Source organism: Cynocephalus volans, chromosome 14 (genome assembly GCF_027409185.1).
Source record: "Cynocephalus volans isolate mCynVol1 chromosome 14, mCynVol1.pri, whole genome shotgun sequence".
Lineage (NCBI taxonomy): Eukaryota > Metazoa > Chordata > Mammalia > Dermoptera > Cynocephalidae > Cynocephalus > Cynocephalus volans.
In genome coordinates this window covers 44902300-45046478 of record NC_084473.1, presented here as the reverse complement: position 1 = coordinate 45046478, position 144179 = coordinate 44902300, and the positions used below count along the sequence as shown (strand labels likewise).

The window sequence follows — 144179 nt, the reverse complement described above, 5'->3', positions numbered from 1 at the left end:
ATGATAAGTGTCCTATACAGGTGCACCAATTTTTTTTTATCTTTTATACCATATTTTTACTGTACCTTTTATATTTTTAGATAAAACAAATCACACAAATACTTATTACCATTGTGTTACAATAGCCTACATTATCCAACTGAGCTAACTGGCCAGCCCTTTGTCTACAGCATTCAGTACAGTCACACGCTGCACAGGTTTGTACCTAGGAGCGATTTGCTGTGCCATATCGCCCAGGTGTGGAGTAGGCTGTACCGCCTGGGTGTGTGTCACTCTGTGATGCTCACACAATGACGAAATCACCTAACGACACATTTCTCAGAACTTACGCCGTCGTTAAACGAAGCATGACTGTATCACATTTTGTTTATCCATTCATCAATTGACGGACATTTAGGTCATTTCCAGCTTTTGTCTAATGTAAATAATACTGTTTTGAACATTCATGTACAACTTTTGTTTCTGTTTTCAATTATTTTGAGTATATATGTAGGAGTGGAATTACTGGGTCATATGGTAATTCTATGTTTAACTTTTTTAGGAACTGCCAAACTGTGTTCCACTGTGATTGTTCCAGTTTACATTTCCACCAGCAATGTACAAGGATTCCAATTTCTCCACATTCTTGCTAACACTTGTTATTTTCCCTTTTAAAAAATATCTTAGTGGCCGGTTACTTCAGTTGGTTAGAGCATGGTGCTGACAATACCAAGGTCTGGGGTTGGATCCCTGTATCAGTCATACATATATAAAATAGCCATCCTAGTGGGTGTGAAGTAGTATCGCATTGTGGTTTTTATTCTCATTTCCCCGTGAAAATGTTTTGGAACCAGATAGAGATGATGGTTACATAACATTGTGAATGTAATAAATGCTACTGAAATGTATACTTTAAAATGGTTAAAATGGTAAGTCTTATGTTATAAAATTAACAATTTCCCTGATGACTAATGATGTGCACCATTCATGTGCTTGCTGGCCATTTGTATACCTTCTTTGAAGAAATGTCTGTTTGTTCCTTGGCCCGTTTTTAAATATGGTTCTTTGTCTTTTTGTTACTGTGTGGTAAGAGTTATATGTTCCAGATACTAGGCCCTTATTAGATGTAGAGTTACCAAATATTTTTTCCCATTCTGTTGGTTGTCTTTTTATTCTTAATGGTGTCCTTTGATGCACAAAAACTTTTAATTTTTATAATGCTCAATTCGTCTATTTTTTCTTTTGTTGCTTGAGTTTTTGGTGTCATATCTAAAACTCTATTGCCAAATCCATGGTCATGAAGATTTACACTTCTAAGAGTTTTATAGGTTTAACTCTTATATTTAGGACTCTGATTCATTTTGAGTTCATTTTTGTGTATGGTATCAGGTAGGAGTCCAACTCCATTCTTTTGCATGTGGCTATCCATTTGTCCCAGCACCATTTGGTTGAAGAGACTACTCTTTTTCCATTGAATGGTCTTGACATCTTTGTTGAAAATCAATTGACCATAGATTTATTGGTTTATTTATGAACACTCAATTCTATTCCACTGATCTCTCTCTATATATATTCTTATGCCAGCACCACACTGTTCTGATTAATGTAGCTTAGTAGTAATATAATTTTAATACATTAAAATATAAATAACATATGTGGCTAGTGACTACCATATTGAACAGCACAGAATTAGGTGATTTTTTCAGTAGCATTCTTATACACCATCACCAACAAAAACAAATCAAGAAAGCAAGCCCACTTACAATAGCCACCAAAAGAATAAAATATCTAGGAATAAATTTAAGCAAAGAGGTGAAACATCTCTGCAATGAGAACTACAAAACACTGCTGAAAGAAATTAAAGAAGACACCAAAAGATGGAAAGACATTCCATATCGAGGACTGGAAGAATTACCATTGTGAAAGTGTCCATTCTACCCAAAGCAATCTATAGATTCAATGCAATCCCCATCAAAATACCAATGACATTCTTTACAGAAATAGAAAAAAAGCAATCCAAACATTCATGTGGAACAACAAAAGACCCCAAATAGCCAAAGCAATCCTGAGCAAAAAAAAAAAAAAAAAAAAATCCAGAGACATTACACTACCTGACTTCAAACTATACTACAAAGCTATAGTAACCAAAACAGCATAGTACTGGCATAAAACAGACACATGGACCAATGTAACAGAAGAGAGAACCAGAAATCAACCCATGTACTTACAGCCAACTAATCTTTGACAGAGGCACCAAGAACATACACTGGGGAAAGGACAGCCTCTTCAGTAAATGGTGCTGGGAAAACTAGATATACATGTGTAGAAGAATGAAACTAGACCCATACATCTCACCATATGCCAAAATCAACTCAAAATGGATTAAAGACTTAAGTATAAGACCTGATACTATAAAACTCCTAGAGGAATACAGAGGGGAAACATCGGAATGTAGGACTGGGCAAAGACTTTATGAATAAGGCCCCAAAAGCACAAGCAACAGAAGAAAAAATAAGTGGGGTTATATCAAACTAAAAAGCTTCTGCACAGCAAAGGGAACAACCAACAGAGTGAAAAGTCACCTACAGAGTGGGAGAAAATATTTGTAATCTATACATCTGACAAGGGATTAATATCTAGAATATAAAAGGAACTCAAACAACATAACAGTAAAAAAAAAAAAAAATCCAATTAAAAAATGGGCAAAGGAGCTGAATCTACATTTCTCAAAGGAAGACATACAAATGGCCAACAAATGCATGAAAAAATATTCAACATCACTAAGCATCTGGGAAATGCAAACCAGAGCCACACTGGGATATCATCTCATGCCAGTTAGACTATTTTTTTTTTTTTTTTTTAAGATGACCGGTAAGGGGATCTTAACCCTTGGCTTGGTGTTGTCAGCACCACGCTCAACAAGTGAGCGAACCGGCCATCCCTATATAGGATCCGAACCTGTGGCCTTGGCGTTATCAGCACCGCACTCGCCCGAGTGAGCCACGGGCCAGCCCCAAGTTAGACTGACTATTATCAAAAAACAGAGAATAACAAATGCTGGAGAGGATGCAGAAAAAGGAGAACCCTCCTACACTGTTGATGGGACTGTAAATTAGTGCTGTCATTATGGAAAACAGTATGGAGGTTCCTCAAACAACTACAGATAAAACTGCTATATGATCTACCATCCCACTACTGGGTATATATCCAAAGGAATGGAAAAATCATCATGTCAAAGAAATACCTGCACTCCCGTGTTCATTACAGCTCTATTTATGATAACCAAGATATGGAACCAACCTAAATGTCCATCAATGGACGACTGGATAAGGAAAATGTGGTATATATACAGAATGGACTACTACTCAGCCATAAAAAAGAATGAAATTCTGCCATTCACAGCAACATGGGTGAGCTTGGAGAAAATTACGTTAGGTGAAATAAGCCAGGCACAGAAAGAGAAATGTTGCATGTCCTCACTCATAAGTGGGATCTGAGGAAGGAGGGAAGACAGGAAGGAAGGTAGAGCCACAATAATACGTTGAGCTTTCAGAAGGAGAGAACAGAACTATGATTACTAGAGATGGGATAGGAGGAGGGGGAGGCGGCTAGGGAGAAATTGGGTAATGGGCACAAAGAATAATTATGATTTGTAATGATGAGCATGCTAATAATACTGTTTCAATCATCACATATTGTACACAAATATTGATAGTCAACCCTGTACCCATAGATATGTATAATCAACTATGTTTCAATGTAAAAACCAATTGAAAAGAACTAGGTGATTTTTAGTTAATTCATGTAGTTGTGCAACCATCACCACAATACAGTTTTAGAACACTTTCATCATAGCGTCCTTTTTAATTTTTAATTTCTGTTAATTCTTCTTTCCACTCTCATGATTTTTAATTTTGCTCCAATTAGGTTTTAATTATTAGCCAACCTTTATGTACATATATAACTTTAAAATTCTTATCAGAATTCATAACATTTTGGATTGTGTTGGCTGATTTCGTTTGGACTGTTAACTGAGATCAGGGCAAAGGTAAAATGAGAATTTTGAGGAGAGTGGAGGTCAAATGGAAAGAGAGTAGATTAAGAGTATAGTGCATATGCTAGGAAAGGTGACAGAGGGGACATCAGAAGCACAAGAGAAAATCAAGCCCACTTTTCCAGGGTCAAGTTGAGAAGGGAGCAGGTCTTAGAACCAAACCTCTCCTAGCCAAAACTCTTTTGATAAATATTCATTTTGGGAAATAAAATGTTCAATATTTTAGATTTCTTCTCCTTCCTCCTGCTCCCTTCTAAGATGGCAAATGGACATGCAGAGCTAGAGTATAACATGACCACATGGCAGTGGAGGTATTACTGGGATCCATCTGATATCCTTTGGCTCCAAGGTGATCGTGATTGTAGAGTGACTGGACCAGACAGTTTCCTGCCCTGGAGACAGCCAAGGGACGTCTAGTCCTGTCTGAGTGTTGTGGTTGATGTGCTGGCACCCATAACTAGAGCTCTGGGTCCCAACCATGTGCTCTTGGTCCTATAATCCCCACCTGTTGGTGCTCCTCTTTGTCTATCCCCCATTCTTCTCCAGTCCACTGAAGCTTCCAGTCTCTCTCCCTCTCCCCCACCCCTCCCAAAATGCTTGCACTGATGCTCTCTGGGCTTCTAGAGGAGCAAGTTTTGGGTAGAGGTATCCTTTGCATTACGGAAGAAATAGTATGGGTGAGTCCTTCAGGCTTTGTCATTGATGTGTAAAGTAATTCAGATACTCTTTTTTTCTTTTGATGACACCAGGCTTTTACCACAATTTTCTTGCTGGGGTAAAAAGGTAATGACTTAAAAATATATATATATTCTTCTGCTGAAGCTCTGAAACCCACTGCTGCAGTGGGTAGGAAGTCCCATGGCAGTAAGATTTAGGGGATACAGAAATACATCTGACATTATTTCACATAAGAAACCTCCTCTGTTACACTCTGTCTTCCCCATATACTTCATAAATGAAGGACTTGTGCAGCTCGTTTACTGCAGCACCCCAGCTTCTACAAGAATGCCTGGATCTTGGGATGGGCAGTTGTATTTCCTGGGTGGGTGATGGAGGCAGTACAACCTCCTCCTGCACTAGTTCAGAGCGACTCTAGGAAGATGATTATGCCGCTGCTAAAAAATTATAAAACCAAGCGGGAATGAGTTTCCAGCCACCTATTTTCTTATGTTTGTTCATACCACTATCTTCTGAGAATTAACTGTTTCATCTGGTTATTGATCAATGCTATGTAAGGCATATAACTAATATAAGTACTTCTTAAATCTCTGCCCTTAGCAAGGGGAGACGCTACATAGATAATTCAACATATCAGATAAATTTATACATAATATGCATTTTTTTTAAGGTTGAGGAATTTCTGGCCCTAAGGTTAATTTTGACCAGTTGGACTCAGTCTTGCAAATGACATGCTTTCATTAATACTGCTGCTACCTACAGAAAAATTTTCCCTTCCCAAGTTGCTATGAGTATTTCAGAATTCTGATTTTGAAAATAATATGAACTTATTATAGAAAACTTGAAAACTTCTGGTGACAAAAACTTTTTGTTTATTTTTGCTGAGTGTGGTGAAGGATGAGTACATATTTGGAGAAGTGAATTATTCTCCATTAAGAAAGGGAAAGAGATTTGGAAGCCTGGGATGGGGAAGGTCTAGAATCAAAGAAGCTGGAAACCAGCCTGTCTAGGCGCTACCCAGGAGAAGGACAACGAAGTGGAAACCTTGCTTGGCTTGTGGCTGGAAAGAATTGAGAGATGAGGCCCAACTGAAGGTAACATAGGAAGTGCAGTGAACTGCACAGTGTAAAATTCTCCTCTATCTTTCCCACAAAGTCTTCAGTAAAAAGCCACACTTGATGCTAATGGAATCCTCCTGGGGAATAAAAGAGGTGTTGAGTCTTCATGGCTATGACAGAATCTTTAAGTTAGCCTTAGGGACTAACATGGAAAAATACAAAAAGACAAAAATGTGAATACTTCTTAATTCCACTTCACAGAAAAGACCAATTTTGACCTGGCGGTATGTTTCCTTCCTTGTTTAATGTATGTATGTATTACGAATCTATGCATGTGTGTATGTATTATGTGAGTCTATAAATAATAAAATTGGGACTGCATTGTATAAATAATTTTCTATTCTGCGTTTTCCACCTAATAGTCATGACTATTGAATGTTATTAAATATTCCTCAAAAACATTATATTCAGTGGCTGGATAAAATAGTTCATCAATGCAGATGAACCAAAGTTTATTTAATCACTTCTCTATTACAGATATATATATATATATATATATACATCAGTTTCCAACTTTTTATTATTATGGGAACCCTAACATGAATATATTTTTATGTAAATTTCCATGGGCATCGGCAATTCTCTCCCGTAATATTGTGCTTGTGAGATTCAGTCATGTTGTTGCATCTAATTGTAGATTATTCTTTTCTTATTGCTGATAGAATCCTATTGCATGAGTGTACCACAATTTATTTATCCATTGAAAGGCATTTCAGAGGTTTTCCCTTCAGTATTATTATGAGTAGTGCTGCTATGACATGTCTTTTGGAGAATATATGTCCACATTTCTGTTGAGTAGTTACCTCGGAGTGGAAATGCTGCATATACACATATTTTGCTTTAATAGATATTGTCAAACATTTTCCCAAAGTGGTTATACCAACTTATACCCCATCAGTAAGGTATGACAGTTACAGTTGCTTTGCATCTTTGCCAACATTTGGTATTGCCAGTCTTTTTTATTTTAGCCATTCTGGTGGATGTAGAAGGGTATCTAATTGTGGTTTTAATTTGAATTTCCATGATAAGTAATATTGAGCACCTTTTCATTGTTGTTGGCCAATTAGATATACTCTTTTGTGAAGTTTCTGTTCATATCTTTGTCCATTTTTCTATCCAGTAAGTTGGATATATGTATGCAGATACCTTTTCCCACTCTGAATTCCCCTTTTCACTCTTGCAGAGGTATCTTTGGATTAATAATGTTTTTTATTTTTATATGATCATTAATCCATTTTTTTTCTTTAATGGTTAGTGCTTTGTGTGCCTGTTTAGATAATCTTTGCCCATTCCAAGATCATGAAGATGCTCTTCTATTTTTCTCTCTATAAGTTTTATTGTTTACTCTTTTACATTTAGATTTGTAATCCATTTGGAATTGATTTTTGTGTGTGGTGTGAGGTAGGGGTTCAGGTACATTGTATTCCATGTAGATAGTCAATTCACACAGCACCATTTAATGAAAAGACCATCTTTTATCACTGTGCTATAATACTTATTGTCTTTGTCATAAATCAGGTGACTATATACATGTGGTTCTGTTTCTGGACTCTCCATTCTGTTCCATGGGTTGATTGCTCTTGTACCCAATATCATGGTATCTTCAAGATTACCTTGTTTGCCCACTTTTGTGATGAGATAGTAGCAATTTTTTTTATTGCTATGTAAGAATTCCTTATTGATAAGCATATTAATCTCTACCTGTTATTTGCGTTTTAACTATTTTCCCATTTGTCATTTGACTTTTGATTTTATTTGTAGCTTCTCTTGCCACAGAGAAATATTAAATTCTTACAAAATGATGTCTATTGATATTTCATTTGGTGACTTTCCTCCCACTATTTTTATGCTTAGGAAGTCTTTCCCTAATCCCCATGAAGTTTAAATGTAATGTTTATATTCACAGTATGGAAGGTGTGAGACTACATGAACATAAATATCTTTTTCTATTAAATAACTAAAAATTATTTTTACTTTATAGAGTAGGAAGTTGAGGTTCAGGAAGGGAGAGGGGAGAATCAATCCTGCTTAAAATTAGAAAAACGTGAATTCCGAGAAAGTGTTTGCTTTCTTCCCTGAATTCACCCTCATGGGTCAGTTACCCTTGGTTAAAAAAAAAAACGTCCACACTATTTCATCTGTTTTGTCTGGGCAGGGAATACAGTCCCAATCAACAGAGTGGATTGCTGTGTTAGGGTTAGAAGGAGTTAGTGTGCCCTGGGTTTCAAGGACTGGAGCTGAGGCTCTCAGACAACCAGGATCACCCTGCTCTACAAGTAATCAGTGTTCAGGTAATGAAAAGCCTGCTGGGACAGGGCAGTATCCCTGTCTTCAGAATGACTGTCCCAACCTCTGTAGATCACAGGAGGCTGCCTGGGAGCTACTGGCCAAATTATGACATTTATAAATATGCCTGACCAATGTAGCAGTGACATCTCAGCTCACAGAATTCTCTGTTTATTGACTCTTCTGGAAGTGCAAGGGAATGATGTTAGTTTGGTTATTGATTTCTTTCAGACAAAACCAAACCCTTGAAGTGGTTATTAAGAGGCAGAATAGAACCCAACAACTGATGAGATAAAAATATGGTTTTCATTCTAGCTTTATTTTGATCCTGTGCTCATTTTTTTCTTTGTAAGAGAAAAAAGGGAAGGCATAAACCCCTCTTGGCACTATGTGTGTTGTACTTAGTCCATGGCCAAACAGAGTTTTATGGGAAAGTTTGCTGTGTGCCAGCAAAGCATTTGCTTTTTCTCCATCCATAGTTTTAAAAACAAAAACAAAACATTAACTAAAACAAAATCTCCCGTCTCCCCACTAAAAAAAAGAAAAAGAAAAAGAAAACCCTATAGAGCTATTTGCCTTGATAGGAAACTTTTCATAGTTTAATCTTTCCGCAAAATTAATGCATAGGCCTGATTGCAGTTATGAAACATTGAAAACTTTGGCTTCTCAGTCACTTAATGTCTTGTTCAGATACCCTTGGAGGAAAGCCAAAAGGAATTAAAATCTTATTCTGAAAGGCTAAAAGATGATTATCTCCTTTGGCTCTGCTATTTGACTCTTTAAATTTCTAGCTTTCAAAAAAGCTAAGGGAAAAAAAAGCTAAAATAAGCCAGTTTAGATGGGTATAGCTTTTTTCTCCTTCTTTTAAAAGTATGTTAAATTATGTTCATATATTCACATACGATCTCATATTGAGATTAACTGCAATAAACTGCAGCCTCTGTAGACTGTCATTTTGACAGTGTGTGGGGAACTCTACTGTCCTTCAATGACTCCTCTATCTACTGTTTAAAACCTGAAAGTTCATACTGGAGTTTCACCTTTTAATGAGATATTCCTGGGATAAAATGCAAATACTCTCAAAGATTAACACTAATCATCATTACCTCTGCATGAATGACTTTATAGGCCTTTTCTCTAGGGCAGTTTTGACAGGAGAAAGTTACACACTCTGCTGGGAAACAGTCTCAACTTGGGGGCTGCGGAGGGAGAATGAAGAAGCAGGAAGAATGAACAGAACCTGTGACACAACCAGAAATAGGCACAGTGCAGTCCAGGACACATCCCTGTAAAACACCCCTTCACTTCTTGCCTCCTTTCTCTTTCCAACAAGACAAGAGAATTTTTCTCAGCAAGGATAAAGTAGGGGTAAGGGGAGAAAAACGTATTTTAGAAAGGCAAAGTCTGAGAAAATGGAAGAAAAGGAAGCATCTGGTGGCTGGAGACACACACTCAAGGTCCCTCAAGACTGGGAAGTCATCTCACATGGCCTCTGCAGAGACCAAAGGCTTCTGGAGATCATGTTAAGACCTTACCCTGGCTCAAATCATCCTGGACCTTGTGTGGTGACAGGTCAACTGTTAGGGCCTGGTTTTTCTTCTGATCTAAGGCAAAGCACAACCCACACCACTTCCGCCATTATCAGAGGAGTTTTCACCACGGTCCTGCCTCACTCTTAATTTCTATGAAACAATTGATGTTCTATAAGAAACAATTGATTTCCAGTCAGATCTTCCCTGGAAAATGAAGATTATAAAACTTTTATATACTAAGATTAAAAGTGTTTAGTTAAACATATCCTAAGTAAGAGGAAAATACATTTGGTCTTCTTCTGAAACCAAATAAATATTAATTAAGAAATATTTCATGGTTTTCTTTTCAAATCACTAAAGCCATTGTTTTGAAGAAGCAAAATTATGGACATAGAGTCAATACAGCTTTGCGTGTAGGTTTGAAAACTCTTTGGGCCCATACAAAGTACCTAGATGAACACAATGCTTTGTGTATAGTAGTTATTCATTCAGAATTAATTGATTAAGCACATTTATTGCCTCCATTCCCTCGTACACTGCTACCTGTTTCTCAAGTAAAATGGGACCTTTATCAAGAGCTCAGTTACACTCTCAGCCTTTTTAGAGACACAAATTCCCACGAGTTAAGTCAAACGAAAGAAGAACAGAAAGGAGTTTTGGATTTTTGACCTCTATTGTCTTATGACCATTGCCTGATTTTCTTTGGTCTCAGCCTGATTTTTTCAAGGGCTTAGAACTATGTTCACCTTTAAAAAAAAAATTTTTTTTAAATGTTGAAATTCTTAAAGCACTTACTAATTCTAAAGAAGCAAAATCAAAACTAAGGCCCAAATAATTTTTGAAGAGCCCAGGTGCAGTGAAGAGTAAGTCTGACCCTTAGCCCCACTCAAGCTGACAGAGAAAATGTCTTCTCCCTCTTCCTTCCCTGGAAATGCTCCTCTGTCCCCTGTCTTGATCCAGCATTGCAAGGTAAATGCTGCCACCAGGGTAGGAGACTACAGGGCCAGGGAAAACAGAAAACAAACATGCTAATGCATCTCACTGTATACGTGAATGTCACGTGTCCACTTGTAGCTTTTTATTTCTGAGAATTTGATTTCAGAACTCACTGGGGACCCCCATCCTCAACATCCTCATCTTGGAATGGAGAGGGAGTTTCCTTCACTTCCAAGTAGATTCCTAGAAAATTGTCCTGAAAAGTCTGGCCAAGTACACCTCCTTTCTTGGCTACAGAACTAGTTGAAAATGTTAATATCTTAATACAAAGCAAAGCTGTTTAGACTACTGAGTGATAAAGCTGAAATAGGATTCAATCTCCATTTAGGCCAGGAGTCAACAAACTTGTGCTGTAAAGAGCCAGTTCATCTCTGCCAATGAACTCTGCCTTGGTAATATGAAGGCAGCCACAGACAGTACATCAACGAATAGGCATGTCCGTGTGCTGATAAAATTTCACCTGCAAAAGGGCCAGCCCGTGGCTCACTTGGGAGAGCGTGGTGCCGACAACACCAAGTCAAGGGTTAAGATCCCCTTACCGGTCATCTTTAAAAAAAAAAAAATTTTTTCACCTGTAAAGATAGTATAGATGGAGGGGGGCCTGGGTATAGACTATAATCCATAGTTTACTGCCCCTTGATTTAGACTATAATAATAATAAATATAATAATAACAAATAAAGCAATAATTTGTTCTTACCTTATTTAATTATCACAATGACTCCCATGAGGTAAATACTCTTACCTAAAGATGATATTAAAAATAATTAACAACTGACGTGGTCGACCAATCAGAATACACAATGCATAGATGTGTACCAGTTGAAAATCAAGCTGCTGCAAAGGAGGAGGGTTGGAGGATAAATGTGGGTAGAGAACATATAGTCTGTCACAGTGTTTGAAATATTTCCCAATTAGAAAAACAATCTCAAAATGAAGAAGAATTGGGAGTCACATCGAAGTCAGGGAAACAAGTAGCAGGTATTGTAGAAAATCAGATGAGACCAAGGAGTAGGGCTGGAGCAGAGGGGTGGAGTTGAGAGACAGTTGGCACCCTCAGTGACTGGATGTAGGGTAGGGAAGAAGAGCCTCATTCGGTTTCCAGTTTCTGTTAGGCTGAGTGGACAGCCCTTCATGGAGATGAGGAAGACAACAGGATGAGTAGTTTAATAGGTAGGCATTTAATTGAGTTAATTTTTTTTTAAAAGATGACCAGTAAGGGGATCTTAACCCTTGACTTAGTGTTGTCAGCACCACGCTCTCCCAAGTGAACCAAGGGCCTGCCCAAATTGAGTTAACTTTTAAAAACAGATTGAGGTGCCTAGTGAGACATCCTAGTGGAAACATTCTCTAGGCAGTTGGAAGAAATATCTGAACTGGAAATGTAGATTTCTAAATGCTGCTTTTTTGAGGGCAAAAGCTCTGCTCCTTCCTCTTTCCTTCATTCTTGATGCAATTTACAGATTTGGGAGCCGGGGCTTAGACCAGGGTAATAAATTGTCCTAGTTTATACAAATAGTATACATGATAGAGCTGGAGTTTTCACACATGTAGTCCAACTCAAGAGCATGCATTTTCAGCCAGTTGACACATGCTTCTATAGGCCAGAGAGATTTTGCTTCACTTGCATGCTATAACCCTACCAGCTGTCTGGGCAAGAACAATCTGTTCATACCACTTCCAAAAATATTCAAAACACAGGTGAGCCATAGTAGTTTAGAAATAATTCAGTACATTAATACTTACATTGAAAGTTAAAAGAAAATGTGAATTCCTTTGGCTTCCCTCTACTTGAATCTTTTCCCCTCCCTATCCCTATGGCTTATTCCCATAATAATAAAAATCGCAACTACTGCCTACTTTCCCTGTCTCTCTTTTGCCTTGCTTTATTTTTCTCCATAGCACTTACCACCATCTGACATACTATGTTTTGAATTTATTTATTGCTTATCTCCCCTAATTAGAATGTGAGCTCCACAAAAATTAAAGACTTTGTCTTGTTAGCTACTATATCCTCAGCACCTAGAGCAGCACTTGTTAAATGACTGAATGAATATTGTTTACAGTAGAGAGGTCATGTGGTACAATAATAAAGGCACTAGCTCTAGAATCAGAGGTAGGTTTGAATTCGAAATCTGCCACTTACTAATCGTACTGCATAATCTTGGACAAGTTAACCACTTGAAGCTTCAGAGGTTGCAGCAAAGCCCTGAGATGGGAGCATGCTGGTTAGGGTAGGGCAGCAAGCGTTAACTGCAGCACAGAGAGTAAGCAGAGTGTAGAAAGAGATGAGAGAGGTGAGTGTTGAGTTATTTTAAAGACTTTGGGTTTTGTGCTGAGTGAGAGAAGAAGCCAATGGGAGGATGTCAAACAGAGGAGCAGCATGATCTTTGCAATTTTAAGTATTATAAAGACTGTATAAGGGGCAAGAGCAGAGGCAGAGAGATCCATGAGGAGGCCCCTGTAATAATCCAGGAGAGAGATGTTGGTGGCTTGGCCCAGGTTAGTAACAGTGGAGGTGGTGAAAAAGGTTTGATGCTGGATATACTTTGAAGACATACCAACAAGATTTGCTGATGGTTTGGATGTAGAATGGAGACGAAGAGAAGAATCAACAATGATTCCAGGATTTGGGGGGAGGTCTGGGGGGGAAGCAGGTACAGGGTGGGAGAATCAGGAATTTGTTCTTGATCCAGTTAAGTTTGAGATGCCTATTAGACATCTAAGTAGAGATGTCAAGTTGGCAGTTGGATAGAAGATTCTGACACTTATGGGAGAGGTGCAGGCTGGAGATATAAATTACAGTATTGTCAACAGATAAATCAGAAGTTTCTATCCTGGCTGCTCATAAGAATCACCCAAAGAGCTGGCTGGTTAGCTCAGCTGGTTAGAGTGTGGTACTGATAACACCAAGATCTGGGGTTGGATCCCTGTACCAAACAGGCAACAATAACAACAAAAAGCTTGGATTCCAACCCAGATTAATGAAATCAGAATTTCTCAGGATAAAGACTGGGCACCAGTATTTTTGACAAATATACTGAGTGTTTAGACTTGGGAAGATGAGGAGAAATGGAGAAACCATAAAGGAAAATAAAAAAAGAACAGCCTGTGAAATAGAAGGAAACCAGACAAGTGGGATGTCCCCAAAGTCAAGTACAAAAAGTGTTTCAGAAGACAGTAGTAACAAACTGTCAGATATTACCAATGGGACAAGTAAGATGAGCACTGAATAATGATCATCAAACTTAGAAAGTGTAGATCACTGTTTTACTTGACAATCCTTCTTGGGGTGGATTCAAGAGAGATTTTATACTGAAGGGCACTATCATATTTATTAATATTAAAAATAATGTCTGGCAATTAAAAATAGCAACTCCAGACATCAGAACCCATTAGAATTTGTCAGTCCTCTGTGTCTTGCTCAGGTATCACCTATAACTCAATATTCAGGACAAGGTTCATAGGTGATTTGGTCCCAGCCTGATTCTCCTGTAGATGACATGATCTTCATCTTCTTCTCTGAGCTAGAATGAAGAAGTAATCTTTCAACTTGATTACGAAGCAGATGAGATGATAAACACATCTAGACCCTCCTAAGAGCCAAGCCAAAGTAAAGCAGAAGAGGACTACAAATAAATAGAACAAACCAAAGCAAACACTGAAAAAACAGAGTTCCTTCTCTTTTTTTATTTGAAAAAAAATGCCCTGTCTCTTCCCTGCATCAATACGAAACAAATGCTTAACATATTTAATGCTTTAAAGATGAACAAACTTGAGCTTCGCCAGAACCTGAAGCAAAGGGAATTCAAAGATTTGAGCTGTCCATTGAGAAAGATCTGCTACTCAAGTTCAAATCCATGTCTTCCAGATGTTTCCTCTTGGACTCCAGGGTCACTTCCTTCTTGCTGACCCTAAATCTGCTCTCAATTTATTCATGAATCTGGTTGGAGGCATCCACTGTTTACCAAAAGGCTTTCTAAGACCCTCTGCTAACATACTAATGCTTTCCCCCACTTCACTCCACTCCCAAGGGATAGAAACTCTGATGAGGAGCAAGGATGAAATCTAAGATACGTGCAGAACATAACATGGTAACCAGAGAAGGGAGTGATGTCAAAATTCTCATCTTCCTTGTTATTCACTTACTCTTCCCTTTAACTCATCTGGGTGTCCCCTGCCCCTAGAGTAGGATTAAGGGGAGGACATATGGGCTTCTCCATAGGGCCAATACATCTTCCAAGGCTATGTTGTCCCACCCAGTTCCCCAGTACAAGAGATAAAATTGAGACCTGGGGCTAAAATCTTAGAGAGTAATAAAGAAGGGAAGTTTTCAAAAGAAGAGGTTCTCAATCTGGGGGCTGTGTGCTATGCACTGAATGTGTCTCCTCCAAATTCATATGTTGACTTTTGATTTCATTGATTTTCTATATATTTTTTTTTCTATTTTCTATTTCTTTTATCTGTGCTCTAATTTTTATTATTTACTCCTTTTGCTAGGTCTGGGCTTAGTTTGCTCTTCGTTTTCTAGTTTCCTAAGGTACAAAGGTGATTGTTGATCTGAGATCTTTCCTTTGTATTAATGTATGCATTTACATTAAATAAATTTCCCTTTTAACAAAAAAAAAAATTTTTTTTTTTAAATTCATATGTTGAAGTCCTAATCCCCAATGTGATGGTTTTTGGAGGTGGGGCCTTGGAGAGGTAATCAGGGTTAGATTAGTTCTTGAGGGTGCAGCCCTCACGATGGGATTAGTACTCTTTTAAGAAGAGACATGATAAATCTCCCTCCATACCCTCCCCCAAACACACACATGATTTGGGAAACAGCAGGAAAGCAGCTTTCTACAAACCAGGAGGAGAGCCCTCATCAAATACTGAATCTGCTGGTACCCTGATCTCAGACTTCCCAGCCTCCGGAACTGTGAGAAATAAATGTTTGTTGTTCAAGCCACCCATCTATGGCGTTTTGCTAACAGCAGCCCAAGCTGACTAAGACACTGTGGGTAACTTGAGTGGTTTGAGGGGCTTGCACACCCTTAGAAATTATAAGTAATATTTTTCCGAAAAGGGGCCATAACTCTCATCAGAGATTCAAAGGACTGAATCTATGAACCCCAAAATATTATAGACCAGTGACTTGGAGTGATCCTCCTGTTTTTATCCTGTAGATCACAGGAAATTTCAGGATTGGGGGCCCTAGTCTTGGCCTTTATTTCCTCCTTGAAGACATAACCAATATCTAGAAGTACTAACAAATATAATGAAATAAGATTCAAGAGGATACACACATTTTCTTTGTCCAGTGTTGTTAATGTCCACTTGAGAAAGTTTATTATCAGCAATAAAATGTGGAATCCAGTCTGTTTACAATCCTCAGCATGCACTTATCCTATGTTTCCTATAGGCTTTTAATAATATCAATCTTAGATTCCAAGAAAACAAAATCACTGGGCCAAACACTTTCCCTGCTTTCCCCTCATTCCACCTCTGTATTATAATGTATTCCAAAGCCAAGTAAAATTATATGATGGTTCATTGTGATCGATTTGCTGTTCCACTGAGCATATCCACAGAACAGGTAATACAATTTTGGAGCTAAAGGTACTCTAACTTTTTCTTGGATCAAATGGACTGTACAGCAAAGATCAAGGGACCAATGTGAATGTTATTACAACACTGAAGAAAAAGCTTTTCAGAAAAGCAGATCAGGAAAAATGTAACTCAACATGGATGAACCTTGAAAACATGCTAAGTGAAAGAAACCAAACACAAAAGACCACATATTGTATGATCCCATTTGCATAAAGTATTCAGAATAGACAAACCCATAGAAACAAAAGTAGACTGGTGGTTGCCAGGGACTGGGGGAAGAGGGATAGGGGAGTGACTACTAATGCACATGAAGTTTCTTTTTGAGGTGATTAAAATGTTCTGAAATAAGATAGTGGTGATGGTTGAAAAACTTTGTTAATATATTAAACAACACTGAATTGCATACTTTAAAGGGTGAACTTTACCAAATATGAATTATATCTCAATTTAAAAAGAAGAAAAAATAAAAGACATGACTCAAAAGGAGTCATCAAAATCATGGCTGAATTACTTATTTAGCAATTAATTTGGGGCACAGCCTTGAGATATTTCTATGTATAGTTCTATGCTGTTTAAACTCCCCCCACCTCACCCCAGCCCACGGATAATATTTTATTGGCTTTTTTATTTACAAAAACAATACATATGTACATTTTAAAACTCAAAAAATATATATATATAAGAGAATATAAAGAATAAAATAACTTGAAAAACCACCACCCAAAGAGGCCCACTATTAATATTTTGGTGGATGTTTTTCCAGGTTATTTTGCTATGTATATGTAACAAGGGAAATATTCTTGAACTGTATTAATGTGATTTTCTCTTCTGCACTTCCTTGTATGTCTCCACCTCTCATTCTGTATGAATCATCCTTTTTCCTTAGACATTTCTTATAGCAGGAATAAAGAGCAAAAAAGGTGCCAATATTCAGGTTTTTTACTTCAAAAATAAGATTTTTGAACTGACATAAAGAGTTTTGAAAGCCAAACTTTGAGAACAGAGAAAATCATTTTTTAAACGACTTTATTTCCCATTAAAATAAGAAGAGAGAGAACGAATCAACTAAAAGCCAGGAGAAGAGAAATCTCAGAACGTAGGAACTGTTCCTGGGGGAAGGGGAAGAGAAGATTTTGGCTCATGGAATTATGAGAAAAAAGAAGGAAATGGAGGAAGAGAAAATAATCAGGCCTGTGTATTCTGACTGTCACTTTCTGGACTGAATTCCTGGAGGGGGAAAGCATGTCGGACAGATCTAGGAGTAAGCTAAAAGACAGAGGAGCCTTTGCCTCACTCCCCAAAAGAAACCTGGGAGGATACTGCAGTGCAAGAAGATGCCATGCTAGAATGGGGGTGGGGTTGAGCAATAGCAGACAACAGACGGATGTGACTAGACAGATGAGACAGAATAGCCATCCCAAACTAGTTTTGGCTCCACTGTGAGAAGAAGGGAACCCTCCAGGGGGAATCTAGAAATTAGCCAAGCGTCAGTTGGGGAGCAGCAAGTGCCCGGCAACCTGACCAGCCACCCGCTGTGGAAATCAGCCCACCGGCCAATGACTGGTGAGTATTCCCATGCATAGATGCCTTCTTGGGAAGGAGGAGATGGAGGGGAAAATCAGCCTTGTTAGAGAGTTGAACTTTGAGTTGACTGAATATTTACCCAGTGGAGACCATTTTAAATCAAAATAGACTGTTAAGCCAACAGAGATTATTTAATTTGGAGGAGACTGAGATAACTTTAATTAGAAGGGTGGGAGAAGATTAGATCAGTTAACAAAAGTAAAGAAGCCACATGCTGTCACTTCTAAGTAGAATAGTGAATAGTCCGTGTCCCACTACAGATCTGATAAATACTTTTAGCAAAATAAAATAAATGAAATGAATAAAAATTTATAAATTTTTTTTTGCATACACACTTTTGTAACCTGATGTTTTTCACTTTACAATATTGTTTAATTTTTTTGTGTATATTTTCCTTCTAACTAGGCTGTAAATATCTTGAGAACAGAAACAGTGTTTTATCCTTCTTTGTGTACTTCTCTGAATCTACCTCCTTGCTGAGCACAAAGCAGACACTCCATATCACCGCCATCTAAAACATTTCTAGTTCTCTCCCTATACACAGGCAATTAAAACAAAACAAAACAAAAACCTTGAAGCAAGAAGAAAGTTTGGAAGAAAAGGCCAGTGGAAAGAGTGCTGAAGAGGTACTTGAGAGCTCATCACTGACTTTAGGCATGTTAAGTTCTCTTGCTTTCTCCACCCATAAACTGGAGAAAATGTCTTCACTACCTTTTATGCGTGTAGTGAGACTCAAATAAGGCAACGTGCACAAAGTCACTTAGAAGAGAATGCAAAATGACCAAACACAATGTTTAATCCTAATCTAGTTTTACTAGTGACCCCTGACAAGAATACCAAAGTGCTTGAGATCAGGCTTTCCTTGCCGGCTTCCCTCCTTCTTCAACTTTCCTTCCAAATCTGTTGCTACAGCACCTCGCCCCCGACCCCCCCATCCAACCACCACCATCAGCTCTCTCTGTAGCAGCTGGACTATAGTCAATGGTCTTCCAGCAAATAACTGTTTTTAAAGAACAACTGAAAGATTTTTATTTGGATAACTAGTAACTATTTCCTGGGCACTGATGGAAAAAGGTTATTTAGAGACAGGAAAACAATAAGGGTACTTTTCATTCTACCAGTGATTAAAGATCTTTAATCCTTTCCACTTCACCAATTAGCAGGTCTTGCAGGTCTTGACTGAAAACAAACAAATAAAAATAGAGATTTTCTCCACACACCAGTAGTCTTAATTTATGGCATAAGCAAGTTGTGTATCCAAGGTATCACCAGGCAGGGCACTGCACCTTGATCCCTGACCAGAAGGCCTCCGGTGTCATGTTCTGTGACATGTGGAATTCTGTTCTGGAGCCTCGATAAAACCCAGAGCCTGCCTCCAGTGGTTCCACAGTCTAAAGCAAGCATGAATAATTTTTTGTTTGTAATTAGATCCCAGTTTAAGTATCATTCACTATTTAAACAGATCTCTGAGAAGTATCTTCTTGAAAAATAAAAATACTTTTTAAGGGCCGGCCCATGGCTCACTCGGGAGACTGCGGTGGTAATAACACCAAGGCCCCGGGTTCGGATTCCATATACGGATGGCCGGTTCGCTCACTGGGTGAGCGTGGTGCTGACCACACCAAGTCAAGGGTTAAGATCCCCTTACCGGTCATCTTAAAAAAAAAAATAATAATACTTTTTAATGTTAAACAATTATTCATTCACATAGGAAATGTTGAATGAGTATTTATCGTGTGCCAGGAGCTGTGCTAGGCATTGGGACACAAAAATGAGTCAAGTTTAGTTTAGTAGGGGAAGTACATACGTCAAACAAGTCATCATTCTACTCTGTAGCAAGTGCAGTAAGAGATGCTTGCTCACTGGCTCAGAGGAAGTAGGGAATATCTTAGCTTGGGTGCTGCAGGAAAAGCTTCATGAAGGAGGCCCTTAGCTGATGTTTTCATTCACACACTCGTTCCACAAATATTTGCTGTATACTGCGTGTCAGGTATTATTCTAGGTACTGGGAATATAGAAGTGAATAAAACAGATGAAAATTGCTGCTATCATGAAATTTATATTCTTGTGTAGACAACAAAGAAGATAAGTAAATACATTACCTATTTATCTAACCAGTGATAAGTGCCAAGAAAGAAAAATTAAACAGTGACTACTGTGGATTTGAAATGGTAGATAAGAAGGCCATGGGAAGGTCTCACTGAAAAGGTGACTCAATATCTGAAGAAGGCATGGGAACAAGCTTTGGGGACAGTGGGGAATGATATGGCAGAGGGAAGAGCAAGCACAAAGACCCTGAAGTAGACATGTGCCCGGAGTGTTTAAGGAAGAGCCGGAAGGTCAGTGTCCCTACAGTAGAACGAATGAGGGAAGAGTATCAGGAAATGAGATTGGAGAGGCAACTGACGAGGGGGAGGGCAGACTTTGGACAGAAAGCCATTGGAAGGTTCTGAGCAAGGAGTGACATGATCTGACAAGATGACACCACATGATATGTTCATAGGGCAAGAGCAGACAAGAGCATTTGGGAAATCATTGCAGTAGTCCACATGAAAAATGGTGGCTTGGACCAGGGTAGCAGCAATAAGGGTGGTGAGAAATGGTCAAATTCTGAATACAGTTTGAAGATAGAGCCAATATGATTTGAGGGTAGAATGAATATAAAGTGTGAGACAAAGAAAGGAGTAAGAAAAGCACTAAGGTTTTGGGCTTAACCAACTGAAATCTTTTCAGTTGCCATCAACTGAAACAAGGCAGACTGGGAGTAAGTAGTTGGGTTAGCAAGATAGATCTAGAGTACAACTTTGAGAAATAAAGAAAGAAAAGAAAAGCATTCCAGATGGAGGGGAAAACATACGTAAGGACAAAAGAGTAAGTACAGAAGTTAGTTTGGTTAAACAAGAATAGGAATTGACAAACTTTTCTGTAAAGGGCCAGATAATAAATATTTTAGACTTTGTAGGTCATACTGTCTCTGTCCCACTACTCAACTCTGCCATCATAGCACAAAATCAGCCATAGACGACACTTATATTAGTCAGGGTTCTCCAGAGAAACAGAACCATTAGGAGATGATAATAGATAGATACACAGATAGATAGACAGAGGGACTGGCTCACATAATTTTGGATGCTGAAAATTCCCACAATCTTCCATCTGCAAGCTGGAGGCCAAGGAAAGCCAATGGTATAGTTCTAGTCCAAAACTTAAAGGCCTGAGAACCAGGGGAGCCAGTGATGTAAATTCCACTCCAAGTCCAAGGGCCCAAGAACCAGGAGTGCCGATATTCATGGGCAGGAAATGGATGTCCCAGCTCAAACACAGAGCAAATTTGCTGTTCTGCCTTTTTGTTCTATTCAGGCCCTCAATGGATTGATTGATGCCCACACACATTGGTGAGGGTGATCTTCTTTACTCAGTCCACTGATTCAAATGCTAATCTCTTCCAGAAACACCCTCACAGACACACCCAGAAATAATGTTTAATCTGGGCAACCCATGGCTGGTCAAGTTGACATATAAAATTAATCATCACACCACTTAAATAAATGAGAGGGGCTGTGTTCAAATAAAAATATATTTATGGACTTTGAATGTAATATAAATTGTACGTGTCACAAAGTATTGTTCATCTTTTGCTTTTCTTTTTTTAAACCATTTTAAAATCTAAAAACCATTCTTAGCTTGCATGCCATACAAAATCAGGCAGCAGTCCAGGATTGGCCCACAGGCTACAGTTTGCCAACTTCTAAGCTCAAACATAAGGTTAATTAGGGAGCAATGGGAAATGCAGTTGCAGAAATAGAGTTAATGTCATAGATTACAAATATTAGGTATAAAGTGACTGGTACATGATATGCACTAAATAGATGGTAGTTATCATTACTGACTTGATGTGTCATATGTACGGAACTAGAAGACAACTTTAAGGAAGTGAGATTTATAGTCAAAACTGGGACCTACAATCACAGAATTTAGCAATAGCTAAACCAAGAGAAGGAAGAAGAGAAATGGGGCCTTAAATGAAATGGGATGGGGAATGACTTGAAGGGACCCGAATGTACCAGCAAGACATCCTTGGTGATAGGTCTATACTGTATAAATGTACACACAGATGACAAGAGGTAATGATATATTTATTTTACAAAACGTGTGGAAACTCAACATGGATGCAGGCATGATTCATTTGCAGCCCATGAACTAAGATCTTAAATTATTACAATGAAAGATGCTTCAGAATAAATGAACCATATTTCTGTGATATAGGAGCTTCTTTAATTATATGCAAGCTTATCAAACCAGAGATAATCATTGTTTACCAATATTTGAACTTAAAGTACTCCCATCCTTCTCAGAATCACTAGGCAGGATGTAGGCTATATGGTAAAGTGAACTACCAGGCCGGCCCGTGGCTCACTTGGGAGAGTTTGGTGCTGATAACACCAAGGCCACGGGTTCGGATCCCAACATACGGATGGCCAGTTAGCTCACTTGGGAGAGGCTGGTGCTGACTACACCAAGTCAAGGATTAAGATCCCCTTACCGGTCATCTTTAAAAACAAAAAAAAAGTGAACTATCAATCTCTCCACCCCACTGCCACCCCCTCCAGACCTCCCCACCAGCAGAGCAGAAAGTAGGGTTTATTTGTTTTGCGGCTTACTATTTATGTGATCTTAGCCCAAAGCCTTAACTTCATTTATTTATTTATTTGTTTGTTTGTTTGTTTGTCTGTTTATTATTTATCTATTTATCTATCTATCTATCTATCTATTTATTTATTTATTTTAAGAAGATGACCAGTAAGGGGATCTTAACCTTTGACTCGGTGTTGTCAGCACCACGCTCTCCCAAGTGAGCCACGGGCCGGCCCATACAGCCTTAACTTTATTGGGCCTCACTTTTCTCTTCTATAAAATGGCACTAATAATATATTTACTCATTTGAAAGCTAGAGAATAAGTTATTTACCTTTTGATTAATTTCAGTTAACTTTAATTTAAAGAAACACTGCTCAGTGACTTGGCCTGCATGACTCTCTAATTAGCATTATTTTAAAATAAATTTTTTTTTTTTCATTATAGATGTAAGACACACTCATTTATAAAGTATGGAAAATACTAGAAAGGAGAACGGTTGCGTGGGGTGGAGAATCATCCCCATACTCCAAGAAAATCACTACTATTAAAATTTTGAACTGTTTTTTGTCTTTCTGTAATTATCATTACTTTTTAAATTTCCAAACTTTTTGCCATGACAAAATTTCAATTTTCAGCCTGCTATAAAAATAACCTGAAAATACTAGAATATATTAATATTACATAACATGCATTTTTCTTTTTCAGTACACAAAACAAAACCTTAGTCCATCAGCAATATATGATTAAGATTCTTGAGGATGTGCTTCCTGACTGTTTGTGGAATACTTAAAAATAAAAATCCGCATTCCATTTTTAAAGAACAGCTGGCTGTGACTCCTCTGCAGTTTTGGCTTTATGGTTCCCTTTGATTCTCTCAGCTGTAATTAATTTACTGGAAAGATTTTACGGGACCGAATTAACAATGCAAACATACAGTTGTAGGATAAAAGTCTGTTTTGTTATTCTTCATATCTCTATATTTTTTTAAATCATAACTATTTTTCAAAGAGACTATCAGATATGGATCAAATTGTATTACATGGCAACTGTAAAAACCCCTTTTTAACCACAATAAAAACATTCTCAAGAATCATCTAACAGCCTATAAATGAACTTTAAGGAATATTTGACAAAATAGAATTCCAGTTCAGCAAGATATTGTTCCTCAAAAATTGTTAAAAAGGAACTAGTATTATGATAATGAATTAACAAATGGCTATTGAGCATTTCCTGGCTGTTGTTTCAGTTCTCATATCTCTGTTTTGCCCTTCACAATATTGTTGTTGTAATGGGGGAAAGGTACATCTAGTTAATGATTTCTATCCTGATGTTTTGCCCACATTCTCCAAAAAACCATTTCAAGACTGTTCTTTGCTAGTGAATTCAATGACAGTGTTAATTATCAGGGTCCAGGAACCCTTCTGTAAAAGGCAATTCGGTAGAGAGGAAAGAGCACTGGAATAGTGTCCTAGATCGTACTTCTGACCCTGCCACTTTTTACTTTTGTGTCCCTTGGCAATTCACTTAAACTAAATGAGCCTTTATTTTCTTATCTGTGAAATGCGGATAATGATAACTGCCTGCCTCCCTCTTAGAGGAGTTGTGAGGAACAAATAAGGTAATACAAGTGAAAAATGCTTTACAAACTGTAAAGTAACTATCAAGTATTTTTATTTTTATTGTTTTTATTGTACTAATATATGTATAATATAAAGTTCCCCATTTTAGCCATATTTAGGTACACAGTTCAGTGGCATTAAGTACTGTCACATTGTGGTGCAACCATCACCACCATTCATCTCCAAAACTTTTTCATCTTCCCAAGCTGAAAACTCTGTACCCATTAAGCACCAACTCTCTATTCCGCCCTCCTCCTACCCCTAGAGACCACCATTTTACTTGCTGTCTCTAAGAATTTGACTACTCTAGACACCTCATGTAAGTGGAATCATATGGTATCTGTCCTTTTGTATCTGGCTTATTTCACTTAGCATAATAGCTTCACGGTTTATCCATATTTGTAGTACGTATCAGGATTTCCTTCCTTTTTAAGGGTGAAAAATATTCACTTGAATATATATACCACATGTTGTTCATCCATTCATCTGGTGATGAACATGTGGGTTGTTTTCACCTTTTGGCTATTACAAATAATGTTGCTATTAGCACTGGTGTGCAAATAACTGTCCAGGCTCCTACTTTCATTTCTTTTGGGTATATACCCAGCAGTAGAGTTGATGGATCATATGGTAATTCCATTTTTAATTTTTTAAGGAACTGCCACAGAAGCTGCACCATTTTACAATCTCACTATCAATGCACAAGATTTCCAATTTCTCTATATCCTGGCCAACACGTGTTATTTTTTGGTTTTGATTTTGTTTTTGTTTTAAAAATAGCCATCCTAATGGTTGTGAAGGGATATCTCATTGTGGTTTTGATTTGCATTTTCCTAATGATTAGTAATGTCGAGCATCTTTTCATGTGCTTATTGGCCATCTATTTTTCTCCTTTGGCAAAATGTCCGTTAAGTCTTTTGCCCCTTTCTATATCGGCTAGGGTTTTTTTGTTGTTGAGTTGTAGATGTTCTTTATATATTCTGGATATTAATCCCTTATCATATATATGATTTGCAAATATTTTCTCCCATTCCATGGATTGCCAAGTATTTTTTGTTTTTAATCATATACCAGATCCTATAAAAATTATGCTCAAATCTTCATTGTGGAGCTCTAGGAAATGAGAACACTCCCCCAAACAGAGTTCCTCTACATAAACATGGTACCACAGTTTAAAGAACAGTTAAAATATTTCCATTGGCAATTCTTCTACTTCAGGTTAAATAAAAAAAAAAAAAATTGCATTTCAAACTTTCCCTATTGACAACCTGTCTTGATAAGATACCTAATTTAGTAGCAAGCTTGAAAGCAGTTTTCTTTAAGTGCTTATATAATAATTAGATTAACAGATTTGACAACAGAAAGCTAATGCCCAAGGGGATAATAAAGAGACACTTTTTAAAAACAGCATTTCCTGCTTGTGCCTTGCCATTCACCATCTACCAAGGAAAAGTCAACAAGCCATATCTTAGCAGAGAATAAATGCCCTCTCCAGAGGTAAACTGTCAAATTGCACAGGTGAAAATAACATTTAAAAAATGAGTACCTACAGGTCTTTCATTCATCCCTTTACTTTACAAACTTGATGGGCTTGAAACTGCATTAGGCACTGAAGGCACAAAAATGAGTGAGCACAGTTCCTGCCTTCAAGGAGCTCTCACTCTGATGAGGAAAATTACCAAGTAAATAGACAATTACAATGCAATATGGTGAGTACCAAGGAGCTCTAAGGAGTGTTTCCATCATGGTTAATTCACAGCTAAGTGCTGTGAAGAATACCTTAGACATATCAAGCCAATTGCTAACATATAGGGGCTTATAAAATCCATTATGAATATAAAATCTTATGAAATGTTAATTATTGTTATTATATTCTCATACTCTTTTAGTACTATGAGACAGAGTGCATAACCCACATGAGATTTTGTGTCTAAAATTTAAAATTTGTTTTCACTTTAAAAGTAACGCATTCTTACTCCAGAAAGTACAAACAATACAGAACTCCCAGAGGTAACCATTGTTAACAGTTCGCTATATTGTTTCATCTAAGATGTCATTGACTGTAAGATACATTCTAAATACAAAGATGCTAAAAAGTGGAGGAAAAAAAGGATTTTAATAAGCACTTGACATCTTGGATGAGCAGAGGGTAGAGGCAATGAGGTAGGTCTGAATAAACTGTATAAGGAAATCAGCAAGAAACCTGATTGCATAATTAAAAGAGGATTATATTTATTTTCATACTAATGTTTGTACTTCTAGGTATACTTCTGGGTATATTAAACTAAGAGGTAACTGTTCAAAAAGGCCCTGTCTCTTCGAAGGTGCTGTTTATATTTCCCAAATTGTAGTCAGTACCTTATGAGTAGGTTAAAGAGGATGATCCTCACCCTTCATAAGATTTATTCTGTATTACTCAAGTGAATCTTTGCTTGGAAAAAGATAAATCTCTGGTTTCTGAAGCATTGGTCAATATGTATATATTGGTCCCACATGAACTGAATAGATATGAAAGAACATATGCCTTTTTTTTCATTCATTGTCCTGTATTTATTTTCTCTACTAAATCCAAAGGGTTTTAAGGGATGAAAAATGTTGGGATGCAACCTGTCCAACTGTCAGGTCTCTTTGTTTCAGAAACATTAAGGAGGCAGCATGGGATAGCACAATATAGTATAATAAGAAGTATAGTATAATAGGAAGACCTGTGTATGAAGAGAACTACTCTTAGCTCTACCGCTAATTAGATGTGTAATTTTAGATAAATCACTTGACCTCTCTAGACCTCTGTTTCTCATCTCTAATTACTCTACCTAGTCCATAGGTTATTATGAAGATAAAAAAAAAAAAATCATAAATATGAAATCACTTCAGAAAATGTAGCACATTATTGTTTTATAAGGTATTATTAATACTTAAACATTTGTTACTGATCTGCAATGCCACCTTTAGACTTGGGCAAGAGGAGCCCCTGACCTGAGCCTTGTACTTCAGAGGGCCTTGCATATCACAAACACACACACACACACACAAATCTATTAAACTTCTATCATCATGTTCCGAGGAGACATGACCTCAACTCTGACAATAGCAATGACATTCTTTGGAGTGATTCAAAAACTACATACAACATTTTCTGGATCTGCACAAAAATGGATGATCTTTATTACACACATATTGAATTTGACCTCACCGACACTCTTGGTTAACAATGGAGATGCCATTTAAATGCTATTATAGCAGTTAGATATAATTTAGATAAGATAGTGAGCTGCATCAGGATAGTTAAGTGAAACAATAGAGTATCCTCAAATAAATGAGGAATTGCGGTATATGATAAAAAAAAAAAACTTTTGATTTTGTGCTAGTTTGGTGTGAACTATTACTTGCTATTATTGATGTTGGGAAAACCTTACAAAAGACACAGACCAATCTAAGTTTGGCTAGCTTGTATTTTAAATAATTTAAAATACTTTAAAAATTTTTATAGAGAAAAATTTTTCTAAATAGAATAATCCTAAATGTGGCACATACAACAAAAATGATCTTCCAATAAGATAAAAGAAAATTGGAACAAGGAATAAAAATATTTGCATGATTATAAAAGATCTATACAAATTTATACCTATATTTATGTATTATAAGTACATATTATTTTTTATGCATTCCGGATAGTGGTATGGTCTCCTTGAAGAGAGATTTGAACAAACTGGACCACATATTGTTTTTCTTTATAATACACAAGCATTAAAAATATTGAAAGAAGAACTTAATACTGAATGAACAAATACTGCTTTAGGAGCTGGCAAAAAATAAAGTTACAATATAAGTAGAATTCACTTGACAAAATTAAAAATGTATAATATTTTCTATGATAATTATCATTATTGCAAATCCATTAAAATGTCTAAATATGATATGTAAAATTCATGGTTCATTTCCACATGTAAGTATTGATTTAGAAATTTAATTGGAGGGCCGGCCTGTGGCTCACTTGGGAGAGTGAGAAGCTGATAACACCAGGGCCACGGGTTCAGATCCCTGTATAGGGATGGCTGGATAGCTCACTTCAGAGAGCATGGTGCTGACAACACCACATCAAGTGTTAAAATCCCCTCACCGGTCGTCTTTAAAAAAAAAAGAAAGAAAGAAATTTTATTGATAATGTCAGTTGCTACTGCCTCAGATGAATAAAATTTTTCCAATTCTAGTGAAATTAACTTTTAAAACATCTAATATAGAAAAATTTTTTTATATTACTAATGTGAATTTTTTTTTTTTTTTTTTTTAAAGATGACCGGTAAGGGGATCTTAACCCTTGACTTGGTGTTGTCAGCACCACACTCAGCCAGTGAGCGAACCGGCCATCCGTATATGGGATCCAAACCCGGGGCCTTGGTGTTATCAGCACCGCACTCTCCCGAGTGAGCCACAGGCCGGCCCACTAATGTGAATTTTTTAAGAGGCACTTTTTTTTCTAGAGACGCTTATCATTATATTCCTGGATAAAATTATATGACATCTAGGATTTACTTCAAAAAATTGGGTAGAGAGAGTTGGGGAGTATAAACAAAGCAATATTGACCAAGAGTTGATAATTACTGTGACCGGATGAGGAGTACATGAGAGTTCTTTATACTCTATTATCTACATTTATAAATTTTTGTAATTTTCCATAATGAAGAGTTAAACAAAAATCTAAGAAATATGTAGGGGAGGAAAAAACTTCAACTTTCAAAAGACAAATTAATAGGAGAAAAAACATACAAATTTTGTATTTCATGTTAATATTCTAATTTTTACATGCATGGAGGCCTTCATAGAAAAAAAAAATGAAGATACAAATAACTGGTTAGAACTTGGAGATGGTTAGAATCCGGGGTTTATATACCATTTTTAAAAAGGATGATAAATTGTGGGTGACAAGACAAAGGAAGAGGGTTCTGGGCTTCTAGGAGCAATAAATTGTGGGAAGGTAAACATATGGGGGAAACTAATGAAAGATAAGAGTTATTTTAGTAAGGTTTGCTTGTGCAGACCCATCTCAGTATTGACTTTCTATCTCTAGTGGTAAGAGTTGTTCTCCTGGTGTGGGAGAGAGAACACCATCACAAAGACAAACTTACGTCTTGCTTTTAGGCAGACAGGAGGACAAAGAGCTCTTTTTGTGTTTGCTCCCTTCTTAATTGCTTTCACCTCAGAATAATCCTTATGACAAAGTAGCATGTTTTGAGGTGGCATATTCTGACCCCCTTTAAGGGGATCATATTCTGAATATATCATATTGAATATCATATTCAAGGTGATCATATTCTAAATATCCCCTTCAATGGGGATTCATATTTTGAATCTCCATTGATTCACGAAAAGTTGTCCATTTTGCTATTATTGTCAATAGAACACAAACTGTGTGAGAATCTAAATTATAAAAATGTAATTATTTTGCTGGAAAAAATAAAATGCAATATTTTCTTAAGCAAAAAATACAGAATAATTTATGAATTGTGTACACATTAATCTTATTAGTCATCCAAACATCACCAGTCCATCAATGAAACAGCCAAATGCACAATAATTAAACCTAATCATTTTTGCTGTTTAGCTAAATTTCAGTCATATAAAAGCCATTGCTTTACACATATTTTTAAAGTTTTGTCATAATAAAGGTATATTTGACAATTTATCAAGGGAGGTGGATAGAAAAAATTTATTTAGTGGTTTGTTAGCTTGATTTATAATTTTTAATGATTCAGGCATATTGCATGTAGCCCTCTACTTATACTCTTGTCCTGGGCACTGCAAATGTTAGGAATTAGCATCTTGTTCTCAGAATTTCTATTGTATTCTTAATTTTAACAACTTAGATGTTCGGATGAGGATTCCTAGAATAATAATTTTGTTCAATTTATAACTGTCTTCCCCAGAATATTTTAGAAAAACATTGTATAATTTTTCTGGATATCAGAATCTGGCCTCAGGTATCTCTGAATATTTTACCCTCATCAGGAACCATGTGTATTCATGGTTGTGTTTATGCTCTGCCCCTCTCCAAAAATAGTAAACATCTCTTTAAAAGAATATATGGGTTCAAGTTACAGTCCCTTGAGGGAAGACCTTTGGGGTAGTTTGAGATAACTGATCATCCATATCAAGGATGTTCTGTAGATAGTTCTGTTTATAAACCCAACCTCTTATTCAATATAAATATTAGGCCTTAGGACCATTAATGTAGACAGAAAACTTGAGATCCCTTATCTTCTATATGGTGAGGAGATTTAGCTTCATATTTTCTTTGCATTTGGTCCCCAAACTAGAAAATGCAAGGGGGTAAGGGGGCTAAGGTAATTATCTGAGCAACATTTAGTCCATATAACCAACCAACAATTAGTTAATTTGTTTTACCTAAATTACCACATATTCCTACCCCTAAAGTCCTTTTTCTGCTATATGACAACTGAAATCTCCGTGTACAGCAACATTTTCTCACTTTTGAAAAAACTGGTTGTTTCAAGCTACATTTGATAGTAGAACTGACCCAAAATGTACTAATCCCTTTCTTAGGAGAAAAAAGAAAAAGGCTGTAAAATAAGTTCCAATTTCATAAACACTGAAATGTGAAAAAAAAAAATTATGTCTTATAATTGAGAAAACACTAAAATATTTTTTTAAAGTCTGCCCTAGAATTACAAAAGTTATTATTTTTTTATTGTGCTAAAATATATATAACCTAAGGATTGCCATTTTAAGCATTTTTAAACATGCAGTTGCATGGAATTACATTCACAATGCCCTGTGACCACTACCTCCATTTATTTCCAAAACTTTTTGTCATCCTAAACATAACTTCTCATTATTCCTTCCTCCAGTTTCTGGTAATATCTAATCTACTTCTGTCTCTGAAATTTTTTTCTTTATAATTTATTTTTTCTTAATTGACCCATGATAATTATATATATTTGTGGAGTACAATGTGATATTTGGGTACATTTATACTGTGACCACCAGGCAAAGCACAAGACCTTTCAGTTAGTCTGCTTGAGAAATAGGTCTGAGTGTTCTACCTCCTTGAACATTTTAAAGTATATTTAATCTCGTTTTAGTGTAATGTTAAAATATTTTAAATTTTATGTGTTAAAAATGCAAAATGTTTTGAGACTAAATACCAGAGTCATTAGGTGTTACTGTGTTTACCCAGTAATTGGCTCCTCTCCTATAATGGATGAATCTTTGTTTCAGAATGGAAAAATAAATTAAACAGAAAACAAATTCCCTACATAAAGGTCATATGAACTCTTTGTAACCAGGAATGAGATATTACAGTGAGTTTCCCGAGGACCTGGTATTTAGTTATAGTAGCTTGCTTCACTCTGTAAATGTCAATAACTAGTGTTTGTAAGTCTGAACTATTACAATGGTCACTTTCATGTAATAATCGCATCCTTATTCTCTGGCTAGAACAAACAACATAAAAATTGTGAACAGTGTGTGACTAAGTAGGGGAAATAAATATCTTTTAACAGTCTGGGAATAGCAATAGCATTTGAAGATGGAGAAGAGAAAAGCAAAAGAGGCATTCTGGATCTTTTTGGTACTTTTGATTCTGTCTTTGCCACTACCAAAGTCTTAAGTGGATACAAACTGCTATTAAACATCTTCAACGTGTCTGTCTTCCTCATTCCCAACTCCTTTTTTCTAGGTAGAGAGGACAGACTGTCCTTGGGTTGAGAAATACTTTGGTTGTTATGTGTCATTCTATTTCTTAAGCCCCAGATAAGAGGAATCAGATAGTAACTAAAGGAATTGCCGCATTCATTCACTTAACTCCTACTATGTGCCAGACACTGTGTCTGGAACCGAGAATGACTAAGGTCAAGTCTCTGCTCTTCAGAAGCTTTGATGTGATGGGGGGAAGAGGGGTCAGGCATTGGGGTCAGGTGTTGTTACATTATTGTACCTAACAAATCATTGGGCTTCTGGGTGTTGATTACAGGTAGGGAAATCAAACAGGATTACTTAAATTAGCCGGGGGTCTGTATCCTGGGGTGGGAGGTGGGGGGCAGTGGTGTACAGAAAGGCCTTCCTGCAAAGAAAAGACCAGAATTTACATTCTTAACCAATGAATAGGAATTAGCAAGATGAAGAGCCTTCTAGGCAGGAGGATCAGAATAAAACTGGCAGAAATTGGTGAGTCATCAGACGGGGGTTGGGGCAAAAGAGAAAGAGGAATCTCAGATGGGCAGGTCGGAGCTGTAGAGGGATAGCCAGGGAAGTCAAATCAGGTTTTTATCAGATCTTTCTTCTGTCAACTCTGCTTTGAGGAATGTCCCTTTCCCCCGTTGATTGGTCCCTTTGTCCTAACCCATGTCACGGCTTCTAACCTGGTTCCAGTAAAGAACAGGTCAATAACTAACCTCACCCATCTGGGTTTGGCACTTTGGCAAGTCACCCTGTTTCTAGCGTCCTCCCTGCTCTCCATCCGTGACATTGATTCCTGTTAAACCCCTTCACTCAGTGCATTTTGCTGCTTGTTTGGCTTGTGTTCTAGATGCCTAACATCCAGTTAAATTAAAATTAGTTTTATACTTATTGATCTTTATTTGCTAGAAAGAATACAATTACTCAAAATAAGAGCTCTCTTAGTTTTTTGTTTTGTTTTTAATGATTTCCAAAGAAATAACCAAGAGCTGAGGACTAAAGGATAAGTGATATGGCTAAGTCCTTAGTGACAGTTCTTAGTGACTGAAGACTTAAAGCATCTGAGTTCTTAGTTACATAAACTAACCCAAAACCTTGCCCTGTCTCTGGACTTCTCAGTTTCATGAACACATACAATCCCTTATCGTTTAAACCAGTTTGAGTTGTGCTTTTTTGCTACTTGCAACATTAAATATTCTCTAGTATATAGCTACTATTTGTTGAGAGCCTACTATATGCCAGGCATTGTAATGTCTGTTCTACAAAGACTAATTCTCACATTTTTTTTAAATTGTGGCAAAATATACATAAAATTTCCCATTTTATTAAGTCTTCATAGTACAGTTCTGTGGCATTAATTACATTCACAATGTTGTGGAACCCTCATCACTATTTCCAATCACAACCATATTTTGGGGTGGGTATTAATATCCTCATTTTACTAAAAAGGAATCTGTTCCTTAGAGAGGTGTGTTACCCAAGTCAGACTACCAGTTAGTGATGTAGTCAGGATTTAAACCCAAATCTGCCTGATGGTAAAGCCCATGAGTTTTTGGGGGGTTTTTTTGGTTTTTTTAATTGTATTTATTATCGTACCAAATTAAATTATTGAGCAAAGAAACAAGAAATCTCGGTCAAATTACTAACTCAGTGTTTACAACACAGAGATTAAGATCTTGGGAGGAGCAGATGCAGCAAGTAGAAAACAAGGTAAGGAACAAAAAGTGATCAGAATCCAAGTCATCAATGGTAGGACGCTGGAGGTTAGAGCTAGGGGGAATAGGGGAAACCATTTAGGTTCATGAAGTAGGGTTAGAAAGGTGCCTCATCAGTGGAGACTTCAAGAATATCTGGTCACCTAAAAAAAAAAAAAAAAAAGAATATCTGGTTGTACTTGTTTATCTTATTCTGGTTTGTAGGTGAACAATCCTTGCCCTGCCCATTTACTTCCCCAAAAAGATCCTGATCTGAAGACTAATAACAAACTATATTTTAAAACAAAAATACCCTCAATTTTATGTTAAGAATTCATTAAAATAAGTCGCATAGTAAAGTTGACCTGTATCAAGAGGGAGACACATCCTGTGGTGGGGCCTGGCCCTTTAGATGAGGTCTGTAATGACTGAAGAGCTCTATTTCCTTCTTGTTAGGACAAGATAGATCTCAAATAGTGTCCCCACCTCCCACACCCCAGCCCCAAATCACAAGCTTCTGGGCTAAAAGCTACCCATCTTTGATGAGTATCTCTTGTTTACTTTTTAACTAAGCTATTAGAACACTAGAAGGTGTTTAATCTGTTGACCTGTTTGTTTTCGAAAGTCTGACTCCTTTCATTTGTGATCCTAGGTAAGTAGTAGCTTGAAGGGTTTTACTTATACAAAAAAGATCAGTTCCCTAATTTTCAATTTCCATAAGTGTAAATTTCTACAATGTCAGAGGCTGTCTTGAAATGGGGGAGGGGAAGTTATGAGAATAAATTGGGTAAGACTCCCTGATGTCTTCACCCCCGCCCCCCAAACCTGGAACTCTTCTACACCAAGGCCCTTTCTACAGCTGTTCACTGAACAAAACTAACATTTTCTCAAAAATTATTTTTATATATAAATCTATGTGCTGACCTTGATGATTCACTCTTTGCCCACTGAATAGCAATATGAGAGAAGCCGGAGCCCCATAGAGTCTATGTCATTTGACACGGTTGACATATGTATGAAGCTTAATACCCGTCTTGCTCTAGAGCAGCATTTGGTGAGTGAATGTCCATAACATGTAGGCAGTCTGTTTGATAATATAGATTCTTTTGGAAAAAACACATAAGAATGAATTTTTTTCACCTTATCTTTTCAGTTTTTACCCTTGGCCCCTCTTCACTCTCACCACTCCCTGCAGTAGCCTATCTTTTCAGAAGCCATGGAAGGTGAGGGCGGTGCCACACTATGCAGTACGTAGCACAAACTAAGTAACAGTAGATAGTCTGTAGGGACAAAGAATGGCTGACAAAGGATCAGCTCAAGTCACGTGGGAGCCCTGGGAAAAGGAGTAATCTGCTCCTCCTTTAAACCAATATTCTTTAAATAGCTGATAGCATAGAGAAATTCATTTTCTATTAATATAAAATGTATAGCCTTTCATGGTCAAAATAAAGAATTTATTACATGCACTGAACATAACAATATTTCCACTTATTTAGAATTGTCTTTCACTTCACATTTTTTCTATCACATATCACTTGAATAGCAATAGTTACTTACCAAGCATAGAGGTAAATTATAGTTACTAAATCTTGTTCAAAATTTTTTTGCAAGTTCTCTTTTTCCTCTAGTTTTTAATGTCATAAAAACAGTTCTAACTTTCCCAAAGTTCTTTTTCTTTTTTTCATTTTTCTTCTGAGAATTTCTGAGTTAGACAATCTCTTGTAAGACATGGTCATGGCTTTATAACGTAGAAAATAACCATCTTTTCCTTGAAATAGTGTTAGAAATTTGAGGTAGAACTCCAAACCCAAGTCCTACTCCGACCCCTTCTCCCAACAAGCTTCTTTGCGGGAGCATGCACACCTATATCTATACCCCAGTGAGAATCCCAGTATCATTTTATCAGTAAGCAGGTAAACACCCAAACTTAAAGTGAAGCTTGGGTCATGGCTGAGTAGAGGCCAGGAAGCCTAAGTGAGGCCTCTTACTTGTCCATCTCCAAAACTAAATCTTGGTACCCCTTCGAGTGTGCTAGAAGAAAGAAGAGAGAGAGTCAGGGTAAGAACAAAACTGAAGTAGAGAGGTATCAACAGCTAAGCATAAGTCCAACTATCTGACCAAATGCTAGGATGAGGTTGGCCTGACAGACCCATGCAATTGGCAACAGAGAGTGGAGAGGAGGATTAGGCCTTCTCACCAGAGGTAGCTCCCTCCACCCCCACACCCCACCCCTCATCACTTGATTTGCTTTCTACAAGGGGAAAAAAGTGCAAAACAGCTTGTTGTTCCTAAGGGTAGGAAAAGAAAAAATAGGCTTTAGAGCCCGTAGGAGATTAAAGTGAGTGCCTTTCAATGTCATGATCCTTCCCTCTAGTGAAGTGTCCTCAGTGTCTCTGACCAGACTAGTCACTTCTTCCATGCAGGGGATCTAAACAGAAGGTAGGTAGAGGAACAGAAGCTTGGGTGGAAGTTCTCTCCTTCATGAGCTCTGGCAGAAATGCAGAGAGAGAACAACAACCCCCCACCCCCAGGCCCCATTATTCTCTCTTTAACAACTGGGTTTAATAATCAAACCTTTGTTAAACTAGGACTGTCCAACTAGGAGAGATTAGCAGCTCCCTCAGTTATTACCACTGCTCCTCGCTGTAACTTCCTGGGACCAATGAGATGTACAGTAGTTAACTGTTTCTCCTAAGATTTTCTGCAATAGGTCAGGATAAATCATTAATCAATTCAACTTCAAGGCCACACTGCACTCTAGGCCAAATACTCACTCCCTAGTCTATTTCCCATCTGAAATTATGCCTAGTCATATTGTCCAAAATTGTTCCACAGAGAAGATTACTCTTAAAAGTCCAAATATAACAACAAAGAATGGCTGAAAATTAAACAATGTGGAAACCCTTCTCATTATTAAATTCCCAGGAAAATTCAAGTCAAAAATGAATTCCTCTTCCCGTTGTAAACTGAACTCTAAAACCTTAAAGCCCAAGATACTCCCCTCTCTAGTTTTCTGATCTTTTCAGTCCGTCAAAGGGTTCTCCCTCAAATGCCTTGAGGTTTGGGGTCCTTCAGCAACCAGTCATCTTCTTCCATTACAATGGGGGTAGCACCTTCAGTACTTTTAAAATTTAAGTACTCTACCTAAACCTCTCATGTCCCATAAATGTAAAAGCAGACATGACTCTTACAGCAATAGCATTTTGCAAACAAAATGATGTTCCTAAAACCCCATATATAGACTCATCTTGCTGTTGCCTATCAAAGATTGCAGCAGACATTAGTATTTCTCTGGGGAAGGGAAATAATGCAGAGGGAACAAAAGATGAAGAGAGAACATCTTGGTTTCTGACTTGCCAGGATGCCTGCTAGAACGTGTGTTTTCCAACTACTGCCTGTGAACATAAATTCAGCTGCGATTAAGTTCTCATCAAGAGGTTAACTGTGACACTACGCTTGTAATAAGAACAGAGGTGACCTCCTACACAACATCTTTCTCCTCAACCCTCCACCTCCAATTTTTTTCTAGGGACCTACATTTCCTCCATTCAGTTCACCATATCTACAGTCACAAGATCAAGTCTGATTGTCTAAGAGTAATCCCCTTAAATTTGCCAGGGGTTAATTCAAGAATGGGCATAGGGTCCAATAAGTTACATAGAGAAATGAGGAGGTTTTTTGTTTTTTTGTTTGTTTTATTTAAACTCAATATATTTTCATTCTTTGTAAATACAATGAGTACAACCTTTTAACTTCACAAATCAGTTAATTCACTTTGTACAAGAATAGTTTTACCCATACTATGATAGTCCAAGTGCTGAATTTTTTTTCTCAGTGCTAGTTACCTAATCAAAATGTGAAAAGTACAGCAGCTATTTAAAAATGTTTGTTTCTACATTTCCATAGTATAGATTTATATCAAAGGAGCAGCTTATAGTGTGGGATGTTTTAAGCAGTCTCATCTCTAATGTCTTGATCATACCCAAGTCTACTTTCTTTCCCTTGGTAACCTTTCCATGTTTTGAATACAGCAGGCCTTATGTATCTGTAGGTTCCCCATCCACAGATTCAACCACCCACTGATTAAACGTATTCAGAAAAAAAATTTTTTTAAATACAATAGAAATAAAGAACAGAATATAACAACTATTTACATAGCACTTACATTTTATTAGGTATTATAAGTAATCTAGAGATGATTTAAAGTATACAGAAAAATACTTTATACGTTATATGCAAATACTATGCCATTTTATATGAAAGATTTGAGCATCTTCGGATTTTGGTATCCTTGGGGGTTCCTTGAACCAATCCCCTGCAAATACCAAGGGATGACCGTAATTCTATTTCCATTTCCCTTTTGAGTCTGATATTTCTGACCTAGAAGACCAATGCTGAATTAAATCTGGTTTCTATTGAGTGACATAGCTTCCTTTTCCATGTGTGAACACAGCACCCCACATTTACAATAGGCAACCCTGAAGGGTTATAGCCTTGCAGTTGATTTTGGGGGGTATTTGTCCATCCCCAGAAGAAACCCAAGACGTTTTAAACTTTATGACACAGCTGCTGCCACTGTTTCCTGCTTTAGAATTCTTTGGGTCTACTAACTCTGCTTGCTTCCTGAAATAAATCTTAGCTGGATAGTCACTCTCAACAGACTCCTGAACATGAAGCTGCTATTGATGCTTCCAAAGGCCATAATCTCTGGATCATAGTGGGGTCTGACACATCTTCTAACATGTGCACGTCCCCTAAAACCGCACTTTCTCTAGCTTTCAGATTCTCCAGCCCTTGTATAACCTGTGCTACCTTGTGTATTACTTTCTGCCATTTCTTTCTTTACTCCTATTCCATTTGTTTCTATCATTCACTACTTCTTTCAAGGAGACCCAGATGAGTTTTTAAATTTTAACCTGCTACTTAAGTGGATCCAATTCTTCTTCTAACACAGATAAACCTTCAATGTTGTCTTTTTTTCTTTTCTTTCTTTCTTTATTCTAGGCGTAGGCATTTGTTTCCTGACCTACTCCTTAAACTCATTCTTGAGAAGCTCCGACAGTGAAAAAATGTCAGGATATTCTGCATCTACCACAAGACCTTCAGTTTCAAATACTGCTTGAGTGGAGAAATCTTGCACAGAAGGTCTGTCCCTATTAGTTTCAATCCATATCTGATCTCTACCTATTACTGTTCTGCCTTTTTCCTTTGGTGTTGTCTTTCCTGTATCTTTTTAAAAAATTTCTAATACTATTCATTTTCTAGGCATATTTCCTTATAACAAGAGCAAACCTGCTTCCCTACATACAATGTCCATATAATCTTGAAATTCATCAAGTAAGGTCTGAAATAACAACAATAACGTCTAACCATTTACTGAACCCCTACTATGCACCAAGCACTGTTCTAAAGCATTTTATAGGTATTAATTTACGTAATCCCCATGACAATTCCACAAAATAAGTGCTATTATCACTTCCATTTTACAGATGCAGAAACAAGCACAGAGAGGTTAAGGGATTGGCCAAGACCAGACAGCCAGTAAATGGCAGAGCTCTTTCTTGGTCTTCCTCTCTCACATGTGCCCACACTTTTGTCACCCAGCAGTCCTTCCATAATATAACACACTTTTACTGTTCTGGCCTACTCTTCTCTCAACACTCTTTTCTCTGCTTTTAAAAAGCAAAAATAAAGATTTACAACTGTCTATCATAGCCATCCTAAAACTTGAACATAATTAATTTCTTTTAATAGTGCTATGTCCATATGGTCCCACAGGGAAGGGTATTAAAGTTAGATTCTATAATTCCTTAAAGATAACCTCTATTCTGAGTATCATTGGATTGTGTGCTTACCAGGTTTTCCCACATACACACTAAATTTAAATCCTTAGTTCCTAGTTAATTTTCGTACCTAACTGATAAAATATTATCTGAGCATGTTCTAAAGAATGAATTTTTGCAGCTTACTGAGATAAGTCATTCATACTCTAACAAGGATATTTTAAACAGAGCTGGTTATTCCTGCAGGGAAACCATATTCAGATCAAACTAATTTCTTAAATGACATAAAAGGAGTGAGCAGCTTTGAGGTGTCTTATGTAACTTGACTGAGTGCTGATGGCTTGGGACTAGGTGATAGAATGACAACGGAAAGGGAATCTGAAATCTTTTAAATGGTAAAAATTATAATTTAAAAATCACAGTAAATATCACCTGCCAGGTACTAAAATGATTAAAGAGCTTATTTTTTCCACACTCCTATTGTGATAGGTTTTATAAACAAATAATTTTAAGTACACTAACCTGTTAAGCACCAGTAATTAGCTGAGAAAAACAAACACAAATGTTCTTGAAGAGAGAACAAACCCTGAGGGAATTCAGTCCTCTGAAATTATGCTAAGTGTTTCTGAAATAATTCTGGAAGACTCGGACCCCAAATAAAAATCTCCTTTAAATTTTTCTCCTGTTCTCTATTATATATAACTTTCTATGAGAGCTAATTGACAAGATTATTTGCAAATATACGTGGTGATGGGTAAAACCCTCTGGAATATTTTGGGCTTTTGCCAGAAGAATTAATTCTAATGACTCCTGTGCATAGAAAGGGCACTGGATTGGCAGGCAGTAGCTTTGCTACTAAATAGTTATGGGATTTGGTTTTGTCACCTCACTTCTTTGGACATTAGTTTTCCAGTCTGTAGAATATGGAAATGAGATTAAATGATCTCCAAGCCCCTTCCTAACAACTCCCAAGTTCCACAATTTTAAGTTAAGATGGCCTTGAACACTTTTGCACAAAGAAGACTCTAACATTAATCCATGAAATAAACCAAAAATACGTAGAAACCAGTGATATGGGGATACAATAATACTTTTTAATATCCCCCAATATATGGTCTGTTACTGCTAAACTAGTTTCTCTCTTGCACTTCATCAGCCATCATGGCTCCAAGAAAGGGAGCAGAGCAAATGCCATCTCAAGAATGAAGGAGATATAAGGAAAGTTCCTGACATACAAGGAGAATAACCCATCTCTTGTAGCTCGGGAGAATGATGGAAAGAAGAAAGAGGGACAAGAAAGAAGTAATCAGACCCAATGTGCTTACTTTCCATCCCCTCTCAGGGTAGAAACTAGAATTGGAGGTAAGCAGTTGCCATTTCCACAGAGATATGGGGAAATCTAAGAAAGCTGGAGATAGCGATTTGCTTTCCTGTGAAAGGCCAAAACATGTAGAAGCTCTGCGTTCAGCTTGACACATATTCAATATAACACAGGAAGAATAATGCCACATTTGTGGAGAGAAGTGGCTCAATAAATAAGCCCAAAGTAAGGCTTCTGGCTCATCAAGGCCTACGTGTGGTATTCAGGGAACCCCAACATGCCCATGTGTCTTAGTGAGAGATAGAGTGGCAGCATGAGGCTCAATGGACCCGTGGAGACTTGGAATCAGTACAAAGAGGTTGCAGTGTGGGGGGGAAATGGTTCAGGTATGGATTCCAGCAAAAGGAATCAGCATGACACCTCAAAGGGACAGAAATTACCAGTTTTACCTCTGAGGCTAGCAGTCCTGCTATCAGACCATACCAGTTACTCCATACCAAAGGACAACACAAAGACTGGCATTTGTGGCTTAGATGCCCTTCCCTGATGCTATAATAAGCCTCCCCGTCCCTCAGGGCTGCTAACTAGCCCACAAGTCACTGTGTGTATTAGAAAAAGGTGTTCCCTTTCTCAAGACACTTTACTTCCATCTATCAGAAAACTGTCATAATACACTGATTTTGTTACAACAAGGCATTTTACTGCAATATGCCAGAGAATTGTAATAAATTTAGAATTCTAGGATATGTAAAAGATACCCCCTATACCATATACAACAACCTTCTACCTCCATACACATCTTGGAATGAGAGAGAGGTGGAGAAATAAAATCTGAAAGACATTTATGTAAAAAAAAAAGAAAAAAAAAATTGAGACAATGTGGAGACTTAAAGTTAAAAATGACAGAAAATAAACTACATTTTCTTTGTACATCTGAATTATTATTATAAGTAAATCTTCAACTTTGCAACGTAAAAATACACTTTATGCTCAAGATTTTGCCTTTTATTTTATTGGTATTTTCCATAGGACCTTACAAGTTATTGCATACATGGAAGGAACCAATAAGTACTTGTTTAATATGAGCCAATTTTTAGAAAAATCAGAATTATGCACACACATAATTTTCCTGTACTTTCCCCTTCTCCCCCTATATTTATTTGAACCAAATCTAAAATTGTAAGCATTTGCACCTACCTAACACCATAAAAATTTGGAGTTTTTCAGTTGTTTTCCAACAGTCACCCTCCTCAAATATTCTTTTGAGAAGGAAACGTAGATCTCCATTTTCTGGACCAAAAAGAGATCATTTCAAAATCACAGAACTTTTTAAAAAAAAAAATTGAAAACAGTATTATGCAGTCCAAAATAAACTTATTTAAAAATGAGGAGGGGGGAGGCTCATATCTAAAAATGTGAAGTAATTTGCCTAGAGTCACATATCAAATCTGAGACTTAAACACACTACACAATTCTGGCTCACCTGTCCTTGTGCTTCTCCCTCCTCCCCAAATACAAACTTTTCCCCCTCTCAGCCTTCCTTTATCATGCTTTGCAATCCCTTAATTATGTAGCTCAAATCTAGAAAGCAACTGATCAAACTCAAATGAGAGAAAAATCACCCAGAAATCTGCAAACAAGAAAATCAGGTAAACTGCCACTTTTACCACATCCAAAACATGACAAACAAAAGAGGGAGAATTGAGAAAGAGTACATTTTCCGTCATCACAACAGCAGCTAGGGAATAAAAATGAGTTTTCCTTGGGGAGAGATTAAGTTATGGGTACCAGATACAGATACAGAAGATAATTCCTCTTGGGGTTTTTTCTTTTCCTTTGAGTTTGTGGGATTTAAAACAAACAAACAAACAAACAAACAACCCTTGTAAATCACATAAACAATTATAACCTCAACACATTTACTTCTTTCCTTTTCTCACATATTATTTTCCCGAACATTATCTAGATCACTTCTCCAAAACGCAAAGCAAATTGGCCAAAAGGTCAAAACCTTTTCATGACTCCTCTTAGGCTACTGTTAGGAACCTACTCCAAACTTCGGTGACCAAGCTCCAAGCTTGGTGAAGATCTTCAAGGTTTGCAAATACGCTCAGCTTGGCTAAAGGGCACAGAATCTCTAGCGCTCCCTACAGCTCAGATTTTGAACCCGCCTACCACAGAAAACCCGCGTTACCAAAGATTGGCTCCTTCGCTCCACTTTTTTTCCGCTTAAAAAATCGGGTGAAGGTTGGGGTGGGGGGGAAGGCTGAAACGGCGAACCGAAGGATTAATCACTACTCCCCATTACATCAGCAGCCCCCGCCCTTTCCTCAGAGCACCTCCTCTGCTAGAATCGTCGCTATGCACTGGCGCTCCCTTCTCCCACCCCCAGCTCTATTATATGCCCCGATACCTCCCCATTATCACCCGCCCAGCCACACTCCCCCTTTCCTCCTTCCCCTTCTCAGCGGGGGAGGGAGGAAACCGGAGAGAGGAAACAGGGCGTGGAAGGAAGAGACTTCGCGATAAGAGCGGAGGCCCCATTGGCCCTAAGGTTGTATGGGCGCCTCCCATTGGCCGTCGGGCCGGAATCACCGCCCCTCTTCTTCCCCGCCCATTCCCCCCTCCCCCCGCCGCCCCGCGGCCCTCCCCCGCGCCCCTGGACAGCCCCGCGGCGGGGAGGGACCGACTGGGCGAGTGGAGGCTCCGGCGGTGTCAATGGCTCCTCCTGCCACGGAGCAGCAGCAGAAGCGGCGGCGACGGGGCTGAGAAGAAGGAGGAGGAAAGGTTCCTTTAAGGAGGAGGAACGACGACGCCTCTTTTTCCCCCTATCTCCTCCCTTTACACTCATTTCCCCTTCGCTGAGGAGAGAAGGGGGGAGGAGAGAGAAGAGGCCGAAGAAAGAGAGAAAAATTCCTCACAGAAATCTCTTTCGGGGGTGTGGGGGGGAGGAAGAGGGAAAAAAAAGAGAGCCGGGCGCCCCCTGCTCCCTCCCTCCCTTCTCTCCCTCTCTTCTCCTCTTTCTCCCTTCCTCACCCGCCCGCCCACTCCCCCCGCCGCCGGAGACGCCGCTCGGGAGTCGGCGGGACCGGGATCTGTCTCCTCGGCCGCCGCTGCCGCGCTTCGCCTCGGGATCCCCAAGCGGGCGGACGCCCTTTCTTTCTTTCTTTCTTTCTCTCGCTCTGCCAGTCTTTCTGTCTCCGTCCCTCGCGGCCGCCCCGCCCGGCGGCCTCGGCCTTCCCCGTGCGTCAGGCCCGCCCGGCCGACCTCGCTCGGTCTCCGTCTGTGTCCTCGGGCCTTTCTCTTGACTTGGGGTCCCGCTCGTCCCCTCCACCCTTCCCAGCTCCCCTGCCCCTCGCCCCCTCTCCTACCTCCCCCCTCTCCCCACCCCCTTCTCCTGCCCCGGAGCTCTCGGTGCGTGTGCGTGTGAGTGTGTGTGTCCCTCCGCCAACGCCGCCACCTCAGCCCGGCAAATGAACTCCGTCCGAGCCGCCAACCGGAGACCCAGGCGAGTGTCGCGGCCGCGCCCGGTGCAGCAACAGCAGCAGCAGCCCCCGCAGCAGCCGCCGCCGCAGCCGCCCCAGCAGCAGGCGCCGCAGCAGCAGCCTCCGCCGCCGCCGCAGCAGCAGCAGCAGCCGCCACCGCCACCACCGCCGCCTCCGCCACTGCCTCAGGAGCGGAACAACGCCGGCGAGCGGGGTAAGGCCGCGCTCCCTCCCCGCCGCCCGCCGGGTCTGCCGGGCACCGCGGGGAGGGCGGCCGGGGCGGGGGCGGCCTGTGCGCCCTGGGGGTGGGAGACGAAGGCTGAGCGGAGCCAGGTCCCCCGGTGCCGCAGTGTCAGCCCGGGCCGGGCCCCAGCCGGCAGGAAAAGCTGCGGCTTCCCCACTCGCCGGGGCTCTCGCTCAGGCCGCGCTTTGTTTGGTTTCGGGGGCTCGGCACCTCCACCCCCACCCATCCTTTTGGCTTCTTGGCTTGCTCACGGACCCCGCGGGAGTCTGCTGGTGGCTGAGGGGGAGGCGAAGGGTGGGATTTCCCCCTTTTCTGCCGCCTTCTACGGTTTAGTCTTCCTCTATCAAATAGTAGGTGGGGGGAACGACTGGGAGTGATCGGGCGGTGGGGTTGGCTGGGGAACTTGTTTTCCCCCTTTTCGCTGCGTTAGCCTCCCCTTCCTGTGGAGGAGGGGGAAAAGAGGGATCGAGTGGTCTGTGGTGTTGGCCGGGGAACTTGTTTCCCCCGCCCCCCCACCCCACCCGGCCCTGGTCACGGGGTAGGGGGAGAAGCGACTCCTCTCCCAACCCCACAATGTTTGCTGCGCAGTTTACCTTTAGTTGCAGAACCCCTGGGAAGGACCCGTTAAATCAGGACCTTTAAATAAATAGATATAGGATCCATCGGCCATTTCCAGCCCCCTCCCTCGTGTGCCGTGCATTTACCCTTTCGTTTTGTCGACACTCCTCTCGCCTGTCCTCCTCTAGTGACCCTCTACGCCGCGGTACTACCCTCCATCTCCTAGTGGGGTTTGAACACCCCTTTCTTAGAACGGGCCCCTTGGGATTTGTGTGTGTGTATGTATGTGTGTGCGCGCGCGTGTGTTGTGTCCAAGGCCTAGTGAAATGTGTCATTTGGACCCAACTGTGCAGCACTGTCTGGTAACCACCATTGTCTAAGGGCTGAGGCTCCCCAGGGTTGGATTCCTGCTTTAACAAAAATAATGTTCAGTTCTACTTGGATGTTGTGGTTATTTTGGGAGGTTTATGAGGTGCGGGTGTTGCACCTTGGTCTCCAAACATAACTATTCTCTTTATTAATTAGCTGCTCGCAGTGGGGGTGGAGGTCAGTACCGTATTTATGTGTACGGTTGTTGTTTTAAGGTGGAGAATTGTTAGGAGACATTTTGCGTATTTTAGTTGGTGGATTAGGGTTAATTTTATATGCACTGGTTGTCACACCTCCTTTGATTAAAGGGATTGAGATTAAATGTCTTTCTAAATTTATACACTCATTCCTTAAAAACTGTTTCATTGTTCTTGATCAAAATATTTAACAAATGAAGGAGAGAGATGTTAATCTGAAAAATAGTTTAAAGGGTTTTCACTAGTCACTGTTACAGATAGTCTTTGAGAAAGAGGTTTGCTATATGTTGCTTGAAAGAATATGATGTTTCAAGCCAGTTAGGGGTCTTGTGCAACATAATTGGTAAACGTGTTTCAATGATTCTTTGATATATTTACCAATTTTTTGGTACATTTAAAAAATGAGTAGTCTCATTATTTTCTTTCACATATAAACATCGGAGTTCTTTTAGTGTTCCATTCAAATAATATTCAAATCTCCTTCCAGGATTGACACTGTATACAATAGAGTTGACAAAATTTTTGGAGAAAACAATGACAACTGAAATTGTAGCAGTTAATATTAAGGATTGCTTGCTACATTAAGTTTTTTCAAGATGTAGTGATTTGTTAATAGCATTAGCACTGAATCAAAACGTGTCAGCCAAACTTAATTCAGTCTTATCGTGTATTTTTAAGTGTTTGTTCTGAATCTCCATTTCACCGTGTGTGTGTAATTTCAGACTTGGTTGAAATAATTTTCTTTTGGACACTTTTCTTCATTTGTTCAAAATTATTAGCTGCCAAAGTTTATTTCCATTTACATTTGAAGTAAAGTGACTTGGTTGTTGGCAGTCAGATGCCAGAGGGTCAGTTTTCTTCTCCTTGATGTGCATAAAGTGACAAAGATGCTCATGAATCAAAATTTCAGTATGTACCTAACCAAATGGTAAATGAAATTCACTGTAGAGTTGTTGCTTTGCTGCAGCTAGTAGAAACTGTTCTGGAGGTACTGTGTTGGCACAGAGGGGAAAAGAACTTGCTGATTAGCCTTTGGGGAAAATAGTATGGGGCAAATAAATGGCCTCAAAATGAATAAAACATTAAGATAAATTAAAAGCCTAAAATAAAGACTTAGCTAGCCTTATGTAAAAATATATCATTCTTTGAAAAATTGGCATTTTGAGTACAGTTTTTAAATGTACTATTTACATAATGATCAGAAGTTAGCTAAGAAGAATATTGTTTATTTTAAAAGTTCTATGGAGCATACAAAGTGTCACTATTTCTAGTTAGGAAAGGAGACATTCTGTTTGTTAGTTTAATAATTTTGATAAGGTAACTAAGGAACGAAAGCTAACAAGTGTTTGTGTGTGTGGTTTTTTAATTAATTAATTTTACCTTTTACTAACTCTTGATGGATAATGTAACTCTTGCATTAGAATCTTGGATAGAGTTACATAATTGTGGGTCAAACAACTTTCCAGGTAGGGAATTGACGTGAAACTCACTGTTTTAAGACAAATTAGTTCAATCTATATCTAAAAATCATTTATTTCATATGAAGATGCGCTTTAGGCTTTTTAGTGGTAATAAAATAGTTACAAGATAATACTTTTTTCAAGCAACTTTCCCTTATGTGTAATGGCCAATGTTTGAAAAAGAAAGAAATTGAGTCTTGTAGAGTGAAATTTTATGAGGTCTCTTCAAAGCCTTCCATGGAGGAGGATTTCTTACACCCCACATTGGGAAATATTGGCTTGGGTATTTCATGGTTTGTTGTCTTCACTTATGTTGTCTGAAATGGTCCACTGTCTTAAGATTGAATATTAATTAATAGCTGCCTTATTCTTTTAAATTCCTGAGTTTGAGATTTCATGTACCACTTCAGGTTAGTAGAAGATAATTTGGGTTCCACGTAGTGACAATTTGATAATATATTCCATCATTTAATGAAACTGAAAGTAGGGTGGGACTGGATTTTTTGATACTTGTTTTGTTTTAAAATTCTAAAAGGACTTAGCTTTTGTAATCTGTTCTGCTGAATTTCTCTTCTTTACCATAGAAATCTATTTTTTAGTCTTTTTCTAGAAATATGGGGAACGTTTACAGGTCTACGGAAGTGCTGTGTATTCTGATCAGTAGTTTTTAGTTGTTCAAATTAATTATTTTGGATAGGTAAGAAATGCACATTATTTATTGATTTTTATTTTTTAAAGATGACTTGTAAGGGGATCTTAACCCTTGACTTGGTGTTTTTAGCACCACGCTCTCCCAGGTGAGCTAAACGGCCATCCCTATATAGAGATCCGAACCCATGGCCTTGGTGTTATCAGAACCACACTCTCCCAAGTGAGCCACAGGCAGGCCCCAAAATGCACATAATTTAAAATCCAAAAGTCCCCTTCCTATACCTGCCTTCAGTGATTAAATTCTCCTGCCTAGAATCAATCACTATTGTTAATCTCCCATTTATTATGTTTTAACAAAAAATGAAATTTGAGTTATGAAAATAATTTTGACATGGGAGTTTTTGAAAATAGGTGTAATTTTCCCCCTCGTTATTGGAATAGTCACAGGACTGTTTTGAAGTGCTGAAAATTTAACTATGTGGTATTTGTAGTTCAAGAAATTTAATGAAGGCAATATATTAGTAGGTTTTGCAATTTCTAGTCTGGAATAATCTTATAGATTAAAAACTTAATCAGTCTCTCTAATCCCATATTTGTGGGATAAAAATTTCACCTATGACCATGGAATTCTGGGATTTTTTTGGTTTTTTTTTTTTTAAATGGAACTTTTTGGAATAATTCAGTACATGTATCATTACGTAAATAGTCATGATGGAGCTTCATATTTACAATACACGTAGCCAGGACACTTCCTTGGTGTTTTAATCATGTATGCTAGTTATACCTTCTGTGGGATTTTTCTAGCTCATGAGATTTTACCATCAGGTTCTTCCTACTCCTGATAGGATAAGGAACTTCTGCAACCTTAATAGAGGGGTTCTGGACAAGGAACATGATTTTTCCTGTTTTGGAAATTAAGTACTGTGGGGCACTACTCTCCTATCTGGTGGCTAAACCTTCAAAATATGTCCTATGAGAGGAGAGGTGCCATCTGACTTTTTAAAATTTTTATTTTTTGGTGAAGAGAGCCTGTCTTCTCAAAGCCTTGAAATTATTTTAGGACTAGTAATGGGCTAGTGTCAGTGTTAAAGTTCTGGTGACGAGGCTTAAGGGCTTTGCCTGTACTGCTTTTCTCTTTCTTTACTGAAAATTCTGTCAAACCCAAGGAAAGGCCAACTAAGTTGGAGAGCTATCAGGTAAGGCAAGGACCACTGGTAGATCCCTGTTAGTGAGGACCTCTGGACTTAGATTTGGCAGAATTCAAGGCTAGTATGTTCTTTTTTTTCCACTTATTTGTCTTAACATTGAAGATAACCAATCTGCAATAATGAGTTATTTCACGAGGGGTCTCTTATTGTCTTTCTATTTACCCCTAACTAATAAGTTACTCTTATTTTATGTCTGTCTTGTCTACACTTAAACTCTCAAGTATTACTGTTTTAGAGACCTTCCATTTCATTAATTTATCAGCCCTTTGAATTGCATTCTTGTCTTCCAAAGATTGGTATGTGAGATTGTTGGCAAAATACCCCCCAAATTATGGTTGTTACCCTCTGAAAATAACATTAAGAAGACACAAAATATAAGGTATGAGACAGGTGGGTAGTATGATGTAAAGAGCTCAGAGTTAAAGCTATCTAGACCTGGAATCCTGGCTACACCACTGATGAGCTGTTTGACATTGGGTAAGCAGTTAACCCTCTGAGCCTTACTGCATGATCCTTAAAATGGGGATAGCACTTGACTTACAGAATAATTTTAAGGATAAGAGATAATAAAGTATTTAGCACATGATAGATGCTCAATAAATGGCAGCTCATTTAAATATTAAATAAATAAATAACAAGGTGCATATAAAATTAAATCCAAGTCATAAAATGTGTATGAGTCATTAAAGAGTTTCTGGCATACTCCAAAATGCAATCTAGATAACTTAAAATAACCTGAGAGAGACTGATTTGTAATTGTACATAAGTAATCTTACATCATACATCTAATCAATTGAAATATTCTTTGAAGAAAGAATAAGGAAACAGAATAATAAACATAAACTCTGTTTCTGCTGTGTAATAGTCTATGCCAGACACTCTTTCTTTCTTTTTTTTTTTTTAAAAGATGACCTGCAAGGGGATCTTAACCCTTGACTTGGTGTTGTCAGCACCACGCTCACCCAGTGAGCTAACCGGCCATCCCTATATGGGATCCGAACCCGTGGCCTTGGTGTTATCAGCACCACACTCTCCCGAGTGAGCCACGGGCCGGCCCCCAGACACTCTTTCTTACATACTATTTCATTTAACCCTTTTAGCATTCTGTAAGGTAGATTTTATTATGCCTTTTTTTTTTTTTTTTACAAATAAGGAAACTGAGGTTCACAGTTACACAGCAGTGAAGATGCATAGTAAATAATGAAAAAGAATTTCAAAATTTATTTACATCACCAGTCTCTCTGTAAACACAGAGAGATACCAGAATGTCTCCATCACTAATCTAGCCTTTCAGCAGGTCTTTCCCCTCTCCCATCTCATCTGTCCTACTGGAAGTGGATACATTAGTCTCATGCCACTGATTGTTGAATCATTTGGTTTTACATTTTACAAGTAACCTTCTGATCATAATGTTACCTCTCATGTAGGTTTGTTTCAAAAAGAGACTGAACTGATTGACCAGCATGTTTTTTCCAGCACATTGATGAGCTCACTAAACACTTGTACAAAGAAGGGTAGATTTCCCCTGAATTACTCATAAGTTATGAATAAAGGGTGTTAAGTCGTTTTAGCTCATGGTTATAGACTGGACTATTTAAGGAGGGGAAAAAATGTGAGTTAAATTTGTATTAGACTTCAGAAGTAATTTTGACTAGTTTGTGTACTATATATATTTGTTCCTCACCGTAGATTGGTGTGTTTATGATATGCATACCTTAGGGTTTTTATATACATTTGGTTAACACAAGAAATGTGCTTAAACTTAATCCTTAGAAAATGGAGAAATGAAACCAACTAACTTCCTTTATATAATTTATTTTGGTTGAAGGCAAATATAGAAAATAATTATTTCACTTTGAAAATGAATGCATTAATTACATTTTTTTTATTTTAAAACAACCCACATAAGATAGCATGTTAAAGCAAGTATAAGTTCTATATGTTTATTGCTCACTCTCCCGATTTCTAAACATCCAATTATCAAATGTTTTGCCCTTCTAACACATGGAAGATTGTGGGGCTGTGTTCAAAAAGGGGGGAAAATTATTAAAAGCTATTCTCCCATCTGGTGATAAACCTTAAAAAACATCAAGGAATACTTTCAAATCTTTTGAGAAAAGAGATGCCGTTCTTTTCTGTTTTCTCAAAGCGTAGAAATTATCCAAAGAATAGAAATGGAGTAAGAACCTTTAAATTATTTTAGTGGTTATAATGATAAACTTAGTTTCACTTTTTTCCCCTAGTGAACAATAACAGTCATTTTCCAAATGGCTGAGTTGGGTTTTGGCAAAATTTTTTAAAAATTTAAAGTTTTTATTTAGTGTGGAATTAACTGGCCCCTATGTGGTTTCAACCTTTGGCATTAGTTTCTTTAGTACCATGATATAACCACCTGACTTGAATCAGTTTATTTAGCCTTTGCAGGTTTGCCACCTCTACTTGGGTTTAGATAAAAGAATCTTTTTTTAAACCCAAGCATTGATTTTGTGTCTTGCATCCATAGGCTATAGCATAGTATACGAGGATACTTCAAAAAGTTCATGAAAAGGCTTGTGTTGTCTTTTAGTTCTATTTTTTGCATGAACTTTTTGAAGTACCCTCATATATAAGAACACGTGGCTTTATGAGAATCTAACACTTAGGAAGAAGGGGGTGGGGAAAAGGAAGAGCATGTAACTTGATTTTTTATTCGCTTGTTATATTTTGAGATGGACAGGGTTGGTATATATGTCACTAGTAATTGTTTCATCCCACATAATATACTTTTTTGGTGGGGGAAAAGCCTTTAAGGACATAACAAATGAGAAGTAGTAGTCTTTCCAAGCTCGTATCGTGTCAGTAAAAGAAAGATAAAAGACAACTTGTTTGAAAGACATGGGAATAAGGGTAAGGTACTATGTTTTGAAATTTAATATTTTTAGCAAAATGATCTTAGGTAAAGGAAATTGTGGAGTCACTCATTTTTCTTTTCATATAAGGTCAGCTGTATGTTCAAAGTAGCCACGACTCATTCATAGTTGTGTATTCTCATAATTCTCTGTGAAAGACATTTGCATATTTAAGACACTGATTATAATTACTTGTCAAATTTTGATATTTTAGGCCTAGTAAAAAGAAATAGGAGAAATAAGCAATTTGAAGAAAGACTTTTGGATAGAAGTGCTTCTTCAGAGGCAGATAAGTGCAGTGGGGGGAAGGGATGAGTGGAGGATTCAGGCAAGAATCACTTACAGTAAACATTTATTGCTTTTCATGATCTACTTCTGACTTCAAAATTATTCTTAAAGCTTCATCTTTTTTCTCCCAGAAGACTAATTTTGGGTTGAGGGTTGGGATGTAGAGTAAAGCTGGAGCAGATAGAAGTAGCAATATGTATGGGTCATTTGAATTAGCAATGGTCATTTCAATTAGAAACAGTCTCTCTGTATATATATAGTTATTAGTATATATAAGACATATATAGAGATAGCTAAGTAGTTATTGAAATTGTGGAAATAATTTTATTAATCTTTTTTAACTAGGCTTTTAATTGAAGTATGTAAGTACACAAATCATCAGTGTACAGCTTGATGAATTTTCACAAAGTGAACACATTTGTGTAGCCAACAATACCTAGATCTGCATAACCAACAATACTTAGGTCAAGAAATAAAACATTACTAGCATTTCAGAAGTCCCTCTGGAGGGCCCTCCCAGTCCCCACTCCTAACCCCATCTTTCTAAGTGCTTGGATTACTATACCTGTTTTGTAAATGTAATCATCCAAATGTACTCCTATGCGTCTGGTTTCTTTCCCTTATCTTTTGTTGGTGAACTTCATCCGTGTTGTTGCTTGTAGCATTAGTTTGTTCATTCTTGTTGCTGTTTAATATTACATTTTATGAATATACTACAGTTTTTCCATTCTTCAGTTAATGGGCATAGAATTGTTTTGTGCTCGGCTGTCAGGAATTTGCTGCTGTGAGCATTCTTGTATGTATCTTACAATAAACGCATATACACAATCCTTGTGAGTTTTATATCTCAACATGTACCATTGCTTATGTTTCCCTACAGGCAAAACTTCCATTTGCTTTACAAGAAATGGAAGATAAAACAATTTTAAGACATATGAATATAGCCTCTCATAATTATGTTGCTAACACAATTGACTGGAAAGGATGGTTTAATTCAATCAAGTATTAGTGTTTTTCTTGAGTCTCTTGGTATGTCTGTTCTTGCATCCTTTAACAGTTCAGTCTTGGGGCAAGCATTTAATCTTTCTTGTCCACAAAAAAAAAAAAAAAAAAAAAAAAAAAAAAAAAAACAGTGGAGGAGAGAGCTGTGTTCTTTTCCATTTTCATTTTTTGCAGATAGCCACATTTGGTATTAAAATGTGCTGGGTTATGCTGTAGACACGTTATTATAAACATTGTTTTTGAGCTAAAAATTTCCGTATTTAGATTTGATCCTTTTAAACTTTGGAAAAATAAAATTTTAGTAGTTTTTTTTATTTTAATTTTTTGCAAGTGTACAGTCTCAAAATCTAAGGAACTATTTTTTCAATAGTCAGAAAGTTTGGCAATCAACCTAATATACTTTGATTTTCCCCAAAGATTGCATGTTGGGTTGTTTTGTGGAGGAGGGACATCTTTTTCATGTTTAGGAATTTAAAAAAATACTGTAGACTTTAGTATGTGATTCTGAGCATTCATTCCAAAAACTTGCTTCTTTTTGCTAATGAAGTGGTCATAAGTGTTTTTGTTTTTCCACTTGTTTGGAACCAGTTTCTTACTCCTTTTAAGCTTATCCTTTTAACTCCTGTGAAGACATTTTGCTATTATTTGGTCAGTTATTTCATTTTATTTCTGATTTTCTGCATATCCTTGGTTACCCTTTATTATCTTATTATCAGCTTATTTTAAAGTTGTAAAATTTTCATAGAAAAATTGGGGGACATTTTGCTCTCAGAGATGTTTTTCTGGTCCTTGACCAGATCTGTCCCTTCCTGGTGTATAGGAGGAGGGTGAAAAACTGCCTCTGCCAGCATCTTTGATAAGTTCTTCAAGTGAAAGCTTGTGCTAAAGTGCTAGTGGCATATAAATTTGTTCTCTCTATGATACAAGTATCCCTTAAGAATGACAGATGGGACACAGTTCTTAAGGAAGGAACTACTTGCTTGAAATTGATTATATAGTAGCTTAAGATACCAAAGGAGGAAGATTTCATTATTTCATGTCTGTTCTTTCAGTACTTACCAGTCCAGTGTTAGTGCAAACAGTTGAGAGACAGCGCCAAATCCTAACCACTAGACTACTTGGGACGCTAACAGTTGATCTTTCTTGTCCACAAAAAGCAGTGTGGAGGAGACTGCTATCTTCCTATTTTTTTTCCCCCCAAACATGGCCACATTCAGTAAATGTTGCTGTTAAGTTTGGGGGGAAGGAGCCTGAGCTGCTTCAGAGTGGTTTCCCCCATCCCCTCCTTGTTTTCCCAGAGTGGTTTCTTAGCCTCATTTCTAAATGAGGGGATTTTTGGATAAGGGGCTTCTGAAATACTCTAAAATTCTCTCTGTGTTATTTGAGTTACTACTGTAGTAAATCAGTGAGGTTTGAATTTGTTAGGTATTACTATATAGACATAGTGCTTCCCTTTATGGAACTTAAGGTCGAGTAAAGAAACCGAGTTTAAATAAAATTTGAGATCAGGATGAAGTATAGATAAACTTGTTGGTGTTGTCTTCTGCTTTTTTGCTCATTTGTGCTTCCGCCTTTTTCTTCTAACAAGTAGAAATCAACTTTTCCATTAAGTAGATTAACAATTATCTCCTAAATCAACCCATATTTTTCTGCCTAACTCAGATACATAATTTATATTTTCAAGGATGGAGATATATAGATCTATCGATCTGTCTCCAATTATTTGTATATAACTGGAGTTTCATTGGTAATATTTTCCTTAGACTGTTTTTAAGACCAGAGTCTATTAGAGAGCTTTCTGTGAAATGCTATTAAGGTGAAGGTTTGTTGTGACCTACTGTCTGGGATATAGTCTGCCCTTTAACTATTTATTGAATCACCTTTGTGCCACACTTCAGAATTTGTTCCAGCCCAACAATTAAGCTAAGTTATAGCATTTTTATGTAAGTGATTTAAAAAGAAACATGTGCCTAACTAAGGAAATTGCCTGCAGAGTTTGGGTCATTCATCTCGTTTTCATGGTATTGTCCTTCTTCTTATATTCAATATTTTGCCCTTGTATCTAGAAACTGAAGGTAGGAGGACAGGTTCAAATTAAATTCTATGGGCTGGCCAGTTAGATTCAGATTCATCTGGTTAGAGAATGGTGTTGATAAACCAAGGTCTAGGGTTCAATCCCTGTTACCAGACGGCTGCCAAAATAAACAAATAAATAAAATCATGCTGCTAGAATTTGAGCACCTCTCTGCAGAGGTAGAAAACCAAGTAGTTGTTGTCATTCCCGTGGTGCCTTTGTGGATTTTTCTGGTTCTTAGTATCTCCATTGTGACATTTCACAAGGAACCTGTACTCTATTTTTGTATCATTTGACTTGAGAATCTCTTAGCTGAAATCTCTAGGGTTGAAAAACTGAGCTGGGAGATCTGGATGTAGGGAGCTTGATCAGGGTCTGAAAAGTTAAGTCTCTGGTTTTAGAGGACTAGAAAAATGTCACATACCAATCATAGACATGTGTGTGTTAACAACCTATACATACACACAGTGAAACTGGGAATATATATACACTCTTGATTTGGTGAAATGTTAAGTAGTGTTTTGGGATGGTGGAGATTAGGTGATTTTTCTTATTCTTTTACATTTTACTTGTACATTTTTCTTTGTCTTTTGAGTACTATATATGGAATCTGAAGGAAGGGAAGCTTCATGACATTGGCCTTGACAGTGATTTCAGGGATATGACACCAAAAGCGTAGGCAAGAAAAGCAAAAATAGACACGTGGGACTGCATCAAATTGAAAAGCTTCTGCACAGGAAGGGAAACTATCGACAGAGTGAACAGGCAACCTGTGGAATGGAAGAAAATATTTGCAAACCATATATCTGATAGGGAGTTAATATCTGAAATATATAAGACTCCAACAACTCAATAGCAGAAAAACTAATAACCCTATTAAAAAATGGGCTAAGGACTTGAATAGGCATTTCTCCAAAAAAGTACCAGTGGCAAGCAGGGATATGAAAAAAGGCTCACCATCTCCAATCATCAGGGAAAGCAAATCAAAACCACAGTGAGATATCACCTCACTCCTGTTAGGATGGCTAATATCAAAAACAAACAGAAAAACCAAGACCACAAGTGTTGGATGTGGAGATACTGGAACTCTTGTATACTGTTGGTGGGAATGCAAAATGGTGTAACTGCTAGGGAAAATACTATGGAGGTTCCTCAAAAAATTAAATATAGAATTACTGTATGGTCTATCAGTTCTACTTCCAGGTATTTACCCAAAAGAATTGAAATCAGGATCTTGAAGAGATATTAGCACTCCTATGTTCTAGCAGCACTGTTCACAATAGCCAGGATGTGGAAGCCATTGACATATGTATGGATGAAGAAAATGTGCTGTATGTATATGATGGAATATTATTCAGCTTTAAAAAAGAAGGAAATTCTACAATATGCAACAACATTGATGTGCCTTGAGGACATTATGCTAAGGAATAAGCCAGTTACAGAAAGACTCTGCATGATTTCACTTTTATGAAGTCTCCAAAATATTCAAATTTATAGAATCAGCGAATGGAATGGTAGTTGCCAGGTGCTGGAGGGAGGGGGAAATGGGGAGTTACTAATCAACAGGCATAAAGTTTTAGTTAAGCAAGATGAATAAGTTCTAGAGATCTGCTCTACAACAGTGTACTCAACGGTACTGTACCGTACACTTAAAATTTGTTAAGCGTGTAGGTCTCATGTTAGGTGTTCTTACCAGAATAAAGTAAAATTAATTAAAAATACTAATTTAATAGTTATGATTGTGATGTGAACTCATACTACTTGGCTGATCCCCATTTAGGTCATTTTAAGGTTGAATAAAAACTTAAACTTCACATTTTCCAATGCTGTATGTTTTAAGTGCTTACTAATTTATAGACATTTTTAGTATTTTTACTCACAGTAACTTTAGGATAATTGTGGCTATATTATTTTTAGGAAATGAGGATAACTGATGATCAGAAAGTCAGTTCAGAATTAAAAACAAAATTTGTTGTTTGGCATTTTTTTTGAGCCAGCTAATCTGTCTTTTCAGGATAAGTTTGTGACTGTAGCTTAGAATTCTTTTTGTGTCAGATAATTTGATTATGGTAGTAAATGTATACAAATAATATTTTGCTTACATGCCTGGCTGAATGATGGAAAATGGGAATTTAGTGTGCAATTAAACAGGATAATTAGAAAGAAAAGACAAATTTGTTTTTGGTCACAGCAGGTAGCTATTCTACAGGGTACCCTGGTGGTATGGGCTCACGTCTGTTTGATAATTTTATGTGGGGGATATTTTCTTTTCATAAATTTGGTTTTAGCTATGAAGAAATTAATGATGGCTTATTAAGTGTTGAAACAGTTTGCTAAGGGAAATTTTTTCATATTATCAGTGAAAAAAACACCCCTCACTTTCTGAGATAGTATTGTGTGACTTAATATGTTTGGGAATAAATAAGAACCATTTTCAGAAAATATGGGCCTTTGAAACTTTAATTCAGTTTTTAGATTTTTGAATTGACTCATTTCACACTCATTTGATTAGTCGTCTGACCATTTTTCAAGCTCTTTATAAACCTAAACCAAGAGAAAACAAGCATTTTCCTGTTAGAAAATACACTAAAAACCTTCATTTAAAAGAGGTGAACTAAGTTTTGTTTTGTTTTAATTGGAGTCTACTGATGTGGTTTAGGGAAAATCAGTAAGTGTAGATTCTGGTAGTAATTGGTATAGTTTTATGACAAGCTGATCACAGATGTATTTAATGTATTTCTCTGACAGTGATTTTTGTAGCTGAAGAAGGAAAGAGAGCAACATAACCATATTTAAATATAGCTGTTATTCTTTTATGGAACAGTCTCATTGGTGTTGTGTCAGTTGTGGGAGACTTTAAAAAGTTGTTTTAGATGGAATGATTCTTTCTGTTTCCTTTTAACTTCCTTGTCTGGACCCAGGTTTGTTCATATAATTCTAATTTACCTTACTGAGCTTATTAAATATATTCATAGATGATAAAAAATTGGGTGAGGTTAAGTACTTGAAAAACCAAGAATAGAAATCAAATTACTTTGAATAGTCTGTTAAAAAAAAAAAAAAAAGCAAATGTACTTTAATCTATGTAGAAACAAGAAACAAAAGAAAAATTAGTAGACTCTTAGAAATATCTAGCCAAAACTAAGTATAGCAGATATGGGCTATAGTTGAAGTTCTAAAGTATGGTGTGGGTGTGTGCACCTGTGCATGTGTGTGCATGTAAACTCATGATATTGTATTGTAGCAATAAGATTTGTAAAATCTTGGAATAGTTGAAAAATTGTGTCTATTGGAAGATTTTAAATGTTATCCTAAAGAGGGACTAGCCTTAGGATTACTTAACCTTTTATGTGGTTGAAAGTAATTCTTAAAAGAAAAGTGTTGCTCAGTTATTTTCTTTTCTGTATGTTCAAAAGATAACCAGAGAAAATGAATTTAAATTAATAGTTTGAGTTAGAATGGTGTAAAGAGCATCTAGTAAATTCTAAAATGGGGCACAAGATTATATACTTCTCTTTTTTGGTGGCAGCTATTACCATTAGATATTTTAATTATGTTAGAGATGGTAAATTAGTTTGATTCTGTTTGAAATAGAAAGAACCACTGTCCCAATTCTTGATCTTTTATTCACTTGTTCAAAGTGGCACTTGAATTTGTAACCTAAGCCTTCTGACTTCTAATCAGTGGTGATAGTGTTATTTGTTCTTGTTCTAGAATTTTATTATTACTTTGTTCATTTTTCATTTTAGTGAGTTGTTGAACTTACTCTTCTGATAAAGATTTCTATACTTCCTCAGTTGAACTAAACAAAAATTAAAATTTTTTTAGAATGCTTGTCTTATTCACTTAACTTAAAAGGAATGTGCAAATAAAATTATAGTTTGTTTCTTATTGATTGACTTAAATTTTTTTGGTATGTTTTAGCTGTGACTGGAAGAAAGGAGTTATATTATTCAGTGTAAAGTGAGCCGTGTTGTTAGATTCATGTGTTGATTCCCAGTGGAACTGATTTCAGATGCTTAAAAACTGGTTAATGCTTTTGAAGAGGAAAAGTGAAGTTCTTTTCTACTGTGAATTCAGGTATCCATTTATGATAATGGTGGTATTTCAGATCAATGAGAAGAGGATTTACTGTTCAATGAATAATATTGAAATTATTGATTATTCTTTTGGAAAAACATTCAGTTAATTCTCTGCCTTATTCAGTACCAAGCAATACATTCCAAATTATTGAAGAGCTCAGTTTTTTTTCAAATTGTAAAAGAATTAGTAGAAAGTGCTTTTTCCTAAACAAAGCCAAAAAAATCCAGTCGTTAAAGAAACATCAAGAAATTGACTACATAAAACAAATTGAAAGTTCTGTGCAATGAAAGGTGCTGTAAACAAAACTAAGGCACATGACAGACAAAAAAATTTGCAGCTTATCTAACATACAAATGATTAATATCATATGTTCTATTTTTTTTTTTTTAATTTAGACCTGAAATATTACTTATGGAGCTGAACTCTTTTTAAAAAAAAACAAAACACCTTCCTTTCCATTCCCCTCCTCACTTTTGCCCTTCTCAGAAGCAACCACTATCATAAATTTGAAATGAACCCGTTCATCCCATTTTAAAATACTTTTGATATAAATGTGCATCTGTAAGCTTTTAGTTTAGTTTTTCGTTGTTGTTGTTGTTAATGCTGTTTTTTGTTAGAAAACAATATACATTGCTTACAGTTTCGGAGGCCGGGAAGTCCACACTACAGGGAACACATCTGGTGAGGTGACTACAACAGTGCAGGGTGTCACATGGCAAGAATGGCGGAACAGAGAGCTAAGCCTTTCGTTTATGTAAGGTGTTATTGTTATCACTGTAGGAAATTAAGAGCTTGCATTCAAGATGTTTATGGTTCCAAGGGGTAGATGGAAATATGGAACGTTGTCTCAAAAGGTATTTAATATGAAAGTGCCAAGTAAGTGGTATAGATCATGAGTGCCTGGCACCCTAGAAATTCTTAAATACAGTTATGCGCTGCATAATGACATTTCAGTCAGTAGACTGCATATACAATAGTGGTCCCATAAGGTTATAACACCTATTTTTACTGTACTTTTTTATGCTTAGATACACAAATAATTACCAGGACAGGATTTTTACTCTGTCATTATGCTCTCTGTTCATCTCTCAGTTCACTTTCTGTTGGCATTTCTTTTGCACTAAGGAAATTAGAGTGGAATTAGGCCTTACTCTACCTATGGAATAATTTAAATTCTTCAGCCCGGAATTCAAAGTCTTCTATGCTTTGGTGCCTATTTTTCTTTTACATGATTATTCCTTAGACAGACTCATCTACATGTTGTTCTCCAATGATCCATGCATAGTACTACTACAATTTTTTTTTTTTTTTTTGGACTCTTGTAAAATTGTGAACTTATTGGTGGCTTGACTTCAGTATTTGATCACTTCCTTTTATGATTTCTCATGCCCTCTTGGTAGCTTCCCATATCCTAGCTTCAGGTGCTTGCTGTCATTTACCATTGTTGTTAGGTCCATTTATGCTTAATAGGTGAAGAATTATCAGTAAATATTTGATAATATTTTGTATAGTAAGCTCATCTTGTTCACTGCCCTGAATGTTTTCTTGGCAATGAAGTTTTTAAATACTCATCAGAATGTATTTTCCTTGTTATTAATAGATGTCTAATATCAGTGTATGGACTCGTAATACATCATATAAATGAGGTACAATTTATATATTAAACATAACAAGGAGAAAATACTTTTGAAAGCATTTAAGTACCAATTAGCTACCTTGATACATGGGGAAACAACATAGGAATTTTTGTAATAGTAATTATTACTACTTAGTAGTAGTAGTAGTAGTAATAGTAATAGACATTTATTGATGATCACTCTGTTCTGGGTAGGTTTGTTTTATTCTTATAACAACCCCCATCAGGTAGGTGATATTTTACTCATTTTTACATAGGAGGAAACAGAAGTCTAACTCACAAGAGCTAGTAAATGGCAACCATAGGATTAGATTCCATGTCTTTCTGATTAAACAGCTTGAATGAAGTTTTAATTACTATGTTATACTGCATTAATAATCATCTCCAATGTAAAAGTTTTTAAAAATGCATATTTCTAGGAAGAGTAGACACATTTTTGTACTGGCCTGCCAATAACAACAAAAAAGTAGTAGAAGTATAAACATTTAACACTTCAAAAGAAACACTAAAGATAACGGTATTAATTAAATAAATACTATTTTAAATCAGGTAGTGGGAGGAAGAGGAAACATGCTAATTTTAACATTGTTCATATTAAGGAATTTATAGGTATTGTCTAAAGAGATAGAAACCTAGGGGCCGAGCCCATGGCTCACTCGGAAGAGTGTGGCGCTGGGAGCGCCGAGGCCGCGGGTTCGGATCCCATATAGGGATGGCCGGTTTGCTCACTGGGTGAGCGTGGTGCTGACAACACCAAGTCAAGGGTTAAGATGCCCTCACCGGTCATCTTTTAAAAAAAAAAAAAAAAGAAAGAAACCTAGGGGAATTCTGCTAAATTATTATAAAGGTAACCACTAAAACAAAAACATAAACCTCCCTAAATATTGAAAGAACTACAAACGCATCAAAAATAAAATATCTAGTGAAAGGGTGTTCACATATGACCACACACATAATCAAGCATGACAGTCCTAAGACCAAACATACCTTTCTTCTCAAAAAATATTAATGGGCTTAACTCACCTTTAGAAAAAAATATTTTCAGATTAGATTCAAGACAAAAATAACTCTGTGGCTTATACAAGGTATACACCTAAAACAAAAATTGTGAAAAGTTGACATTTTAAAAGATGGACAAAGGTATAAGATACAAATGCAAACGAAAAGAATTTAGCTGTGTCATGATTTTAACATACCAGGTGAAGTTCATACTAAAAAGCGATAAAGAATGGAACTTATTTCTTAGAGGGTACAATGAAAGTTTAACATCTGTGAATACCTGTATGTCAGATAACATAGCAGCAACCGTGGTTAAGCAGAAATTACAGAAAATACAGGAGGAAATGGGACAGTCGTTAGTAGGAAATGTTTACTTGAAAGACACAAAACAAGCCTTGAACAAATAAAAATCCTGTTTTCTGGATAGGAAGAATACATAATGATAACAGTTCTCATTAAGGTCATTTATAAATTAATTTTAAACACTAGTCATGCTGATTCCAGAGTTCATAAGTAAAAATAAACAAGAAAGAATAGTCAACAAAACTGGAAGAAAAAAAAGAAATTGGATGTTTTCCACATATGTTCCAAATGGATTAATGAAAAATAAAACCATGAAAGTACTAGAAGAAAACATGGAAGAGCTCTTTTTATAATCTTGGTGTGGGGAAGGCTTTATAAAATGACTCAATCTAGAAGTCATAAAATAATAGGTAAAGTTTATTACATTAAAAAAGCACTCTCTGAATAGATAAAGAAAATGTGGTATAAGAGGAGTCTTCCAAAAATTCCTGGAAGATAGGTATTATTTTTTTATTCCATTTTCCAGGAACTTTTTGAAGTACCTTGTACATACAGTAGAATATTATTCAGCCTTAAAAAAAGGAAATTCTATCATACAATACCATGTGGATGAACCTTGAGGACATTATGCTAAATGAATTAAGCCACAAAAAGACAAATACTGCATGATCCCATTTAAATGAAGTTATCTAACATAGAAAGTGGAATTGTGGTTGCCAGGGGCTGGGGAAGAGGGAAAAAAGAGGAGTTTTTTCAGTGGGTATAGAGTTTCAGCAAAACTAGCCAAACATATTCGCAGCTAAAACTTTTTTGCAATTAAAAACTAGCAAAACTTATTTGCAGTGCATATCACAGACAAAGGGTAGTCTTTCTAGCATATATGAAGAGCTCCTAGAAACAGTAAGAAAAAGACCTTGCAACCCAGTAAAAAGTGGGCAACAACAATTCACAGAAAAGTAAATGTAAATGGCTTTTAAGTATGTGAGAAGTTGCCAACATCATTTACAGTAAGAGAAATTAAAATTAAAACTATAATGATGTAGTTTACCTATCAGGAAAAAACATAAAAGTTGGGCAACATACTTTGTTAGTTGTGGGACTTTGGGGGGAAAGGTGCTCTTGTACATTGCTGTTGAGATTACAAATTGAAATAACCCCTGTGGAAGGCAATTGGGCAGCATTTACTAGAGTGGAAATGTATTTACTACTTGACCCAGCATTTCCTGAAAAATTTTTTTTTTTTTTTTAAAGATGACTGGTAAGGGGATCTTAACTCTTGGCTTGGTGTTGTCCGCACCATGCTCAGCCAGTGAGCTAACCGGCCATCCTTATATAGGATCTGAACCCATGGCCTTGTTGTTATCAGCATTGCACTCTTCCGAGTGAGCCACGGGCCAGCCCTAGCATTTCCTGAAATTTATCTTACTTATTATACTTGCACACCTGCCACATAACTTATGTACCAGATTATTTTGTAGCATGGTTTATAACAGCATAAGGTTAGAAACAACCCAAACGTCCATCAGTACAGTAGGGGATTGGTCAAAGAAATGATGGAAAACATCATACCATGGGTTGCCATGCAGTTATAAGAAAAAAAAATGAGAAAATATCTGGGGCTAAATAATAATATTCATATATTTTTTGTATATTCATAAACTTGGAAAGGATGCACAAGAAAAACTTAATGTGAGTTACCTAGGGGGAATGATAGAGGAATTGAGCAAATAGGAAGATTGGGAGGGAGACTTTGCACTCAAAAAAAAAAAAAAAGAAAGAAAATATTATCTACTCAAAACTAAAAGAACAAAACAAAGATAAACATCTCTGGACTTAGAACAAAAGGCAAAGTATAAATAGGGACTAAATATATGGGTCTACCAGAATCTGTTTTGGAAGCAAGCAGATGCTCCTGAGAGGTCATCTCCTGCAGGATAGAGACCAAAACTACCGTATATTGGTGGAAAGATTGGGGAAGAGAGAGGTACAGAACTTGTGTTTACTGCCTAAGAAGCTAGGGGGCTGAGTCAGAAAGGAACTGAAAAAGAATGTGTGATCACTGCTTAGAGATATAACATATAAATTCCATGTCCACAGTGGTTGAAGGAAGTGGTGAAAGCTGCCTGGATAAGAGATGGGCCAAACTACCTATGATTTAGTGGCTGGATCTCCAGGAAGAGGCATCTCATTTTGGGGTGGGAGGTGTGGGTGAGAGGTGGCGGCAAGTGAAAAATTATTAGAGTGATGTAAGCACACAAACACACACACACAAACATACATGCAACTTTGAGTTATAATGAACCTGTAAACAAAAAATTAAAAAATACACAAGAAAAATTAACCCTAGAAGTAAACAAGTCACCACTTCTATTAAAAAGAAAAGAACATGCTTTCTGTGTACTGATGGAAATATCTCCAAGATTTATTGCTTAGTGGGGAATAAATGGAATAGTGATACAGTGTTTATATTATGTTTCCTTCTGTGCAGGAGTGGGCGGATAATTGATATTCTCATTCAAGTGAATCCTTGGTCTATGAATTGTAAATAATAGAACAATTTCAAAGTGTATCTTTAAGATCCTGAAGGAGATAAAGGAAGTAATAATAGCCATAAAAGAGAACCAAAACTAAGTAGATGTCAATTACAAATGGATATAAAAAGAGAACACTAGAAGTGATTAATGATATCATGAGATGAGGAGTACTAGGTTGGACATAGTCAACGAAAGAATTAGCAGTTCGGAATATAGTATTAAGGAATTTACCCAGAATGTAGCAAGAGAGAAGAGAAAAAATATGAAAAAAAAATATTAAGAGGATAGATTGAGAGACTGAAACAAGTCCAATGTTCAAAATAAATTTTAAGAGAGGTTAAACAGAGTGGTAAAGAAACAATATTTAATGAAATGATTGCTAATTTTTCAGAATTGAAGTAGTTTTCATATTGAACTAAGTTTCAAATTGAACTAAGCTTTCCTATTGAAATTGCACATTTCTGAACAAAGTTGCTTAGCAAGATAAACTTTAAAAAAATCTACTTCTAGATGCTTAAGATCCCATAAGGTACCTTAGGTTTATAAAAAAGGATCCAATGGACCTGTATGGTAATTGCAAGATACAATGATTTTAAATATATAATCAAACTGACTTGATAGTAAATATTATATTTTTAAAGGTCGTACCAAAATTCTAGACAATAACAGGAAAGTTGGAAAGAAGGGGAGGGAGGGAGTTCATTGAGTCAAGAATGCTGCTATTCGTGTCTTGTTCATAAGAAGTGAGTGTAGAGACACTGATCAACTTTAGGGCATCTTACAAAAATAAATAGCTGTTTTTGTGGCTCTGCAGCCAAACTACCTCAGTGAAATCTTAGCTTATCTCTTAACTAGCTGTATGACATTAAGTTACTTCACCTTCCTGTGCCTAAATTTCCCTATCTATAAACATTGACAATAAATAATACCTTCTCATAGTGTTGTGGGAGGATTAAGCGAAATGCATATGAAGCCATTAGAATACTACTGATACATGTAAGTACGCAATACATGTTTGCTGCTGCTGCTTTTATTTCTTTTTTAACTTAGGAGTACCACAAAGGAATAGAAATAAAATCTATGTCTTCCAGGCCAGCAGAACTAAAATAAGAGAATGAAATCGTGGTCAGTTGGTATATTAGTCTATTTCTGTTGCTTATAGCAAAATATCTGTAGCTGGGTAATTTATAAGAAAAAATTTTTATTGCTTACAGTTTCAGAGGCTGGGACATCCAAAGTCCAGAGAACACATTTGGTAAAGGCCTTCATGGTGACAGTGACCCGGGGGTCTCACATTGCAAGATGGTGGAAGCAGAGCAAGAGAGAGAGCTCCTCATGCATTCTCCTTTTGAAGCCCTCACAACCATGGCCCTGCCGACCATTTTTAATCCATTCACTGTGGCATGGTCTTACAATCTAATCACCTCTTCGGTGCCCCACCTTTCAGTTACCGTAACAGAATTTCCCACCCTCAACAGTTACAGTGGAGATTAAGGCTCAGTAAGGTTGGGCAGGGCATCCAGTCTACAGCAGTTGGAGTAATCTTAATTTTTCTTTTCTTTTTTTTGAGCCATTCTAACTACTTATATGGGTTTTGTGACTAATTCTTTCTTAGACATCTTCCAAAGAACAAAGAAAAAAATGTACTTATTAAAAACAAATCATTCTATCTTACAATTACTGTACAGGTCCATTAGACCCATTTTATAAATCTAAGGTACATTATGGGATTTTAATGATCTTACCTTTCCTATATATTGAAAAATTTTGCTATTGAAGTCCATTAGTACTCACCAATTATTTTATACTATGCTAAGGAAGACTAAAATAAGAAAGTAAGAAAGATTTAGAACCTCTCAGAAGGAAAGATTAATAGTGAAATAGTCATTTTCCAGTTTTGTCGTTGCATTCCTGTTGCATCCTCTTTCAGAAAGAACTTGGGAGACATATAAACCAGAAGGTAACTGAGAGGAGAGAAATAGCACTCTAGACCTGAGCTGTCTCATATGGTAGCCACTTGCCACATGTGACTATTTATATTTAAATTAATTAAAATTAATATAATTTAAAATTCCATTCATCAGTCATTCTAACCATGTTTCAAGTGGTTATGGAGAGGAATATAACTGTCAGTTATTCTCACTTCACTATAGTTACAATGGTGGACTGCACAGATTCAGGACATTTTCATCATTGTAGAAAGTTCTGTTGGATATCGCTGCTCTGGACTCTAATAATGATAGTGAAATTGATCATATAAGTGAAATCTCAGACTATGAGATGATCATATCCTATATGAAGTTTTTCAAATTTAAGATATTTCTAATGAACACACAATACAAGTATTTCTTTTTAAAAATTAATTAATTTTTTTTTTTTTTTTTACATTCTAAGATGTTGCGGAGAAGTTGGGAAGGGGGAGGAAAATAGGGTGGGAGGAGGAGGGAAGGAGAGGGGCGTGGTTGAGGCCTATAGTACCTCACTCATTCTGGCAGGGGAGACCAGGGGGCTTCCAGCGGCAGCTAGGTCATTGCTGGGCTGGATTCTTATGTAGGGAGTGTGTGGCTGAAGCCCTTAGCCCTCCACCGCCCCTCACAGTACATGTATTTATAAGGACAGAAATAAAATATGGTATTCTTATCCAGTTAGTCATTCAGCAGGAATATTTTGCAACACGAACCTGAACCATCCCTTTTTGCTAAGAAAAGGTCTTATGACTGTGTTTTTTCATCTTTTATGATGTTTGTGTATAAAAATTTACTTGGTACAATGAGGTTTGCCATGTTTAAATTTTTACAAAGATTTCTTTAAAAGTTGTATTGCACTATCCCTTTATTCTCTTGTAAATTATTTGTAAAATTACCTAAAATTTTTATAGGGGTCCATTGGACCCAAGGAGTAAATTCTATATTGAGGGTTAAGGCATAAGAAAAAGGCAGGAAAAGAAGGAGTAGGAAATAAAGAAAAAGCTGAATAAATGTAATAAAACAAAATAGAAATATAATTAATAACAATTAATAGATTAAATGTATGTATTTAAAAGTTAAAATGTTTTAAAAACAAGTTAACTGCTGCTTACAATAAGTGTTCTCAAAGCAGAGGCACAGATTAAATGTAATGGGTTGAAAATGTGGTGAACTGAACACGTGTATATCTTTGTTTCCTCTTGAAATACCATAATGTTACAGCAAGATAATTTTCAAAAGGCATAAACCTACAAAAACAGAAAAAAAAAAAGGGAAAGAGACCAAAGAAACTAACATTTTTGGATACTGGAAAGCGAACAAATGGGTGGGTAACCAACTTAGTGTACCTAATGAAGTTGAAACTAAGTATGCAGGAATGGGAATGGAAGCTACGAGAAAGAAGCCAAATCAAGCCAAATGACCCCACAAAGACTAAGGAATTAGAGGCACAAGTACCTTTGATGGCTGGGTATAGAGAAACCCAGAGGTGCCGGTTTAAGACTTTAAAAAAGGGCAATTAAGACTTCTAGCTCCTTTCTGCATCCTATGCAACCAGGCATTTGTCTTCTTACCATTAAGGCAGAAAGCTTGGCTTATTATGGAAGAGAATACACCAGATACCAGTGAGAGTGGGAGAAACCTAAAATGGTGATTAGATGGGAAATCTACATATGATAAGTTGAGAATCCCAGTGCCTTAACTCTCCTAGCTTCTAGATTTATGCCTTCCAAGGAAGAGATTAAAAGAGTACTCCTGGGAAGACTAACCTATGTAAAAATAAAGCCATAGATTAACTAGTAATGACACTGAAATTTGTTGTTTCTACTTTATCACTCTACAGTGGCAGTAGTAGTGGTAGTTTAATTTCAGGACTCCTTTAAACTGCTTAAAAGTTATTGAAGCCCCTTTCCCCAATAGCTTTTTTTTTTAATGTGGGTTATAGCTATCAGTATGTGCTGTGTTATAAAAACAAATTTAATTATTCCTTTTAAAACAATAATAAATCTATTGTATATGTTAACATGGCATACTTTTTATGGAAAATAGCCATTTTCCAAAACAAATTTAGAGTAGTATTGTTTTACATTTTTGTGTATCTAATGTGTAATTTAATAGAAATTGATTGAATTTTATTATCTGCTGCATTTTGTCTGTTGTAATATCCCACATCATACATGTAGCCTCTAGAACACTCTACTATGTATTTGTAAGAAAAAGAGAGTGAAAAAGACATGCAATGTCTTAATGTCTATTAATAATCAAAATACTTTTGATATTAATACTCCCTGGAAGTCATCCCTTGATGACTGCCAGGGATTCCCAGACTATACTTTGAGAACAGCTGCTCTACACTAAAGCCTACCAGTTATAACCCCATACAGAATTTCTAAACAGAATTTAATGCCTTACTTTAATGTATGTATGGACAGCTGGAGATTACCAGAGAATTGAGGAGAACCATGAAAGATGAAGCCAAATCAGAAAGTTGGAAACAAGTAACTTGGAAGACGCAGAAATTTACAGAGAAGAAAGTTTTAAAGAAATTCATAGAATAGCTTCTGAATAGGGGGCTAAAAAGAAGCTACTGTATTTATGAAACCAGAACTGGAGGTTATAAATAAGGAGCATCAAAGAGCAAAAATGAGCTCTTGGAAATTAAAAATATCAAAGTAGATATGAAATGTGGAAGATATAACTATAAAATAATAGAAGAAAATGTTGACAGATTATCTTTGTGACATAGGAGTGGGGAAGGACTTTGTATACAAAACTTCAAAAGCACATTGCTTATGTCAAAAAGTGGACTGAATTTGCTTACATCAGAATTAAAGAGTTCTGTGCATTGAAGGGACATAATGATAGAAGGGAGAAGATATTTTCAAAATGTAAAAACTAACATCTACAAAATTCAAAGAACTCTCAAATCAAAAAGATGAAGACAGCCACCTTCAGTATAAAAATATGCAAAGGCCATTAACAGGCAGTTTATAGAAGGAGGAACCTCATGGCTAATAAGTCTATGCTTAAAATCATTGTCAGAAAAAAATTAAAACAGATCTCACTTAATATCTATCAGTTGTGGGGGGGTGAAAATTGAATGCATTAGTTATCTATTTCTTCATAACAGATTACTCCAAACTTTAACATCTTAAAACAACAAACATTTATTATTTGACATGCTGAGGGTTAGGAATCTGGAAGTGCCTTAGCTGGGTCTATCACTAGGTTGCAGTCAAACTGTCAGCCAGGGCTGCAGCCATTTGAAGGTTTGACTGGGGCTGGAATATCTGCTTCCAAGATGGCTCGTTCATATAGTTGGTGGAAAGAGACCTCAGTTCCTTGGTGGTGGGTTGACAGAAGTTCTCAGTTTCCTGCTGAGTAGGCCTATCCACCAGGCTGCTTGATTGGATCTGTAAGGTGGTTTCCTATGACATATTATCTGACTTCCCCCAGAGCAAGTGATCTGAGAAAGAGTAAGCAGAAAACCGGTGTGCCTTTTGTGACTTACTCTCCCAAATTGCATACTGTCACTTCCTATTCATTAGAAATGAGTCACTAATTCCACCTAATATGTGGGGGGTGGGGGTGGGGAATACGACTTCACCTCATAAAGGGAGGAGTAGCAAAGAACTTGTGGACTTTCTAAAACCCCTGGATAATGCCAAATATTAATAGGAGTGTAGACTCTGCAGCCATTCTGGAGCTCAATCTAGCAGTACTTAAGTATGCGAATGCCCTATGGCCCAGTACTTTTATTTCTAGACATACATCTCAAGGTATTTGTAAGAATTATACAGGGGATATGTACATGGATATTCATTGCCATATTATTTATAGTGGCAGGAAGTTGGAGGCAATCTCCTCGTTCCATATATCTGTCTAAGTGTAGATAGGTAAAATTTGTGAATGCGTATTGTATTAATTTCGTAAGGCTGCCATAATAAAGTACCACAGATTGAGAGCTTAAAACAACAGGAATTTATTCTCTCAGTTCTGAAGGTATTCTTCAGAAATCACTTCTTTCCAAAATCAAGGTAGCAGTACCATGCTTCCTCTGAGATCTGGGTAGAATCCTTCCTTGCCTATTTCTAGATTATGGTGATGGCTGTTAATCCTTGGCATTACTTGGCTTGCAGCTGAATCACTCCAATCTCTGCCTCTGTTGTGACATGGTGTTCTCCCTGTGTCTGTCTTCACATGGCATTTTCCTCTTTTAGTAAGAGCACCAGTCCTGTTGCATTAGGGCCCACCCTAATAACCTCATCTTAACTCGATTGCATCTACTAAGACCCTATTTCCGAATAAGGTCACATTCACAGATACTGGGGTTAGGACTTCAACATATGCTTTTGAGGGACAGCATTCAACCCATACACCCATGGACTATTATTCAGCAATCAGAAGCAACTGATTAGATGTGCACATAGTACATAGTGAAAACATAAAACAGAATGAGAAAATAGTGACAATAAAATATAAATTAAAAATCCACATGTATTAGGGTCCTTCAGAGAAACAGAATTAATAGAAGATATCTATAAATAGATGGATATCATAAGGAATTGGCTCTCACAGTTATGGAGGGGCCGCAGAGTCCGAACTCTGCAGTACAATCCAGTAGGCTTGAGACCCAGCAGAGCTGATGGTGCAGATGAGCTTCTGAAGGCAGTTGACTGGTGAATTCCTTCTTGTTTGGGGATGCCAATCTTTGTTCTGTGCAGGCCTTCAACTAATTGAATAGAACCCACCTACATTTATGGAGGGTAGTCTGCTTACTCAGAGTTCACCAATTTAAATTTTAATCTCATCCATAAACACTCTCTAAGTTGACACATTAACCACCCCTTCTCAACTTGGCACTCATATGCATCTTCCTAAACTATACTTAATCTCCAAATAAAGATAATAACAAGGTCATACTTCCACCTAACATGATATAACTATCCTATGTACAACCGAAAAGTACACTAACCCTTTCTCCAGAAGAGGATGCAAAGCCTTTGAATAATGTTTACTCTTCTTGATATCCCATAAATTAAATACTATATGGTATTCATAACTACCTTCTTCCACCACCCATTCTGTATTCCCTTTGCCTTCAGCAAGCACTGCAGCTGGTTGTGGTTCTTTACCTGGTGGGATAACACAAACCTCCATTCCTGAAGGGTCTGAGCCTTTAGTAGCCCTGCCTGGATTGAGTGGTTATAGCTTTCCATTGACTTTCATCCCAGGGCATGGTGATGTTAAGAGATGCCCTAGGGGATCTCCTGTATTCCAGACATACGAGGGGTCTTCAGAAAGCTCATGGAAAGTTTCATATTATCTTTTAATTTTATTTTTCCACAAATAAGTACCCTTGTACTCTTCCTTTCTTCCGTAGTGGAGTAGCAGTCCAGTTTCCCTTTGATAGTTAGGATCAGTAACTCTAGCCAGCACATTTACTCCCTTCTTTGTCTGTTGATTCAGAGGCATGAGGAGTCCAAAATGGCCAGGTGGCAATCTTAACATTTAGTTCAGTGGAATCATTGTTGTGTCTTCTAGTGGAAGCATACCTCCCTTTGGAACTAAGACTTCTAGGCCTGCAGAGGATAAGCTCACAGGGACAAAGAACAAAAAATTTGTTAGTGGATCACTAAGGGTAATAGTGGTACCACCCCATTTCTGCCCCTTGATTGCTGAACCTGTGAATCCTGGCTGTGGGAGAAACAGCACCATGTACAGGGCACTGATTCAGGGCACGTACAGTCTCCTGGAGAACCTTGCCTCAGCCCTCCAAAGCATTGCCCCCTAGCTAGCATTGTAAACGAGTCTTCAGAAGGCCATTCCATTGTTCTATGAAGGTAGGTGCTTCAGGATAGTGGGGAACGTGATAAGACCAATGAATTCCATGAGCATGGGCGCATTGCTGCCCTAAATGAAATGTCTATTCCAATAAAAACAAATGTTGCCCTTTCCGTGATGGAAGTGGCCTCGTGTAATCAGTTTGCCACCAGTTAGCTGGCTGATCACCACAGGGAATGGTGCCATATCAGGGACTAAGTATTGGTCTCTGCTATTGCCACATTGGGCACTCAACAGCGGCCATAAGTAAGTCAGCTTTGGTGAGTGGAAGTCCATGTTTCTGAGCCCAGGTGTAATCTCCGTCCCTGCTGCATGGCCACTTTATTCATGAGCTCCTTGGGCAGTGACAAGAGTGGCTAGGAAACTAGAATTAAAAGATCCAGAAATATGGAATATGGCAAGAAGAGTAGAGAACGGTCAGTATAAGAGGTCCAACTCTTAAATACTAGGAATTCCAGAAACAGAAAATTGAGAAGTAAGTCAAATATTTCAAGAAATTTCCTCAAAAATATAGGACATGAATTTTGAAAACTGGAAGGGCTCATCAAGCATTCATGACAGTGAATGTTAAAAGGCCTACATTGTGGCATATTATGGCAAAATTTCAGGATACCCAGGAATAAAGTGAAGAACCTAAAATCTTCCAGAGATCTCACATAATCTTGGTTCCCAGCTTCTTTTGATGTTTCAGACCATCTGATAACATTGGCTTGAATTTCAACATGGCAAAGTTGGCCAGGGTTTAACACTGGGTCAGGATTGTGTGGGCCATAAACTATCTAGTTCTTTGCATCCCCCACCATTTCTTAATGTTTGACTTCAATCGCTTTCTTTGGCCTTTGCAAGCATTTAAGTGTGTGACCCTTGCTAACTTTTTAAACCATATTTCAGAGTCTTTTTTAAAAATGTGTTGTTTCCAATTCATTGTAGCATGGGAAACTAACAACACTAGGATAAATTAATGGGTTTTTTTAAAAGCCTTAAATTTGGGCTAGCATTGCTATATTTATTTTCCTAGATATGTACTATGTTTTTAAGAGAACATGTTCATTTATGTATGTATGTATCCATGTGTCTATAGATACCAATATATATATGTCTATCAGTTCTTTATTGACTTACTCCAAGCGTTTGATACAGATTCCCCTGGAGTCTGATAGTTTCTATAAAAAGAATGTTTATGAGTTCAGTGGAGTTTAAGGTCCTAATTTAAGTGGTTAAGTGGTGAGTTGACTATTAGAATTCATAATTTCTCAAATTTATATCACTAAAAACATTTGTTTAACCTCCTTGATATGTGTCATTAGACTGGGCCTTGGGGTAGTCATTTAAACTGCTTACTAAATATTTTTGGCTCTCCTCCATCTGGCTCTTCCTTACCCCTCTGTCATTAGGCCCTGTGAACAGTTCTGACCAAAGAGTTGTGAGTGTATGAGTGTATCACTTCCAGGCCAATCATTTAATTACCAGTATGTGACCTTCCAGGGCTCAGTTTTCTTTCTGGTGTTGCAACTAGCAGTGTTTCAGAGAGTGGCTCCATAAGCCTGAGTTCCAGAGGAGGAGGATTCTATGGAGCAGAGCTCTTCATTAACCTGTGATAGACACGTAAAATGAGCAAGGAATAAATCTTTTTTGTTTTAAGCTAGAGATTTGGGGTGTTCATAACTGTCACTTAACCTAGCCTATCTGACTGATATTACATTGCACTGATAAAGTAAAGAATAATGAAATTAGTTAATTAAAGGAAGGCATGTTAAACAAAATCTGAAACTTGGTAGCAATTAGATTTACAGTCTTTAGTGTAACTTTTATTTATAGGTTGTGAGTGATATCAGAGGCTTTAATTCTTAGAAACTGCAACTCTGTTTGAGAGTACAAACAAAAGATGCCAGAGATCACAGAATATTTTGAAGAGTCAGCAGATTGTTATATATATAAAAGTAGCCTGGAGACATCTATCAAGGCTTATCGTGAAGAATCCTGGCTGTTATCAAAAGGTATGTGTGTGTTTGTGTCTGTGTGGTTATTTTTTCTCAAAGTGGTATAAAGCTGAAAGATTTTAAGAAAACGTGCTAGATAGATTATAGATACTTGTGACATAACACATAATTTGTGATATGATTTTAGAGCTGGAAAAGATGAGATAGCAGAGCATATTTGAATTACTTACTTTCTGTTATTTTTAGGTTTTAAAAAAAACATTTTTATTTCCCTTTCATATAGACGCTAATTTGTTTTATCTCTTCTTGCAGATGTGTCTTCCTTTTGCTTCCTCTTTTCCCCTACCCCACATTTAATCCTCACAATAATACTAAGAAACAGGTATTATTCTGCCATTTTACATTTGTGGAGACTGAGGCCCAATGAGGCTAAGTAATCTACCCAAGATCACGTAGCTCAGTAACAGAGCTGGTATTTGAACAAGTTCTGTTGACTCTAATAGCCTGTGCTGTTTCTACTAATGTCTTAAATGTATTTAAGATTTTTACACAGGGCTGGCTGGTTAGCTCAGTTGGTTAGAGCACAGGGTGTTATAATACCAAGGTCAAGGGTTCAGATCCCCCTATTGGCCAGCTGCCCAAAAACAAAAAGATTTTTTACCTAAAAGAGAATGTTTCTACAGTACTTTATGTGACTGTTAATTAAATTAGATTCATCAAATGAATCTACAGGAAGCCCAAAACAATAGTCGCTTAAAAAGATGGAAGTTTTGGGCTATCTGGTTAGCGCAGTTGGTTACAAGTGTCGTGTTATAACACGAAGGTCAAGGGTTCGGATCCCCGTTCTGGCCAGTGCAAAAATAAAAAAGTTTATTTCTCTCTCTTGTGATTAAAGTCTAGAAGTAAGCACCTAAGGTTAATATGAAGGTTTCAGCATGACTTTAATTACTGTATGGTTCAAATTATCTGCTGATGCTCCATCATTCTACCTAGTAGGCAGTAGAAAGGGTGAAGAAAGGCCTTCTTCCTTTTTTTTTTTTTAGAACATATCCCAGAAATCATACAAGGACACTTATGCATATATCCTGTTACCTAAAACCTAGTCAGATGGCCAACTTGGTAGTAAAAGAATCTGAGAAATGTGGGCTTTATTCTAGATGTTCATCTGCTCAGCTAAAAATTTGAGGTCTGTCACAGAAGGGGTGAATAGATTTGGGATGACAGCAGTTTCCATCACAATGATGTAATCAGGTTTTGTTTTACATTGTTATTGATAGGTATTTATTGAGTATTTACTACATACCAGACACTGTGGTTCATAAATATATACAATGGTAAACTCTATTAATTTCTGTTTTCATTTACAGCTCAGGAAAATTTTACTGTAAATAGGTTAAATTAAAGAGTACACAGGTGTTTCGTTTGTACAGATAGAAGAAAAGTCTAGTCAAGTGGCAAAATATATAAGGAAGGAGTGCTCTTGTCTCATCTGTCAAATAGAGTGTGATCAATAAGACAATGCATGTGATTCATTTGAGGATCTTAAAAGAATTAAATTTCAAGGCCTTGGGACCGGCCCGTGGCTCACTCGGGAGAGTGTGGTGCTGATAACACCAAGGCCACGGGTTTGGATCCCATATAGGAATGACCGGTTAGCTCACTGGGTGAGCTTGGTGCTGACAACACCAAGTCAAGGGTTAAGATCCCCTTACCGGTCATCTTTAAAAAAAAAAAAAAAAAAAAAAAAAAAAAAATTTCAAGGCCTTTCCTTTTTTACTTTTCACTTCCATCACTTGTTGTGGGTCAAAATGCTTAATTCATATGTGTGTCATTGCCCTAGTAAATTAGTTAGTGATTTACCTAACATCTATGGACTTTTACTTATCTTGACAGAAGCCCCAGTTGCTTGTATATAACAAAAATAATTTATTAAATATAGATACTTATTTACTATTTATACTGTTTGTTACTGTCTTCAATTATGATTTGTTCAAAGGTGGTTTCTTTCTTTGTTTTATTGTCTTTGTATTGTTTCTCATGAAATACCATGAATTGTTAATATGTTTTTATATTTAATGAAAAGGAACATTTATTTAGGGATAGATTCTGTTTAACTACCATAGTTATTTTAGTCTTATAAACTGAAGATCATTGAAGTCACATGCCTTTGTAAATATGACCAAATTACCAACTTTTTAATTGAAATAAATGTAAAATTCCAGCAAATATGCAGTATTGTAAATTGGTTACTCTTTGTTCAGAATAGCAAACAAAATCATAAATCCAGCTTTAGATTTATCTTTATGTTCAGTGGAGGATACTATATTTCTTCAAAATTAGCCAATGTCTTTGAAAATTTCAGTACTACAGTCTCAGCAAATTAGGTCTAACGAAAACTATGGGAAACTTGAAATAAAGTTGTTTTACTTAAGTACTTTATAAATCAGAAGCTATTTATAGCCCTTTGTTAAGAACAATTTATTAAACTAATGGTCTTATGATTTGATTGTAGATTTCACTTAAGTTGTCTGTAACGGTTATTTCAGAGCCATTCCATGAGCTGTTTAAGAACACTTGTGAAAATTAAAATATATTTTTATTTAATTCTGTTCTCTATTGGCCTTAAAGCAGAACATCTTCTGTAAATTCAGCTGGTGATTATACCTGACAAAAATGTGTAAATAGAATTCTAATTTAATAATTAGCTTATTGGCTTTCCTATGGTGCCAGCAGGTCTGCAGCATTTTTATCTTGAGACTACTTTGTACTGAGATAATTAAACAACAGTGTTTTGGTTTTATTTTCTATATTGAAATAGATTTGAAGGCTGGGAGAAACATTGTACTTGAAGCTAATAAAAGTCTTTGGACTAATTGTTTTAGATTTGTTACAGTTATTGAACAGCATTCATATGACTAGGACTATTAGATTTTGATTCTTATTTTCACTTTTCCTTCCCAGTTCTTCACATCACTCCACTTGGTTTAATTCCTTTTGAATTTCAGGTTATTACTTTTCTAGTCCCATGGCTTTCAGCTCTGGTTAAGTATCTTGGGCAGTGGAGCTTTGTTCAAAATTCAAGAAGCTTTTGGGTGTGAGTCACTTAAATCTGACTGAAACTGGATTAAACAATAAGTAAACATCTCACGTGACAAGTTCCTCCTCAGTGTGTCAGCATGGGCCTTAGGTTAGTTTTCCTCAAGGACCTAGGATGGCTGCCTATCATAAATAATGCAGCACTTACCCTTTCTATTTACCAGGAGAAAGGAGAGAAGAACCTCTCTTTCCCAGAAGCCAAAAAACAAGCAAGTTGCTTATCTCACTGGGCCAAATGGTCTTAGGTCTGCCTGTCTTTAAGGGGTATGGAATTACCATAAATGGCTAGACTATTCTTAAGGAATGGAATGGATATTATGAAGTCAATCACAATGTCTGCTCCATAAGAAGTAAAGTGTGGATGTACTCATATATGTTTTTACAGGATGATTCAGTGTACAACTAAGTTTGAGAACTGCCATACTTTCCAATTTAAAACTTAAAAGTAGGGAAGGGGGAGAAAACTATATTTTCCTCATTTTCCAGTGGAACAGAGTTTCTTTGTGTGATCATTTGGCTTAGCTTTATCTCGTTTATCTCTCCTGAAAAGGCTAAAGTTTTGATTAGCTTTGGTTAAGGCTCCAGGGTAAATTCACTCTTAATTAAGGATAAGGATTAAAAACTTACATATTCATAATTGTCATTTAAGGTTATTAGTCAGCCACGAGAAACATAGCCAATTTCTAATGCCCTGGCTGTTGGAGATCCTTCAGTTGTGTTCTGTCTGGCAAATAAGTTAACTACTCAGGACACAATGATAAAAAGAAGTATTTTAACTATTTGGAATACAGTGTCCAGCAATCTCATTTATCTTAAACAACACTAAGAAACAGAAGCAACAAAGACTTCTGAACAGCATAACATAGTTCTAAAACCGATGTTCTTTATTCTTGGAAAAAAATCTCTTAGGTTCCTATTAAGTGCCTGTCTTCCCTTACTTTAAAAGCAGATTATGTCTAGCAGACTTACTTCATTGGTTTATCAGAGAAGAAAGGATTCTATAGTTAGTCTCATGGACAGCTAGAAGAAGTGACAGCTGACTACATGACAGCAAAAAAGGGGGAAAAATCTATAAACTGCAGGGATATCTCAAGAAACCCAGCAGTTTAATATAACTTATTCTAGAGAATAGCTTTATACTGATAGATGGTTCTTCAGAGTCTCAGATCTCATCATATCACAAAATAGTAGACTATTTCATGATCCTAATGATAATCTTACAGTAATCAAGAAAGTATTAACACTTTAAGGATATTCTTTTGAAAGACAGAATAATTTACTTTGGAAATATTTTTAATCAAAATAGTGAAAATTAAAATTCTGTTTTAGTACTATAAGAGCATAAATCCTCAGCTATCCTTAAAACATAGCCATGCAAACACTTTCTTTGAAGGCTACAGATAAGACACAGTAAAGCTTGAGCCTTTTGTATACAAGGGATTGGAATAGAATCTTTCTTGAGGTCTCATCTATTTATAAATTTATGTTGTACTCTTTTTTTTCTCTGTGTAAATCATTCAGAGTGTATTACATTTAAATTTGGCTAAGTTTTCCTCACCCTCCCTTTATCCCCAATAAATGCAAATTAGTTTAATCTGAACCTAACCCAGATATTATCATAAAAGTGAGCCATTGACCTTGGCACAAGTTATTCTCCAAATCCCCAGTTTTTAAAAAATTTATCAATATGCAGTGTAGTTGATTTTTGTGTCCCTTTACCAATTCCTCTTCCCCGCCCTCCCTCTCCTCCCTCTTCCCCCATCAACATAATATATATCTGTTCACTTAGCAAATTCAAGGAATTATTGTGATTGTTGCGTCTTTTTTTTTTTTTTTTTTTTTTTACATTTTAACATGTTGAACTCTGGGTGATCTTGATACCAGTGGGTATATTTTATTGTGGTAGTGTTCCCCCTTACATATCTTTGAATTAAGAAAGGAAATACATTTCTGTGAAGAGTACCTTTAAATTACCCATATTGCTGATCAGTTCTGCTAGTGTCAATATGAATTTATTAAGTAGATGTTGGTATGAATTCCTCTAATTTTGTAGATATTAATTAGTACTTTTTCTTTTTTCTTTTCTTTTTTTTTTCTTAAAAGATGACCGGTAAGGGGATCTTAACCCTTTGCTTGGTGTTGTCAGCACCACACTCAGCCAGTGAGCGAACCGGCCATCCCTATATAGGGATCCGAACCCATGGCCTTGGTGTTATCAGCACTACACTCTCCCGAGTGAGCCACGGGTGGCCCTTAATTAGTACTTTTTCTAGATTAAGTAACTCCTGTGTAAAAAACAAACAAAAATACTTCTAATCAGTTCATATTTTTGCATTTGGTGCAACTTTTGTTTTTCATTAAGTATTCATGCTTTGGAACATTATTAACATCAATCCATAGATGTACCACATGAAAACTTGGGTAATTTGTAATTTTTTTTTCCTAATTTACACTCTTTAGTTCTAATATGAAGGGTTTTTTCCCTTTAGTTTCAGTTAATCATTTATAGTGACCCAAGGCAATATTTTTTTAGAAATGATATTTTGGCGCCATCTGCTGTTCTTTAATGTGATATTTTATCTACTTCAGTGAAACTTGTAGCTAGTAGATTGAAATATATATTATTTTTTTCTATTTGCCCATATAAAGTGCAAAAATAATGGGGATTTTTAAAAAGAACATCTACTCTGTGATTCCTATATTTCCAACTGAGAAGGCTGTCTTGTAATTTTGGTGGTAAGAAATAGGCTGGACTAAAAAAATATTTCTGTACTCTGCCACTTTTGCATATTTATTCAATGACTTCGAGTTCCTGAAAACTTCCTTCTCTAGCTTGCTATGTCTTCTATAGATAAAGGAAGTCTCCTGAGTAAAACAGGTTCACTAGACTCCTTACCTTTGCTCATGTTTTTTATGTGCCTTCTCTCTGAACACCTAGTTTTTCATCTTTCATAGTCTGACCATATCTTACTTCTAAGCCCCTCTGTGGCCATGATTCTGAACTACATTTATTTTTATCACTTTTCTGTAGGTTTTTTCTCTAGTTTCTCACATGATCTGGTACTCTGTCTAGTGTAGCAGTATGTGTGTATATATGTATGTATGGGAATAAAAAAATACTATTTTGTTCATTAATTGCCATGTATTTTTTCTGTCTCTAAATATATGGCATGTTCTTTGTTGGCTGGGGCAACTTATATACTGATTAATCTTTAGATAACAAATCTACATGCACTGTTAGGTATGCAGACTTGGAAATCTGATGTCCTAATTAAAAGAATTGTGTGCAGAATAAGGATATATGGATTCTGAGCAGTGAACTTTTGAATAAAGTTCCTGTACATAAATAGTACGACATCTCTTTTGGCTTCTCAGAGCTTATCTCCCTATTTCTCTATCACATTAAAACATTATCTTGATCTCTGCTATGCTGGTCTACTTAATGCATCTTCTGCATCCAACTCATCCCATTATAACTTTAAATTATACACTTAAAGCTTAATTTTAAATTTTATATTTCCTCAATTTAGATTATATCTATTGACTCCCTCCTTTGTATGAGGACATTCGTGGTTCTTACCTTTTACCACTATCAGGATAGTTTGTTTTACATTTTCATTATCAAGGTTGATAACAGATTCATCTTACTGTTAATGAAGTTTTCTTCAGTGATTTGCGTGTAGGTTGATTCTAGAAGTAAAAAAATAAGTGTTCATCTTATTATGAATATGGAGACGTTACCTCTCTAGTGCCAAGTATGTGCTAGAATTATATTTCTTTCTCCACTGGCTGATATTATTATTCCTAGGCCACTCAGAGGAGGTCATTCCTAGCTGTTCTGATGGATCCTTTTTTACATACCATGTATTGCCTTTATCATGTCCTCAAGTTTTTCCAAGCTCCCTACTATCTAATCTATTACCATTTTTGCTTCATACCCTTTATCTTGGGAATTCTTCCCTTTGTTGTTTTTCCCAATGACTTCATTAAGTGCTGGATAGCATGTCTTCCTCTTTCTGTGTTTACTTCTCAGTTTTGCTAAGATATGTCCTCAAGTAACTTCCAAAGAAAGATTATGTAGGAGTTTAACTTTTTAAGTCTCTGCATGTCTAGAGATTTCTTTATTCTACCTTCACTCTTGTTTGGTGGTTTGATGAGGAGACTTGACATCCTCTTGTTGACCTAAAATGAATGCTATTGTTTTGAGATCCAACTATTACTGTTGTCCTTTTTTGTACTTGCATTTTCAGAGTTAAAAGCTTCTCTGAGGTTTTGAGCTCCCTCCTCGCTTGTAGGCTCACGCATACTTTACTGGGCAATAGCTTCTTCAACTTTGCTTCACCAATCAACAATCTTTTATTTTTGTCAACATTCCTTTATTTTTGTGTCTTCTAGAAATCCACTGAAGTGTGTTGTGCACTGATGGTCCCCATCCTGTTTTCTTTGTTGTTGGGGTTTATATCTTCTAGTTGCTACCTAATAATGTTAAGGAGACTTAGAGATAAAATAAGACTACGTAGTTTGTCGTTTTTTCCCAGTTTTTATTTTTGAAAGTTTGAAATTGAAGTGTTCTAAGAAAGTAACTTGAATATTAGATCCCTAACAATGATAGTATAGTGATTTCACTATACCAGAAAGTGATTCTTGATTTCATGTTCTGTTTTATGCATAGTGGTAATGTATATACGTGTAGCTTGCCAGGGGTGAGTGAGCCATAATGTTTTTGGAGTTTTGCTTTGTTTTCCTATTCTCATTGCCACAACCCTAATCCGGGCCTTCTGGTTTATTGCTGTTACTGAAGGAATCCTTTTATTGCGCTGTAGTTTCTTACATATGCGTTGCTGCCTAAGCTATCTCTTAACAAAAGGCTTGGTAAATGTCACGACACTAATTGAAAATTTTCTTTCTTTTTTTTTTTTTTTTTAATAGAATAAAGTCCAATCCCTTTGCCTTGGCATTCAAGGACTTTCTTTTTGTTTGGCTACAATGGTTCTCAAAAGTATAATCCTGGCCCAGCAGCGTCAGCATTCCTGGGAACTTGTTAGCAATGCATATTATCTTCCCCGCCTTTCTGAATTGGAAATTATGGGGGTGGAGCCCCGCAATTGATGTTTTAACAGGACTTCCACATGATTCTGATGGTGCATGCTTTGAGGACTGCTGGTCTAGTCTATCCCTGTCATTTTACAGGTAAAGAATTGAGGTCTAGATAGGTTAATTGACTTGTCCACTGTCTCACAACTAGGTAGAGTTTTCTCTCTAATACTCCACATTTGATTTGACTTTTTTTTTTTTTTAAGATGACTGGTAAAGGGATCTTAACCCTTGACTTGGTGTTGTCAGCACCAGGCTCTCCCAAGTGAGCTAACCGGTCATCCCTATTATAGGGATCCTAACCTGTGGCCTTGGTGTTATCAGCACCACACTCTCCCAAATGAGACACGGGCCGGCCCCTTTGATTTGACTTTTTAGAAGTTATAATTAGGAAGGAGTCTGAGATGGGAAAGTTGCAAAAAGGGAGAACATAGAATTTGACTGAACTCTTAATGGTAACATTATGTAAGTAGAGAGAAGAGACATGGATATTCTAAGCAGGAAGATCACAGTGAATAAAGGCACAGACAGACATATCTATACATAAATATATGTATGTATATGTATAAATAACATGTCTTGGGAACAGAATAGGCATTGAAATAATAATAACAGGTCTTCCTTTGTAGGAGTACAGAGATAATATATGTAAAATAATGATTAAAGGGCCTGGTACATTTTTAAAATGTTTGCACATTATTGTTGTTGGCTAGTGTTATTGGTTGTGTTGTTGAATTCATTGTTGTTATTAGGGAGGCAATATAGACCAGATATGAAGACTGCAGGTTGCTGAACCAAATCCCAGCCTGCCACTTACTGTTTGAATTCTAAGAAATTCGTCTTTCAAAAAAAAGAAGAAAGGGGATGGCTGCTGGCTGTTTAGTTCAGTTGGCAGTTGGTTAGAGCGCTGCTTTGTAACACCAGGGTCAAGGGTTCAGATCCCTGTACCAGCCGGCAGCCAAAAAAAAAAAAAAAAACCAGTTCATCTTTCCTAAACCTCAGTATCTACATTTGTAAAACGACAGTAATAGTGTCAACCTCATAGGATGGTAGTAACGATTAAGTAAGAAAATGTATGTTGATGCTATATCTGCTTTATAATAAATACTTTAATAAATGTCAACTATTGTTAAGTTTTAGCTTGATAAGTCATCTTATTTGACTCTGAATGACTTCAAGCTAATGTCAAAAATCGTATCTATTCTTAAAGGGTAAATTTGTCATGATTGAAGGAGTTCAAAAGTATGGCCAAAGTAAAAAAACCCGTAATAACATGAGACTGGTTAAATTAATCATGGAACATTTATATCCTGTAGCCATTGAAAACCAAGTTTCAGAAAAAATTTTATGACATATCATGAACATATTTCATATTCACAATAAAGTAAAAGTGAAAGAGCAACATACAAAGCAATACATACCGTGTTTCAACTAAATTGATTTGATCATCACATACTGTACGCAAATACTGATAGTCAACTCTATACCCCATAAACATGTATGATCAAAAATGAATAAAAATAGATTTTAAAAATAATAAATTATATAATTTGTAGTGAGAAAAATAATTAGAAGAGTATTCTTAAAATAGTGATGAGATTTTGAGTAACTTTTTTTCCCTGCGTGTTTTTCTTTTTTGTCCAAATTTTCCAAATGAACATACTTTTATAATTAGAAAAAAATTAACTTGACACATACTTTGAAACTATGGCAGGATTGTTGGGATAATTTTATAGCCTCCCAAAATGACTACTGATACTTTAAAGGGGACAGTATTCATTTTTATCTGTGGATTTAACACTTTGTCTACGTGCCTACCCGCCTACTTTATTATTATAGCAGTTTTAGGTTTACAGAGAAATTGAGCAGAAAGTACAGATAGTGCCCACAAACCTCCCCCTGCACCTCCTGTTTCTCTTATTATTAACATGTTACATTAGTGTTATACATTTCTTACAGTTATGAACCAGTATTGATCCATTATTATTAACTCAATTTTACATTAGGATTCCTTCTTTGTGTTGAACAATTCTGTGGTTTTGCCAAATGCATGAGGTCATGTATTCACCATAACATACAGAATAGTTTCACTGCCCTAGAATCCTCTGTGCTCCACCTACCCATCACTCCCTCTCTTTCCCTCCCCCTGAAACCCTGGCAACCACTGATGTTTTTTTCCCCATTACTGCAAACATTTATCATTTCTTAGTGTTGGGAACATGCAAAATCCTCTCTTCTAGCTAATTGAAAATATAGAATAAATTGTTAATAATACTCTATAGTGCTATAGAACTCTAGGTATCATTTCTATTTAGCTGTTATTTTGTATCTGTTAACCAACCTCTCCCTAACCCCGCCTACCACCTCTGCTTTCCAGCCTCTGATAACCGCCATTCTACTCTCTACTTCTATATGATCAACTTTCTCAGCTTCCACATATGAGTGAGAATATGCAGTATTTCTCTTTCTGTTCCTGGCTTACTTCACTTAACATAATGTCATCCAAGCTCATACATGTTGCTGTGAATATCATGATTTCATTCTTTCTTATGGCTGAATACTATTCCATTGTGTATATATACCACATTTTCTTTATCTGTTCATCTGCTGATGGACACTTGTGTTGGTGCCATATCTTGGCTACTATGAATAGTGCTGTAATAAACATGGAAGTGCAAACATCTCTTTGATATATTGATTTCCTTTCCTTTACCAGGAAATACCCAGTAGTGGGATTGCTGGATCATATGGTAGTTCTATTTATAGTTTTTTGAGGAACCTCGGTGCTATTTTCCATAATAGCTTGTACTAACTTACATTTCCACCAACAGTAACATTGTATTTTCTCCTCTTCAAGAACCACTCAAAACACATGACTAATGTTTTGTTAAAGGAATCATTATTTCTACCTTATAGAGGTTTTAGAAGATTAAATTAGATGATTATCTTTTTTAAGATTCTAGCTGGAATTTGAAATGTACTTTTGAGTGCATCTTGCTAACTTTCAGTATCCCATCTCAATTATGATAATAATTGGGATATCATCATCTCTGCCAGGTACTGTGTTAAGTATTATCAATTTTACTTAATCTTCACAGTAATTTTATAAGGTAGTCAACATGCTTATTTCCATTTTATAGATGAACTGAAAATCAGTGAAGGAGGTTAAGTTACAAAGTTTAAGGAACTGTCCAAGATTACAGGGCTACTAAGCCCGGACTCTAACCAAGAGCCAGCAGTCTTTCCAGAGCCTATAACCTTAGTCGTTGTGCTGAACCTGTACCCTTAGTCATTTTGCTACACTGTCTCCACATATTATTGATATTTACAACATGAAAAGATCTAAGGCACTACCTGTTATGAAAATAAAGAGTCTAATTTATGTTGTGGTATTTTCATATAAAATATTAACACTGAATAAAATATGACATGAAAAAGTATGATTTGATTTTTTAAAAATTCTTTAAATTAAACATTTACAAAGGTATATGCCCCATTCCGTGGTATTCTTTTATAGGCTAATATACTCCTAATAATAAGTATATCCAGTACTATTTAACATGACTGATTTGTATTTATATAGTACAGTGGTTAAGAGGGTGAGGCTCTAGAGCTTGATGGTCTGAGTTCAGATTCTGCTTCTGCTACTTACTACTGTGTAAACTTGGGCAAGTTACTTAACCTCTCTATGCCTGGTTTTCTCATCTGTAAAACAGGAATAATAATAATATCTTCCTCATAGAGTTGATGTGAAGATTCAGTGAGTTAATACGTATATGAAACACTTGAAACGGTAGTGCCTACACATGTAAGTTTTCAATGTTACGTACACTATTAGTAGTAGAACTGTTATTCCAGTTATTATCATTATCATCATCATTTGTATTGATTATATAATAAACAATTTTAAGACATCCAAATTACTTCATAGTGAAAAAAATAAAAACATTGTACTTAAAGTCCATTGACCTAAAAATTATTTTGCTGCTTACTTACTGGCTTTCTAACCTTTAGCATTTCATTTTAACCTTAATGGGCCTCAGGTGCCCATCAATAAAAAAGGCTAATATCTTTCCTGTCAGGTGATTTCTTGATCAGGAAAAACATTACTAGAAATCAAGTGGCAGTCTCAGAAATTATGGTCTATCTATGGGACCATGAAGGAAAGAGAACTGATGATACTCAGCTCCCCTTTCCCTCCTCCCCCTCTTCCTCTGTCTTCTTCCATGAGGTCCATTTTCCTTTTTTCAATGAAATAGTTGTTTCTTGTGTGAATTCACAAAGGAAAGGTTAAGCATTTATTGCTGGTAAGAATATAAGTCTTATTCTCAGTTTGTTCTTCGTAATTTACTCTCCTGGTCTTGGCTGTTCCTTCCCCATAAAACTAAACTAATAAAAGGCATTTCTAGAAATTTTTCTAAATTTCATATTAAGATAAAATTAGGGACAGGCTAAATTGTTTTCTTTTAAGCTATGTGCATATGATGACTTGTGTGTCTTGTTTTGTACTTTCATAGCACCTTATGTGTGCCTTTAGTATGGCACTTAATATATTATTTCAATTATTTGTTTACATGTCTCACTCCCCTACTAGAACAAGTCCCTGGGTGGCAGATCTGTGTATTCACAATGACTAGCAAGTACATGAAAATTAAGAGCATTTGTTGATGACTTCTATGATTCCTAGTTTTGCCTAAAATTAAGTTTGGTTAAATTGTTAATTTAGGGCCATGGTCATTGTGATCTTAAATTAATGGTACATTTGATACTCATTATCAGTTTCTACTTGGTTGTAACTCTACTGTTGAATTACATGGTCCAATTGAACTTGAAAATATTTAAAATTTATGCAGGTTATTAACTTTAAAAATATTTTTTTCTTGTTTGGTAAAATAAAAAGAATGATTGTATTTTATGAATTTAGACACTTTGGAAATATTAAAAATGGAAAACTGGAGGAACAAATACGAGACTAGAAGAAAGAATTTTTAAATGTTCTACTTTGGAGGAAGGCTATTCTAAACCTTTCCTTTTCCTGAAAGCAATGGGAGAAAATGTCTCAGGAGAACAGAATGTGCTATGTAACAGGAAAGAATGAAATGAAACTAAGCTATTCCCAAGGGACATTAATTCTTAAATTAGCAGTTGTCAGTCAGAGATCTTCTTTTATTTTTCATAAAGCTAAAGTTGTGAACTCTTGTCAGTTTTGGGACCCATAGACTTTTTAATGTATACAGTATTGATAATTTTGATAACGGGTAACAATCCACTTTATATGGCTATCTCCCAAGAAACATTAATAATGTACCATATGGACAGAAAGCTAGTCTGTGCTTTCTGACTCTTCACTCCTACTATAGTGTATTTTCAGAATGACAGAATTCTGTAATTCTTTATCTCCAACCCAAATGACTTACTGGAGCTTGAGGTCCATATATTTAGCTTTATGTTGTACATCTCCACTTCAGTGGCCCCACGGGTATCTCAGAAGTCAAAATCCAAACCTTAACTTATTTTTTCTTTCCTCTCCCATTCTCAGCCTCCAAAGGTCCCTGATTTAAGTACATCCCCTGAATTACCCAAATCAATATTTTTCCTGACTCCAACCTCTTCTCTGCCCCCACCCATATCCAAGTAGTCATCAAGTTTTATGAATTTTACCTTGTAAATGTATCTCAAATCTATTCGTTTCTTCCATTTTTATTACCATAGTTCAAGCCGACTTCATCTTTCTTTTGTGTTAATGCCATAGCTTTCTAACTGGTCTCCCACCACCAGTACTGTCCATTTCTAGTTGTTTTATATTGCTTGGGTGTTTTCCTATGATACAAATCAGAACATATCATCATTCTTTTTAAAACCCTTCAGTGACTATCCTTTGTTTTTAAGATGAAGTCTAAATTCTTTAAAGTGTTTATAGCAGCCTTATAATTTGGCTTCTGCTGCATGTTATAACCAAACTGGCAACTGGTAGTTCCTTGAGACCTGTGCAGGAGGTGAGCACACACTATTCCTTTTTTACTTGACTGACTCACAGTTGTTCAATTCTCATCTTGGATTTTCTTCAGGAAACCTTCACTAATCCCTAACGTGATCTAAGATAGGATTAGATGTTCTTGTGTGTTCCTGTAGTTCTGTCTTCTTTACCCTATTACAGCCTGCAACACATTGCATTATTATTTTTTTTTTTTTTTAAAGATGACGGGTAAGGAGATCTCAACCCTTGGCTTGGTGTTGTCAGCACCACGCTCAGCCAGTGAGCAAACCGGCCATCCCTATATAGGATCCGAACCTGTGGCCTTGGTGTTATCAGCACCGCACTCTACCGAGTGAGCCACGGGCCGGCCTAACACATTGCATTATTGGTTGTTTGTCCTCTCTCAAGCTCTTGGAGGGCAAATACAGTAATGCCTTTTGGTTGATCTATTTCACCAGTATCTAGCATAGTGCATGGCACATTCATTCATTTATTTTTCACTCGTTCAGAAAATGTTTGTTGAGCACACTTCATTCCAGGCAGTTTAGAATGAAGTGGTATAAATTTCTTCTGTTGAAATGAAGCCTCTATGAGTTTTCAATAGTTCTTTATAGTATCAAAGATTTGTCTTCTGAAAATTAAGTAGTCAAAGTTATGTATCCTTTCTCTGAGTAGTCTTAAATAATCCCTGTAGTTTATGTATTGGTAAAAATTTAATGGAAGAGTGTGTGTGTGTATAATAACTGAATACATTAGTGGAAGTATTACATAACAATATCCTGAATAATTCAGTTTTTAAAAATATGTATATATATATTTGTACATGTGAAATAGTCAGAAACATCTGATTACAGCAAGTCAAGCTGTTAAAAGACAGTTTTTTTACAATGACTACTTTTGCACCCTCCACCTTAAAATATTTAAGTTTTAAGAAAAATATTTATGTTAAAAACTATTTAAAATAAATTTTGTCTTGATTTCAGTTTATTTGTGAATTTTTTAGTAGTTGAAGAAAAGCTGTGGTAGTTTGCAACTGTGTTAGAAACAGTTGTCAAGTGTGGTTCTTTACACTGTGAGACTGGGAACTGTTTCTAAACACAGTTGTTAGTAGCACAGATTTGCTTAAGTTTCCAATCCGGTCTTTGACTATGGGTAAGTAATTTGGAAAATGTACAGTATTTTGGGGGAAAAAAACTTCTGTAAATTAAGTTCTATAAACTACTCTCTAACTTGAGGTTAGTTTATAACCTAAAGTGTATAGACTCTAAACCCCAGCCAATCACTAGTATAGTTTTTTTGCAGATCTTTAAGATAGTTACAAAGATATGTAAAAATCAAGATAGTCTGCTAGCCTCAGAATATGTAGACTTAAATAAGACACTTAGGGTTCTTATTTATATCCACTAGCATAATTTTTTTGCAGATCTTTAGGATAGTTACAAAGATATGTAAAAATCAAGATAGTCTGCTAGCCTCAGAATATGTAGACTTAAATAAGACACTTAGGGTTCTTATTTATATCCTAACGTAAATTTTTGGTGCTAATTAATATCAAAAATTTTAAAGATTATTTTTTAGTTAAAGAGGCGTGTTTATTCCCCCCAAGCCTTTACTTATCCCTGTGTACGTATTAATAGTGAAGATTCTAGTACATATTTTGTAGTAAAATCTAGCAATCATAAAATAAATTTTGATATTGTGTGTGTGTAGCATCCTTTTAAATTGCATGATATTAACGTTTTATCCTTTAAGAGAACTGGTAAAAGTGTAATGAAAGATATATGTGTGTATGTGTGTGTTTTCATATACAGTATGTTTATGTCTGCAGTGACCAATTAGGGTAGCCACTAGCTACATGTGGCTATTGAGCACTTGAAATATGGCTAGCCTGAATTGAATTCAGTGTGCTGTGTTAAAAATACATACTCATTTCAAAGATTTAACATGATAAAAGAATGTAAGATATCTCAGTTGAATAACTGATACATGTTGAGATGATAATATTTTAGATATACTGGATTAAATATATTAAAATTAGTATCACTTTTTTAATGTAGCTACTAGAAAATTTAAAATTACATATGGATTGCATTCAATTTCTATTGGACATCTCTGGTCTAGAACATTTTTTCTAACTGAAAATGAAGTTTTCTGTAAGTTATGGTTAAAATTGAACATTTTTGGTATTGAAAGTTTTAGTAGTCTTAAATTACAGCTTGTTATCTAAATATTGGCATTCTACGATTAGATGTAAAGTGAAAACTATAAAGTTAAAACATTTTTTTTAAGCAAAAAATTATTTTTAGGTCTTATTTTTAGTCTTGTTGGCACAAAACCATAACTAATCCTTCATGATTTTGTTGTTCTTGGATTGGAGCCAGTTTGGTATCTACCATGGATCATTGGCTTTATTAATTGTTTTATTTATTTATGTAATAAATATTTTTTGTTTGCTTTATGTGTGCCAAGTCTGTCTTGGGGAATATTTCTCCATAATTTCAGGAGGAACAAAAAATAATGGATGTACATGTAAATAAGTTTTTAGATTTAGAGTTAATAAGAAGTTGAGGCAGTCAGTTCCTGTCCGGCTTTTTATTTTTTCTATATAGTAGGATGTCAAGTCCTCATAGCCCACCACTGGTGATGGCTTCTGGGAACGAACCTGCTTGATTTGAATACAGTTAAAGAGTTTTCTATAGATGGGAATCAACATTTTTTGAATACTTATTGGGCACCTTGCTAAACATGGAGGAGGAATATAAAAGAGGGCTCTTGTCCTCAGAACTTATAATTGTGTTAGGACTATATGACATATAACAAAGTAAATGCAACATAAGGCAGCTAAGTATATGGTACACTTTCAGTACTATAGGAGTTCAAAAGATGAAGAAATCACTAATGACTAGAGATTGTTTTCTTAAGCTTTCTCCTTTGCTGCTTATAACAATAGTAGCCCAGTGATCTTTCCAGAATAATCCCTTTGTAAGTACCTTTTGACCGTACCTGATTCTCAGAATAGTCAATGATAATTTATTATGTGAACTATATAGAAATTTAGCACAGATTCTTTACCTCAGCACAGAGTTTAATGTGGTACTTTTAGAGCAGAGCTTCAAGTGTTTTAGAACAGGACAGTGTTTACAACTGGCAAGTTGAGGTTTCTGTGGTATACATGATTCAAATCATATAGCTTCTTGAATTTATTTGCTGTGAACTTCAGGTTGCAGCTGAATTAACCAACACATTCTCTTCCCTGTTATTACCCCCTGAATTCCTTACTTCTCATTCTTTAATATTTGGCGTGTTGATGGTGAGAAGGAAAGAATTCCAGGGTGGGGTGGGTGGGTGGGTATCTGTAGTAAAAACATCCATAGATTTTAATCAAGTGAAGGTAGGTTTAAAAAGGGGGTTGAATAGGATGAAAAGTTTCAGAATGTACTTTTGAGTGGTGTAGAAGCTGACTAACTATTGGCAGCATGGTAGACCAAGCTGATGGAGATATCACTGTCACATGCATACACACTACAAATATATCAAAATGAATGCATAACAAGAACAAATCTAGAAATGCATAACTAAATTCTTTTTTTTTTTTTTTTTTTTGTCTTTTTGTGACCAGTAAGGGAATCGCAACCCTTGGTGTGGTGTCGCCCGCACCGTGCTCAGCCAGTGAGCGCACCGGCCATTCCTATATAGGATCCGAACCCGCGGCACGAGCGCTGCTGCGCTCCCAAGCGCTGCACTCTCCCGAGTGCACCACGGGGCCAGCCCGCATAACTAAATTCTAAGGAGGGAAAGAAGAAAAGGAAATTTATAGGTGACAGAAATGAGAGAAATCAAATCAATGCAGTAAGTGGGAACCAGAGCTGCTATATAATAGCACGGGGGCCTTTTGGTCCTTGATGTATGTCCTAAGGAGTATGCGGTGGAATTTTAGTGCACATATGAGGATAAAAATGTGGTCTTGGGCGTTTTCAACATAGAGCTGTCACAAAAACCCAGGTATGCTACCTAGAACCTGAAATAACTTCCCTAATTATGCATAGAGATTAGAAAAAGTGCCTGCTAAGTCAAACATTCAAGAACAAACTAAATGATAGAACAATTTAAGAGAGAATATATGTGTGTGTAAAATGATTGAAGAGATACATAAAAGAAGGAAATATGAAGTATATAACAGGTCAGTGTGAAAAAGAAACAATAAGACTTGAAAGAAAACCAAATCGATTTTTAGAAATTAAAAAATATAGTCATGGAAATTGGCTTTAGGTGGATTAAATTTCAGATTAGATATTCTTGCTTTGGCTGAAAAGAAAAGAAAGTCTAGCAATAAATGGTTAAGAAGAACTAAATCTAAAATGTAATCGCACAAAAGTAAGAAGCTGAAAATATAGGATTTGAAAAAATATAGGCTGATAGAAAATGAAACAAAAGCTGATCAGAAAATACTATTATCAGACAAAAATAGGTTTTTAAGGCAAAAAGTATTATTAGGGATAAAGAAAGCCATTATATAGTGATGAATGGAATACACCAGGAAGAAATAATAATCTTGAATCTTTGTGTCCAAACAAGATGTTAAAGTAAATAAAGCAAAAATTTACAGGATAAAAAAAAATAGAGTACATACAGATATAGTGGGAGATTTTATAGCACATTTCCTTCAGAAGCCAGTAGATACATCAGACCACCATCAGCAACCCCAACAAAAGTAAAGGCATAGAATATTTGGACAACACATTAACAAGCTTGATTTTTTTAGGCATGTTTAAACTGTACTCTAAAAAATAGAGTGTAGATGTTTCTTTCGAAGTACACATGGAATATTTATAGACATTAACCACATATTAGACAACAAAGGGTTGGCTCTACAAATACCTAGGCATATCACACTTGGCTACATTTTCTGAGTTTGGCACAATACATGGAAAACTTACTTGAGTTTCCAAGTTTCATTTGAAAATAGAATAATTAAATGAAATAATAATAGCTAAAACACTTATTGAATACTGAATATGCCAGACATACTGCCGAGTATTTTGCATATGTTATTCTATTTAAGTCCTTTCAGCAGCCCTGTGAATTATGTTATCATCATCTTTAATAGATGAGAAAATTTGGGCTTAAAAATGTTAGTTAATTTATCCAGGGTTGGCTGACTAGAAAACCTCTACTTTTAAATATTACACTGTGGGCCGGCCCATGGCTCACTCGGGTGAGTGTGGTGCTGATAATTCCAAGGCCACGGGTTTGGATCCATATATAGGGATGGCCAGTTGGCTCACTTGGAGAGCGTGGTGCTGACAACACCAAGTCAAGGGTTAAGATCCCCTTACCAGCCATCTTTTGAAAAAAATAAATAAAAATAAATGAATGAATGAATGAATAAATAAATATTACACTGTTATAACCCCTTTCTTTTTTGTGTGCCTTTGTTATTGTAAAATATAGACAGGTAGAGATTGTACTGAGTTATTATTAAGTATTATCCTTATAATACCAACAGGTAAAGAAATAGAACTTTGCCAGCCACTGCAGAAGCCTTTTTGGTGCCTTGCCCTATTCTAATTTTTTTTTTTTTTTTTTTTTTTTTTTTTTGTCAACTGGCTAGTAAGGGGATCCGAATCCTTGACCTTGGTGTTATATGGTGCCCTATTCTAATCATATCCCTCTCTCTCTCCCCACTAAAAGCATTTTTATGATAATCATTTTCTGGTTTTTTCTTTTACAGTAATTTTAATACCAAAGTATACTTTCTTAAATCATATGCTTTAGTTTTGCTTATTATTTTTTTCCCACTATTTTCCCCATCCAGTCTATTTATTGAAGAAAGTGGTAGTTTGACCTGTAGGGTTTCTTATAGGTTTGATCAGATTCAGGTTTGATGTTTTTAGCAAGACTTTCTAGGCAGTGATGCTCTTTCATCAGGAGATATATAATCTCCTGGTTGAGTTTCTTTTTGTGATACTAAGGACTGTTGATACTCAATAGTTAAATCTTTTAACTCATTAAAGTTTATAAAATAGTGATTCTCTAATTTTATTTCTTCATTTATTGCTGGCATAATTCTATGGAGAAGCTTCCTCTCATCTAATACTTGATTACCTGGTGGTTCAGTTTATATAAGAGAGGAAGAATAAATGTTTATTTCTTGTTATTTACCAGTTTTCAAAATAAAATGTTGGTTTTTGCTAGTATCTTTCAAAGTAACCATTTTTTTTTTCTTTTTAAAAATATCATTATGAACTATTGGATTTAAATATATTTCTTTTAGTTCATTCCAGTTATCCCTACTGGTGCTCAAATGGTCCCATCTTTGGCCAATGGGAGCCTCTTCAGGTTGGCTCCCTGCCCTGTGGAGTTTATATTTTAGTGAATATATGCATATATACGCATATGTATGTATAACCTTTAAAACACACACATATACCAAACACATTCTGTGTATTTTGTTTTCTATACTTAATATAGATTGGAGATAGTTCCACATCAGTCTGTATAGAACTGTTTTATATTTTGTAACAGCTACATAATAGTCTATTTTATAGCTGTATTGTAGATTATTTAACAAATCCTTATTGATGAACATTTTGATTGTTACCCTGCAGTATTATAAACATTACTGCAATGAATATCTTGGTACATACTACTTTGCCCACACATGTGGATACAGCTGCAGGATCAGTTCCCAGAAATGGAATGGCTAAGTAGCAGCTATTGCCAAATTATCTTCCATAGAGCAAATAAGAACTGTTTTTTCCCCCCTCCTATTATCCTTTGATAATACTAGTATGTTATTGAACTTTTGGATCTTTGATAATCTGCTTGATGAAAAAATAAAAAACCTCATTGAGGGCTGGCTGGTTAGCTCAATTGGTTAGGGCATAGTGTTATAACACCAAGGTCAAGGGTTTGGATCCCTGTACTGGCCAGCTGCTCCCCCCAAAATTTTAAAAACAACTCATTGAAGTTCTTATTTGTATTATGTTTGTATTTTCTTAATTCTGAGCTGTATGTCTTGGCCCAGTTTTCTGTTAGATTGTTGATCTTTTCCATATTGATTTGTAGGCACTCAGATATAATAAGGAAGTTACCCTTTTGTCATATGTATTACAGATATTTTTTCCTAATTGTGTTTCTTCTTTTGAGTACATTTATAATGTGTATTTTTCAAGAAGAATTTTTGAAATTTTTATATATTGCTCAAATTTATTAGGTTATTTTTTTTTTTAAATCCAAACTTAGAGAAGAATTGGGAATGCAGTACAAAGAAATCCACCCTCTGAACCCATCAAGAGTTAAGTTGCCATCCTGTTGCCCTGTCACCTCCTAATTCTTTGGTGTATATTTCCACCAAATAAGGATGTTCTCCTAAATAACCGTACTCAACTATTAAAATCAGGAAGTTAACATTGATATATTACTATCTTCTAATTGTTAGACTCCCAGTTTCACCAGTTGTCCTAATACATCCTTTTTGCAGAAGTATCCTGTTCACATTCACACACTGCATTTAGTTACCATATCTCTTCAATCACAAACAATGTCCTTCAGTCTGGAACTGTTTTTCAGACTTGCTTTACCTTCAGGATTTCGATGGTTTTGCCAATCACAGACCATTTATTTTATAGAACAAATTGCAACAAATTTGAGTTTGTTTAGTATTTCTTCATAATTAGATTCAGATTATGCATCTTTGTCAGGAATATCATAGAAGTGCTGTGATTTTACTGTATGCATCAGGTGGGACATAATTTCAATTTGGCCTATTAATGGAAGCACTGATTGATTAAGGCAGTGTCTGATTGATATGTCTGCTATAGAGTTATTCTTTTTCCCTTTATACTTAAATATTTTGTAGAGTGATACTTTAATCATTCCGTTCATTGTCAGACTTTCAATTTATTTATCAGTATGCATTTATGGGTTGCTATGCTATTCTGTGGGTTATAATACCTTTGCTGTCATTATTTTTATGCTCTAACATAATTTTACAAAGCAGAAACCTTTTCAGACTGACTTCTGAGTCTTTCTTTGAGCCCTTTCTTGCTTTCTGCCACAAGATATTCCAGGCTCATCTTGTACTTTCCTGCCCTGGAATCAACCGTTTCTCTAAGGAGTCTTCATTCCTTTTATGGAAAATGTTATTCAGAAGCCAAGATCCAATTGCTAGTCATGCTCATTGCTTTTGGAATATCACTGCTCCCAGGCTCTGTTAGTGGATAGAGCTAGGGAAAATATGCATATACATATGCACACATCCAAACACTTACATCTATGTTTATTTCCATATCTATCTATCTATCTATGGGAACCATGAATTCACACTGATACCTCCAATTCCAGTCTAATACCAAAGGGTTTATTCTAGCTTTCTCTCTTTTTGTATTTACTACTCTTCTCTGACAGTGAGAAATCTCACTTCCTTTCTCCTATTTACTTATTCAATCAGTCTCCCTGTTGTATGTAATCTTCCAACTCTGCCATCCCCTCTACTGTGCAATGTCTTCTTCTCCCTGCTCTGGCTCTGATGTCCCATTCCAGGCCACTCCCTCTCCACCCTGCAGACTTCCTTCTTACTCCCTTTGAACTCCAACATCATATGCCACACCACCCTTCGTGTGGACCCCCTTTTTACCCTACTTGGTAACATGCCCTATACTGAGCTGTCCCTCTCCATAGACATCCTCCTCACCCTGCTTTTTCTACTGTGACACTCCTTGCCAGGCTGCCTCTTCACCCCATTTAGGTTCTAACCATGTAGTACCAGTCTCCTTCCCACTCCTCATAAAGTAGACATCCTCCTCAGCTTTTTTTCTTTTTTTTAAAAATAATGTCTTCCAAGTTTTATAGAAATCTAATATTTCTTTCAGGTGGTTATCTAGTTGGTTGGAATGTTATATAAAAGTTATATCTCCACCCCCATCCCCCCAGATTTGAAGTTTTAAAAAACTTTACTGCATCCTTAGAACATTTTTTTTTAAAATGGGTGTCATTTTTCTGATTGCTTTTGTTCATAACAGATGATGATGTACCTGCAGATATGGTTGCAGAAGAATCAGGTCCTGGTGCACAAAATAGTCCATACCAACTTCGTAGAAAAACTCTTTTGCCGAAAAGAACAGCGTGTCCTACAAAGAGCAATATGGAGGTATGTTAAGTATAATTGCTTTTCTTTTTGTCATGAGTGAAATTTTAGGAAACAAACAAAAAAGAGAATATCATCATTTTTTAGAAGTTATAATTATGTATGGTAAAAATAATTGCTTTATTAGTTTTTGTTTTGTTTTTGAAGGGTGCCTCAACTTCAACTACAGAGAACTTTGGTCATCGTGCAAAACGTGCAAGAGTGTCTGGAAAAGCACAAGATCTATCAGGTATTTCCTATTAGGAAACAAAAGATAAAATAATTTTTAAAATTTTGTTTGATAACAAAAAATTAAAATTAAATATATTTGAGTATTACATTTGGGATTGAGAAAATGATTATTATAGAATATACTCTGACTTCTCCCTCTTTGACATTTATTATTGTATAAAAATACACTCCTGTTAAAAAAATAAATAAAAACTTTTAATATATTTATTTTAACCAGTTTCTGAGATGGCACATAATACCTGAAAGAAAGAATTCCTGTTAAGATAAATGAAGATAATAAATGTGTGTCACCTGTGAAAACCAAATGCTTATAAAATTACCATCAGCAAAAAATAAAAGCTATTCACTAGAAAAAATGAACACTGTGTTCTTTAAATTATGAAAAAGTCATTGTTTAGTATGATAAATGGATTGTTTATATTCTATTTTTTAATCTCTTTATAGCAGCACCTGCTGAACAGTATCTTCAGGAGAAACTACCAGATGAAGTGGTTCTAAAAATCTTCTCTTATTTGCTGGAACAGGATCTTTGTAGAGCAGCTTGTGTGTGTAAACGCTTCAGTGAACTTGCTAATGATCCAATTTTGTGGTAAGTGAAAACCTATTCCTTATTATCTTGAGATTATTTGCTGCCCCCAATACTAAAAATGGTAAGGAAGTCAAAGTGTGAGTTGACAGTTACAATTAAATAGTTGGAACAAAATTAAAATGCTTAAAAATTCCAAGTTACTTGTTTATCACAAATATGAGCTGTCAGTCAGGCAGTATTTATAAAATATTTTATCAATTAAAAGCAACTGAGTGATTATGGGAAATCTTTTTTATTTAATTACTTTTTAGAAACAGAAATATGTGTAATTTATAGTACCTAATGAATTAAATCTGATAGTTTAGTAAGAGTGTAGATTTTGTACATCACTTTTGGAAAACAGTTGTATTTATGAACCTTAAAGGATGCATGTGCTTTGATCCAGTAATTCTACTTCTGAAAAATTTTTTGTCTTATGTATAAATTTATTACAGTGAGGAAAAATTAGAAATAATCCAAATGTCCTGCAGTAAGGAAGTGAACTAAGTAAACTATGTAATGTCTGTTTGGAGAGTTGTGATATAGCCATTAACAGTGATTTTTACAAAGAGCTTTTAATAACATGGAAAAATGCTATGTCATAAAAAGCGAAAAGAGTAGAATACAAAATTTTATATGCTATATAATTACAACTATAATAAATGAAACAATATGTAGATAAAAAGATTTGAAGGAAATATAGTAAACTGTTAATAGTGAATATATTAAAACTGTAAGTTATCTTTTCTTTATACTCTTCTATATTTTACAAGTTATCTGTATTATTTTATGATGCAAAAAATGAGGTATACCTTATATTTAAGAGAAAAAATTTATACTTATGTTAGAAGGAAGAAGTCAAAATGAGCAGAAAAAGAAAAAAACATTTTGCATTGTACAAGAAATGAAAATAGTTACTATTACTCCAGTTCTAATATTTAGAGTGGACTAATTTTCATATGCAGTTACAATTTTTTTAGCCAGAAACTATGTTTTTACATTTAAAATTCTGTATTTTGATATTCGTTTTGGTCTCTTTTAACCAAGTTTTTGAGGTCTCAACAGTTATAGTTGTCTAAAATTTTATTAATCTAAAGGATATTTTATAAAGAAATCTTTAATTCCTTTCTTCAGGAAACGATTATATATGGAAGTATTTGAGTATACCCGCCCTATGATGCATCCTGAACCTGGTAAATTCTACCAGATTAATCCAGAAGAATATGAACATCCAAATCCTTGGAAAGAGAGTTTCCAGCAGTTGGTATGAAGTTTAAATTAAAAGTATTGATTTTACAAGTTTCGGTCTGGCCCGTGGCTCACTTGGGAGAGTGTGGTACTGATAACACCAAGGCCCAGGGTTCGGATCCCTATATAGGGATGGCCGGTTGCTCACTTGGGAGAGCGTGGTGCTGACAACACCAAGTCAAGGGTTGAGATCCTCTTACCAGTCATCTTTTTAATTAAAATAATAATAATAATAATTTTTTTAAAAACTTTCTTTTAAAAAGATAAATTTAAACTCAAAATATGTTTTAAAGGTAAGCCAATGAACATTTATTAACCAACAAAATAATCAATAATTCTTTTCACTACTGACATACTTATTAATAATTTATCCAGTGATAGTAAGTGTCAAGTAGCCTGAAATCAGTTGTGATTTTGATGGGTCTGTTTGAACTCGTATTTAAATTATTAGTTTTTAGTTGCTGTTTTAAAGTTCCACATTTAGCTTAATTTTCATATGTTTCTCTATGAGAAGTTCTCACCTGAAGATAATTTTGCTCTCCAGGGGACATCTGGCAATGTCTAGAAACATTTTTTTGGTTGTCACAATGGGAGGAGAGGGAACTGCTGCTATCTAGTTGGGTGGAGGTCAGGGATGCTGCTAAACATTCTGAAATGCACAGGACAGCCCCCACAACAAAGAATTGTCTAGCCCAAAATATCAGTAGTGCTGAGATTGAGAAACTCTGGCCTTTCTTACTGGATATTATTGAATCATAACTTGTCCTAGATTTTACATTGTACTATGTGACAGAAAATTAGTTGGAATCATTTAGAATTGTTTTTGATATTTAATAGAAGTTATTCATACAGTGGTACATGAATTTAGAACATAATGTTTATATTAGTAATCAGTGTTTTGTTTTGTTTTTGACGTTTTAGTATAAAGGTGCACATGTAAAGCCAGGATTTGCTGAACATTTCTACAGTAACCCTGCAAGATATAAAGGAAGAGAAAATATGTTGGTATGTGTGACTTGCATTTTTATGATTTAAAATGGTGATCTCTCAGGCTGGCTGGTTAGCTCAATTGGTTAGAGCTCAGTGTTGTAACACCAGGGTAAAAGGTTTGGATTGCCACACAGGCTAGCTGCCAACAATAAAAAAAAAAAAGTAATCTTTCAGTCTGTACTGACAATTTTATTTTTTTCTAGTATTATGATACTATTGAAGATGCCCTTGGTGGGGTACAAGAAGCTCATTTTGATGGACTTATCTTTGTTCATTCTGGAATATATACTGATGAATGGATATATATTGAATCTCCAATCACCATGATTGGTGCAGGTATTTTGAAATGTATTGTCATTAGAATTTTAACATTTTATCCATATTGTTTGATTTACATGATGGGTTTTTTAAAATGCTAGTTACTTAAATAATAGGAAAGAATAGGAATGAAGATATCACACATTTTATGTGAAGGAAATAAAAACATAAGAGTTTTGAAATTATAGATGTATGTATTTCTTGATGTCAATACTACCTCCAGTTGCCTTCACTAATTCATTTAAAAAAATATTTGTTTTACCTTTTATTTGAAAGTAAATGCTAATGTTTTTATTGCTGTATCTTTAAAGGAACTGAAATGTAATTTTTATAAATACTTTTTGTACTGTTTCAAACTATTTTTGTGGTCAAGTTTCTAAGAATAAATGTAATGAAATATTTGTTGAATACTGATGAGTCATTTGAAGATGTGTGCTCTGATTTTTTGAGGATATAGTACCTAGACCATTTTAAGATAGCAAATATATAATATAATAGCATTTGCTAATGAAATAAGTATTTTCTTCCTCTTCTACTTCCCTCTCCCATCTTCATCATGAAGAAGAGGGGAGAAAGTATAGAAAGTTTTTGTCTAGTGATTTTATTACTTTCCAAATTGAGGCCACTGTTGAAAATAAATATAAATAAAGAGGCCTCTTCTCCCCTTTTTCTCTCCTTTCCCTGAGCATCTTTTTCCAGTGCTGCTGCTGGTGATGGTTTTGTTTCTACAAGAAACCATTTTTAAAAATCCCATTGCATTTTATGTTAATACCATTTATAGTTGAATCTTAATAGAAGTACTTTAAACGTGGATTTTTTAGTATAGTGGTAATCAAATAATATCCCCATTAAGTACGACGGTTTATAGTAAAGACTAATGAAACATAGTTAACTGATAACGTGAATATTAGTCCTATTACTCAATACTAATGTTTTAAAAAGGTTCCCCCTCCATAAAAGTACCCATCTGTACTTTTGTGGAATAAAGATAATATATATGCCCTAAAATATCTTCTCCACAGCACCTGGAAAAGTAGCAGACAAAGTTATAATTGAAAACACTAGAGATTCAACCTTTGTTTTTATGGAAGGTTCTGAAGATGCTTATGTTGGATATATGACAATAAGGGTAAGAAATTTTAACATTTAAAATGTACATGTTGAAATCATTTGGGCAGTGGTTGTTTATTTCAAACAAAATTTCTACTTTTTAGTTTAACCCTGATGACAAATCTGCTCAACACCACAATGCACACCACTGCTTAGAGATTACAGTAAATTGTAGCCCTATTATTGATCATTGTATCATTCGAAGTACATGTACAGGTTAGTGTTTCCTTTATCTGTTACAGTAAAATTGAGTCACTGTGTTGTTGCCCAATAGTTTTTTAAATAAATAAATAATTTTTCTTACAGTTGGTTCTGCAGTATGTGTTAGTGGTCAAGGAGCATGTCCTACTATCAAGCACTGTAACATCAGCGACTGTGAAAACGTTGGACTTTATATAACAGATCACGCACAGGTATTTTTTAATTTTGGTTTTTGGTTTTTTTAAAAAAATTTTAAAGCCTCTACTGATGTTTGTTTCTGATTAATTGTAGGGAATATATGAGGATAATGAAATTTCCAATAATGCTTTAGCTGGGATTTGGGTTAAAAATCATGGAAACCCAATTATTAGACGGAATCATATTCATCATGGACGTGATGTTGGTGTGTTCACATTTGATCATGGCATGGTAAGAACATTTATTTTTAATAGAAAAACTGACTTTTGTATCAGTTAAATTTCAAATTTTAGCATTATTTTCTTATCACCAAATTATCTGAATTGAAGAGTATAGGTTTTAAAGCAATTTCAGCATTATATTTTGAAATCAGTATGCAGAATTTATAAATTTATGCATCAAACATCATATCCATGTAGAGATGATACAGTTCTTAAGGAATTGATGTGATCTTTGAGGGGAGTAAGGTCTAATCTAGTAGTTCTTAAATGTAAGTACGCATAAAAATCACCCAGAAGCTTTGTTTTTTCTCAGTGAAAATATCTGTATTTACCCATGTATAATAAAACATAATTTCCAAGGATGGAGCCCAGGATATGCATTTTTAATAAGCACCATAAGCAAGTCTAACACAGATTGTAGAGTATACTTTGAGAAATAATGGTTTCATCATTAATTTGATTTCCATTTTATTCCTCTTAAAAAATTTTTTTAACTGGTGAACTTTAATAAGAGATATAGTAATAATAAAATATCAGTTCTAAAACTATTAAGCAGCAATTACATTAGGCATCCTTATGGATGATACTATGTTTTAAATATTACTGTATAATCTTATACAATTTTCTAGACACAATTTTTTGAGCTCTCTGAGGTCAATATTTCAAATAATGTTCTTGGATGTCTGTTCAGATTTTTTTTTTTTACAGATGACTGGTTAGGGGATCTTAACCCTTGACTTGGTGTTGTCAGCACCACACTCTCCCAAGTGAGCTAACCAACCATCCCTATATAGGGATCCGAACCCTTGGCCTTGGTGTTATCAGCACCACACTCTCCCAAGTGAACCATGGGCCAGCCCTCATATATTTTTTTTATCATACATGTTTATGGGGTACAGTTCGTTGTTTCAATATGTGCATATATTATATAATGATCTAATCAGAATGGTTAGCATATATATCACCTAAACATTTATCATTTCTTTGCGATTATGATATTTAATATCCTCTTTTCTGGCTATCTTGAAATATACAATACAATATTATTAGCTATTGTCTCCCTAGAGCACTAGAACTTATTCTTCCTAACTGTAACGTTGTAACTTTCTACTGTCTACCAGCCTTTCCGTGTCTTTCCCTGACTCTGGTAACCACTATTGTGTTCTCTATTTCTTTTTTTTCTTTCTTTTTTATTTTTCTTAATTGACCCATGATAATCATATATATTTATGGAGTACAATATAATATTTGGGTACATTCATACTGTGTGCAATGATCAGATCAGGGCACTTAGTATATCGATCACCTCAAACATCTGAAACAAAGAGTTCCCAACTCTTTGTGTTGGGAACATTCAGCATCATCTCGACTAGCTATTTCAAGATATGTAGTACTTTGTTGTTGACTGTAGTCTCCCCATATTGCTATAGAACACTAGATATTATTCTTCCTATCTCTTTATAGTTTTGTATCTACTGACCACCCTCACCCTCTCTCTATCCCCTCTCCTCTTACTAGTCTCTAGTAACCACTGTTTTAGTTTCTAAATATCATTCTTTTTTATGGCTGAATAATATTCCATTGTGTATGTACACATTGTGTATGTACAATATACATTGTATATGTATACCACATTTGCTTTATCCAGTCATCTGTTGAAGGACATTTAGGTTGGTTCTAACTATCAACTATTTGTGAACAGAGCCACTATAAACATGGGAATGCATATATCTCTTTGACTTGTTGATTTCCATTCTTTTGGATATATACCCAGTAGTGGAATTGCTGGTTCATATGGTAGTTCTACCTGTAGTTTTTTAAGTAATCTCCATACTGTTTTCCATAATGGCTGTACTAATTTACATTCCCACCAGCAATGTATAAGGAGTTCCCCTTTCTCTGCATCCTTGCCAGCATTTGTTACTTTCTGTCTTTTTGATAACAGCCATTCTAACTGGGATCAGATTATATCTTATTATAGTTTTGATTTGCATTTTTCTGATGATTGGTGGTGTTGAGCATTTTTTTCATATACCTGTTGGCCATCTGTATGTCTTCTTTTGCAAAATGTCTATTCAGTTCCTTTGCCCATTTTTTAATCAGATTTTTTTTTTTCATTTAATGTCTAATTTTCCTTGAGGTCATTCTCAAGTCCTGTTATAGCATTGGCAAAATTTATTGGTGCAGGGTCAGAGAAATGGGAGAGAAGGTAGTAACATGGTGGAAAATATAGGGTTATGGTGAGGTTTTGCTATTATATAGTGTTAACCAAGCAACCTAGGAATGTTGGATTCATATATACAAATTGTCCATGGCAAAGAAAATTTTTTATTTTCATTATTTATGTCTGGAACCCTAATGCAGAACTCTTTTTAAAAATGGAGCTCTAGACCAAGAGGAGTAAGTAACCTTTTATCAAGTAGTAGTTGGACCTAAATAATTTCAGGCTAGATGCCAGTTCATCATATTAGTCAGTTCCTGGTGTAACTATAACCTGAAAAAAACAGTTCACTTATAAAAACAGTTCACTTATAACTCAGGGTGTAGCCAGGGCCTATAGATAAGGAATCATAGTGGAGATAAGCACTTACCCTTCCTTAGCTGGAATAAAGAAGTTGTCATTTGTTGCAGAGTACAGCTCTTTTTTCCAGGGTTGGGGGAAGGTGGGAATTGAGGGAGTCTAGGTAAAGGGTATGGAGGATGTCAGAACAAAAGACTCTTGAGAATCTGTCATCCCTTAGAGACCATTGGCTATAGTTCCTAAATAGAACTCTTATTTTGTAATGGAATTGTACTGTGCTCGTGTTTCATTGTCTATGTTGTCTTCAAGCTGTGCCCCAGAGTTATATACATTTCCAGTATCATATTTATGCATGCTTCTCATTCATAAATGTTTTGAGTTACCAAGATAATTTTAACTTGAGTATCAGTTCCTCTTTTTTGAAAGACCTACAGTGATGGTCCCGTTCTAAAGTTCACCATAGTAATTTATGCCTCATCACATACCCCATATACATTTTATTTTTTATACATTTGGACTTATAAATATTGTTTTTAGAAACAACTCTAGGCAGTGCTATAGATAGATAATTCCCGTTAAGGATTAATGAGAAGATTTGTAAAGTATTACAGATTTGTAAGGGAAGGATGGAAATAAAGCATATCATGGGCCTACCATATCTATTGTGTCTGTTTTAGTATTGTGACACAATTTTTAAAAATACTTTGATGGAATGTTCTTCCATTCCAAGTATTCTTTTGGCTTGTCTTCATGTTGGCAGTTTATGATTGGTGGGATGACACCTATCACAAAGGATAACCTTTTTAAAATTTGGCACTGTTTTTTATAGAGCTTTAAAGTACATCAGAATGAACATTTGAAGTAGTTACTGTACTGTTCTTTAAATGTGTTTAAATATATTTATTGTTTTCTGAAATTTTCCTTTTCCTTATCTATGAAATACTTAGAATTTAAATTCCTGTATTCCTAAGAATGAATCACAATCATAAAACATTCTCTACTTTTTATTTAAAAAGAAATCAGTGTTTCTGTAAAAATATTACCCCCCCCCTCAGTTTAAAGGTCTCTCTAGAATTGTAAAGGATATGTGACTAGAGTTTTTCATTGTTAACTCCATGTTTAAACTTTAGATTAAAGTATGAACTCTCCCGATGAAAAATGAGGAAATAAACATACCTTATATTTCAACCTATCTCCACCCTGTCATTTATATTCTTATTTTTTTTGGTAAAGGCTTAAACATTTACATTCCTACAGTTATTGGTCTATATTTACTTTATTTAATTTACCATTCTTAATATCACAGTTTCTCCATTCCTGAATTTTTAAATTTTGATTCATTCTTGGTATTGACTGGGTTTTGTCATCTAGTCATTTTTTGTTTATTTTTGTAAAAGGGGCTTATGGGTATTGTAGCTTGAATTCTTGCCACTTGAGAATGCCTGTTCGTTACCTTTTAACTTACCTGAGTATGTTTGTACTTAATTTCCTTCAGAATTCTGTAGACATTTTTCTGTTCAAGCATTGAGTGTGACTGAGAACTCCAAGATCACTCTGGTTTGTTTGTTTTTCTTTCTAGTGGTGATTTGCTTTTCTACCTCAGTATCCATATGCTGTTTTTTGTTGTTGTCGATGTGTTGTTTTACTATTTTTCTGTTCCATGTGTTCCTTTCTTTAGAAATGTGGCTTTCTTCTCTATTATTTTTATTGCTGCATTCTTTTCCTTTAAGTGTGATTTCCTCAAATCTCTGTCCCTTACTGTGACTCCATAGTTTTGTCTGCTATTCTATTGTTTTGCTTCCAATGTGTTTTTTGTCTCTAATTTTAATTTTTTTTTAATGCAATCTTTCTAACATGCACAGAAGTAGACAGAATAGTATAATGAATCTTCATGTACCCATTGCCTGTCTTCAACAACGATCAATTTGTGGCCAGTTTTGTTTTATGTATACCTCCTCATTCACTCCTTACTCCCTTCTTTATACTCTGAAGCAAACACCAGATATCATCATCTCAATCTGTAAAATTTCAGCATGTATCTTTAAAAGATGGGGATTCTTTTTTCTTTCTTTCACATAATCACAATGCCAACTCATTCCTAAAAGACTGGGAATAATTGCTTAATATCATCAAATTTTCTACCAGAGTTCACAGTTCCCCAGTCATCTTTTGTTTGTTTAATATTTAATCCAGGGCCGAGCCCCGTGGCGCACTCGGGAGAGTGCGGCTCTGGGAGCTCGGCGACGCTCCCGCCGCGGGTTCGGATCCTATATAGGACTGGCCGGTGCACTCACTGGCTGAGTGCCGGTCACGAAAAAAAAGAAAAAAAAAAAAAATTTAATCCATTGCAGTGTTATTTTTATAAAATAAGCTTAAAATGTCATAGCGCCAGATTGCTATAAAATTTTTGAAGCATTTATTCTAAATTTCTGAACTTAATTCATGACAGATGGCAGATACCCTGAGTTCTTTGTATTGAAATCTGGCTGTCCTCCCTCTTTTCCTTTCACTTCACCTTACTTTGGATAGTCTCCCTTAGATAGGAAGCATGAGTTTTACGTGAGAGAAATAGCACATTAGTTTCCTTCTTCAGATTTACCACTTATTCCTGAATTATTTCTATAAGAATAACCTGCCTCTCCTATGGCCCATTTATGCCACTAGATTTCATCACCTTAATTAGAAGATCATTGGCTGGGCTTATTATAACTTCAGTTACTCGGGGAAAGCTATACTTTGCTGAATGTCTAAGGAAACATTTGTTAGCTCTTAGCACCCTCCTCTTCATCCAGATTTCACAATATTTGGCAAGTGTTCCATAAAAGATTATAGCTTGGGGTTGTGGAAATTTATTTCAATGAAGATATCATTTATTTCTCTTTTTTTGTTGTTGTTTTATTTGGAAAGTTTCTCATGAAACTCTTGAATGCCTTTTACTTTGTCATATTATATAAAGAATATTTCATTTTTAAAAGAACTAGATATATATGTTGGAGGTTTTGTGGTTTGCATCTTAAAAGGCAAAGCAGAATTCTGTGTAAATTCTATTTGCATTCTATTTCTGCATTACTGAATCATTTTGCACTAGAGAGATCTCTTAACAAAATAGATGCATTTCATGAAAATATATTTTAAAATAAAATTACATTAATTGAACCCTTTAAACCATAATAAACAGATAATTTATAAAACTATATAAGTCAGTCAGTATTTGTCATTTCTAAAGGCAATAAAATCACAGTTGTGCCAATGCAGAGGCTTCTGGTTTTAAGAACATGGGAAAAATTTTTTCTTTTTCTTTTTTTTTTTTTTTAAAGATGACCAGTAAAGGGATCTTAACCCTTGACTTGGTGTTGTCAGCACCACACTCTCCCGAGTGAGCCACAGGCCAGCCCCAGGAAAAAAATGTTCTTGCCACATAGTTTTCTTGAAAGTTACCCCAAAACAAAAAATACAAATGACAAACTCCATCTTTGATGGAACTAGGGGACATTTTTAATCATTAAGTGCATTACAATATGGTAAATGACTGTGTGCCTGTGATTAGAGCAGCCAGTCCACATGGAGCAGGTTATCAAGCTTTCTTATATTCCAGAAGATAAATTGGTAGACCTAATGTGAATGTAAATATATTAAGAGGTGATTTAGACAACTGGAAGCAGGTTTAGGATAGAATTGTCACTAGAAAATAAAGCAAAGGAGAAAAATAAGACAATTACTAAAGGGAAAATAAAGTTATGCAGCAAAGAATATGTAGTTATACTTTATAGCCCAGCTCTGAAGAGCACACTAATCTAACCAAAATTTGATACGACTGCACTGGAAATATACAATGTGTGAGTGTGTATGTTAGGGTATAGAGAAGAGAGCTGAATTCTTGTCTCCCAAAATAGGGAGTCAATAGATAATACCTAAAACTGAAAAGTCAAGATAAAATAATGTGTTACTTAAAAATTTAGAGGAAAATCAAAAGAGTCAGCTAAAAGAATTGAAAGTGGGGGCCTCTGGATAAGGGAAAATGAGGAGAGAAGCCTGCTATTTGCTGTAATAAACTTGTGGATCTAGTTGAGTCTCTTCATTCTTTACAAAATCAAAACCTAAAGAAAGCAGAGAAAGAGCATGTCCTGCATTTCAATAATGTTTAGTCAGTGTACAGCAAAGTGTACTTGCAGTGTTGTATGTCTAACTAGTATAGCCAGGACATGACAGTGGCTTATTATTGGAATCTTCAACAGAGCCCAATAAATAGCACATCTTTTCCAGCCTCAAATTAAGAAATAAAGCCATAAAGTGGTATGAGGAGGTTGAACTACCACCTTTATTCTTAAAGATTAAGTTGGAGAATACAGCTTAGAATGAGAGCCAAATGGGTCTGTTTAACTGAACCCCAAAGTTAAATAGGCTTATCCAGTTAGCTGCAGTCAGAAGTAATAGAAGGCATACTCCCTAAGGGCAGCTCATTTCCATGAGGAAAAAGGGTGAAGCTGAGTTAAGCATACCAAATTTATTCTTTCCCAACTTTACCAATCAGATATGTTATTCATCCCCTGGCAGGGAGAATAAGAGTTATGCTAATTGAGCTCCCTCCTCATGGATTAAAATGTCAGAAATGGTGAACAGGTCAAATCTAACATTAAGGTGTGTTGTCTAGGTAGCCTCTTTTTGTTTTTGTTTTTGTTTTTGTTTTTTTGACTGTCAGTTTTCCCATAATAGCCTAAACATACATCCAGTGTATATATACTTTTATTTCACATAAAAAGCCAAAGGAAAAAAACTTTCATATTTGAAGATGCTCTCTTTTATATAATCCCCTAATTTTTTTTTTTTTAAAGAATAAGATTACAATCCAAAGATAGATGTGTAATTTATGAGTTAAATATATGGTGTACCAGAGTGTTCAGAATTATATTCCTAGTTTAACCTGTACTAAATTTGGCTAAAGTTGAGCAAATCTTGTTTGTTGGTATGTGTAACATCTTGTATAGATGCTCCAGAAGTTAGAATAGCCCTTTCTCTTTAGGAACTTGTGATCAGGTAGAAATGAACACAACAAATACAGAAATAGTACAGGGCAATACATGAAAGTAGCATAAGAAAAATACTTTGTGCCTAAAGGGCATTTAAACAGAGAAGAGAGCACATTCAGTTTTGAAGGGAGATAGAATAGGGAAATGAAACAGCATCTTTTAAATAGTTTATTGTTTTTCTCTTAATATTCAGCCTTGATTGGGTCTTTGGATTTAGGATATCAGTATTATAGGAACTTCATTCTCATTATAAAAGTAAAACTTATCCATTATAGAAAATTTAAGAAATTTAAAGAAGTATAAAGAAAGACATAAAAATCATTCATAATCCCACTAAGATAATTAACCTCATATTTTTATATAATCCTTAAAGTTATTTTTTTTTAAGTAAAATTGAGATCATACTTAATGTATACTGTTTTAAACCTGTTCTTTTCACTTAACTTGTATAGCGTGAGTATAAGTCTTCAAAAACATTTTATTTGTCTAGTTCCCTGGGCTAAGATGAACATTTTTTTTTTTGTATTATTATTTCTGTAACGTTCTGATTATGTTCTTAGGCCAATTTTTAGAAGCTGATTTGTTGGGACATTTTTAAGGCAACCAGGGCTTATTTTCTTTAATGACTTCAACCTTTTGTTGAAGGATATAAACTTATTAGGTATGGTATTTATTTGTGCTTATTGAATAGATCTTTCCCTGTTTTTCTTTCCTGACTTTAAATATATTCACACTAATTAGAAGATTTGTAGTTGTTTGTTTTACTAAAACATTTAAATCTGTTTCTTTCTGTGTTTATCATTTGAAGTTTGGTATGTATTGATTTTTCATTCTTATTCTTCAACTATACATTAAAATTTTTTTAAATGGCATTTCTTTCTGGAAAGGAGCCTTTACCTACAGGTTTAATTTCTGTATTTTTCAGGGTTACTTTGAAAGTTGCAACATACACAGAAATAGGATAGCAGGCTTTGAAGTAAAAGCCTATGCCAACCCCACAGTGGTTCGATGTGAAATTCACCATGGGCAGACTGGAGGAATATATGTCCATGAAAAAGGAAGAGGGCAATTCATAGAGAATAAAATCTATGCGAACAACTTTGCAGGTGTATGGATTACCTCAAATAGTGACCCAACAATAAGGTAATTATATGTAATTATGGATGGAAATTACTTTTCACTTCAGGGTTTATCTTATAAGAAACATCAAAATACTGAGCTTTAACACAAAGTTTTTTCCTAGACATCTGACTCTACTATAAACTAGATTTTCCTAGTAAAAGTCCACACATCTGAATGAGCTATTGTGGGGGGTTTATTTGTTTTTTATTAGTGATCTAAACCATGCATGATATTATTTTAAAAACAATTACAAATGCTGTGATTTTTATTTTAAATTAATCAAACTGCATTATAGATAAGTAAATAGGGCTGTTACCTTACTGTAGAATCTGAGTGACTTTGTCTTCTCTCTTTTTTTGAGAGTCAGCAGATAAAATAATTCATAAAATTAATTATCTCAAAGATTCTTGGACGGAGAAACTAAAAATATCAAAAAGTCAAAATTTCAAGCTGTCACTTTCCCTCAATAGTTTCTACCACCCCCTCTGGCCACAGTAAGGAAGCAAACAAATCTAGTCTTGAAGGCATTAGCCAAGACTGTAGAACAAAGCTATTTTAACTTACTCAGAGACCATGAATTATTTTAATTGCCAGATTTTATTTTCCACCAGCTTTATGAGAATAGATTATGGAATTTCCATCTTAATATTTGTCTAATGTTTCTAGATCAGCTAAAAAAAGAAATTGTTTTGAATGTATTAGCTGTTTCAAGGGGAATTTTTAAGAATGTGATTTTGTCTCAGGTAATACGTGGTCTTTCCAGAGCCTGAGGTCTTAGAAAGAACTAAAAGAAAATTTAAATTAGTTGGTTAGAGGTCACAGGTTTAGATCCCCCTACCAGCTGCCATAAATAAGTAAGTAAGTAAAGAAAGAATTTAGAAATCATCTAGTCTGAGTCCTCATTTTACAAACTGAGAAACTGAGCCCATGAAAGTTAAATAATTTATCACACGACCATGAGTGACCTTACAGTCATATCAAAAACAAGTAAGCTTAGCTGAATAGATGCTTATTTTTTTTTATTATTTCACATAATTATAGAGGGAATTCTATATTTAATGGAAATCAAGGAGGAGTTTACATCTTTGGTGATGGACGAGGCCTTATTGAAGGAAATGACATTTATGGTAAGCATATGGTATTTTCTATAAAACTTATAGAACAAAGTCTTCTTGATACAATATTAACAAAATGAACCATTTTGAAACCATCCAAGTGGGAAACTGATCCAGTTTCTTTAAATTCTCAATAAAGATTATTCTGTGATATTTATTCACCTAACAAACATTCACTGAGTACCAGTTATACGATGGAACTTCAAAAAGTTCGTGGAGAAGATGGCGGAATAGACAGTCGCCAGTGTCACTCTCTCCCACAAATCAACCAATTTGCAACTATTAAAAAGCAACAACAGCCAAGCTTGGGCAGCCTAGAGTTAAGGGAAAGAAAAGGAGAGACCTCCAGAGTGCACGAAGGCAGGAGAAGCCATGATGAGAGAAGGAAAGGCTCACTCCTACCATTTCGAATCTCAGCCATTTCAAGGCTGGAGCTGGTGAGTACACGGAGCAAGAGATGGCAAAAGCTGCAGCTGTGCCCTTCCTATGAAATTACTTGGATGCAGCAGGGAAGAAGAGGGCCTTTGTGGCCCTCAGGCCAGCAAGACCACTAACAGGGTTCCCGTGGACCCACATAGAAGTGAGGAGCCACAACAACTGAAAAAAGGAGCAACTCAGAGGCCGGTGAGACATTGCAAGGGACCGGCATGGCTCTTCCCATGGGAAATGTTTGGAGTGCGGACAGTGGGGGAGACAGGCCCACTGAGGGAACACTGGGGCACAACATGGACAGCCAATCTGCCCCCCATTCAGCACAGGCCCACTCTCTGGAGACTGGCAGGAATACAGAACTGCAGGGGGAGCCGTTTGCTGAAAAGACTCAGGTCCAGACCAGAGTTTCTACAAAACCCAGGTTTACTGGATCTCACAAGACCCAGAGAAACACTCCAGGCTCCCAAGCCGGGTCATTTGGGGGCTGAGGGCTTCAGCCACCACCACCCCACCCCCACATCTATGTTCAGTCCAGCAACGACCAAGCCACCACTGGAAGTCTTCGGTTCTCCCCTGCAGGAATGAGGGAAGGGTACTGTGGTCCTCAGTCACACCCCCCATCCTTCCTCCTCCCACCCGCGTCTCCCCCTCCCACCCAACTGCTCCACAACAATATCTTAGAATGTAAATACAGATGGGGGCGGGGACTGATCCCTCCTCCTGCATCCAGGCATGCCACTGCTGCCATGGGGCCTGCCGGGGTCCTGAGGTATGGGGCCTGCCGGGGTCCTGAGGTATGGAGCCAGGGACGACCCCTCCTACCTCATCCAGGCACACCACTGCTGCCACAGGACTTGCCCAGGGTCCTGAGGTATGGAGCTGAGGACCAACGCCTCCTCCTGCAACCAGGTAAGGAGCACGCCAAAAACACACTTTCATGTGGGTGGCCCGCCACAGCTGCCGCAAAAGCAGCTAGACGCCACAACCATCATGCAGATGGCCTGCCAGTCACTTGAGTGCATTGACACAAAGAGTCACCAGCAGAGACCAAAGAAAAGAAGAGGATGTCTCACTCCACAAAGCTCATTCCAGAGTGATAGAAGAAGCATCTACTTTACGATAATAGTGGGGACCTAAACACACCTCTCTCAGCACAGGACAGATCTTCTAGGCAACAAATCAACAGAGTAACTGTTACTCTTTCAGAAGGAGAGAAGAAATCTAGGGTTATCAGAAGTGAGTGGGGGAGGGAGAAGGGGATGGAGAGAGATTGGATAAGGGGCATAAAAAATAAGTACAATTTGTAATAATACATATGCTAATAATATTGATTTGATCAATATATGTCAATGTTGAACCCCCAAAATATGTATTATCAATTATGATTCAATAAATAAATAAATAAAATACTTATAGCAAAAAAAAAAAAAAAGTTCATGGAAAGATTTGTATTCTTTTAATTCTGTTTTTCCACAAACTTTTTGAAGTACCCTCATATACCAGGAACTATGCTAGATAGCAGGGATGAAAATATAAATAAGACCCTAGTCTCAAGGATATCTATGGTTTCCCTTTATTTACTCCATTGTTTAACAGTTAGTATAATTATTTTTGTGGTAGTTTTAATACACTTTGTACTAACTAGAGAAGGAAAACACTTATTCCTTATTAAAGCTTTAGAAGCATTAATTCAGCAGTTCTTAAATATCTGTGTGCTAGACATGAATATGTTCCTTGGCTTTCTCTTCTGTTGTCACTTACCTGGATAATACTTAAATAGAACTAACTAAATTCCAGGCACAGTTCTGAGCACTTTACCTGAGTTAAGTCATGTAATGATCATGTCAACGCTATGAAGTACATATGATTAAATATCCCCACTTCTGACCACGACACAGAGGCACAAAGAGGTTGAATAACTTACTTATTCAGGGTTCCATAGGAAGTAAGTGGAGTTCCTGGGATTTGAAAATTTAGCAGACTGGCTCCAGAATATCTACTCTTAACCACTACGCTATATTGTTTGCAACCTTTCTGCATCATTTACATTCCTAGTTACCTTAGTTTTGTCTTGTAATGGCCACTAAAATTCAAGTGTAAGAATTTTAACTACTACCTAGTATAAAACTCTTACTGTGTTCCACTAGGCTCCAAGTGTTGACACTGTAACTTTTATTTTTAAATAGGCAATGCATTAGCAGGAATTCAGATTAGGACAAACAGTTGTCCAATTGTTCGACATAACAAAATTCATGATGGCCAGCATGGTGGCATTTATGTGGTAAGTTAATGAATACAGTTCTGTAAATTCATGCATCAAAATTGGGTTGAGGGAAAGGGATGAAGGGATTACCTCTAGCTTTAGGTAGGCCATTTTCAACTTTTGGAGTGTGAATTTGTGACTGTCTTTAATATTTAGTTAATAAACAAGACTCTTGTTCCCTCTGCCAGTATATGAATGACTTCCAATTTTATAGTGTGTGTAGTGTCCTTTAAAATTTAATCAGTAGCTGGTTAGATGTTGGCATAGGAGATATATCTTTTTATTAAAGTCTTCATTATTGGCAGTAGTGGCTACACTCATAACAACAATGGATCAGCAGTCTGAATTATATTTGTTATAGTGGAATTTTGTCTATATGACTACTGTATGAGTCTCTGAAGTTCTACAAAAGCATTAAATAAACTCATAATATTGCTGGAAGTACTAATACTAGACGTGAATATTTTTATCTTCTGAAAAAGCCAATTTTTCACTTGAACTTATGTTAAAACATAATTGAGTATCTTTCAAAATTTTGAATCTGTGTATTCTGTATCTTCTGTCATCATGGTGTCTGAAACTGTTACAACTGATTCAAGTAAGAAAATATAGAAAACTTCAAAAAGGTCCTTGTGTTATGCCAGGTGCAACTTTTAATTTTTATTTACAGTTCTAAAGATGGCTATGTCTTAAATTTTCTGGTAAAAGTAAAAATTTTGGTAACATGAGACCTTATCATTTTGAAGTGATTTCACCAGTAATGTTTGAATTATATCTATTAACTTACTACTAAATGAGAAATCTTTAGTTTGTTACATATCTTAGAATGAAATAAGTTCTTTTGCTAAAAAAAAATTGAATGCTACTACTCTTTACTGTGATAGATTTAGAAGCACAAAATCACATAAAGAAGAGTATAAAGCCTTTGGAAACTTAAACTCAGGTAGCGGCTATGTAAAAAGAATGTCATTACCTCCTTACCCAGACGAAAAAACAAAAATTGAAATTTTTTTCACAACCGTCTTTAAAAAGAGTAACACTATAAAATACTATTTACTTATAGAAGATATATGTTTATAACCAGTGTAATTTTTGTTTAGCATGAAAAAGGACAAGGCGTAATAGAAGAGAATGAAGTTTATAGTAATACTCTGGCTGGAGTCTGGGTGACAACTGGCAGCACTCCAGTACTGAGAAGAAACCGGATACACAGTGGCAAGCAGGTAGGATTAGCTTGAATTCTTGGATGGGAAATACGTTGTTTTGTAAACAGTTGTCACTTGAAAAAAAATTTTTTAAAATTTTAGGTTGGTGTTTATTTTTATGACAATGGACATGGAGTGCTAGAAGACAATGACATCTATAATCATATGTATTCAGGGGTTCAGATAAGGTAAGTGTTTTTACATTTGACTTTCATTTAGGATGGAGTTGGGAATATGTGGGGTATGTAGAAATTTCCTTGTTTTAATGTCCAATCTTTATCTCCCTTTTGTATATATATATGCACATTCTTATCATACTCTTGACTTAAATTGTCAGGATGTAGCTTTTCTTGGTCTAGGTGAGGACAGAAGCCAATGGCGTATATGCCATAAGAGCTCATTTCCACTATTCTGTCCACTAGGAGAGTGACATCAGCTGCCAGTGTTCTCCATTGTTCTTGGAGAGTGGATGTCTACATAAAAACACTTGTTCACTATGCCTGGCATGTTGTTGGCTCTCAGTAAAATGGGAGCTTGTTTTTATGCTGTTTCTGTAAAATTAGTAGCTTTTTAGACCCCTTTTTCTTATATTTTAACAGTTTTTGGAACTCTAGTAGACCTAATGATCATGTAATTCATCCCATTATTTTACATATGAAGGGAGTACATAATAAAATAGTCATCTAATCTAACCCCCTCAGTTTAGTGTACATATTAGGAGACTCGGTAATAATATAATATGCAGCAGTTTGTTCTGTGGGAAATAAAGGATTAAACAAATTAAACCATTTTCTTTATTAATAGACTTCTCAGAGCATCTTGAAGGAGTCCATTGTATAGTTGGTTCTTACTATGATTGTTACCTCGTGTAACATGGGATATGGAAGTAGAAGTAATTGAAATGGTATTATCTTCTATCTTATCCGTAGGACTGGAAGCAACCCCAAAATTAGACGCAACAAAATCTGGGGAGGACAGAATGGTGGAATTCTAGTTTATAATTCTGGTATGTTTAATCTGTCATCTTTTCCTCTGCTAATAGACTTTAGAAATCATACCTTCTAAATAATATAACCTAAATTTTTCCGCTTATAGGTCTAGGTTGTATAGAAGACAATGAAATATTTGACAATGCAATGGCTGGAGTCTGGATTAAGACAGATAGTAATCCTACACTAAGAAGAAATAAAATCCATGATGGAAGAGATGGTGGCATCTGTATATTTAATGGGGGTCGAGGTATTGTTGTTAATTTTGCATTAGTAAAAAACCCAGTTTTCCATTATTCTTCCATATCTTTAATGATCAATGATATTGCCAATTAATATAAGTTACAAATGAGTGACTCAGTCTTTTTGCTTATCAAGTATTCAGATGGCTTAGGTGATTAGTGCCTAGAGTTAAAGGAGACAAATGTTTACAGTACTCTTCTTTTTCCTTTTGTAGCCACCTTAATTCTGCCAGTTGTCAGTGAGGCTTTTTTAAGATAGAATTTGTTTACATCCTATCTCTGGACCTTTTATTATTCAGAATAGTGATACGATTATAATAAACTTGAAAGTTAAGTTATAGAATTAGGTGTGAGAAATTAATTGGTCTGTAAATTTAAGAAAAAAAATGTTTATAGTAAATGGGTATTGCTTTTGTAACTTTACAACTGTGTTTGTTGGAGAGTGGAACAATGAAGCCAAAATGTGCCTGGTTTGGTATCCATAAAAGTCAACTCATTTTGCGTTGAGGCAGAAGTTTCACAGTGCCTGCCTCTTGCAAATGCATGCCGTTCATAGAGAGATTGGGGGAAAATGGCAAATGCAAATCTATCACTGTTCCTGAAATGTCAGTAACCCAATATTATACATATCTTTTGTGGAAGAATAGCTAGTTATTACTAGCTTTAATGAACAAAATTTACTACTACAGCCAAGCAATGATGACTCCATTAATGACAGACTCTCAAGGAGCTTAGAGTCTAGTAATTCAATAAAGTAACATATCTGGTATTGAGTCTTTACAAGAGATATAGTGAGGACACGCAATACGGAATAATTGGTTTTACCATTTACAAGGTGTTGAGAAAAAAGGTTCATGCAGTTTCTTGAGCTGTGTCTGGAAAAACAAGTACTCACTGGTAAATGGGGTTTGGGGGTAAGCAGGGCAATCCAGTTATAATTATTGCACTCATTTGTTCTGTAAATACTGATTGAACCCCTCTGTACCAACCACTGTGATTCAGATGCTAAAGATAAAATGGTGAATAAAACAGTACTACATCCATAAAATTTATAGTCTAATGGAGTGGTACCTTGTAAACAAAGGTCTAAAAAACACTGAAGGGCAAGAGGTACTGAAATTTGAGGCTAGAGAAGGGGAAAGGCCCAAATCTTAAGAGATTTTCTCCATGCGTTAAGGAGTTTGGACTCCATTTTCACAATAGCACTTGAGGTTGAAGTGGAAGCATGCAAAATTAGAGTCAGGGACTTAGAATAATCTAAGAAAGAAATAATGAGCCTGAATTAAAGTGATAGCATGAGGGTGGGAAAAGGAGGGGCACATATTAATGATGTTAAAAAGGGTAGAACCAACAGGACTGGGTTGTTGATTAAATATGGGGTTTGAGAGAGGAGTGACATATCTGATGCTCAAGATTCTGAACTGGGTGGTTCCTTTCACTGGGATAAGAAATATATAAAGAACTGATTTGTGGAAAACATTAGAAAGGTTCACATTTTAAGCATATTGAATCCAAGGTCATCCTTGGGATATCCAAGTTGGTATGACCAGAACATGATTAATTATACTAAGCTGAAGAAACAGATTTAAAAATTAGCTACAGTATAGATGTAATAGTTATAACCATGGAAAGACGTAAGATCACCCAGAAGGTATAGAGGGAAAAGAGAGCCAAGGACAGAACCCTGAAATGTTAACATGTAAAGGTTGGACAGAAGAGGGAGGATAGGATCCCAAGAAGTTTGAGTCATTTCAGAGACATTTTCCCCTGGCATTCGGAAGAAAGGAATTTAGAAGTCAATAGTGTGTAATATCCCATGGGTCAAATACCTACAGAAATAAAAAATATGCTTCACATTTTCAGGGAGCAGAGAAACACCAGTACACAACTAATCATAATTCGCTGTTGTATATATATCAGTTTTACAGGAGTAGCACTAGCCAATACTTTAGTGCTGTGTACTTTTACAAGTATTAACTCATTTAGTCCTCATAATAACCCATGTGGTCAGTGCTATTATGCCCATTTTGCAGATGAGGAAACAAAGAGAAGGTAAGTAACTTGCCCATAGCACTATTAAATGGTGGAGTCAGTATTTGAAGGCCTGAAGTCTAGTTCCTCAGACCACTCTTAATCATTGTTATGGTGCCAGAAGATGGAGAGAAACTGAAAACCTCCCAGAGGAAGTGACATTAGGAGAAAGGAGTACAGGACATTCCAGGTAGTAGTAGTAATATAAACCAAAGGCATTAAGGATAAAAATGTATAGCATATTTAGAGGACAGGTGATATAGTGAGACAAGTAGATTGAGGGAATATTTTTTTTTTTTTTGTGACCAGTAAGGGGATCGCAACCCTTGGTGTGGTGTCGTACGCACCGCGCTCAGCCAGTGAGCGCACCGGCCATCCCTATATAGGATCCGAACCCGCGGCGGGAGTGCCGCTGCACTCTCCGAGTGCACCACGGGGGCCGGCCCAATTGAGGGAATATTTTGAAAGGCTTTAAATGGCAAGTTAAAACTTTATTCTGAAAGTAGTGTTTTAAGCAGAGAACGGGCATGATAAGAGTCACAGTTAACTGGAAATTATGCAGTAGATGAAAGGTGACTGGAATAAAGGAAACTGATCAGGGAATAATTATAGTAATAAAGACAAAAAATAATAAGGGCTTTTATTAAAGGGCTTTTATAAGGCCTGAACTAAAAAAGAGGGCAAAGCTTCTAGAAATAGTTCAAAAGAATTTTAATTGAGCAGTATTCATTGAGAATCAACTATGTACCACGCACTGGAAAGGAAGTGGTGAGTAAACTTAAACATGGTCCCTGCTGTCCCAGAACTTTCAGTTTATCGGTTAGAATGCTCTTACCTGTCATTTTTGACAAGTTTTTGTTAAATCCTATCTTAAATGCCTCTGAATTACTAATAAACTCTTTTTTGGCTGAAAAAATAGTCCTTTGAATTTTACAGTGCAGTTATTAAGAAACTAAAAGAAAACCTAAATACTACCTTAAAAGGCTAGTAAAGTTTGTTACATGCATTAACCTTAATCTAAGAAAATATTTTATTATAGGTCTCCTTGAAGAAAATGATATTTTCAGGAATGCTCAAGCAGGTGTTCTCATCAGCACTAATAGTCATCCAGTCTTAAGGAAAAACAGAATATTTGATGGATTTGCTGCAGGTTTGTATTTTTTTGTTGTTGTTGTTACCTGTGGCATATTTGATTTTTGGTGTATTAATTATCTTTTGCTTATTAACTAGTGTGCAGAGTGCCAAAGGGGCTGAACACCTTTCTGTTAACATTTGCTTATGAGAGCACCTCATCCAAGTTCTGGATTCCTCTACTCTAAGCCAAACTTATAAGAAATATTGCTTTTACTGTTCAGTGCAATTATGGAATACTAATTGGGATTGAATAAACGCAGGCTTGTACTACCATTAGGAATACAGATAAATTCAAACCCTGTGATCTCACAAATACAGAGATATGTTAAAAATATATATATATTGGTAAATGAAATCCAAGTATCATTTATATACATTTAAACTTTTTGCCAGTGAAGACAGTTGCTTCCAATTATTCCAAATAACCATTTGGCTCCTTTTCAATTTGTAAATTAGCTGCCACCTAAACATACTCCTGGGCATTATCCCCTTCTACTTAATTTGCAATATAATTTCAAAGTAACATCACTAATAAAAATAGTAAGTTATGAACCATCTGTATCACTCCTTCCTTTACCAAAGATAGTATAGACTGTTAACAGTGGAAAGTGAATGTTACTATCAATGATTTTATTCTTCAGACATTAAGGTGTTAAATCTTTTATATAAAAGGACCAGTTTACCACATTTGCGAATTTCAGGTTTAAGAAATGATATAAAGTGATGCATCTACTTGTTTGCAAATTTTACTTCAGGTATTGAAATTACAAATCATGCAACTGCAACACTAGAAGGCAATCAGATTTTTAACAACCGGTTTGGAGGCTTATTTTTAGCATCTGGTGTTAATGTGACAATGAAAGGTATGTTGGAGTCTCTGCTGCCTGTAAATATGTGAAATATGCCATGAAAAGATAATCAGAAACCATTGTTTAACTTGATCCCTTCTGTAACTCTGCAAGTTAGCAACAATTTAAGAGAACCATTTTGAAACAAAGCTTTGTTTAGAGTTGTTCTAAATAGTTGGAATATCTTGTACAAGCAAAACTCATTTCTATTCTTAATATTTCTTATGATTACTTCATTGGTTAGCTTTTCTTAAAGCTCTTAAAAATAGTGACTCTTCTATTAGAATAATCCTGGTCTTTACAGTTTTTATCTTGTCTTTGTCCTCTAGGTTTTTACTTATTTTTTTCTTTTATTACAGATAACAAAATAATGAACAATCAAGACGCCATAGAAAAGGCTGTTAGTAGAGGCCAATGTTTATATAAAATATCAAGTTATACCAGCTATCCCATGCATGATTTCTACAGGTATATTTCTAAATGGTTTGTGAGTTGTGAAAAGAAGATAGTGATTTCCTTTTTAAATTGGCAGTGCCATTAATTGTCCACATTGAGGTCTATAATCTACTTGAGGATCCTGTGCTTAGGACCATAAATATGGAAAAATGCAATCCTACATACAGTACCTGATATCATTCAGAATGTTGAACAGTGTTAACATATTGTTATCTTAGGATTTTCAAAGTAAAGCTGTCATTATAACTGTTCAATATACCCTAGTCACTGAGTGATTTTTTTTTTTTTGGACTCCCCTCTCCCCCAGATTGATTCAGCCTAGAAAGACTCGACTTAATAGGAGCTGAGTTTTTTAAACCAAAATTTCAGGCTTCCTCTCTACAACTTACAAATAAATCATTCCTCTTCCTCATCCTCAGAAAACATAAGGCAGAAAATTCTTTATTCTGTTGATATTCTCAGAATATTGGCTGGAGCCACAAAATTTTCAGTTTTGGTCCTCTTTTCTTACAAGCTAAAGGTGATAGGGTAATATAGAATATAAACAAAATGCAATCTTTTGAATTAATGACGTTTGAGAAAAATAACATAAGCTTTTGCTTTTTAGATGTCACACTTGTAACACCACAGATCGAAATGCCATATGTGTGAACTGCATTAAGAAGTGCCATCAGGGACACGATGTAGAATTTATTAGACATGATAGGTATGTAGCACACTTGTTTGCTATGTTACCCAATTATCTTCCCCCTCACTTTCCTAATTTTTGGGTTTTCATTTTGCTTTAGGTTTTTCTGTGACTGTGGTGCTGGAACACTGTCTAATCCTTGTACATTAGCTGGTGAGCCTACACATGATACAGATACACTATATGACTCTGCTCCACCTATAGAATCTAATACATTGCAGCACAACTGAATTCCTTCCCTAAAGAAAAAGTCCTGCCATTCTAACATCATAACTTAAAACATTTTTTGGAAGAAGATTTAAAATATTTGCCCATGCTACTACAGAAAGAGACTGTATTAAAAATGGATACACAAGGTCAGTTGACACTATGAAGCTCAAGCTACCAAAAAGAAAGTGGCAATATATTGACTCAGGATCTCAAAGCTGGGTGTTTTAGCATTACTGTGTAAAGACTTTTGAAGGGACAGAAGTGAAGAAAATAAGCTGCAATTTTGTACAGATACCAACTTCTGAAAAGCTGGTGTTTTTACAACTAGCATTGAATGCAGTCCAATTTGCAGTAGTAATCTTCAATAGACAAGCAGCTTTGTTGCTGCCTATATGGACATGGGTACCGATTGCTTTTGTGATATGGTAAAAAATGTGAGCTAGCACTTCTGCGTTTCTTTTGATTTTTTTAACATGTATTCAGATTGAGAAATATGATTTTAATGCTTTAATCTCATGTAGTTTGTTTTTAATTTCGAGCAAATCTTATTGTACTTGAATGTGCCCTGTTTTGTTAGCACACCTAGAGTTGCTGTAACTGTACTCATGTCCCAGTATGTACGTTCTTTCTATGAAAGAGAAAACACTAATCTTAAATTATATCCAGCAATGTTTCTGGTATCCTTTAAGAAAAGTTAAGACTATTATTTCCTTCCCTTTCCTGTGCAGCATTCAAAATCACCCCTAGAAAAAAAGTGAGTGTTTTAATGAGACTTCCTAGGAAGGGATGCACTGTAAAACAAAGTATTCTTGTAACTCAGTTTTGTGAAAGGTAAAAAAAACTACTATGTTTTAAAGTACACTTTAGAAAGTCTCTTCAAAACAGTCCTGTATTTGAACTCTGTTCATAGTTTTTTTTGAACAGTTTAGACAAAACTGCTGGAAATTAAAACAATTTCCTGCATTAAGCTGAGACAAGTATATATATATATACAGCCCTATACAGTTTCATAGCTTCTCCTCCCCCATTTATGTGTATTGGTGACAGTGGGTATAAACAGCCTGAAAGTGTATGCATGTACCATAACATCTAGACTTAATATATTGTGGAGTATTCAATAACCATTATGTAGAAGGTAGATAAGAATTAAAAGGGTTTAATTTCCTAGAAAGAAAATGGAAAATGGTCATTTTTAAAAAATAAAGTTTATTAGATCATAATGTTGTCTGAATTTACCACCTTTGTCAAAAGTCAACTCAAAGCTTCCAACGTAGTCTATAATTCCTTAATCAAAGTCAGCAACTTATGGACAGCTTCAGCACCTACAGTCGACCTTTCACTAGCCAGGCAAACTTCCCTTAAAATTAAAAAAAAAGAGAGAGAGAGGTTTTGTTGTTGTCGTTGTTCACTTTTTTCACAGTGCATCACCCCTCCCCCCCTCACTGTCTTTCTAGAAAACTTAATAAGGTTGGCAATATAATGTAATTACCGAAATAATCGTAGTGACTGATTCATCTTCTCAAATTCTCTTGCTTTTCTATGTCCCTTCTGAATAACTTCCTCTGGAAGATTAGCAAGCCTTGCTGCATTAAAGCCATAGCTCTTAGGACAAGCTCCCTTAATGAATTTATAGAGGAAGGTAATAGTCTCCTGGCTGGGGTCTTCACATTCATTTTCTACCATGCATGCCTTAAAGAAAGAAGAATATTAGCTGTATTCATGTGCTAGAAATATAGTATCCAAAACTGAACAACTTTTGGATAAACAATCTGCACATACCATATGTCCTAGGCGCACAGCAACATTTTGAGAATAATCTTCTACTAATGAATGGTAATGGGTAGAAAACAACGTACGACACTTTATAGTCTCAGCAAGTTCTTTAACAACTGCATTTGCTATTGCTGTCCCATCAAATGTTGCAGTACCTCTTCCTGTGAAAGTAAAATATGCATAAATTGTATACTATACACTCTGTATTTTATACCAAAAAGGATGTACTGCACAAAGGTGATCTAAGGGTATTCATACTGTTTAGATGTCCTTCAGATAATCTTCAAGAAAAAGTTTTGTGTCCTAATGTTTTTAAGATAGGCTTCAAATGAAAATTTTAATGTCTTACCTAATTCATCAACAAGTACCAGTGAATGTGCTGTTGCATGCATAAGTATGCTGGCAGTTTCACTCAGTTCAACAAAGAATGTACTTTCACCTTAAAAAAAAAAAAAAAATCACAAATGATCATTTTGAGAATATTAACAGAAGATTCCTCCTTTACGTCATCACTTGAATCTATCATGAAATTGGTGCAGAAGATTAAATCTTATTTACAGTTCTTACACTAGAAGTGATGTTTCCAAATGTCTGAATCTAAATTCAAATTCAGACAATCCAATCAGGTTCACTTAACACCAGAAAAACCAAACATCAGATTTAAATGGCCCATATACAAGAGGCAGATGTCCTCAATGACTTCTGAGTTTTCAAATAATAAAGCTTTAGGTAGAATTAAAAAACAAAACAAAACAAAAACTCACCTGTCATTATTCTATCAGAGGCACCGAGTCTAGTAAACACTCTGTCAATGGGCGTCAGCCTACACCCTTCAGCAGGTACATAACAACCCATCTGGGCCATTACAGCTAATAGACCAGCCTGTGAATGAGGGAGGAAAAGGTCTTTTATGACTGGTATTAAAAGAACCTATAGACAATAAACATTTGTCTTTCTTAAGAATCCTTATTTAGGAGTCAGGCACTCTATAAAAATAATCTTCACAATCCTAAGTAGGTTGGTTCTGCTCATATACTCATTTGCTAAAATGAAGAAAGGCGAGTGAGACTTCAACAATAGACTTAGGGCCTAACTGGCCTCAGGGTGTGCATACTAACTCACTACACTAGTATTCTGAACCCTAGCTATAGAGTACAGCCACCTGGGAGTTCTTTAAAACTGATGCCTAGAACCAGTCCTGAATAAAAATGAATCCATTTCAGGGGATGCAGCCCCTGTATTTTTTTTTTTTTTTTTAGAGGTTGAAAACCACTATACTGCCTTGCTCTAATTAGCAAATTAGATGAACAGAAGTTAATATAGTGCAGGGGGGCAGGGGGTGTCAGCAAATTACCACTATTTTTCTTACAACCTTTAAAAAATATAAAAACTATTTTTAGTTCTGTGGCTGGCCAATCCCTGGGTATAAAGGGAAGATAAATATATCAAAAAGGCCACATCTTCCCTAAAAGCAGTTCCCAAGTCATCACAGGTCTGAAGTTTTATTTGCTTTCCTATCTGAATAAGTCCACCACAGCTCTTTTATAAGGGTTCCTACAAGTGAGCCTAATTTAAGGATGATCATCATTTCATCCAGCCTTTGTATTTTTGTTCATCATGAATACCTATCTTCTGAGGAAATAAATTCAATCAAGTCAAAGATCCCCATGACCTGAAACCTCCCTCCCCTTTTAAATTTATATTTCCCTTAACATTAGGCAGAGATATTTGACTGCTGATGAGGTAAATATTAAATTCCCAAACTTACCTTTGCTTCCTAGTAAGTCAGTGACTGAACTTTATGTAACTTTGTGCTATTTGGAGATTGCCTAAAAATGAAGTATATCCCTTCCTACTGTTACAAATGATTTTCTGATAGCAAAACCTTAAAGATCAGTTACCTGTCTCATGAGTGTAGACTTGCCCCCCATATTCGGTCCAGTAACGAGCACACAATAGGCTTTGCTAGTTTCTTCCTCTTCTTCCTCACAGCCTATTAGAATGTCATTAGGAATAAAATCATCTCCAAAAAAGGTCTTTGTAATGCAGGGATGGCGTGATCCTTTAAGCTCTAAGAAGGGGAGAGTATCTTCTCCTGGCAACAGAATTACTGGGCGACACATAGGACCGTCACCCCCTCGACTATAGTTAGTCAGGCACAATAAGACATCTGTTAAAGAGAGGATGAAAGTGAGGCTTCATCATTTTTAGGATATCTTGATATACCCAACAGCACAAAAACCCACATTCTATAAAAATCTTCCAAAATGCATTTCACTCAGTGGAAGGTAGTATGTTCTGTTTGCTGTTGTTATAGACATAGAGACTTTTCTTAATGTTCAGTACTCTAGTTAGTGATACCCGTATCACCAACTGCACAATATATAAAATGCTTTTTTACTGAAAAAAGTTATCAGCCTAAGTATTTTACATTTTTCATTATAACACTTGTAATGAGGGGGCTAGCTGGTTAGCTCACTTAGGAGAGCATGGTGCTGGTAACACCAGGGTCACAGGTTCAGATCCCCATGCCAGCCAGCCAGCCAGCCCCCCCCCAAAAAAACCTTGTAATAAAATGAGAAATAACTTTCAACTTTGGTTGACCTAAAGATCTCTTCTCTTAAAGGACTTAGCCTCTAACATCTAGAGGGGCACCAAGGGAAACCTAAAAAACTAACTTCTTGGGAGAAGCAAAAAGTGTTCTAAGAATTGGCATACAGATACTAAATCAAGAGGAAGATAAATTGACCACTTTTGAACACCAATATGAAGAAGGATTTCAAATTACCCCATTACCAAATGCAGCACACTAAAACAGAAGAATGCTGTTCTACTCCATTGGATAGTTGTGTTCAAACTTGGGTAAAGTATAGGCCAGCCCATGGCTCACTCGGTAGAGTGCGGTGCTGATAACACCAAGGCCACGGGTTCGGATCCTATATAGGGATGGCCGGTTTGCTCACTGGCTGAGCGTGGTGCTGACAACACCAAGTCAAAGGTTGAGATCCCCTTACCGGTCATCTTTTTTTTAAAAAAAAAAAACTTGGGTAAAGTATGATTGCTGTATTTTTTTAAAAATTCAGAACATAAGGCTGAACTGTAAGACAGCAAAGGCTCCAGATAAGTTGATCGTGACATTTAAAGAAAAAAGTATTTACGAAGCCAAAAAGGTTGCCAAATTATAAATGCATAAATCAGGGCTTTTACAGTTAATTGGAGGAAAGAATGTGACATTATGGACTAAAGAGAAAAAGGGAAGATGAATCTTTTGAAATGTGCATGCAAATGGATCCACTGAAATACAAAAGGGAAAAAGTGCAAAGGTTATAATAAAACTTTTAAAAGTGATGGATCAAGAGACAAATTACTGTAACAAAAAAAAGCAGTTAAAAAACACTATCAAATACTAAAAAATTTAACTAAGAATGAAATCTGATCTAAAATAAAGCTTGTCTCACTAAGTACTGTAACTCTTGCATCAATCTTTTGCTCAATTATTTGAAACTAAAGAAAGGCCAGAAAGCTTCTCATAATTAAAAGCATGTTTCAAGTGAGCAACTTAAATTGTTGTGGCCAACCTAGTCATTTTGCCTAGTGGAGGCAAATATGTATGTATGTTTCAAAATAAATACCTTGTTACTTATGTTTAGGTATATACAACTGGGACACAGAATTACTAACCAAAGCTTGAGGAAGAAGCTTGTTCAAAGTCTTACCCAACACTGCCATACACTCTACTGCAGACTGCCAGTCCTTGTAATTTTTATCAAAGTTATAGAACAGTCGCCGCATGCAGTCCTTCAATGATACATCTCTCCGTTCTTCAGCATTTATCAGATTAGCCAACTTCTTCTCAATAGTTTTGGTCCAATATCGTTTACAGCCCTTCTTGGTTGATTTCAACTCATACTCTTCTGGCAAATTACGGGTGGTGAAATTCTCTGGAATTTCCAACTGGTAACGGTTCCTGCCAATTCCCCAATAGACTATGGTCCTACAGCCAATTCGATTGCGCTGTGTCTCTAAGTATTCCAGGAGGCTCTGCTCATTTTCTCTTATGTCAGCAAGAGCTTGGTCATAATCAGAGTCAAATCCTGCTTTGGGAGTAATCAGTCCAGTCTTTCGAGCCTTTTCATGGTCAAAGGCTGTATCCCATCGGTTCAGTTCTGTAGTCAAATCAGGAAAATGGCCTTCAGGATTTTTTGTCTGCAGTGTAACGATCTGCCTAAGGATTTTAGACTTAAAATCATCAATGACTTCTTCCATAATCTCTATAATTTTGCACATTACTTTGAATCCTTCCAGAGCAGAAAGAAAATCAATAATCTTTTTTTTGCTGTATGTAGTTTCCTCATACATTACAGCTCTGCTATCTGGGTGGTTCTGGCTCTTCAGGGGAGACCCAACATTATGAATTTTACTCAGTAGCCTCTCAAGATCTGGAAGTTTCTTTAGAAGGTCTACAACTTCAGAGATTTTGTCAGGCACAACCATGAGGTCTTCTATGGCATCTAGACGATCATTGATAGCGTAAGGGCTACAGAGTGGCGCACAAAGCCATTGCTTTAGGAGCCGTTTACCAAAGGGAGTATAGCAAGTATCAATCCTCTCTAGCAGGGTCCCTTCAGTAGAGCCATTTGTGCTATTCAGAAAAATCTCCAAGTTGTTTAATGTCACTGCATCTAGCACCATTCGCTGATTGGCTTTAGTGAAGACAGCACCAGGTCTTGTAGTACTGACCATGTCAGAATCCAAGGGAATATATTCTTCAAAATTAGCCATTGATAAAAGCTCTTGATCAATAAGGCATTTTTTGAGGTAAAAAACACAACCACCTAGAGCAGAGAGGGCCAGTTCACTCTTCTCTCCTGGTGTCAACCCAATGGAATCGGACTCTGAGGTCATCTCTTTAAGCACCTGGGGTAACATCACCCCACTGTCCTCATTCAGCTTTTCCATAAAATATCCTTCTTCAAGGAGTGTTCTCAAAGTTTTGGCTGCATCCCAAAATTGGGAGCCTGGTATCAGACCTTCCTGAAGAGAACAGGATAATGAACCCTTCAGAATTGTCTTTGTTTCCGTTGAGAGATTTCCTTTCTCAAACAAGACTTGTACCGGAGGATAGTGTGCCACTAGAGTCCTAAATCTGGAACAATGGCGATCATCTGAAAACTGACCTACGTAAAACTTTCCCAGTGAAGTATCAACAAAGCACACACCATACACATGAGTGTGGCCAGAAGAATCTTCCTCTTTTTCTTTGAGGCTAAGAAGATACCTACTGTAGTTCTCAGAGGGGTCACCTTCCAGCACACTGTAGGTCTGTGTACCCTTGGTAATAATCCTACATATCTCCCTCCTCACCACTCTATCATGCTTAGATATATGTGCCATCTTTCGGCATCGTGCCTCCATCATTTCCGGGGTCTCAGTCTGTTCCACTCGTGCTACTTTGTAGCCCTTCTGTACCAGGGAATCTGAATATCGGCCAAATGCAATTTCAGGAAAACCAGAATGGGCCCAGTTGCCTTTCATGAATACCAGCCCCAGTTCATTGACTCCAATAAGAGCATCCATGTGGTAGAGTTCATAGAACTTCCCTACCTTATAAAAGATGACAAGATCAAAGTTCTGAGACTTAATCTGCCACCACTTCCTCATCCCAGGAGTACAAGAATTAAGGAAATCTTCAGGCACATACAGTGTGGATGCATCAAAATCTGGGTGATCAGGCCGCCTCCGGTGTTCATCTCGTCTCTTTTCCTTTTTAAGCCATTCCAAAGTTTCATGATACCAGACAGCGGGGCGACTACTGTCATCACCTCCTCCACTAACGTTTGCTTGGGATTCAGAATTTTGAGGGGCAGAAAAAGCACTCAAAGTACTCTTGGTTTCTGACAAAATGCCAGTTGCTCGTTTGGTGGCTGAGGACATTTCCTTCCTTGAACTTTTCTTTTTAAGAGAGCCATTTCCAGTCACCATTCTCTTCCGCTTTCGAGCAACTTTGACAGGGCTGTCCAGTCCTTCACTCTCACTATCCCCCACTCCGCTGCTTATCTCATCACTGCTTCCGTCCTCCTTAGCATCTGGCTTGAACTCCACATCAGAGCCACCAATGTCACTCTCAGAGTCTGATATCACTCTTCGTTTTTTTATTTGGCGGCTACTTCGCCTAGATCCTTGCACCTTAGGTTGTACCTCCTCTTCGCTCTCAATTTCATTATCTTCTTCACTCTTATCTGATGCGTAAGTTGCACCTACCTGCCAGGCAAGGAAAGAATATTTAAATACAAAGCAAAATTTGGAAAATTATAATATGTACTGCTGTGAAGTATCTCTCAGTATGCTGCAACTTCATATACCAAGAGAAGAACCCACCACGAGAAATGAGAAACTGTTTTCAATGAATATCTCAAGGAATATCAATTTCAGTTTCACCTAACATTAAAACAAGTGTCACACTACAGCATCAAGTAATTGCTGTCATAGGAGTTCTATACAACAGTGATGAAGCTATTAGCATGACCATATATCACAAATACCAATAGGTGATGTCCTTATTAATAGTCATAGCTATGGAAATAACTTTAAATCTCCATCTCTGGTAATTTTCTCTTCCAGAATCACCTCTCCTACAAATGGACATATTATGAGATTTACCATTTTATAAAATCTTTAGTGTAAGAAAGCAGTAAGCAATCTATCCTGGTTCTAGTGTTTGCTCTTTCACAAACCAGTTATTATCTTGGCCATGGCACATTCACCTATTATGGATCTCCCTCACACGTAAGATAGTGTTAGACTAAATGATTTCTATAGTTACCATCCACTTCTAAACCTCTGATCTCCAGTTTCAACTTTAAAAATAAGATTAAAATACCCACTTATATTAACTTGCTTATTCCCTATGTCATCTCATATAAGAAAAAGGAATAAAACAAAATCGAGCTTAGAGATGAATCACTTTGGGGATGCAGCTCATTAATTTGCTGAACTAGAGAATAATGATCTTATTTGTTCATTTCCTTAACAGGTTTTAATTCACTCAATTAATGATCATTAACATTTGAAACCAAGGTTGTATTTCAGCGTTTATTTAACATCTATCCTTATTAGTGCAAACTACAATAAAAAGTATCGGAACTAAAAGCATAAACCTATAATTTCCAGGGACTGACTACACCCATATAGAAGCCTACTACCAAACTCCATGCCCAATTTTATGACCACATGCTTACTGTCCCCTAGGCTCTCTACTTCGCAAAATGATACTACCTCTTGTAGCGTATGCCTTGCCCTGCCAGTAGGCTTGAGAATGTAAGTAAAAAAAAAAGGGTGCTAGCCTTTGAGATAGTTTCTAAGTAATTTAACTTTACCTACAACCCAGGGAAGTACATAAGTATGTGTGTGTGTGTATACTGAAACAATCATATATAATAAGAGAATATCACTTTAATATGTCCTCCCCCATTTTTTTCCATCAGCCTCCTAACAGAAAAAACAACTGAATGTTTGCAATTTCACACACCTCCATCTCTTCCTCTTCTTCTGCCTCTGATGGCTCATCACACACTGCCAATTCAAGCCTCTTAATCTTGTCTTTATTCAAGGCTTCATCTGCACGTTGCATTGCTCTGAGTATTTCAGGCTTTGCACTGTAAAAATGACCTCCCTTCTGGGCTTCCTTCGATTTTGAACCTACAAAGAAATATATTTATTAAATAACATAACTTTCTGGCTGGATAGGTGGCTCAACCTACAACATGTGCCCTAATGAATAAAAATGACAAGTATAATTTTTAATGTCACGTTATTTTTTATTGATATAGATGAATCAATAAAGCCCACAAGAAAGGACATTTTCAAGAAAAAACTACCAGTGAAATTGAAATCAATTTTACCTCCTTGAAGTCAACCAGGACCACTTACTCTCTTTTCTAATAACCTGGGACCGTGACCCTAAACAGTACAGCACACCTCTTCAAGTGAGGCAGGAGATGTAAAGGGGGTTTGTTTTGAAACCCTTTCTTAAACTTACTTCAGGAAGGCAAAGACTGCACTGTCAGTTAAATGCAGCTACAATACTAAATATGTTTCTCCCCAAAGCAGTTAGATCAGGTATATTTAAATAAAGTAAAGTGAATAACCAATCAACCTACTGTATGGGGCCTTAACATTTTGGGAGTGTAACCTAGTTCAGACTCTGAATGTGTTAAAGTATTTTTTTCAAAACAGCTGCACCTAAATGTAACTTTAAAAGTCTTCCTCTATAATATTCACCTCATTTAAAATTCATTTCAGGGCCGGCCCGTGGCTCACTCAGGAGAGTGTGGTGCTGATAACACCAAGGCCGTGGGTTCGGATCCTACATAGGGATGGCCGGTTAGCTCACTGGCTGAGCATGGTGCTGACAACACCAAGCTAAGGGTTAAGATCCCTTTACCGGTCATCTTTTTTAAAAAAATAAATAAATAAAAATAAAATTCATTTCATTATATTAAATGACACTTCCATCCACTGAGCAAAAAGGTTAGGTGCAGAAGATCACAAGTCTAATTGTATATAATTGTTCAGTTGTTTTCCAAGAGGTATAACTAGAAATATCTCTTCTGTTTTTCTTCCCAAATATCACCATAAATGGAAAAGAAACCTAAATTTGTCTAAATTTACGGACCCTCAACATTACTCTAATCCCCTCTTTTTACTAAAACTAACAGGACAACCTAAATTACCATGGAAATTAGCAACTTTTATGTGCAGCCTAAGAAAATTAAAGCTACAATTTCCCATTTCTCTAAGAAGCTGCACCAAAGTTACAAGTTACAACAAGCAAAATTGATTTGAGGGTGGCTCTGAACTTTTCCCTAAGTGCCTATTGCCCTGCACTCTGCCTCACCCCCTCGTAACCTATCTCGTAATATCACTGTTTCCAAGAACGCCTGATCCAATCTCTACAAATCTGAAACAAAAACTCAACAACAGAAAAAGGACTACTTTCTTTTCACCCATGCCTCTCTACTCGTTCATTAACATGCACAAGGGACTGGCCCATTAGCTCAGTTGGTTAGTGCACAGTGCTTATAACACTAAGCCCCATCCTGGCTTGATCCCTGTATGTACAGGCAAGATGCCCCCTCAAAAAAACAAAACAAAATATGCATGCACTGCAAAAATTGGGATTGTTAAAGGCAAAGAGCAGTATGCACAGGGATAATTTTATAAAATAGTGATAACGTAAATGTAAACATTTTCTAGATCTTTTTTTTAATGTCTCTTTGCCAAAGCTTTTTTAAAACCTCAAAATTGGTCCTGGAAAAGACCTCCTTTTTCATCTGGTCCAATGAGAAATAAAATGAGATCATTTTATATGTGAGTAAATTGTACAGAAAATAAGATAACCTTGGTTGGCCAATATAATACAGCAAATTAGTACAAAAGACAGAATCAAATTTCCTGATTCTCTTTCCATCGCATATGTCAGATTTCCACTTAGACTTACCTTTCTTCAGTGCCCCCCCACCCCCATCCTTTTGCAAGATGAGCACTACTGACCAAAAGATTTGATTCCCAGAGACTTCTGGGAAACTGACCCTTGTTCTGATTCTACAACATTGAGTTCCACAACAGACTAGCCTGGAGAGTCTGAGCACAAAAACTAGTATAGTGCACTGTATCTTGCAATCACACTGTGTATGCATGCACTGTATATAACTCAAGACTGGTGGGGTGCACTTAGCACAAGTGAGCCTAAACATGCAGGACTGTCTGTGATAAATAAGGCTGAGCCTGGGAAGAGAAAGTTATGATTCCAGAAGTCTGGTATGAAACAACTCAAATATGCTCATGGGTGAGGATTTTTTGGAAGCCAGGTAGTGTGCATCTCCACCTGTCCTGGAGAATGTCACTGATCTATATGCTATGTATCCTAACCACATTACCTTTCTTTTGGATCCTTCAAGATGAGGACAGTTTACTTTACACTTCTCATGTATGAATTTGCTGGTCTGATTATTATGGTTATAACTCCAATTATGAGATCATTTGTCCTTTAAGGGCATGATACTGCTGTTAAGTCACTCCAAGGACAGAAATAAAAATTACATTCTACAAACCAAACTGGCCAAAAACCAGCTGCATCTTATCCCTTTCCCATGCCAGAACCAGAAGCTTTCACAACTGTCACTCTTGCAATTTATTGGCATAAAATACACATGCAGAGTCAGTCTCTCTCTCTCTCTCTCTCTCTCTCTCACACACACACACACACACACACACACACTCTCTCTCTCTCTCTCTCTCTGCAGTGACTGTTACCCTCTTACCTGTATATGGCTTTAACAGCCTTTTGCTAACCCAGCCCCTTGTTGGGCTGTCATCAAAAAACTGTACATGAACGCGGACTGATTTCCCTTTCTCACGGATGAATGTTCCATCAAAGGGGTGGTTGTAAACCAGGCAAGGCCACCAGGGGTAACCCTCCATCTTGGCCCAAACCAAATCACCTGGTGAGAAGTCACAAGAGCTGTTGCCAAAAGGAAATACATAACTGGTTAATATTTGGTTAAGTTTCCTTAAAGGCAGTTACATACAAATAAACAATTTCAAGGAAGTTATCATGAAGACTCCTTTGAAGTCTTCTGGCATTAATACTTAAGCACAGAAAGTCTAGAATTAATAATTTTTAAGTCAAATGTCAGATGTTCAAGTCATTTTTTAAAACAAGCAAGCTAATATAATGCTTATTTAACTATTAAGACAAACACAAGTATAATAAATTCTGGTACTAAGGGTGAGAAACTATTTCTCAGAATCATTCAAAGTTTAAAAACTATGGCAGAATTCTGGTAGAATGCTGATGGCAGGAAAAACTCATTGTACATGCTCTCCGAATTATAGTGAGTCATACCTATACTACATATATCAGAAACAGGACCTAACTCACAGTAGTAATATAAAACATACAGATTATATAATTTACTAATTATATTAACTATCCAATCATTAGACTTTGCTTGGAATGTTTCCAGTTAAACTCCTATATACCCCAAACTCCCCAAAAGCTACCTAAGCACTCTGCTACCCTTTCTTCCTGCTCTAAGCTAGTTTTATGGAAAAATTCAAGTCAAAAAGTTAAGTGCCTAATATGCCAAAAATAGTGAGTACATATGCCTACAGAATCAAAAACGGAGATCCAATCTTTAGACATTTTTGAACAGTAATTAGTCAACTTAAACCAACTGATCTCAACCCAATCACAAAATTTAGAAAGCATTCTTTTCTTCAAAACATGAGCACAGAAACTCCTCAGCAAGAATATTAAAAGAGAAGCAAGAACAGAAGCATGATTTCACACGCTGTACTTGTCCCAACTGCCTTTATGATAAGTACATTCTCTCAACTTACAGAAATCCATAGTGATCTGTGCCATCAGGTCGTCTTCAAACTGGAAGCTGTGTTGGCACAATTCAAACCGCTACCATAGCTGTGCTTCCTCCTTACTAATATATCCATTAATTAACAGGAAAAAAGACATCACTGTGTGGAATACTTTGCTCACAAGCCTCATTCTTCTCAAGCAGGCTTTCTCTTCACTTGGGCCATTTAGCCACTTAACCACAAAATCTATCACACCCTAATTGTAGGCTTTCCTTTAATGTTAGAAAAAAATTTTTTCCCTAAACTGTACTCCTTTATTTCTGCTGCTAAAGGAAGAAAATAACCTTTGTCTATATAAAGGAACTATCAGTTCCCAGACAGTAACTTTTAGAAGACTGGCCAAACACAGCAGATAAATGTCAATGAACATATCTCCCCACATGAAGCATATTTCATGCTTCAAACTGTATTGGCCAAGGTAGATTTTTCTGAAGGTGGGAAGGGGAGGGCTACCCATCAGTCAAGCCTAGCTGCTCTACTTAAAGGCAACTAAAACCCTTAAGAGATGGAGACTCCAGTAAGATTTTGACATGTACATAGTGACGTTTATAAGTGTTCTTGAAGATGACTAGGTCTAAAAATATTTCTCTTGCCTGTATGAACTTAGTTATCGAGGGTAAGGACTAAAGAGGGGTTCAATTTGACACCAGTTATTTTATTACGTACATGTCCTTTATAAGCTACCAGTTTTAAAATTAACATAAAATACGGGCCGGCCCGTGGCTCACTCGGGAGAGTGCAGTGCTGATAACACCAAGGCCCCGGGTTCGGATCCCATCGGATCCCATATACGGATGGCCGGTTTGCTCACTGGCTGAGCGTGGTGCTGCCAACACCAAGTCAAGGGTTAAGATCCCCTTACCGGTCATCTTTAAAAAAAAAAAAAAAAAAAATTAACATAAAATATCTTTAAATTTGTTTGACAGACAAATGAACATCCCCAATACAGAAAACATGTTTAGGTAGAAAGCCAGTTACAACCATTATCAGTTTTGAAATAAATTCTTTTTTGAAATAAAATGCTATTAGAAACATAAGTGTTTTAGGGATGGCCGGTTAGCTCAGTTGGTTAGAGCTTGGTGTTGGTGACACCAAGGTCAACAGTTCCAATCCCCGTATTGGCCAGATAACAAAAAAGAAAAAAAGAAAGAAACATACTATTTAAACAAAAATTTTGTTTTTCAACATCATCTTACCCTCAACATAAACTTATACTACAGAATCTTACACATAGCCTAATTTATCTGCTGTTAAGAATGGCACTACACTATAAAACATTAAGACTTAAAAATTTAGTAATATGAATGAAGTTCCTCCAATGCTAAAATACTTTAAGAAAAAGAGTGACACTTTAAAAATCCTGGCCCAGGAAACAGTGGTTTCTAAGCAAAAAAGAGAATTAGGCAGGTAATAAAATGTATATTGTAATAAAACTAAAACTTTTATACATTTCTTAATTAAAATTTTTCTTCACTCAGTGAGCTAACAAGGAAAAAAAAATTTTTTTCTTTCCATTTTTTTTTTTTGGTGGCTGGCTGGTATGGGGATCCAAACAAGGGAAAAATTTTAAATCTATTGATTCATTTTTTGTGTGTAAACTTTAATTACTTAAAGGTAATTTTAAGATTTTATCTCTAGTAATTGGTCAGTTTCCAAGAATGCCAAATAAAAGGAACATATTTTAATCCATGCAAATTTCAGATTTTTCTACCAACACTAAATACTATATTTAAAAACATAAACATAATGTAAGCATGGGGTCACAGTTGGAATGTGCTATAATATGAATACCTGTTATCTTTTATACAATAGCCTTTATGAGAGCCCAATTTATGAAGTCATATAGACCTGTAAAACTGGCTCCACTTAAAACTGTATTTCTCTTATATCAACTAAGTTACATTAATTTTACTGTATTTAATATTTGACTATATTTTTGAACAACCTTAACATCTTTCTCTTTTCACATAACTTGGATTATGTTAGTATTAACATGGATCATCTAGCCCTATGCAGTATACACCCAATTTGAAAATATCTGTGCCAAAGTCACCTCACATCCCCCCAGTAATTGTAAATACACTGGCTCTTCCTAAAGCCCAAGCTGAAATGCCAAAATATTGGAACTACCTTGTGATATACTTAAGATCCAATTATGCTTTAAATAACAGCTCTCTGCATCCCTGGGTTCCACATCTGTGGATTCAAGGAACTGCGGATCAAAACTGTTCCTGTATTTAACATGTACAGACTTTTTTCTTGTCATTATTCCCTAAACAATACAGTATAAAAACAATTTACATAGCATTTACACTGCATTAGGTAATCTAGAGATAATTCAAAGTATAGCTGGACCATTAGCTCACTTGGATAGAGAATGGTGCTGATAACAAGGTCAAAGGTTCAGATCCCCATACCAGCCAGCTGCAAAAAAATAATAAATAAATAAAGTATAGAGGAGACTGGCCAAAGTGTAAGGAAGGATGGGCAATGGTTAAATGCAAATTCTGTTATTTTGTATCAGGGACTTATCTGTGGATTTTGGTATCTGAAGGGGGTCCTGGAACCAATCCCTCATGGATGCCTAAAGGACTACTGTTTATCTTAAATATTTGGTATTCTTGAGATTTTAAAGACAATAGGAAAAGAAGGTAAGAGGAAAAAGCTGACAGTTCAGAAAAATAAATGTAAAAGCTCTCCTATACTAAAATTAATGACTTAGTAAAACTGAATATACACTAAACAGATCTTTAAATTTTTGCTTTAAAAATCACATTTTTCTTTTTTTGCTTTCTCTTTAGTCCATAACTGTTTTTTTTTTTTTTTTTTTTTTTTTTGTGGCTGGCCAGTATGGGGATCTGAACCCTTGACCTTGGTGTTATAACACCACGCTCTAACTAACTGAGGTAACTGGACAGCCCTTAGTCCCTAGTCCATGATCTTGGTGTCAATTACCAGTTATTCCTATAATTCTCAATCAACATTTTTACTTACTTAAAAAAGAATCAGTAGATACCAAAGCATTGCTAGAATATGCTTCCATAAACAATAAAAGATAAAGTGGGCTTATCTAACAAAAAACTGTGTATAGAAACACTTAGTGATCAAACATGTGAAACACACTTCACTCAACCTTAGAAATGAAAACTATCAGTGCTTGCCATCCATCTGTCACCATTAAGTGGACTTTCCCTACTCTAAAATAACTAAATCCCGTACTGAGAAAAGAGAAGTAACCAGAATAATTACCAGGGCTCCCATCATACCTATCCTTCTACCTGAACCTCTGCCCATATAACCTGTTCTTTTTTCTTTCAGCTCTGAGTAAGGTAACTAAGCTATATTAAGTAAGGTAACTAAGGGCCATCACTTGTACACTACGTTAAGGGTGACCACATAAATGATCTAAAAAAATGATCTTAAAAAAGAAACCTAAAAGAAACCAGGGTCATTTGGAGGGCATCTTAATTCCACACTTTGGAGAAGGGAGAACTGAGAATTGTCATTAGAATGAAAGAATGTTTTCAAAAGTTCTGAAGCAATGTTAAAAAAACATAAAAGCCAGCTTAAAAGAGGTTTCTTCCTACTGGCCCAATTATGACAGGTTGAGCATTTAAAAAACTATGTTTAAATCAAATAAAACTGTGGATCTACAAGTCCACAATGATACTTTTAAAAAAGCTTGAAATGTTTTCTTACAATAACATTCTATTAAGCATATTATTTGAAGTATATTACTATAAAAATGTTTAACTGTATGAAACTCTCAGGAAAGGTACCCACAACAAGGGCAGGCAAGTTAACTTAAAGATCTTTACAATTAAAAGGAAAAAAAAAAAAAAAAGATGTGTCAGGCCTGACAAACCACTCCTTGCCTGTGAATGGGAACTAAGGCATATGTTTAAATATTTTTACTGCCCATCATCCTAAGACAATGATTAGGAAATGTGATTGTGAAAAGTAAACTAAGATTTGTTTAAAAAGCCACATTTAAGTGGCGAGAAGCCTTGGTCACAGCTCTCAATTATGATTTTGATAAACTACAGAAAAATTAAGTATTGAGAAGCAGGCCCAGGGCGCGTGTACCTCCTACTACTTTGCTCTTAGCCATTTACTTCAAACTGGTATCCTCTCCCTCATCTCCTACAATCTAAATCTTCACCAACACCTGTTTACCGCCTGGGCCTCTCTTAACTCGTCCTCTAAATCCTCTTCATCCCCACTGCCACTACCCAAATTAGGCTCCTAACTGGTCTCCCCAACAAACACATTTCAGCCAGAGTAATGTTTCTAAAACAGAAATTCTCCCCTGTGAATTTCTTAAATGAAGCCTACAGAATGCTTCATTAAAGAATGCTTCCTACAGAAGCATTAACCATAAAGAAAAAGATGGACAAACTGGACATTACAATCAAAACTTCTGTTCATCAGAAGATGCCATAAACTGAGCAAAAGAACAACACATAATTGACAAAGAATAAGAAAAAAACGCAAGACTTTTTTAGCACAAGAGTAAATCTAAATGACAAACATTAAAAGATGTTCACCATCTTTTAGGGCCGAGCCCGTGGCGCACTCGGGAGAGTGCGGCGCTGGGAGCGCGGCAACGCTCCCGCCACGGGTTCGGATCCTATATAGGAATGACTGGTGCACTCACTGGCTGAGGGCCGGTCACAAAAAAAAAAAGATGTTCACCATCTTTTAAAGGTTTCAATCAACTCTCAAAATAAGCCCAAATGTCTTTGTGGTACATCAGGCTGTTCATGATTGGATCCCTGCTTACCTTCTCTAAGGCTCCCTCCTCCCTTCACTCCACCCACAATTTGCAGGACCTACCTCTTCCTGAACCAGCTTCTCACTCCCACACCCACTCAAATCTGCCTAACCCCATTTGTCCTTCTAGCTTGAACATCCTCCTTCCACCAAAGCACAAGGACCCCTTACACTCCGCTAGTGCTCTAGAATTGCCTTTCTGCTTGTCCTGTTCACTGTTACATCCAGGATCCACAATGCCTACCACTACGCTAGGCAAAGTAGATACAGGAGCATTTGCTGAAGGGCAAATCTTTACACAGTCGCTTAACGACAGGGATACGTTCTGAGGAATGCGTCGTTAGGTCGTTTCATCGTTGTGTGAACATCACAGTGTACTTACACAAACCTAGACAGGATAGCCTACTTCTTACCTAGGTATACAACCTATTGCTCCTAGGCTTCAAACCAGTACAGCATCTTACTGTACTGAATACTGTACACAATTGTAACACAGTAAATATCTGTGTAACTAAACACAGAAAAGGTACAGCAAAAATACGATGTTATAATCTTATGGGACCATGTCTGATATACAGTCCGCATAGCATGATTGTACTGAAGAGTTTTAGAAGCCTATTATCAAACGGCCATCTTTCCTGAACACCCTAGTATCTCTCCACAGTTAGGAGGTCAAGTGTACACAATGTTATGTTTTTACAAGTCTATTGAATTCAGACCTCAAAAAACAAACAGCATATGCTATTCAATATGTATGTATTATAATAAATGTATCTGTCTACTTTGGATGTAGGAAGAATCACTTCATGCTCAAGTAAACAAAACAAATCGTGCATTTCTCACCATGAAAGAGTCTGTTATCACGGATGCTGGCAGCCTCCCACAGGCAGATTCTACTAATGCACAACTATATAGATATTTAAACCGCCGGAAAGGGTCGCTTAACACTATAATTACACTTCGGCTTTGAAAAGCCTGAGATTCCTATAGGATACCTTAAAGTCAGGACATTAAAAATCGATTACCAAGAGTTACTTCCTCCGAGCCTCTATTTCTTCATCGGTTCAAACGGCTACCATTACACTTTCTGTCTAATATCTGGTATACAGTAAAAGCGAGCTTTCCAAAATGTCGCCCGCTGCCCGGATCAAAGACAGCCAAGCCCTGGAACAGCACCGTACTGTCCAGAAAGCCAGGAAGACATCTCGGAGCAGACTTCCCTGCACTCGCGTCCGCACATCCTTGCCCAGAGCCAGATCAAGGCCTTTACAGGCAAACTTTCAACTCCGAAAAAATTTACGGTGCCGCACCCTCCCATGGAATAATCAATAAAAACTACACTGTTTCATACAATAACATTTTTCCCCATTCGACACAAACTTCCACGTGCGCCAAGATAAACATACCTTCTTCCTATTTTCTTTTGCCTTGGTGCACACACTGTCTACCTAGGGACTACCCAACCGGATCCCAGCACTTTCTGCTCTCCCTCCGCCCCGCCCCCGCAATGCTCACTCTGCCCAATCAGGCCCCTCGGCCCGCAGCATGACACACCCCCCAGCGCGCTCGGCGCCGGGTCCACCCCCCACTCCCACCTCCTCGACGTCCCCCTCACCTCAGCCGACGGCCCACCGTCCTTATGGCGTCTCGGCGTCCGAGGCTCCAGTGTGTACCTCGAATCTTTAATGGAGCCCCAATTCACAATCCCCGCTCTGGACGAGGGGGTCTCACACAGCCCCCCCAGCCCCCCGGTGGCCGACGTTCGGCCTCCCCTCAGGCATTCCTCCTTCCCTTCCCGCCACCACTCCCCCGCCCCGCGCACCTCGCACCAAGCTGGCAAAGCGCCTTTTTCTTCCCGCCCCGCCCCCAGTGCTTCCATTTCCCTTGTCTCCTCCCCACCCCGAGCTGCGTGCATCTCCCCTTCCTCCACCCAGCCCCCCGCCTGGCAGAACGCGTCTCCTCTTCCTCCAAAGCGCCGTAACTCCGCGCGTCTCCTCCCCTCCAACCCTAATTCCTGCACAGCTTATTTCCTCCTACCCGTTTACAAACTACACCCCAATGCTCCAAACACAGCCCCTGAGCTCTTTCAAGCCTATTGTGCAGCCCCACCTCCAAGCCCAGGGCCTGGCCGCGCAGCCTCCAGTCGCCCTCGACGAGCCTCCCTTCCGCGGGCTCCTTGCACCCCGCAGCCTCACCGACCCCATGCCTTCGACTCCACGCCCACCCCGCTACCTGGAAGGGGCCGCAGGCGCTGCCGATCTCCGCAGCCCTCCGTTCAGGTTCTTCGCCTCGGGCAGCGACCCGGAGCCCGCCAGGGGCCTGGGCCCAGGCACGGCCTGGCTCCGGGACGCATCCCCGCTGGGGGAAGGGGAGGCCCTGGTGACGGCGGCGCCGTCTTCGCTTGAGCCCCTGGCCGGAGCCTTGTTGGCATTATTCAGCGCCGGAGACTTGGGGAAGAAGCTGTAGAGGGTGCTCTGCCGCGACATAGCGAGGGTCGGCGAGGCCCAACTGCTCTGTCGGACGGATCGCCTGAAGGCGCCGCATCTGCCGCGCGGCTCCTGCTGGCGGGAAACCTGCGGGGGGAGGTGCGCTACGCGAGAGGAACCCAGGCGCCAGCAGCCAATCAGCACGAGCCTCGGCGGCACGGGCGGCGACGCGTGCGCAGGCCCCGCCCCCGTGCGCGAGGCGCCCTGGGGAGGGGAGGGGAGGGGCGTGGCCGGCGCACCGAGCGATGGAGGGGCCTGCGCTCGGAACAGCCGGGGACATCGCGCCCTCACGCCAAGGGGGTGGCTAGGAATGGCGCCTTCCGAGCCGAAGTCAGTTGCAGCAGCGGAGCTGCTTTCCGCCTCGGAAAGGCCTCCCTCTCTAGAACGGAAGCGGGCGAGCGCGGGGGCTGCGGGGGCGCCTGTGTGCGCCGGGGGCGCGCCCTGCTAGCGGCGGGCCAAAGGGCGGACGAAAGGGACCCTTGCGGAGAAAGGCCTCCTGCGCTTGCGTGAATTCCTGCTGCTGGCGCCCCCTTCGCCAAGGCACAGGGGCGGGCGGGTGAGCGGGTCAGTGGTTCCCCACGTCTCCCTGTCACGTTGTATTCTCGGCTTTGTGTGTAGAAGCCACTTGGTTAAGTGCCAAATGAATGCTGAATGCGAGGTTACTTTACGTGTGTATGGTAAAAACCTGCAGCTATACAGAGCTTTCCTTTGCCAGGCACTGATCCTAGCAT

The 144179-nt window shown here is 36.7% G+C and overlaps 2 protein-coding genes across 7 annotated transcripts; one reads left to right on the top strand and one right to left on the bottom strand.

The window, feature by feature from the left end:
- Positions 1-44043: 44043 nt before the first annotated feature.
- Positions 44044-124347, top strand: FBXO11 (F-box protein 11). 5 transcript variants are annotated; one of them, XM_063078986.1, is made up of 23 exons: positions 44044-44269; positions 97488-97615; positions 97760-97841; positions 98291-98432; positions 99546-99675; positions 100581-100664; positions 100853-100985; positions 101990-102096; positions 102182-102293; positions 102384-102490; positions 102570-102707; positions 111171-111388; positions 112409-112494; positions 115101-115195; positions 116278-116400; positions 116485-116570; positions 117312-117388; positions 117478-117621; positions 120684-120794; positions 121534-121641; positions 121986-122094; positions 122690-122788; positions 122871-124347. In XM_063078986.1, exons 1-23 carry the CDS (start codon positions 44044-44046, stop codon positions 122998-123000), a joined length of 2775 nt encoding a protein of 924 aa, XP_062935056.1. In that variant the 3' UTR covers positions 123001-124347. The 5 variants fall into 5 exon arrangements, with proteins under 5 accessions (XP_062935056.1, XP_062935055.1, XP_062935057.1 ...); XM_063078985.1 differs by having other exon boundaries at positions 98288-98432; positions 122871-124346; XM_063078988.1 differs by lacking the exon at positions 44044-44269 and adding an exon at positions 73973-74354 and having other exon boundaries at positions 98288-98432; positions 122871-124346.
- On the bottom strand, positions 124170-143516 carry MSH6 (mutS homolog 6). 2 transcript variants are annotated; one of them, XM_063078983.1, is made up of 10 exons: positions 143195-143516; positions 135076-135275; positions 132282-132451; positions 128470-131014; positions 126655-126923; positions 125518-125635; positions 125103-125192; positions 124760-124914; positions 124470-124669; positions 124170-124337 (listed from the first exon to the last, which is right to left on the bottom strand). In XM_063078983.1, exons 1-10 carry the CDS (start codon positions 143446-143448, stop codon positions 124256-124258), a joined length of 4083 nt encoding a protein of 1360 aa, XP_062935053.1. In that variant the 5' UTR covers positions 143449-143516; the 3' UTR covers positions 124170-124255. The 2 variants fall into 2 exon arrangements, with proteins under 2 accessions (XP_062935053.1, XP_062935054.1); XM_063078984.1 differs by lacking the exon at positions 124170-124337 and having other exon boundaries at positions 124492-124656.
- Between the last annotated feature and the right edge of the window lie 663 nt (positions 143517-144179).

Excerpts from the sequence above, each read along its gene's own strand:
- FBXO11 (XM_063078985.1), top strand. The coding sequence starts at position 44,044 with ATGAACTCCGTCCGAGCCGCCAACCGGAGACCCAGGCGAGTGTCGCGG. Across the intron at positions 98,433-99,545 it reads GCTAATGATCCAATTTTGTG|GAAACGATTATATATGGAAG; the intron begins GTAAGTGAAAAC and ends TCCTTTCTTCAG. Across the intron at positions 115,196-116,277 it reads AGCATGGTGGCATTTATGTG|CATGAAAAAGGACAAGGCGT; the intron begins GTAAGTTAATGA and ends ATTTTTGTTTAG.
- MSH6 (XM_063078983.1), bottom strand. The coding sequence starts at position 143,448 with ATGTCGCGGCAGAGCACCCTCTACAGCTTCTTCCCCAAGTCTCCGGCG. Across the intron at positions 135,276-143,194 it reads GCGCCTGCGGCCCCTTCCAG|CTCTTGTGACTTCTCACCAG; the intron begins GTAGCGGGGTGG and ends TTTTGGCAACAG. Across the intron at positions 124,915-125,102 it reads GGTACTTGTTGATGAATTAG|GAAGAGGTACTGCAACATTT; the intron begins GTAAGACATTAA and ends TTACTTTCACAG.